This window comes from Zingiber officinale, chromosome 2B (genome assembly GCF_018446385.1).
Source record: "Zingiber officinale cultivar Zhangliang chromosome 2B, Zo_v1.1, whole genome shotgun sequence".
Lineage (NCBI taxonomy): Eukaryota > Viridiplantae > Streptophyta > Magnoliopsida > Zingiberales > Zingiberaceae > Zingiber > Zingiber officinale.
In genome coordinates this window covers 80,883,306-81,027,484 of record NC_055989.1, presented here as the reverse complement: position 1 = coordinate 81,027,484, position 144,179 = coordinate 80,883,306, and the positions used below count along the sequence as shown (strand labels likewise).

The window sequence follows — 144,179 nt, the reverse complement described above, 5'->3', positions numbered from 1 at the left end:
GTCCAGCACATTAGATAGTTTATCTCTATCCCAATCCTAGGATGAATTTGTGCTGTCCTACCTCATGTAGTGAGGTTAAGCTTATGCTTTTAGTGACTTCTATACCTGATAAGGTGGAGTATGGTAGGATACTCTTGATAGAAGTGTCACCTATGTGAGTGTGAAGACAGGCTGCTTCAATGAAACACTCATGAATCCAAGATGGTATCCATGGCCGAAACGGAACCAACCATGAGAACCTAAAGTAGGTGAGATAGATCTCTGTGTGGGTGTTATTGTCTAAGTATACACCAACAGCTGAGCAGTTCAAGACATCACGTTCACAGCCTAGTATACTCGATAGCATTTCACTACGGAAGGTTCAAAGCCATAAGCTACCTCTCCCGATGCAGTGACTTATCGATTGGACTCTTGTAAAATGTCAGCATGCATACACGCATTGCATTAATTTCCATTCATGTGGGGGATTGTTGGATATTGGGGCCTTAAATGGACCAAAACGATTTAGATGAAGGAAGCCATCAATTGTTGAAAGTCGTAATTGACTTCAAAATTGAAATCTACGATTCGCGTAGATAGATTTAGACTATTAATTTGCTCAAAACCGATTAAGGGTGAATGAGAAATTAATATTTAAAGTCAACCCAAAATAACATTTGTTATTCATTAATAAAGTGCATAGGAGAATAGTCCCACATCGGAAATTCTCGATGTGTATTCTCTACTTATTAATGAAGATGTGTTAATGGAGTTAACACAAAAAAATAAAAGGACAGGTGACCCCTTAGCCCAGGGCGAGCAGGTGCTCGCACCTGTGAGCCCGCCACCCGCCACGTGCGCACGTGCGCAATGGGCGCTTTGTAGGCCCACTTTGCACTTCGCACGTACGAGGAGCATTGAGGAGCTTAAATTTATGCTCCAGGTGACATTGCAGTGCCTGCGTGGCATTCGGGTGACGTGTCAAGCTCTTGCCTGACGTAGCAGTGCCTATGCGGCATCCTCGTGGGCAAAGGGAGATGACTGGACAGTTGACTTAGGGAATGGATGGCTACCGTTGATCAACGTTGATCAAATAGATATGATGGATCGCTTGTGATGCGATCTAGAGCGTTGGATCGCAAAGAGTAACGATCTGACGGCCTGGGATGAGACTTGATCTGAAGCATCGAATCAATGGATCCAGATCCGATGGTTGATGACAATAGGCGGGATCTGAGGGTCACAACTCCTCAGATCTGATGGATGAGATTGAAGTGGGCTTGGTGAAGGGTTACAACCCTTCAGAATAGATGATCTAGATCGATCCAGCCCAAGGAACACATCCACTCACCCAAAGGACACTCAACCTCTTCGTTCAGTATAAATAGAACCCTCCAGATGATGGAAAACTCACTCAATCTTCTCTTCTCTTCCTCAAGCATTCATCTGATCTTGTGCATTCAAGAGTCCAAGAAGTCTACTAAAAGGTTCGCTGGTCTCGGAAGTCGGAGTGCTATGATTCCGAGACGTTCGTCGTCGTTGTATCTTGGGAATGAATTGCAACAATCCGTTAAGCACCGTAGCGGAGCAATATCGTTTACGGAGATAGTGTCGAACACTAGCCTCGACGATCAGTTTGCATACTCCAGAAGCTACCCGGAGACAACATGATTATCAAAAATAAATACCGACGGAAACATAAGTTTCCGTCTGTGTTTCGATATAATACCGACAGAAAATCCCGTTTCCGTCGGTAATTACAGACAAAATCGGGATTTTCTGTCGGCGGTTATTAACGGACGGAAATAGGGTTCCCGTCGATAAACCCTAAGATGGTAATATTCGACTGCTGGAACTGTTCCGTCATTATTATCGATGGAACAAAAATTCCGTCAGAAAAAATATTAACAACGGAATATGGTATTCCGTCAGAAACCTCGTTTCCGACAAATTACCTCATTGTTCATCGGCAATGTCGGTATGTGCATATTCCAACGAAATTCGGACAAATATTTCTATCAGTAATTTTTTTTTAGTGACCATCTTTATTTGATGGATTCCATTTCTCAACTATGGATCTGCAAATTAATGGATCATTACACGATCATTCTTCGTGATTTATACGCATGACTTTAGAAAACGATTATATTGCAAATTAAATTAATAGGGAAATGTTTATATAAAGACTAAAAACGCCTTTAAAATACATCAATGTTCAAGGTGCTTCCGCGAGAAGTTAAACAGTTCGACGATAGCTCATTAAACAGTACACTTATGGGAGATTTTATTAGAACATGAACGCAAGTCTATTGTCTCTTTTATTATATGTCAAGTGTTCTTCTTCGTTTTTGGGTTCTGATTTAACTGTACCAGGACCCAGCCTTCTTATTGACCATTTTTTTTTCCTCCTTGTTTTTTATTGGTATTTACGAGCATTCTCCGATGTTCCCCCATCGAATCTTCTACCTGTCAAACTTCCGACCAACTCATCGACAGCCCACAACTCATCCTTCTGGGATCAATAGATAACATAACACATCGAATAAAATATTTTAATTTCTAGAAACATCCATGTTAAGGAAACATTTTAGAAATATAATAATGCAATGAATTAATATGATGTCGACAAAAAAAAAAAAAAAAAAAAATAGAACGCGCCAAGCAAGAAACGTTAAAAAGAATTAATCGTCCATTAAAAATGATTTCACAGATGTACTGGTATTTTTTCTCCCCATGCACTCGACACGTGATTTGTTGAATTTCCATAATTAATTGCGAAGAAACTTTTTGAAGAAGATTTTATTACTCGATAGACACGTAGGAAATACCTGGATTTTTTTTACGCTTAGACCTAATTTTTTTAGGTGGGATCTTGAGTAAAATTATAGATCTTGAAATTATCTAACTTTTGATATATGACACGACGATCTAACTTTTGATATATGACACGACGATCTGTGATTCTGAGATGAAAATTAAGAATATTTACTTTTGATCCACAATGTAGTTAAAATTAGACATAGGTCGTACCTGCTGTTGGTTCAGAATCTATGAGCAACACCCCGACAATACACACAAAACAATAAAGAAGATAAAAACAAAACAAAAAGAAACGTAGTAGCTTGGGAAAAATTAATCTTGCCGTGCTGCTGTTTCCATTCACATTTGTGTTGTATATATACACCACAAGTGATAAGATCTTACATCACTTAAACCATAGAAATAATGCCACGTAAGCTATAAAATAGGAAAGGCTAAGTTATCAAAAATATTAAACGAAACGTTATAACTAAAACTTATCATGTCCGATTTATTTGAATTTATCCGGATTATTTGCTCACATTACTCCCCCTAATCCGGACATGATTGTAGATCACGGATGCCGAGTAGTTGTCGCATGGCAGCTAACTTCACTCCTGGCAATGCTTTAGTTAACGCATCGGCTCGCTGTTCTCCAGTATTAATGAATTCAACCATAATCTGTCCCTTCTCAACACATTCTCTGATAAAATGAAACTTTGTATCTATATGCTTGCTTCGACCATGGAAGACAGGATTCTTCATGAGAGCTATAGCAGATCTGTTGTCAACAAACAAAGTCACCGGTTTTGGCTCTTCACCGGTTAATTCACTGACAAGGCTTCTTAACCACAAAGCTTGACAGGCTGCAGTTGTGGCTGCCATGAATTCTGCCTCACAAGATGAAAGCGCCACTGTCTTCTGCTTCTGTGAGTTCCAGGACACCAGACTTTCATTAAAATAGAAAGCCATTCCACTTGTGCTTTTCCTCCCGTCGAGATCGCCGGCTAAATCGCTGTCCGAGTAGCCGAATATACTAATTTCCTGGGGTCCCTTTGTGTAAGCAAGTCCAAAATAGATTGTACCTTTCAAATACCTGAGGATCTGTTTGACCACCTTATGATGCATGCTTGTAGGCTTTTCCATGTATCTGCTCGCCATGCCGACAGAATATGATAGGTCTGGCCGTGTGTGTAATAGATATCTTAGACAGCCAATGATGCGCCTGTACTCCGTGGCATCAATTGGAGTCCCTTCCAGGTCTTTATGCAGTGGTGTCTTGGGTTCCATCGGCTGCTTTGTGGCATTACAGTCTGCCATCTGGAATTGAGATAGAATTTTCTTAGCATAGGCTGATTGTCTAAGTAAAATTCGGCTCTTCTGTTGTTCCACTTCAATTCCTAAGTAGTAGGAGAGAAGACCCAAATCACTCATCTCAAATTCTGTCATCATTTGTTGTTTGAACTTGTTTATTCCTTCTGTGCTCCTTCCTGTCACGATGAGATCGTCAACATACACTCCAACAAGTATACTAGCTTCTCTTTTACCTCTTGTATATACTGCATGTTCTTGATTGCATATTTTGAAGCTGAGCTCTTTCAGACTCCTGTTCAGCCGCATGTTCCAAGCTCGTGGAGCCTGCCGCAGTCCATAGAGGGCCTTGGATAACCTGTACACCTTGTGTTTCTGATTTTGTATTTCAAACCCTTCTGGTTGAGTGACATATATTTCTTCTTCCAGCTCTCCGTTCAGAAATGCCGACTTCACGTCTAGATGGTGTACCTCCCAGCCTTGATTTGCTGCAAGTGCAAGAATGACTCGAATAGTATCAAGTCTAGCGACAGGTGCGAATACCTCTTCAAAGTCGATGCCTTGTTTTTGCACATAGCCTTTAGCAACTAATCTTGCTTTATGCTTGACCACTTTTCCAGCTGAATCTTTCTTCAGTTTGAACACCCATTTTAGGCCAATAGGTTTGTGGTCTAATGGGAGCTCAGTTAGGGTCCAGGTCTTGTTCATCTCAATAGTCTTCAGTTCTTCCTCCATTGCTTCGTACCAGCAAGCCTCGGTTGCAGCTTCTTGGTAACAGGTCGGCTCTTCTGACATCATCAGTATTACCTCATTCTCCTCTTCATCAATACCAATTATTTCCTCAGTGTTGGCATAGATATCGGCAATGGACCTATAACGGACTGGCCCTTCATGAGACTCGGGTGAGGTAGTTCTTGGGTGCTCGATGATGGTGTAGACGGACTTGATGCTCTTGTCGAAGATGGGGTAGCTAGACTTGATGATGGTGTGACATCTTCCGCCGCTGCCTCAATGTCTGCAGTAACAATCACCTCGTCGGTGTTGAATGCATTCACCACCACAAACTCAGGTAAGTCTTCTTTATCAGCACCTGCGTTCCATGTCCATTCAATATTTTCTTGAAATATTACATCTCTACTTACTTGTAGCTTGTTATGCCTTGGATCAAATAGACGATGAGCTTTGCAGCCTTCTTCGACTCCTAAGTATACTATAGGTGAGCTTCTGTCGTCAAGTTTCTTAAGGTGAGGGGTTGTATTTTTTGCATAGGCAATACAACCAAACACCTTCAAGTGGGCAAGATGTGGCTTTCTCCCCATCCAAGCTTCAAATGGAGTACGTTCTCCTAGCGCTTTAGTTGGGAGACGGTTTAGCAGATAGACAGCATGCCTAACCGCCTCTCCCCAGAACCTTGCCGGCATATGTGTACCCTTGAGGAGAGATCTTGCCATAGCCATCACTGTGCGGTTACGACGCTCCACAACGCCATTCTGTTGGGGTGTGTAGGGAGCCGAAAGGTGCCTCTCAATTCCTTCATTTTCATAGAATCGAGTGAACTCCGTGGATAGAAACTCACCGCCATGGTCTGTCCGAAGTGTCTTGATCTTGTACTCAGTTGTGTTCTCCGTCACGGACTTGAACTTCTTGAATGCTTGGAATGCATCTTTCTTTACTGTCAAGACAAATACCCACATCCACCTTGTGCAATCATCAACAATAAAAAAAAATACTTGTTACCAGCAAGTGTACTTGGTGAAATTGGCCCGCAGATATCAGCATGGAGAAGTTCCAACGGCTTCGTCGCTCTAAAGTTTGCTTGGTGCGGGAATGACGATCTTGCATGTTTGGAGATCACACACACCTCACAAAGCTTGTTCGTCTGGGGCAATAGTGGCACACCAACCGCCAATTTCTTCTCCCCCAACAGCTTCAAGTCATGAAAGTTTACATGTCCGAGCCTTGCATGTCATAACCAGGTGGAGTCTTCTAGACTTGCTTGGAGGCAGACTTGCTTGAATGTCTTCAAGGTTATCTTGTACAAGCGATTTTGTGTTCGCTTTACCAGCATCAAGAGCTTCCCGCTCCTATCAATCACCTTCATGGTATCTCCTTCCATGTGCACCTCGTTCCCAGCTTCTGTCAACTGACCAAGGCTTATGATATTACTACAAAGTTTCGGAATGTAGTATACCTCGTGGAGGGTCTTCTGATCGCCGTTCTTGCATTCGAACACAGCCGTCCCCTTGCCCATGATCTCAATGGTTGATCCATCGCCAAACCTCACCCTCGCGGTGATAGTTTCATCTAGTTCTTGAAACTTCTCGCGATGTCCAGTCATGTGATTGCTGGCACCATTGTCAAGGTACCAAACGTCTTTGTCTTCACCTTTCTTGACGCCCCGGTACACCTCCGGTAGCAACCTCTCTTCACTGAACAAAATGGTATCCTGCCGCTGAGATTCTTCGTGGAACATGGTCATCATTAGTGCTGGCTCTTCATCGGTGGCGCAAGTGAGGTGAGCCTCATCTCCACGACGCTTGCTGTAGCATTCAGATGCATAATGCCCCATTTTCTCACAATTGAAGCATTTTATGTGTCTCTTGTCACGAGTGCCACTGTTGTTGCCGCTAGTGCCTCCTGCACTATCTTGGCGCTGTGTACCACGACCACGACCGCGCCCTCGCCCACGCCCATGCCCTTTGCCACGATTAGAGCTGTTGGACCCACGTTCCTTGCCTCCTGACGAAGTGTCCACGCTACTCCCCTTTTGTCGCATTTGCCATTCGGTATGAGTAAGTAGGAGCTCTCCTTCAGTGCCGTTGGTGTTGCTGCGTAATCGAAGCGTTCGTTCTTCGTACGCCTTTAGTCGCCCTATAGCCTCCTCAAATGGTATAGACTCAAGGTCGTAGAATTGCTCAATACCAGCAACAATAGGAAAGAATTTATCAGGGACAGAATCGAGCAATTTTTTTACCAACGAGGAATCTTCAAGCGTGGCACCAAGGGTGGAGAACTTGCTGCTTAGGGCGCTGAGTTTGCCACATCAATCGTTTCGGTCTCTTTCATCCGGAGAGCGTCAAACTCACTCTTCAATGTTTGTACACGTGCCTTCTTTACCCGATCACTACCAAGGTACCTCGTCTTGAGGCTGTCCCAGACTTCCTTCGCCGTCTTCTTTGTTGCGATCTGGAGAAGGATGTCTTCGGGGACACACTGCAGGATGTATGCACGTGCCTTTTTATCCTTCTTTGCATCCACCTGGGCTCCTTCCGCTGGCTCCACCGCCTCCCAGACTCCCTGGGCATCAAGAATCGCCTCTGTCTTGATTGCCCACACAGTGTAATTGTGTGGGCTTAGCATCGGATAGGGAAATGGCACTCCGCCGTTCTCCTTTGCAGCAACTTGTGGGATGCCAGACATTTTTGTGGAATTGTAGATTCTTGGGTGTCTTATACTACCAAGGCTCTGATACCAATTGTTGGTTCAGAATCTATGAGCAGCACCCCGACAATACACACAAAACAATAAAGAAGATAAAAACAAAACAAAAAGAAACGTAGTAGCTTGGGAAAAATTAATCTTGCCGTGCTGCTGTTTCCATTCACATTTGTGTTGTATATATACACCACAAGTGATAAGATCTTACATCACTTAAACCATAGAAATAATGCCACGTAAGCTATAAAATAGGAAAGGCTAAGTTATCAAAAATATTAAACGAAACGTTATAACTAAAACTTATCATGTCCGATTTATTTGAATTTATCCGGATTATTTGCTCACACCTGCCACCACATGTAGGCTCTAAAAAATGGTCATTTTTAACATGAGTTGTGGCCTCCAACACGGTCAAACTATGATGAAAGTTGTTGGCTCCATATTAGTACTATTTTACACTCGATTTCTTTCGTATGAATATGCTTGTGTCATGAGACACGGTCGGAGCATGTTGCTTGATTAAAACATCATTTTGAAAATATTTTCCTTCATATATGCTTTGTGTGTTCGGCTTGATGATGATGTTCGTTGATGAAATATGTCTAGCTCACGTTGAGCATTTTTTTACTCTATTTATTATCTTTCTTGATCGTAAGAGTACACTCATATCATGGGACACTGTCAGATCGTGATCCTTACTTTATCTCATGTTCCAAGAATTTATGTTTCATTTTTTTCTCCAAACACATATCATATTAAAGAAAACAAGTAAAGCAGTTCTTTGAATTAAGAAAGTATTAAAATGAGGGGTAAAAGATGAAAACTTACTATAAAAAAAATCTATATGAAATGTGTTCATCACTTACCTTATTTGCAAATATGAGGAAATGATAGAAAAAATTAATTAATCAAACAAAAGAGCTGGTAACGGTAGTCAAACGTTGCACATGCTCATAATAAAAGGTGCTTAATAGAACTCGTGGGTTTATGTGTTATTGGCTAAGGAATGAAAAAAATGATGTGATGTTTTTTTAATCAATATAGACAAAACATTAAAAGATGGAATGAAAATCAAAGTTTGTACAAAATGGAATCCAAAGTTCGTATCAATTAATCAAGCGGTGTGTTGAATGAAAAGTAAAATCATAAGGTCAAAAAAATGGAATCCAAAGGCTTTTTACTCAATTAATTAAGCCATATCTGTTGAATGAAAAACAAAATCACATTGTAAAAAATTGGAATCCAAAGCTTCTTAATCAATCAATAGACGTTTGTTCTATTCCGGCCATTATAACGTTAGAAGGACGATGTCCCAAAACAAATCGTGTTATATGTCAGAATTTTAGAATGGCGTGGGACGTTCCCGTGACGGAACACTCGTTCCGGCCATTTCACGTCTTTACAGACAAACCATGGTGATAAGGGAAGTATTATGTGACAGTGTGAGCCATGGACTACGAAAAGAACTCTAAAGCTAGGTGATCCGGATGTAGTTTGAGGGCATGAGAGGGATTAAGGAGATGGAGGAGGGTATTTTTGTCTTTTGGCTATTTAGGACTTAAAGGGTGGAAAGGTCTCTTCGTGAAAGGGAGCTCTCTTGCGCCGCCGACTAGGGGAGAAGTCCTCCTTATCCTTCCCCGCTGAAAGTTAGGGATGTAAATAAATCAAACGGTTCGCGAGCTATTCGGAGCTCGATTCGGTAAAAAGCTCGTTCGAGTTCGTTCGTTTATCTTATCTAGCCGAGCTCGAGCTCGACAGTTTAGCTCGAGCTTAAGGATATTCGGCTCGTGAGCTCGCGAACATATTCGTTTATAGGCTCGCGAGCCTTAAAACGAGCCTTTAAACGAGCCTTAAACCGAGCCTTAAACCGAGCCAAAAAAATGAACTCTAAAACGAGCCAAAAACGAGCTCTAAAACGAGCCTTAAAATGAGCCAAAAAATGAGCTCTAAAACGAGCCAAAAACGAACTCTAAACGAGTCCGAAAACGAGCCCGAGCTCGCTTAACGAGTTAGACTCTTTAACTTTGATAATCGAGCTAATAACAAGCCGAGTTCGAACTGTTCGCGAGCTTGATAATTCTAAAACAAGCCGAGCTCGAGCCTTGTGATAAAAGCTCGATTCGAGCTCAAGCCGAGCTCGAGCCCGAATATAACTTAAACGAGCCGAGCTCGAGCCTAATACTGTTCGGCTCGGTTCGGCTCGTTTACATCCCTACTGAAGGTCGTGACCTGGAGGCACCATCAAAATCACCGCCGCTCCTCTCCCCTCTCGAATCTTCTCCATTGCCCCGCGCACAGGAGACTTGGTGCGTGGGTTTTCCGCCGCCGCCGAGTGCAGAGGTTGGGGGTCGTTGCCTCCGCATGGTTCGCCATCGCCTGCACCTCCGACGTCGCTCCTATTGAGCGTTCTCGGCACCGGCCATCTCTGGCTAGCGAAGTCACCTCTGCTTGCCCTCTCCACCATCTCCCCCGTTCTCTGATGCTGAGGCCGTCGAGGAGCTTTGCCTCCGCCTCCAGTAACCTCGTTGCCGCCTCCGGCGACCGTCGGTGTCATCCCCAGCATCCGTCGGCACCTCCCGTCGTCGAGGAGCTTTGCCCCAGCCTCCAGTAGCGTCGCTTCCGCCTCCAGTGTCCGCCAGCACCTCCTACCGCCATCTCGTCGCCATTAGCGGCCATCGCTGTTGTCAACTCTAGAGATTGCCACAGTCGCCTCCTGCGATCGGCCTCGCCGCCTTCAGCGGCAGTCACCACATGTCGTCGTCACCCTCCGAGCAGCCACCGTCCGAGGGCTCAGGTATCATACTATGCATATATTCCGGCCTGCGAGCCGAGAGAGTGTCCAGCCTGCGTGCTGTTATTGTATCCCGATCTGTGAGCCGGTAGAGTGTTCGGCCTTCGTGCCGCTATTGCATTCTGGCCTGCGAGCAGAGGTTGTAGTCGGACCGTGCGTCATCCTGCGGATCCATATCGCATCCGGCTTCGAGCCACCGAAGCCAGCTACTCACTTGGTGGACATTTATCTACTATTCAAGGTCGCGACGACTCGACCAGTTCACCCATCCATCCGAAGGGGCCCCCCCCCCCCCCCCGGGGCCAGGGTACGTTCTTGTATTCAGTACTCGTGCATTGCATTTCTTTATTTATTATATAGCTGCTCATATATTCGTGGGACCCACCTCGAGCATCGAGGTATCAGAGACGGTGGCAACCTGGTCGCTGGCTACAGGTATTGTTGATCAGAGGACTTCGGGCGACTTGATCAACACAGAAGATAGCTCATCGTCTAGGTCATGGGGACGCAGTCAACCTTCTAGACACGACACACAGGCAGGTCCATCTTCTCAGCTTCTCGACAGGATCAAATTGGCGCCGTCTGTGGGAACGCACCTGGTCTGGAACGTGAAGACGGACGACCCTGAAAGTTCCGCCATCCACATGGCCTTGATGGGTTTCGACGAGTATATCGTATCCTCCTCACTCTACGGGTGTTCGGGAGTCGAGAAATTGAGTCAGATCCTCTGCTGGTCGACAGGTCAGTTTTCCAGTTATATTCTCTTTTGGTCATAAAATTTATCATAGTTTCTCGAGTGAGGACTCCCGTTTTGATCGGCCGGGTTTCCATCATATCCGAGCCACAGGCTCGATGTCAAAGACCCCGTGTCGGTCGGTCGAGCATATATTATCCGAGCCATCGGCTCGATGCTGAAGACCCCGTGCTAATCGGCCGACTGTTTATTACTCGAGCCACCGGCTCGATGTTGAAGACCCCGTGCCAATCGGTCGGGCGTATATTATCCGAGCAACTGGCTCGATGTCAAAGACCCCGTGTCAATCAGCCGGGCGTATATTATCCGAGTCACCGGCTCGATGCCGAAGACCCCGTGCCGATCGGTTGGGCGTATATTATCTGCGCCACGGGCTTAATGTCGAAGACCCCGTGTCAGTCGGTCGGGCGTGTATTATCCGAGTCTCGAGCTCATTATCGAAGACCCCAGGCTGATCGGGCGGGTTTGAGTTATGCTTAAAGACCATCGAGCGGCGACGTTAAACTCTAGAGTCGAACCGGCGACTATAAAAACCTCGGCTTAAAGACCGTCGAGCGGCGACGTTAAACTCTAGAGTCGAACCGACAACTATAAAAACCCCGGCTTGAAGACCGTCGAGCGGCGACGTTAAACTCTAGAGTCGAACCGGCAACTATAAAAACCCCGGCTTGAAGACCGTTGAGCGGCGACGTTAAACCCCCCCCCCCCCCGCCTTCGCGGACCAGTCCGTCGGATATTCTATCTCCCCCATTCGGAGTCGAGTTTATCAGAGCATGTATCTCCCCCATTCGGGGTCGAGCGGTCACCAAACATTTTATCTCCCCCATTCGGGGTCGAGCGTTCTTCACTAGTCTCGGACCAGCTTCAGATATTCTTTATCCCCCGTTCGGGGTCGAGCTTATCAGAGCATGTATCTCCCCCATTCGGGGTCGAGCGGTCGCCAGGCATTTTATCTCCCCCGTTCGGGGTCGAGCGTTCTTCATTGGTCTCGGACCAGCTTCAGATATTCTTTCTCCCTCGTTCGGGGTCGAGCTTATCAGAGCATCCATCTCCCCCGTTCGGGGTCGAGTGTCTTTACGGGTCGCGGGCCAGCTTATCGGATCTTCTATCTCCCTCGTCGGGGTGAGCAGCCTCCACTGGTCACGAATCAGTTTATTAAGCTATCGCCAATGGTCTCGGACTAGGGTATCTTCATTGATTCGCCGACCCAGGCATCTCGCGGGCCCCAGGCCTTTTGGTTGCATGAGCCTCGCATCCACTCGAGATGCCAACTTCGTACTTTTCGTTCTCCCGTGATCATCTCCCGGGCAGCATTATCTCGCTAGGTATTATTCGATTGTCGGGCCAGCATTTTACGAGCGCTCGGTAGGCATTCTCCGGGTCACCCGATCAACACTCTCATAGTCGTCCGACCGGTATCACTTGGTCGTCCGATCGGCCGCACGCATGAACTACCTAGTTGAACACTCGACATTCTCTAGATGACCTGGTCAGCCTTTTGCGAGTGATAGGTCGCCCAGTCACATTGTACAGACCCCTGGTCGGCATCTCCGCGGTCACGCACGAGCATCGCCTGCTCGGTCGTCAGGTTGACATCTTCACATTCTCGCGCTCAGCATCGACCGCCCGACTTCTATCCACCCGATCGGCATCCTTCTGATCTCCTGTTCGCTCGGCATTGCTGCCATCTCTCGCACGACGCTCTCCCGATTACTCTGCCCACAATATTTTGGTAGCCTGATCGACATCTTCGCGATCGTGCGTTCGGATCGGTCTCTCGTATTTCTTCTTGATAAGCATTATCTCCGTTGTCTGAACCGTACTATTTCTCGTCGCTCGCTCGATACTACTTGAGTCGCTGGCTCGGCATCGCCACAGTGATAGGACGAGCCCAGTGATCTGTTTTCACGTTCGATAGCGATTCTATTGTGGGCTTGGTCTAGTCAGTCGGACTTACGCCTCCTTCGACTAGACTTGAAGGGAAGGCTTGTGATCCGGATGTAGTTTGAGGGCATGAGAGGGATTAAGGAGATGGAGGAGGGTATTTTCATCTTTTGGCTATTTAGGGCTTAAAGGGTGGAAAGGTCTCTTCGTGAAAGGGGGCTCTCATGCGCCGCCGACTAGGGGAGAAGTCCTCCTTTTCCTTCCTCGCTAAAGGTCGTGACCTGGAGGCACCGTCAAAATCGCCGCCGCTCCTCTCCCCTCTCGGATCTTCTCCATTGCCCCGCGCACAGGAGACTTGGTGCGTGGGTTTTCCGCCGCCGTCGAGCACAGAGGTTGGGGGTTGCTGCCTCTGCCTGGTTCGTCGTCGCCTGCACCTCTGACGTCGCTCCTATTGAGTGTTCTCGGCATCGACCATCTCTGGCTAGCGAGGTCACCTCTGCTTTCCCTCTCCACCATCTCCCCCGTTCTCTGATGCTGAGGCCGTTGAGGAGCTTTGCCTCCGCCTCCAGTAACCTCGTTGCCGCCTCCGGCAACCGTCGGCGTCGTCCCCAGCATCCGTTGGCACCTCCCGTCATCGAGGAGCTCTGCCCCAGCCTCCAGTAGCGTCGCTTCCGCCTCCGGTGGCCGCTGACACCGCCTCCAGCGTCCGCCAGCACCTCCTATCGCCATCTCGTCGTCGTTAGCTGCCATCGCTGTTGTCACCTCTAGAGATTGCCACAGTCGCCTCCCGCGGTCGGCCTCGCCGCCTTCAGCGGCAGTCGCCACACATCGTCGTCACCCTCCGAGCAGCCACCATCCGAGGGCTCAGGTATCGTACTATGCCTATATTCCGGCTTGCGAGCCGAGAGAGTGTCCGCCCTGCGTGCTGTTATTGTATCCTGGTCTGCGAGTCGTTAGAGTGTTTGGCTTTCGTGCCGCTGTTGCATTCCGGCCTACGAGCCGAGGCTGTAGTCGGACCGTGCGTCATCCTGCGGATCCATATCGCATCCGGCTTTGAACCACCGGAGCCAGCTACTCACCTGGTGGACATTTATCTACTATTCTGGGTCGCGACGACTCGACCAGCTCACCCATCCATCCGAGGGCGCCCCCCGGGGCCAGGGTACGTTCTTGTATTCAATACTCGTGCATTGCATTTCTTTATTTATTATATAGCTGCTCATATATTTGTAGGACCCACCTCGAGCATCGAGGTATCATAGACCGGGGCAACCTGGTCGCTGGCTACAGGTATTGTTGACCAGAGGACTCCGGGCGACTTGGTCAACACAGAAGATAGCTCACCGTCCAGGTCATGGGGACGCGGTCAACCTTCTAGACACGACACACAGACAGGTCCATTTTCTCAACTTCTCGACAGGATCACTAGGTATGTAGAGCTACTATTAAAAGATTTCAATTAGGCAAATGTCACACTTTTCATGGTTGGATAAAACTAATAGAATGTAAATTGTACACTACTGTGAGAGAACTTTATCATTGGCAACCGTTCTAGAATACGAGGTTTATTGGAGAAACGAGGCCATGAGTATGCTTTTGACAAACAAGGAGAGGTACAGATAAAGCCATAGATCTACTTATTCAAGCATATTCAAAGGATTAGCTGGAGAGGAATCAACTTTGCAAGTCCTCTGGATTCATATGCGAAGACATATATCTCTCTACCAGTAGCACCTTAATAGTCTTTTAGGAGAGCCAAAAATTAAAGAGAACACAATACCATGGTCAATGGTCTCGATATTATATTGACTAAGCGAGATTTTATTTCTTTATGTCACTTATTTTACCCTCCAATTACTTTTACAAAGACGAGACATATAGTTCTACATTTTATTTATTAATGCGTGACGAGTAAAGGAAGGCGCACATGCAAATACGTACATAGGATATTAGGATATATATATAGCATCAACCTGAACAGATTTAAAGAAAGAACGTGAATTATGATGGTTGATGCATCAGCAGATAAGATGAAATATATAGCTTCTTCAGCTACTACTACAATCTCATCACACTTATTGTAATCTTAATAAAGAGTCAATAGAAGAGCTGGATGAGAGAACGCAAGCCCGAGATTGGTGAGATGGTGTAGTCTGAGAAACCAGCAGCTATAAAGATACTTTTCCATTCTGCTTCGCTCCTCTCCTTCCCTGGCACAGGCACCATCATGTGCACATCCAACAGAAGCTGCGTCTCTGTCGTTTCGTCATGAATACTTCCATCCTCCTCATTTTCCAATTTCATCACCATTTCAATAATTATCACCTTCCCTCCTTCCTCCTTTGGAGGAATCGCCTTCTTGCAATTTCGCAGTATCCTCACGCAGTCTTCGTCGTTCCAGTCATGCAATATCCACTGCATTAATTATATAGCAGCAGATGATTGATTGATTATTAAGAAGCAAATTAAATGGAAGAAGAAGATGATTGATGACATTGCATGCCTTGAGAATCACTGCGTCTGCAGGGGGGACAAACTCGAACATGTTGCCAGCGATGGCTGCCACCGTTGGGTTTCCCTGAAGCGAACTCACAACATGCGGGAGATCGAACACGGCGCACTTGATCTGCGGGAAGGCTTGGGCGATGGCGGTGGCCATCACGCCGATCCCTCCTCCAACGTCCACCAGCGATCGCAGGCCCCGGAAGACGTCGTCGCCGACTTGTTTGAGGATCAATTTCGCCATAAAGCTGGCATCGGCGGCCATGCCCAGGTTGAAAGTAACGTTGAACTCGGGGTTGTTTCCGGTCAACTCGAACAATGACTTCCCGTGGAAGAGGTCGAAGGCGGTGGGTGGTTCGGCGGCGGAGGTGAACCACCTGCTCAAGCAGTACCCGGGGTTGACAATTACCGGGTCGAGAATGGTGAGCACGAACGGGGACATGTTGTCTGCTTTGCTGGTCACGAGAAAGGAGGCAGAGATGGGGGTGAGGGCGTAGGCCTCTTCTTCCTCATCGCCGGCAGTGGAGCTCGCGAAGAGCCCGGAGTGGACGAGCAAGCGCATGAGGCGGCGGAATGAGTCGGTTCTTGAAGGGAGAATGGAGAGCTTGGTAAGCAGAACGGAGAGAGGAAGAGGCTGGCCATGTCGATGGATTACGTCGGCGATGCCGAGCTCGGCGGCACACTTGAGGGCCATGGAGTTGACGTAGCTGAAGATGATGTTCCAAAGATGGCCGTGGCCTCGCATTAGCTCAGCCATGGTCACTTCTTGATCACCATGAATTCCAATTTTATTCATGGATTCAATTTCTCATCTACTATGGATCTGCAAGTTAATGGTTCCTTGCAATCAGTCTTCGTGATGTATAAATAATACTACTCTAACGCCCATCGCATGACTTTAGAAAACGATTATATTGCAAATTAAATTAATATGCAATTATGTGTTTGTATTTACAGAAACCGATTTGACCGCATGCAGGACCACCGGACCAGTACGTATCAACCGAAAACGTACGATGTGCATGTGAACTGTTAAAGAGAATTATTCCATATTCCAGATCAAGTCCGTGGGAAAAATTTTCCACTGTTATGTATTACTCATTGATGCGGTAATGGTCCCCCCCGCGTTGTCACGGTGGAGATCAAAATTAAGACGGTCAATGGGTGGATGATATCGATCGGTTGGGAGAATCATGCTCAGACCGGGGATTAAGGCTCCGACCCATCGTCTTCGACACGAGGAGCAATCGAACCGACGCTCAAAGGAGATGACATGCAGAAGCCGAGCCGAGTGGCCACCCTGCTCGGTAGGACATCAGCGTAGGACATCAAGAGTTCAACTTCGGCCAAGCGTCACCCCGCTTAGTAAGATAGCAAAGCATGACCGACAGAGTTCGACTTCGGCTGAACGGGTACCCCGCTCGGCCTAACAACAGACTCGACATCAACTGAGCATGTAGACAGTGAACTTCCCACCCAGCGGGATAGTCAGCCAAGCATGCGGACAGTAAACTTCCCGCTGAGCGGCTATCTCGCTCGGCCCAGCACAAGAGCATGTAGACAGTGGACTTCCGGCTGAGCAGCTTTCCCGCTAGGCCCGACAGCAAACAACACGTGGATAGCAGAATTCCGCCCGAGCGACTATTCCGGTTGGCCAAGCAACAGACACAGCAGGATATCTTTCGACATCCTTTTGGGAACTAGTGTCGTTGACAGGCGGCATGATCAAACAGAGGATCGTACGGCGGAAGCTTCCACTGTCACTTCAGATATATGCTCGACCCGTTAAGGTACTGTGTCAGGGACACTTTACTGACATATCTTTTCAGGGAAAGGTTTGAGATGCGTGCTCGCCTAGGGAAGTGTGCACGCGCGCTTCCGAAACTCTATATAAAAGGGGCCCAAGCATCGGCGAAGGTATATTTGGACACGTGATTTCTACTGTTGCACTACAATCCTCGTTTCTCCTTCTTCTTGCTTCGCCGGAGACTAACCTGAACGTCGGAGGGTCATCGCCGGAGACCCCTTCCCTGGCTCGGCACTGACACTGCTTGTGTTGCATGTCGGACCGAAGTTCACCAGAGGTCAACAAAAGCGTCACATCCCCAGCATCCATCTCATCGACTTTTGGACAGGATCATATTTGGCGCCATCTGTGGGAACGTCAATTGAATCCGAGCCAAGAAGATGGAAGACGCTGGGCGACTAGCCACCGTGACGCTCACTCAGGAGGAGCTGGAGATGCTCGTGCAAACATGAGCAGCAAAAATGATCGAGCAACAACAACAACAGGCCCACTACAAAAAAAATACCCATATAGGGACGGTTTTTTTGACTTTTAAGAGCGGCTTTCAACCACTCCTACACTTTTACCAACGGTTTGAAAATCGCTCCTCTTATCGCCGTCCCTATATCCTATCGAAGCGGTTTTCGTAACCGTTGGTAAAAATTAAAAAACCGCTCCTGTTATACTTTATAGGTACGGTTTGAAACTGATCTTACAGGTTATACATATAACAACGATTTCAAACAACTTCTATAACTATATATTCAGGAGCAGTTCAAACCGCTCTTACACACCATGGATATAGGAGCGATTTTAAAATGGCTAAATGTCATGATTATAGGAGCATTAATCCTACATCTACTGACCTCGGGCTCTTAACCGGGTCAATGGGTCAAGTGCCCGTTGACGCTATTTTTTTTTTTTTTTTTTAAGTTGGAAAAGAAATTAGTTATTACTGGGATTCGAACCTAGGTCTCCTAAATTATAACCTAATATCCTAACCAACTAGACTACATATATTAATATTTTTATGTGTTAGTTAATTATTTAATAACTAGTCAATAGTTTCTTTTGTTATATTGTTATTCGTAGTAATTAGGAGAAGATTAAGAGACATATTTATTCATTTATTTATTAATTTATAATCGCTTAGCTTACTAATAGATAATTTTATATGCTAGTTAATTATTAAATAACTAATTAATAATTTTCTTTTACTATATATTTATTCTTAATAAGTCCAACAATGTCGGGTTTAGTAAACGATTTTGATTACCTATGGGAATATGAGATTAAGATGATCTATGGAAAGGACTTTGATTATAGTTGATGCTGAAAAGTGATGCTGAAAAGTGGAAAGGAAAAAATTTAGGTTAGCTTTACTTGCTATTAGAGGCTAATAAAAGTAAAAATTTAAGAGAAAAAATTAATAAGGTTAATATGTTTTAAAAATAATGATTCTATATAAATAATAATATTTAATAATATTCTGATCATAAATAATCTAATATTATTTTTTAATTTTAAAATAAATAATTTTTAATAAATGCCATTATAAAATATTTATAAAAAAATATCAAAGTTATATTCTAGTAGTGTGAATTGGAGGATGGATCAAATCGAATAAAGAAAGAGAAAGATTTTTCAGAGTGAGATTTAGGATTTTGGAGTTGAATAGAGGAAGAAGAAAAGTTTTTGGTGTGAGATTTATGTTCGGAGTTGAATAGAAAAAGATGAAAGATTTTTGACATGAGATTTATAATTTCGGAGATAGATAGAGGAAGATGAAGGTGTGGAGGTTGCGTGCGATGCTGGGAATGAAAGTTATGTGTTTAGGGAAAAAATATTAAGGAAAATACATATAAGAAAAGAAAGAAAATTGGTATATATAAAATTAAGAATTTTATTTTAATAAAAATAAAAATAAGAAAAGAATGAAAATGATATAAATAAAATTAAGATTTTATAAATTATTTAAAGAATAATTTGTTTGACTAATAAATATTTATATTAAATAAATAAATTTAAATTTGAGATGTACAAAATAAAATTACATTAAGTAAATTGTACACTTTAATTGTTATTTTTTTAAAAAAATATTGATCAATTTTAACTTCGATAAGAGTGGTTTACAGAATGGCTGCTAAAAGTGTACTGTTTGATAACTGTTATTAGAAATTAGAGCAATAGAAACTGTTAGTAGCAGCGTTTAACATAGAACCGCTGCTAAATGTACCATAGTTTCAAGATTGCTTTTAATAGTTGAATCATTAAGAGTGGTTTAAGCAGCGGTTTATTCAAATCGGTGTTAGAACTATTCAATAAGAGCGATTGCAAAACCGTTCTAAAAAGGTAAGGCATTAGAAACGATTTAGTTCAAACTGTTTCTATTGTTTGATTTTCAAGAGCGGTGTTAAAATCGCTCCTAATAAACCGCTCCTATACGGGTATTTTTTTTGTAGTGAGGCGATAGCTGATCGGCTAGCACCGCAACCTGCAACATCAGCAGCCGACAAGCGAGCGGGGCAAGAAGACCAAGCGGAGCAACTCTCCGTATGGGGGCAAAATCGAAGGTCGATCAGCACACAAGGAGAAGTGTCGCCTGCGTCGATCCCCTTTCATCGAACTCTGTTCCAAAACACCCTCAGAGATAACCCAAGTGCATTAGGAGCGAGGATCATCTTCAGACGATGCTCCCATTCGGGACGCACGTAAAAGCAAAGCACCCCAAAGTAACGTGTCTCCTGAATGGATCAACAGGCAGTTCTCAGAGGAGATCTTACAAGACCCTCTTCCCTGACACTACACCCCGTTGGCGATTGAGACGTACAACGGGTCGTTCAACCCCGATGATCATCTGGATCGGTTCGACAATAAAGCTACACTGCACCAGTATACAGACGGAGTAAAGTGCAGAGTCTTCCTCACGACTCTCTCCGGATCAGCGCAGTTGGTTCAGAAGGTTATCGAACAGCTCGATACGAAACTTCAAGGATTTCCGAGCCGTGTTTCAGCACCACTTCGCTAGCAGCCGACGCTACCAGAAGACAAGCGTCAACCTCTTCGCCCTGAAGCAAGGGCCCAAGGAAGCGCTCCGAGAGTACATTCAGCGCTTCAATCAAGTGGCCATGGACATCCCCTTGGTCTCGTCCAAGACCATGATGAATGCCTTCACTCGGGGGCTCACCGAGGGAGACTTCTTCCGGTCACTCATCCGAAAGCCACCCAGGGACTTCGACCACATGCTCAAGAAGGCCGATAAGTATATCAATGTGGAAGAAGCTCAGGCGGCCAGAAGAAAGGAGGCGCCGACCGAGAATACAACATCAACCGAACGTCGACCGACAAGCAGCCATCTGCTGCCAAAAGGGTCGAGGGTTAAAGGAGCACGGCCGCACCAAGAGACCAGACCACAGGCCGTGCAACATGTGGCGTCCGGCGGCCTAAGGCGTCGAAGTGCAAGATATGGACGCCTATGTTTTGTTCATTCCACCAGTCGACGACGCACAACACGCGGGACTACTGGGGACTGACACTAATAGTCAGCCGACCGACTCCAAGAGGATACCGCCGCCGATCACCTTCATCGGATCGACCACCACGACCCAGATCCGCTGAGCTTCGGGATGACAGAAGGGCGCTCGAACGTCATCACCATCACTACCATTAGCGGAGGGAAGACACCGATTCGTCCCAAGCCCCAGCCAAGCGGGATAGATGATCCGCTCGGGAAGAAGAAAATAGGAATAATGCTTCCCGAGGAGAGATAGGTATGATAGTCAGTGTATCGACCTGTGGCAACTCTAACCGAGCCCGGAAGTCATACGCGCGGCTGTTGGAGGTCCATACTGTTGGGTGCAGCAAGAAGAAGGCTGAAGGGCCTCAGATCAGCTTCGGCCTCGGCGACCTAGAGGGTGTAGAGATCCCTCATGATGATGCTTTGATCATCCGAGCGGTGATCGTCAACTACACCATTCACCAGACCTTCATCGACACGGGGAGTTCGGTGAACATCATTTTCAAGAAGACGTTCGATCAGCTATGGATTGATCGGAGTGAGTTGCTGCCTATGGCGACTGATAACCATGATTTTACTATACTATTTTCATTCATACAATCATGGTTTGATGTAGTTTTCATATATAGAACTCATATTTACATTACATTTTTAAACATTGTATCAATTTTGGACTTAATTACAAATTATGTTATTGTGACTTTATTTGATGCTAATATTTGTTTGTTATTTTGTAGGCATTAAAGGTTTTGGATTGAGATGAATCTGAACCGAAGTTGTGCTCGTATCGGAGTTTTAACGAGGCGATCAAGCTTTGGATCGATTTGGACCGTCCATTGAAGATTGGAGAGATATGGGCCATCCGTCAAGCATCTGATACATCCGACTTAATGAGGAGCAGATCTGGACCGTAGATGAGGATCAGCACTATTGGATCGGATTTATGGCTATTTTCCACCGTTGATCAAGCTTCGATGATTCTGAGCCGTTGGATCAGATCTGAGGAGGATTTAAAACCCGCGAGAAGCTCCGGTGCTTCTTGAGCTCGGTTCCTCGCGTCATCGCCACTGTTCACCGTCTTCCTCCTTTGCGACGTCGACGCTCCCATCGACATCCAGATCGGAATTCAAGATCTGTCATCACCGGAATCATTTGGAGTGGCCGGCGACCACTGTTCGATCATCAGATTGTGATTGAAGGAGGTTCTTCTTCCGTGATCTTCGCACTGACGCATTCCAGACGACTTCAGATTTGGGGAGTTCTTCCGATCTGAGGGAATCTACCAAGCAACAGAAGTTTTGGAGGTGTTTTTCCTGGATTTCTGAATCATATTTGTTCTTTAATTCTCTCGCGACTTCGGCATTGATTCGATCGATCGATTGTCAATCTCGATTCATTTTTCTTCCTTTATTCTTCGGGTAGTGAACATTCTGATGAGATTGTAAGCTTGTAGGGAGGTTTCTATCAGTTGAACACTTCTCAATTCTCAACCGTGACTCTAAGTTGATCTGGTGATTACTCACGGGAGTTTCCGAGAATTTCTCTACAACTTGGCAGCGAGACAGTTTATGAAACACTAATCTGGGTGTAGATGTTCTTCATTTGATTTTAATTTCAATTCATAGATCTGTTGTTTTTATTTGTTTCGTTTCCCTTCCGTTGCAAGAAAAACCCAATTGAAATGTGTTCTGTTAGATCCAACCATGGCGTTTCTGTTCTAGTGTTTGGTTGAATTTGAAAGTGTAATCAGAAACAGAAGTTAGGGTTTCAATTCATACTTAGGTTTCAACTTTTAATTTGTGATCTAGATTCAATTCTATTAGTGAGTTTCGAATTCTCAGATCTCAATTTAGTTTAGAATTGTTGTCAAGAATTGTTCCCTTAAATTGATTTCTTTTATGGTTCATTGCAACTTTAAGATCTGATCTCTATAAAAATTCGCCAATGAGTTCAGTTAGGTTTTAATTGATTTGTAACAGTAGTTTAGGTTTTATTGGAATTCAAGCTTAAGTATAGATGTTATTAGTTTTTTTAATTCAAGGATTAGTTTAATTTCAGGTAGCAAGTAAGTAGTACAGAATAAATCATGTTAAGCATGCATTTTCTTTAATTCTATTGCATTCGTTTGTGAGAGTTAGCAATTTCAATTTTGAATTTGAAATAATCCAAATTTCCCTTCCATAATAAAGATCATCATGAATTTTATAATTTAGACATTGCACATTCTCTAGTAAACCTTGGAAAAATACGACTTGGGACTCTATACTGCATCTCTTATATTAAGTTTTAAAATGGTCCAATTTTAATTAATTTGATGCTCCACGTGACATGCAATATGGATGACACCAAATTTTGGCGTCGTTGCCAGGGAAACTAACTAGGAAAGTGTGATTGTTCTAGATTGTGAAATCTCTGATTACTTTGTTTTGCATTTCATTTGCTTTCATTGGACTTATCTAAATACTCATTTTGTTTTTGATGTCATGACCAGGACTTCGAAGGACAAATTATTTGAGTTAGACCCAGAGATTGAGAGGACTTTCAAGGCTTTGAGAATTCAAGAGAAAACTTCAGAAGACTCTGAGATTACTTTATCACATTCAGATATTTCCATGGCTGATCATAGCAGAACAATGAAGGAGCTTGCAGCTCCTGATGAGGCTTTCAAGTATTCATGCATCACTTATCCAACTTTAGAAGGGGATTTTGAGTTGAGATCAGGGCTGATTCATTTACTTCCTAAATTTCAAGGGTTGTCTGGAGAAGACCCAAATAGACATTTGCATGAATTCCATGTGGTGTGCTCAACCATGAAGCCACAGGGTATTTCAGAAGAAGATATCAAGCTAAGGGCTTTTCCATTCTCATTAATTTGAGTGGCAAAGGATTGGCTATATTATTTGCCACCAGGATATATTACCTCTTGGATTGATATGAAGAAGGCTTTCTTGGAGAAATTCTTTCCGGCTTCAAGGACTGCTACTATCAGGAAAAGTATCTGTGGTATTCAACAAGTGGTGGGAGAGACACTTTATGAATATTGGGAGAGATTCAAGAAGTTATGTGCAAGTTGTCCTCAGCACCAAATTAGTGAGCAGTTACTAGTTCAGTACTTCTATGAAGGATTATTGCCTATGGACCGAAGTATGATAGATACGGCAGCTGGAGGAGCTTTGGTGAATAAAACTCCAGAACAAGCTAGAGAGCTCATTTCTAATATGGCAGAAAATTCTCAACAATTTGGAAGTAGAGCTTTAACTACAAGAGGAGTAGGTGAGGTGCAAATGTTTTCTAATGAACAAAAGGAGATAAGGAATTCATTGTTAGAGTTGACATCTTTGGTTAAACAATTGGCATTGAATAATGTTAATCAAACTTCCACTTTGCCTAGTACACAGTTTCCATATCAATCAAGGGGAGTTTGTGGTATTTGTTCTAGCCAAGATCATGATTCAGAGTTATGCCCTAATCTTCATCAAGATGAGTCTTTAGCGGCATTTTCTAGAGCTCAATTTTCTCAAAAGTATGATCCTTATTCTTCTACTTATAATCCTGGTTGGAGAGATCATCCAAATTTGAAGTATAGTAATTCATTTCATCAACAACCATCCTTGAATCAGAGTTTCCAGCAGCCTCAACAAAGTTTCCAGCAGCCATTCCAACCTTCTCAGAGATAATTTCAGTCTTATCAGCAAATACCCAATTAAAATCAGCAAAATTAGCATAGTTTGCAAAATTTTCAGAACTCACAATGCCAGCCTGCAACTCAATTCCAGCAGCAGCAAACACTTCCAGCACCTTCAAGGTTGAGTTTAACTCAAGGTGGTTCTAGTAATGCTTTAAATTCAGAGTTTCAGCAGACAAAACTGGAAGAATTGATGCAACATATGTTGCAACAGCAACAAAACCAGCAAAGGACAGATTCAGCAATTCAGAATATAGAAAGGCAGATTGGGCAATTAGCTTCCAGCCTTAATCAAATGCAAGCCCAAGGATCCAGTCAATTGCCCTCATAAACTACTCCTAATCCTAAAGGGAATGTTAGTGCCTTAACTTTAAGGAGTGGAAGGAGAATTTCGGAATTTTTAAGTGAAGGAAAAGCTGCTGAAAATTTTCCAGAATTACAGCAGTCTAACTCCAGCAGTGAAGAAATTCAAGAAGATCAGAGTGTTCCAAATTCGAGTTCTATTCCAAATCTAATTGATCCATTGGACTTGGAGCATTCACAAAGAGGAGGGAGTTTGATTCCAGAAATTTCCAGCAGCTCATATCCAACTGAACAATTTCCAGCAGAATTGCCAAATCCCAGCAAATCTGGAAATTTAGGAATTCAGAATTCTGTTCAAGAAGGTTTAGAGCCAAGCATTCCATTGCCTTTTCCTCAACGAAAAACTCAACCAAGGAAGAATGTAGAAGAGGAGAGAGCTAAGGAATTTAAAGAGCTAAGGAATTTAAAGAGCTAGTGAACTTATTTAGCAAGGTGGAGGTAAATGTTCCTTTACTTACAATGATCAAGCAAATTCCAAAATATGCAAAGTTTCTTAAGGATCTCTGTGTGCATAAGAAGAAGTTGAAGGGGAATGAATTGATCAGCTTAGGAAAGAATGTATCTGCTCTTATTCAACCAACTCCCCAGAAATGTGAAGATCCAGGAGTGTTTACAGTACCTTGTGAGATTGGGAGTAGTTTGTTTAAGGATGCTATGTTGGATTTAGGAGCTTCAATTAATGTGATGCCAAGATCAGTTTTTCAGACTTTAGGGATTGGACCATTATTACCTACAGGGGTCGTTATTCAGTTAGCAGACCGCAGTCAGACTCACCCAGCTGCAGTTATTGAAGATGTATTAGTTAAGGTGAGGGAACTTATATTTCCTGCAGATTTTTATATCCTTGATATGGAGGGGGACTGCCTGGCCAGTAGATCTCCACTTATTCTAGGACGACCGTTTTTGAAGACTGCAAGGACTAAGATTGATGTTCATGCGGGTACACTTTCTATGGAGATAGGAGATACAGTGGTCCAGTTCAGTATTTTTGACGTGATGAAGCATCCTAGAGAGGATCATTCTATTCTCAGTTTAGATATTTTAGAGGAGTTGGATAGCATGGATTTCTGTTTAGGGTCTGATTCAGATTTTGCAAAGGTTGTTTAGAGTGATGTATTATCTTCAGTTTTGGAGGATATTTTAGCCGTGGAAATGGATGATGAGTTTTGTGGATTATTTCCTAGTGGGAGAGAGAAATTATGCGTAGGGGATTGCTTAGGAGAAGCTCTATCCCTAGGATCGCTCAGAGGAGAAGAATTATGTGTAGGGGATTGCTCAGCAGCATTACCCCTAGGATCACCTTTTGTTGATCAAATACAGGATGATTTGAAGCCATTGCCTCAACATTTGAAGTATGCTTACTTGGGAGAGAATCAACAGTTACCTGTCATCATAGCTCAGAATTTAGAACCAGAACAGGAAAGAAGATTATTAGAGATTCTGAGACAGCACAGGAGAGTCATTGGATGGACTTTAGCAGATATTCCTGGTATCAGTCCTTCTATTTGTATGCACAGGATTTATTTAGAGGAGGATGTGAAACCAGTGAGACAGCCCCAAAGGAGACTTAACCCACTGATGCTTGACGTAGTAAAGAAAGAGGTGACGAGACTTCTACAGGCAGGTATCATTTACCCTATTTCTGACAGTAAGTGGGTAAGTCCTATTCATGTGGTACCAAAGAAATCTGGTGTGACAGTAGTGGCTAATGAAAAGAATGAGTTAGTGCCCATCAGAATGAAGAATTCATGGAGAGTTTGTATAGACTACAGGAAGCTGAACCAGGCAAGCAGAAATGACCACTACCATTTGCCTTTTATTGATCAGATGTTGGAGAGACTGGCGGGTAAGTCACATTATTGCTTCCTTGACGGTTACACGGGATATATTCAGATTTGCATCGCTCCAGAGGATCAGGAGAAGACTACCTTCACTTGTCCTTTCGGTACTTTTGCTTATAGACGCATGCTATTTGGACTATGCAACGCTCCAGGAACCTTTCAGCGATGTATGGTAAGTATTTTTGGTGATTTATTAGAGCATTGCATGGAGGTTTTTATGGATGATTTTTCTGTATATGGCTCATCTTTTGATGCATATCTGGAAAATTTGTCTAGGGTGTTAGATAGATGCATTGAGACAGACTTGGTACTTAATTTTAAAAAATGTCATTTTATGGTTGAGCATGGTATTGTTTTAGGACACATAGTCTCTAGGAGAGGAATTGAGGTAGATCCTGCTAAAGTTAGTGCTATATCTTCTTTATCTTACCCCGCATGCGTGCGGGATGTTCGAGCTTTTCTTGGCCATGCAGGATTCTACAGGAGATTTATTAGGGACTTCAGTAAGATTGCTCTTCCACTGTCTCAGCTTCTTTAGAAAGATGTGGAGTTTTATTTTGACCAGAGATGCAAGGAAGCTTTTCAGAGATTGAAGGAGGCTTTGATTTCTGCACCTATCATCAGGCCACCGGACTGGACATTACCATTTGAGCTTATGTGCGATGCTTCAAATTTTTCCATTGGGGCAGTACTGGCACAGAGAGTAGAAGGAGCATCACATGTGATTTGCTATGCTTCAAAGACCATAGATTCAGCTCAAGCAAATTACACCACGACAGAAAAATAGCTTCTTGCCATTGTTTTTGCTTTAGATAAATTTAGATCATAATTACTTTGTTCTCACGTGGTTGTATTTTCTGATCATGCAGCTTTGAAGTTTCTCCTTAAGAAGCCAGATGCTAAGCCCGGATTGATTAGATGGATGCTTCTACTCCAGGAGTTTGATTTGGAGATTCGTGATAGGAGTGGGAAGGAGAACTTAGTTGTCGATCATTTGAGCAGAATTGAAGGAGATTTTAATCACATGGCTATTGATGATGACTTTAGAGATGAGCAACTTTTTAGGGTGCATGGTGAGTCTCCATGGTATGCAGATAAATTTTTTAGTAGGTAATGTTTTTCCTGCACAATTTTCAAAAGCTCAAAAGGATAAATTGAAAAGTGATTCAAAATATTATATGTGGGATGATCCTTATCTATGGAAATTTTGTAGTGATCAGATCATTAGGAGATGCATACCTGATTTTGAGTTTCAGTCTGTACTTGCATTTTGTCATTCATCTGAGTGTGGGGGACATTTTGGACCCCAGAGGACAGCTAGAAAAGTTCTAGAGTGTGGATTTTATTGGCCTACCCTTTTTCGTGATGCCTACATTTTTTGTAGATAATGTGATAGGTGTCAACGAACTGGAAACATAGGACCTAGGAATGAAATGTCTCAACATTATATGTTATTTTGTGAGATTTTTGATGTGTGGGGTATTGATTTCATGGGTCCATTTCCTGTCTCTTTTGGATTTTTATATATTTTATTGACAGTTGATTATGTTTCCAAATGGGTGGAGGTCATACCCACCAAGACTAATGATTCTTCCGTTGTTGTGAGTTTTGTCAGGTCAAATATTTTCTGCAGGTTTGGATTGCCCAGGGCGATAATTAGTGATCAGGGGACACATTTTTGTAATAGACACATGAAGGCTATGTTGAGCAGATATGGGGTTTCACATAGAGTTGCTACTCCTTATCATCCCCAAACAAATGGACAAGCTGAGGTGTCAAATAGAGAAGTGAAATCAATTCTAGAGAAAACTGTGAGGCTTGACAGGAAGGATTGGAGCAAGAGATTAGATGATGCACTTTGGGCTTATAGGACTGCTTTCAAGACTCCTATAGGGATGTCTCCATACAGGATGGTTTATGGTAAAGCTTGTCACCTTCCGGCAGAGATTGAATATAAGGCTTATTGGGCAGTTAAAGCTTGCAATCTTGATGCTAGCTTAGTAGGAGAAGAAAGGAAATTGCAACTCCAAGAACTTGAGGAAATTCGGTTAGAAGCATTTGAGAACTCAAGGATCTACAAAGAAAAGACCAAGAATTTTCATGATAAGGACATTGTAAGCAAAGAATTTAATATTGGTGACAAGGTGCTCTTATATAGGTCACGACTTCAATTGATTAAAGGTTCGTTGAGATCTCGTTGGGAAGGACCTTATGTTGTGACTAATGTGTTTTCTTGTGGAGTTTTTGAGATTAGGGAAGAGGCTACCAACCGGATTTTCAAGGTGAATGGGCACAGACTCAAGTTGTTTTATGAGATTGGCAATGGAGAGGTGGTGCAAAAGATGAAGGTTATGGATGATATCTACTCATGTGGAGGGGAGTTTGTTCCAACTTAGCTTTCTTCTTATTTTCATTTCTAGTTGTTTTAATAAATGTTTGTTTTTGTTTGAAGGATAGATTTTTAATGTTGAAGTTTTGTTGTTGAAATTTGTTTTGTTTTGAATAAGAAAATGGCACCCCTTAAGCAATTTTTCTTTAGCATGTTAGAGGTAGAGATTGTGAGCTAGTTTTGAGAATCTATTTTGGAGCTTAATGTCAATAATGGACTTTTAATTTTCTCAAGGTTTCTATTTAATGATGAACACTTGATTGGTAAATTGGATTGATATATTTTCATACCTAGTGAGGATGAGCCTTAATTGAGTGGTGCACTTGTGTTATTGCACTCTAGAACTTGCTTTGATTCTTTCAAAACCATAATCTAATGGATTAAATCATGTTTATGAAGGTTAATCTAGTTGTTTCTTTCTTCCACACAAAATCTTGCTATTTTTCTTGATAATCATCATATCAATTTATGTCTTTTTATTTGCAATCTTTTGGATATGGATGCATGGTTTGTTATATAATGGATATTTTGGCAAGGTGGACTAAGTTGAAGTGTGGGCCGGGGGAAGAGTTCTTGGATGATATGTGTAGACTACATTTTTGATGCATTTTCTTATGGGCCGGAATTTTTGATGATCAAAGTTTAGTTTAATTGCAATGGAGGTAGTATTAGAAGTTTTTGGAGCAATGGGATGTATGAATTGAAATGAAATCTGTAAGAAATGAAGAATACAAAATGAAGAAATGCTGTGAGCTACTGTGACATATAAGGATTGAAGCAACAAGAATGACGATTCAGTTTAATTTCTGAGGCTTTTCGGAATGGGTAGTGAAGCTGTTCACTAAGTTTTAAAATTCTGGAATCTGAAAATTCTGTTGGAGCTGCTGCACATGAGATGTGTCATGTTTGAAACAGAAAAGCAGAAGTGTTGTAGAAGCTATTAAACAGAATTGCAAGGATCAAAACAGAATTCTGAAACTGGGAATGCAGAATAATGAAATCTGCAGAACATGAGAAGTGATGTGATACTGGAATCTGTTTACTATGGAGCAAAATTCAAAATTCAAAGTTTGAAATACCATTTTATTTATGAAGTAGTCAGATTGAGGCATTAGTTCTGCAGAAATGAGGATAATTTTCAACTACTTGATACCATAACAGTGAAGGAAGAATTGAAAGAATAGGTTGAGATAGTTTGGTGTAGAATTTCTTGGGATCAAATCTGTTATTTTCAAATATAAAATATGGGAGTGTGTTTCAGCTAATCAAGAGAGGAGTATTAAGTGTAGATGAGAAAAGTTAAAGGAAGACCAAGAGTTTAAACCAAAATCTAGCAATGCAGAAATCAATACAATTTCTGAAATGTTAGTGGTTGTTCCAATTTGAGTGTTTTGATCAGAAAATGATGGAATTCAAGGTTGGAATTTTTGGAGGCTTAATGAGGAAATTTAAAGGAATTAAAGATAAGGCTTGATCAGAGGAAAGAAGAATGAAGTTCTGGAAATAGCTAGCTGCTGAGTGACAAAATGAAGTTGTTCAATTCTGGACATTGAACAAAATTTTGTGCCATTTTGGAATAGGAGTTATGACAAGCTAGAGTTGTTAAAATCTTGAAATCTTTGGAGGATGATTTGATAGATATCTTGAGAGGCTAGATGTAGAGAAATTGGAATTTTTGAAGGCTAGATGATGTTAAGTTGATATAAAATTCAGAGACTGTACAGATAAATCAGGAAATCTGTATTTGCTGTGATAACTGAGTTAAAAGCTATTTGTTCACTGAAAATATGGAAGCTAGCTGCTTGTATAGTGTTGACAAAAGAAGATCTTATATCTCTATAGTTTATCTGAATTTTAGAGTAAGATTTTGATACAGAACAATGACAAAAGCTAGGTACTGGAAGTTGAAGCTGAAAATCTGTATCTGTCCATTCTGCAGTTGAGATGGAATTCTGATTTTGCAGTAATTGAAGGTATAATTTGAGTTGGATTTGGTTAGGTCTTGCTGTGGATTAAATGTAGAAAGAAAGCTACAGAAATAGAAGGTATATAAATGACAGGAAAGGAGTTGAATCTTATCAGCACAGGAAGTTGGTTCTGAATTCAAGCTGGCAGATTGGGTTAAGTTTCTTTACTATTTCTGATTAGAAATTAATGGAACTCAAAGACCTTTGACTCAATACCAAACGAACCAACTTCTAAAGCTCAATTTTTTGGAAAAATTTGCAAAATTTTGAATCTGAATACTATGAGTTAGGTTTCGAATTTCTTTTGTGGTGCATCATTTTATTAATGGAGCACTTCAAGATGGTGTCATAACTTGAATATTTAAATAAATTTCATGCTAGAAATTCTTTTGAACATTTTCAGAATTGAATTAAGGTTGAATTGTGTTAATTTTGGACAGTGCAGAGACGAGCAAAGATTTAAGTGTGGGGGAGACATGGTATGATCCAAGTGTTTCATTGATGGATCGAATGCAAAATCAGAGAACAAGAAAGTGCAAATTGATACCATGGCAGATGATGAAATGCTGAGATATTGAAGTGGAATCAGAAATGCAATTTTTTTGTATCAATGATTTGCTTAAATTCAGAAGCAACTATATATGAAAATCTTGCATTATATGAAACAATGGTGTTGCATTTCTTTCAATGCTATTTTAAACTAATTTGATAGAATCTTAATGAATCAAAGTGTTGAATTGGAATTGTGTGCCGGAATTTTGCAAGGCTAAAAATTGAAGTTAAGTAAAATAAGATTACTGGAATTGGGACTGAATGAAATGGTTTTCAGTCATTGCTAAGCTGTTTGAATTCCTAGAGATGCATTCATTGAAATTAAAGGAATGAGAACTGAAATTGTTGATTGATGTTTATGCAATTGGAAGGAAGTTAAGGAAGAAGAGAAGAATGGCCGGAATTCATTATATAACATTCTTTGTATCCATGTCTTCCACTAGAACTTAAACTCATGCTTTCTTTTTTATCTTTTCTTTGAGTTAATTCTTATTTTTCTTATCTTTTCTTGCAACTAATACTTTGATGTGCACTGAATTCATATTCTTGTATTTTCCTTTCCATGATTAACCTTCATATTGTGATTTGTATCCATGATCATGGTAGAGAGTAGAAGATAAGCAAGCTTATGGTAGGGTAAGAAGCACAAGTAGCATGAGCGCCCTCTATTTTTGTTATTACATGTGAGATAGGATGAGGACCACAAAAACTCTATCTTGTGAGATTTTAGTGTGAATCAATTTCAATTTATTCATGATTGATGGAAATTATTATGTTGTTAACCAAGAGTAAAGTTTTAAGTCCATGAATGCTTGAGATTTTGGAATGTGATAATCTAAGATGGTTTACTTCCTTTATTTTCTAATCATGTTTAGGAATTTGTTTAGGGGGTGCCATTTAAGTAGGAATTTTAGTTTTTCTTGACTTTCACGGGGCGTTCAAGAGTAAGTGTGGGGGAATTTGATAACCATGATTTTACTATGCTATTTTCATTCATACAATCATGGTTTGATGTAGTTTTCATATATATAACCCATATTTACGTTACATTTTTATACATTGTATCAATTTTAGACTTAATTGCAAATTATGTTATTGTGACTTTATTTGATGCTAATATTTGTTTATTATTTTGTAGGCATCAAAGGTTTTGGATTGGGATGAATCTGAACCGAAGTTGTGCTCGTATCGGAGTTTTAACGAGGCGATCAAGCTCTGGATCGATTGGGACCGTCCATTGAAGATTGGAGAGATCTGGGCCATCCGTCAAGCATCTGATACATCCGACTTAATGAGGAGCAGATCTGGACCGTAGATGAGGATCAACACTGTTGGATCGAATTTATGGCTATTTTCCACCGTTGATCAAGCTTCGATGATTCTAAGCCGTTGGATCATATCTGAGGAGGATTTAAAACCCACGAGAAGCTCCAGTGCTTCTTGAGCTCGGTTCCTCACGTCATCACCACTGTTCACAGTCTTCCTCCTTTGCGACGTCGACGCTCCCATCGACATCCAGATCGAAATTCAAGATCTGTCATCACCGGAATCATTTGGAGTGACCGGCGACCACTGTTCGATCATCAGATTGCGATTGAAGGAGGTTCTTCTGCCGCGATCTTCGCACTGACGCATTCCAGACGACTTCAGCTTTGGGGAGTTCTTCCGATCTGAGGGAATCTACCAAGCAACAGAAGTTTTGGAGGAGTTTTTTCGGGATTTCTGAATCATATTTGTTCTTTAATTCTCTCGCGACTTCGGCATTGATTCGATCGATCGATTGTCGATCGCGATTCATTTTTCTTCCTCTGTTCTTCGGGCAGTGAACATTCTGATGAGATTGTAAGCTTGTAGGGAGGTTTCTATCAGCTGAACACTTCTCAATTCTCAACCGTGACTCTGAGTTGATCTGGTGATTACTCACGGGAGTTTCCGAGAATTTCTCTGCAACTTGGCAGCGAGACAGTTTATGAAACACTGATCTGGGTGTAGATGTTCTTCATTTGATTTTAATTTCAATTCATAGATCTGTTGTTTTTATTTGTTTTGTTTCCCTTCCGTTGCAAGAAAAACCCAATTGAAATGTGTTCTGTTAGATCCAACCATGGCATTTCTGTTCTAGTGTTTGGTTGAATTTGAAAGTGTAATCAGAAACAGAAGTTAGGTTTCAATTCATACGTAGGTTTCAACTGTTAATTTGTGATCTAGATTCAATTCTGTTAGTGAGTTTCGAATTCTCAGATCTCAATTTAGTTTAGAATTGTTGTCAAGAATTGTTCCCTTAAATTGATTTCTTTTATGGTTCATTGCAACTTTAAGATCTGATCTCTATAAAAATTCGCCAATGAGTTCAGTTAGGTTTTAATTGATTTGTAACAGTAGTTTAGGTTTTGTTGGAATTCAAGCTTAAGTATAGATGTTATTAGTTTTTTTAATTCAAGGATTAGTTTAATTTCAGGTAGCAAGTAAGTAGTACAAAATAAATCATGTTAAGCATGCATTTTCTTTAATTCTATTGCATTCGTTTGTGAGAGTTAACAATTTCAATTGTGAATTTGAAATACTCCAAATTTCCCTTCCAGAATAAAGATCATCATGAATTTTATAATTTAGGCATTGCACATTCTCTAGTAAACCTTGGAAAAATACGACTTGGGACTCCATACTACATTTCTTATATTAAGTTTTAAAATGTTCCAATTTTAATTAATTTGAAGCTCCACGTGACATGCAATATGGATGACACCAACGACCCTGCTATACAGATTCATAGGTAATGAAGTTTTGTCGATCGACCAAGCAAGGCTAGTCATCTCACTGGGAGAAGAGCCGTTGAGGAGGACCCAGACGACCAACTTCATAGTGATGGACGCACCATCAGCCTATAACGTCATCTTGGTCGACCGACCCTCAACGAGTTCGAGGCGATAGTATCCACTAACTGCCAGGAGATAAAATTCCCAGTGGATGACCGGATAGGTGAGGTCAAAGGCGACCAACTGGCCGCTCGGTGCTACTATGTGGAGATGGTCAAGACTGAGGCCAAAGCCGCTCGAAAGACTCCACGGCTAGAGGTAAGTGCAATCACCGAAAAAACCTCTCACTTTAGTATATGAAGAAAAGGAGGAGGTCCAGATCCACCTGGGTCGGTCGGAAGCCATGACCTTTGTTGCCGTCGACCTGGAGGAGGAGAGGAAGGCAGGCCTGATCGCCTACCTCAAGTAGAATCATGATATGTTCGCCTAGTCGACACATGAGCTGCCCGGCATCTCCTTGAGCGTGGCTCGACACGAGCTTAATTATGCCCGATCGGACGCTCGTCTAGTCAAGCAAAGGAAAAGGGATTTCAGCGCGGAGCAGAACGTGATCATCCGGGCGGAGATAGAAAAGCTACTAGAAGCCGACCATATCAGGGAAGTTCAATTCCCGAGCTAGCTAGCCAATGTTGTGCTAGTCTCCAAGCCAGGCAACAAATGGCGAGTCTATATAGACTTCCACGATTTAAACAAAGCGTGTCCGAAGGACTTCTATCCACAGCCAAGGATAGACCAAATGGTGGACTCGATGGCGGGCTACGAGCTGATCTGCATGCTCGACGCATATTAGGTCTACCACCAAGTGTCGCTCGCCCGGGAAGACCAAGAGAAGGTCAGCTTCATTACAGCCGACGGAACATACTGCTACAACGTCATGCTGTTCAGACTGAAGAACGCTAGAGCCACCTACCAGAATCTAATGAATAAGGTGTTCCGACGACAAATCGACCGAAATATGGAGGTATATGTCGACGACATACTGATTCAATCCCTCCGAGCTGCTGACCTATGCGCAGATATCGACGAGACTTGCCGGACCCTAAGAACAAATGGAATAAAGCTGAACCCGAGCAAGTGTCTGTTCAGCGCGAAGAGTGGCCGCTTCCTAGGCTACATAGTCACCGAGCGGGGCATCAAAGCCAATCCGAGTAAGGTCCAAGCTTTGCAGAACATGCCTCCGTCTCGAAATTTGAAGGAAGTCCAGAGGCTGACCAATGGGATCGCGGCGCTATCCAGGTTCATATCCAAGTCATCCAATCAGAGCCTGCCATTTTTCAAGATACTACGCCGAGCTACAAAATTCCAATGGGACGCCAAGTGTGACCGAGCGCTGGAGGAGCTGAAGGAGTATCTGAACTCACTACATGTGTTAGCCAAGCCAGTTCTGGGTGAGCCGCTCTGGATTTGTTTGTCATCCAATGACCATGTCGTTGGATCGGCTTTGGTTAGGCAGAATGGCCAAGATCAGCAACCTGTATATTTTCTGAGTCATATATTGAAGGATGTTGAATCTCGCTACACCAGTCTCGAAAAACTAGCCTACGCTCTGATTCTAGCCGCTCGAAGACTTCGTCTGTACTTCCTGGCGCACTCGATAATTGTGATGACTAACAGCGCTCTAGGAAGAGTCCTCCTCAATACGGAGGCGTCCGGACGGTTAATTAAGTGAACGACAGAGCTCAGTGAGTTTGACATTCAGTATCAACCCCGATCGGCGATCAAGGCTCGGGTCCTGGCAGATTTCGTCACAAAAGTCCAGAGTGACGAGCTGGCAGCAACATGGAAGATATATGTAGATGGCTCGTCTATACGGCAGGACAGCGGAATCAGCATATTGCTTATCTCACCATGAGAGGACCAGATGCAGCTGATCGTTCGGCTGGACTACCGAGAAACTAATAACGAAGTTCAGTATGAGGCATTGATAGCTAGTCTACAGGCGGCTCGACCACATGGGAGGTAGCTGGGTCGATGAGCTCCCAGTGTGTTGTGGGCTCTCCGCACGACTCCGAAAGAGGCGACCGGCGTAACCCCATTCTAGTTGGTGTACGGCAGCGAAGAAGTTGCCCCCGTGGAGGTCGGATTGGAATCCGATCGAGTGCAGCAATATGACGAAGGGAACGCCGAACGAAGGTTGATGGAGCTCGACTTGGTGGACGAAGAGCGAGCAAAAGTTGTTGTTCGACTAACGATGTACCGACAGTGAATGAAATAGAACTACAACCGGCGAGTGATCCCAAGGTCCTTCCAGGTCGGCGATCTCGTCTAAAAGAAAGTAAAATCGGTCGGTAACGTCGCGAAGCTTGAAACACCATGGCCAGATCCGTTCAAGGTCGTCTAGAAGCTCCGTTCGGGCGCCTACTGTCTGGAGGACGAGGAAGGAAGGCAACTCAAGAGACCATAGAGCGCAAACCATATCCAACCCTACAGAGCTGGATAAGAGGTGCGCGATTGAATACTGTATTTTTTGTATTCTTAGCATACCTTTCGAACGCAGGGCAACCTGTGAAAAAAAGGATAAGACTTCCTACAAGTGCATCTCCATAAGCAGTCGAGCGACGACCTTAAACCCGAGTTCATGACAACAAATCATTGAGCGATGACGTTAAATGCGAGTCTACCGTAAATTGTCGAGCGGTGACGTTAATAGCGAGTCTACCACAAATCGTCGAGCGGCGACTTAAACGCAAGTCTACCTCAAATCGTCAAGCGGCGACGTTAAACGCAAGCCTACCTCAAATCGTCGAACGACAACGTTAAACGCGAGCCTACCTCAAATCGTCGAGCGACAACGTTAAACGCGAGCCTACCTCAAATCGTCGAGCGGCGACGTTAAACGCGAGCCTACCTCAAATCGTTGATCGACGATGTTAAATGTGAGCCTACCTCAAATCGTCGATCGGCTACGTTAAACATGTGTCTCCATCAATGGTCGAGCGGCGACCTTAAACCCCTGTCTCCATCAACGGTCGAGCAGCGACCTTAAACCCTTGTCTCCACCACCCGTCGAGCGGCAACCTTAAACCCTTGTCTCCACCAATGGTCAAGCAGCGACCTTAAAGCCTGGTCTACATCAACGATTGAGTGACGACCTTAAACCCTAGTCTACATCAATAGTCGAGCGGCGACCTTAAATCCTAGTCCACATCAACGGTCGGTCAGCGACCTTAAATGTAAAATACCGAACCGGGTAATAATTAAATAATAAGGTTTAATAGGCTAATAGCCTTAACTGAATTTTTAGAAATTTTTAAAAATTTTCTGGGAATTTTTCGGAGCTCATATGACATAGGTTAAGGGGATAAGTATTGGGCCAAGGGAAAGCCTATTTAAGGAATTCAATTTAAGTAGGAATTGATTAAGAAAATAACTTAGCTTTAATTAAACCAACCCCCTAAGTTATAAAAGGAAACCTAAGTTTTCTAAATTGAGTTATTGATTTCGGTTATTAATCCTTACCCGTGCCTTATTCCTTATTCACCCGCCGACCTCCTCCTCCTCCTCCTCCTCTCCGCGACCATTGTGTAGCCGCCGCTCGTCGCGCGACCGCCGCCTCCACGCGACAGCCACCTCCGCGCGACTCGCCGCCTCCGCACGACCCGTCGCCTCCGCGCGATTGCTGTCTTCACGCGGCCTCGTCCGCGCGACTGTGAAGCTTGGGCGACTACCGTATCTGCTCGCGACGTTGCGCGCCGACCGCTAGGAGCCTCGTCCAATCGCCATTGCCTCAAACCTCCTCCCTCGCTTCTCTTCATCGCCGATGACCACCCCTGGCCCCGATGACGGCTGTCGCGAGCCCTACCACCGAGAGCCATCCTTATCCCTCCGTGCTGTGCCCCAACGGATCCGACAAGTATTCTCCCTTATGTTTATACGAGATCCATGAGGTATGGGTTAGGAATTTAGGTGAGGTTGATTGCTCGTCTAAGATGTGCGTTCACTAGACGGGTCTTGATTTGAGTTCTTCGTGACGTCTTGCCTCCTCTTGAGATGCCTTCTAGTTTTCACGAACGGATTTGGGTTTCGGGGCTTTTGATTGAATTCGATGCTGCTTGGCTCATGTTATGCGAAACAAATATGTTGTCGATTTGGGTGTTTATGAGTGAATTTGGTGTTCGGATGGTTTCTGCTCGATGGTTTGGATAAGGGATAGAGGTCTAGGTGGTCTCGGTTAGTTGAGATGATGTTTTGCTCTTTCCAATTTTCCTCGAAAGTTTTGATCCGACTATTGGTGATTTGAATCTTGAATGAAGACACACAGGTCTGTTTGGAAGTGATGGGTTCATTTGATTGTTGTTTTCGTTCATCGAATAATTGTGGGTGTTGTGTGACACATTCCGTTGATGAGTTGTTTCTTCAGATAGCTATGGGATAGCGCGATTGCGATTGGAGGTTTGTTCTGTGGTATTCTTGTTTTTGAGTTAGCAATGAACTTGTGGTCTAATCTAGTAGGTTGAGGTGTGAACCTAATATGATTTTTTTTGCTCTTAGTATTGGCTCTTGAAAGGTTGTTGGGAATTTTGATAGATTTGGGTGAATCGAGGTTCGTTGGATTAGGGTTTTCCCCTAATTAAGTTGGGTTTCGGTTTAGCTAGTGTTGTTTATGAAATAAGCTAAATTGTACATTACGTGATTTGCAGGACATTGATTGAAGACGGTTAGCTCGATCTCCACAAAAGGCGGGTACTTCTTGCTTTGTTTCTTTTAGTACTTTGACCTTGGTGCATGAACTAATTTGGATAGGAAATTATTTTTACCTTGACTCCACTCTTATTTTTCCTGCGCTTGATACTTCCACGTGATCTTTGAGATATTCGTTTCCATATCTATATAGTCTCTTGTTGTTGTCCATGATAAGTAGCAGATATTAGATATCATGTTTGTATGCTTTGACTGTTGTTTATTTATGTATTATTTTGAGCATGCTGGCTTCATGTAGCATACCTAATTTCTGCTTATATTTGTATGATGATTGTTGCATTTGGCGCATCATATCATGGCATGCATGTCAATGACTAATTCTCCCTTGCGGTCGAGAGAGTCGTTAACCAGGGCCGCATCCTCGGCCACTCGAGAGAGTGGTAGCTGGAGTTGATGTCGCTTGTCCTGTCGTGCCGCACTCGGCCACTCATGGAGAGTGGTAGCTGGAGTTACGAGCAGCAGGGACCCCCGTCGCAGATGTAGCTAGTTAGCTACTATGCAACTGTCCCCTCGGCCACTTGTGAGAGTGGTAGCTGGAGTGGTGTACAGTCCGTCACTGACCCGACCTCTCGACCATACAGGGGTCATGGTGCAGAGAGGTAGGCGGGAGTGACCATCCGTGCATATGCTGTTATTATATTTGCTTTGACTGCTGCTGTTTATATATGTTGTTATTGCTTACTTACTGTTGTTGTTCACATATGCTGATATGTTTACTTATGTTGAGATATATTCTCATTGTAGATGTTTAGTCATTGGAAATTTGTATATACCTTGCTTATTACCTCTGTAGTTATGAGCGGTACTGTAGCAGATTAGTACCAGTTCTGACCTACTATACCTAGCCTAGGATATGGTTTCAGGTATGAGCATTTATTTTGGTTCTATTGTAGTATCTACTATTCCTCTTATGAGACTGTATACTCTTGGCCCACTTTCTAGTTGTATTTTATGTTCATGACTATCTTTCCTTTACTCGCCGAGTTTCAATACTCACCACCCCACAAAATGGTTTTCTTTCGCCAGGTAACAGGTAGATGAGTCATGGATGCTTGGAGAGATGTCGGCTGCCAGTCCTGGGTCCTACGTCACACTCGAGGATAATTTATTTTTGGGTTTTGTTATCGTTTGGGTGGTATGTTGATTTTGTGTATTTTTACTTTTCAATAAGTCGATGTGAATTTTGGAGTAAAGTCTGGTGATTGTAGGTATTTTTGTTAGTGTCGTTGTTAGTCTTACATTCGTATTATTTTGTGTTTCCATTGCGTTTATTTTGTTCCAGCCGTGTGGGCTGTTATTATATTGCGTGGTTGTGTGTTTATTTCATTGTTGTCTAGCCGGGTAGGCTGAGTATATTAAATTACGTGGTTATTGTTGGTGCAACCTTAGGTCAAGGTTGACCTGGTTGACCAGACTCGAGTTGACTTGACTCGAGTTGTGTTTTGATGTTTGACGAGTTATGTTTGACAATGTTTGACGTGAACAGAAAAGTTGTATCTTGATGTTTTACAAGGATACAAGCTTGGGAGATTGTGGGTGCAACCCGTGGTCAAGGTTGACCAGGTTGACCCGAGGTGAGTTGACCTGACTCGGAAAAGTCCAAGCAGGGAGCTTGGCACGGGAAAAGTCCAAGCAGGGAGCTTGGCATGGGAAAAGTCCAAGCAGGGAGTTTGGCATGGTGAAAAGTCCAAGCAGGGAGCTTGGCACGGGAAAAGTCCAAGTATGGAGACTTGGCACGGAGAAGTCCAAGTATGGAAGTTTGGCACATGGGAAATTGGAGAGGGCTCGGTAGCTCGTTCTCCGGACTGTGGTCAGAGAGGGCTCGGGAGCTCGTTCTCTGGACCGGATGGAAGTCCGAGAGGGCTCGGTAGCTCGTTCTCCGAACTGTGGTCAGAGAGGGCACAGTAGCTCGTTCTCTGGACCGGATGGAAGTCGGAGAGGGCTCGGTAGCTCGTTCTCTGGACCGGATGTGGAAAGTCCTGGTGAGTGAAGCCAGGCAGACGGATAAGTCCTGGTGAGTGAAGCCAGGCAGTGGGAAAGTCCTGGTGAGTGAAGCCAGGCAGTGGGAAAGTCCTGGTGAGTGAAGCCAGGCAGTTGTGAAAACCCTAGTGAGTGAAGCTAGGTGAAAGTCCTGGTGAGTGAAGCCAGGCAGTGGGAAAGTCCTGGTGAGTGAAGCCAGGCAGTTGTGAAAACCCTAGTGAGTGAAGCTAGGTGAAAGTCCTGGTGAGTGAAGCCAGGCAGTGGGAAAGTCCTGGTGAGTGAAGTCAGGCAGTTAGAAAGTCCTGGTGAGTGAAGCCGGGCAGATTGGAAATCCTGGTGAGTGAAGCCAGGTGAAAACCCTAGTGAGTGAAGCTAGGTGAAAGTCCTGGTGAGTGAAGCCGGGCAAGGGAAAATCCAGATGGATCAAGGGTGATCGGACATCTGGTGTTGAGAAGGTCAAGGGAGTGACTGGATACTTGACACGAAGAGAAAAGTCCAAGTGGGTCAAAGGGATTGACCGGACACTTGGTGGGGAGTCTTAGCAGGTCAAGGGAGTGACCGGATGCTAAGCATGATGTACCAAGAGGTCAAGGTTGACCGGATATTGGTTTGGACTTGGTTTGGGCAAAAACCAAGACCTGGATCGGTCTGGAGACCGATCAGAAAGTAATCAATGTGCCTCTGTGAGCTTACTGATCGGTCTAGGGACCGATCAGAAGGAAGCCTGATCGGTCCCCGGGACCGATCAGGGTACGCACAGAGAGTTGGGAAACTCTCTGTGAAAGCTTTCTGATCGGTCTGGGGACCGATCAGCATAGAGCCTGATCGGTCCCTACGACTGATCAGATCAGCCCCAGACCGATCAGGGTGATGCCTGATCGGTCTGGCCCTAGCCGTTGGCTCACAACGGCTAGTCTTCTATCTTCTGTTCTTCGCAGGTGCAGTGCAGGTTGAGTGCAGGTTATAAAAGGGCTGAGGGCTTCTACAGTGGACTCTCTCTCTTAATCTTCTTCTTCCTCCTCTGAACTGAGCTGCTGTTCTTCTGAAAGCTGTGCTCTTGAGCTTTGCTGAGCTCCGAAGCTTCGGGTGAGCTTCTTTGACTGAGTTGCTTGTTGGCATTCGTCCGTGAAGTTGGTGCTTCATCTGGGACTTCAGTCGACGAAGAAGGCAAGCGAGTATTCGTACATTCATTGTGTATTTTGTTCTTGCTCTTCTTTGTATTTCCATATTGCTGTTGCAAGCTATTGTGGCGAGGTTTCTCCACCCACAAGGAGTATTTATTAGCCGATTTTCTGGGGACTCATCCACCGACGGATTGATAGGCTTCGTCCACCTTACGGACACGCCGAGGAGTAGGAGTTTCATCTCCGAACCTCGTTACATCGTCGAGTTCGAGTTTGAGGTTTGATCTTTCCTTTTTGTGTTTCTATTTAGTTATTTCCGCTGCGCTAACCCTAATCGTAGGAAGAAATGCAAAGATTTGGGGTTGGCTATTCACACCCCCCCTCTCTAGCCACGACCATCGATCCTAACAAGTGGTATCAGAGCGAGGTCGCTCTTCGTTGGATCAACACCCGGGGGAGCACAAGCTAGAGAATGGAGTTATTTGGAGAAGACGTCACAATTCCACCTTTCTACGATCGCGACGACTTCGCGTTTTGGAAGGTAAGAATGAAGTACTTTCTTATGACTAACCTTGAAAATTGGAGTTGTGTTCAATTAGGTTTCAAGCCTCCGATGGACAAGAAAGGAGAACCCCTAGAGAAGAAGGAGTGAACCAAGGAACAAGTCCACCAATCCCTAGTCAACGACGAGGTATTGAAAATTTTTGAATTTTCTTTACCTAATGATGTTTTGTGTAGGATAGGTGGATATAACGATGCCAAGGAGTTGTGGAACAACTTGGCAAAGTTCCATGAGGAGAACTCCACTTCAAGTCATGAAGAGGAGTCAAGTGAGCCAAGTAGCTCACTTCATGGAGGAATGGATTTAGAAGTTGAGGGTCACTCAACATCTAAAGAAGAAGAGGAGGAGAGTTCTTCTTCAAGTTCGGAGCAAGAAGAAGAAGCTTCTACCTCCGGAAGGGATGAAAGAGAGAGTGTTCATCCATCCTCAACTCTAGGTAACTCAAGCCATTTAGTTTCTAGCAAATTACACATAATGTGCTTTGAGTGTAGGGAATTTGGATATTACAAGAGTAAGTGTCCAAAGAGGGTTAGAAAGACTCCACCGGCGCTAAAGGTCAAGGAAGCCGGAGTCCCAACATGCAAGGGCAAGGAGCACGTGGTGTGCTTCCAATGCAAGCGAAGGGGACACTATAGGAGCCAATGTCCGAGGGGGAGGCAACCTCACAAGGACAAGAAAACAAGCACATCGATAGGGGGAGCTAAGGCAAACCCTAAGGTAACCTTTAAGGCTCATTATTGCAATTCTAATAAGACACATGCTAGTAGTTTTATTGCAATTGCTAATAATGATAAGCATGTTAATTATAGGAATCAATATATGTGCTTAGGTGCTAAACATGTTAGCTTGAATAAGGACAACTCTAGAAATGTCAACCCTAGGATTAACTCATCTAAGGTTAAGGGAAACCTAGATAGGAATCCCAAAACTACTAGACATATGCCTAGGAGTACCTCAAAGAACAATGACAAATTAAAACTTGAGGTATTAGAAAAGGAGAATCAAGTCTTGAGGTCAAGACTTGACACTTTAGAAAAGACCCTTAAAAATTTAGAGAAGTCAACTCTAGGGTCTAAGGGTCAAAAACTCAAGTCCAAGGACAAGAAATGTTTGGGTCACAAACCTAAGTCCCAAGTGGTCAAGCCCACTTACCATGATGTTCCATTCGATTATGGAACAAAACCTAGGGCTAGAAAGACCATCACCAAGGTCACAAGGGGAGTCACCCCTAGAGTTGATCTTGATGAGTCCCAAATGACCAAGGCTTTAAAGCCTAGGAGGGTCATTAGGAGGGTTGCTAGGGAAGTCATCCCTAGTGAATATTTAGTGAACCCAATGAGCTCCAATAGGTATTGGGTTCCTAGGAGCGTGATTTCATCACGCTAGATGAGTTAGGGTGTGCCAACCTTACTTGAATAGGTAGTTAACCTAATCATGGCAAAAGGTGGCACTTTAGGAATTTTCAAGGTGTAATCAAGCCTTGAAAATGAAATTAAAAATTATTCCTAAGGTGATTAGGATGTGCCAACCACATTTGAGGAATTTTCTAGAGTCAATCTAGTTGGCACATAGTGATCTAAAAGTCTTGAGGATATGATTTTAGGTCTATTACACTTAGGAATATAGAATTTATGGCAAAATGATCAAAATTATCAAAAATGGCAACTAAGGCTAGAATTAGGTATTTTCTATACCTTGACATGTTATTTGCCATATATTGTTTGTCATATGCCATGTCATGACATCATATTTAATCTATGATCATTTGAAATGTCATGATAATGCTTAGGTTATTTATATGTCATGCTTTATTTAAGTTTCATACTTTATGCCATGACATCATGACATTGACACATGTTATTATGTATGATATCATTTTATGTCATGTCATCATTTCTTGCATTTATAATCAATGAAATTGATTTAAGGTTAGAAACACAATTTGATATGGAGATCAAATTGATGTTTAGAAAATACATGAGACCTTAGCCTAAGATAACCTAAACTCATATCTCACATCAAAATTGACTTGGATGTGTTTGATACACCTTAGATGTGTGTGAGATATTAGGATGATGAGTTAGGAACAAGGTGTATAGTTCTTGTACCTAGATGAGCCTAATTCAAAATTGGGGATCATAGGGAAAGCTTATGTACAAGTCATGTACATTTAGCTCAAAGATTGTGGTCCTAAATTAAATGGTTTAAAATCATTTCAAAATTGATTTGAAAAACCTTGATGAAGCTTTTCTAGTGATAGCATTCATCATTGAGCAAAGTGATACAAAGATGAGTTAACTTTGAGCTATTTCAAAGACTTTTGAACTTTGTATCAAGTTTTGAAAATGGAAGTTATTTTCATAGAAAACTATTTTTCCATGATAGTATGTGGTATGAGGAATGTATCCTCAAAATTTCACAATTTTTCGAATTTTCTGTGATTTTCTAGAGGTTTCTGAATTTCGGGAGAAGAAAAATTCAGAAATCAGAAATCAGAGGTCGTGGACCGATCAGGAGGTTCCCTGATCGGTCCAGGTCTGTGTGGATCGGTCACTGGACCGATCCAGAGGGAGCATGATCGGTCTGGTGACCGATCAGGGCGTGCCAAATTGCTGAAATTCGACTGGTTGTCTGAAATTTTAGCTCGGGAGTTGGTATTTTGAAGGTTTGAAACTCTCCAAGACATTGTTGGTGCAATGGTCAAGGGGGAGTTGACCTTTAGGGGGAATTTTACCTATTAGTCAAGGGGAGTTGACTATTAGGGGGAGTTTTTACTCCTAAAGACTTGAGTGATATGGGATTATCACTAAGTTAATTGTTGACCTTAGTATCAAGGGGGAAATTAAGGGTTTCAATGAAAGGTATGGGACAATCATTAGAAAGAAACTCTTGACCTTGACTCACTCTTTTTGATGTGTGTCAAAAAGGGGGAGAGTGTAGGTTTGAGGAGAATAGAGAATGTTCAGAGAAGAACATTGGAAAACCTAAGTTAGGTTATCGGGTTAACCTAACTTGATTATGGGTTTGATTATGGGTTTTGTCAAACATCAAAAAGGGGGAGATTGTTGGTGCAACCTTAGGTCAAGGTTGACCTGGTTGACCAGACTCGAGTTGACTTGACTTGAGTTGTGTTTTGATGTTTGACGAGTTATGTTTGACAATGTTTGACGTGAACAGAAAAGTTGTATCTTGATGTTTTACAAGGATACAAGCTTGGGAGATTGTGGGTGCAACCCGTGGTCAAGGTTGACCTGGTTGACCCGAGGTGAGTTGACCTGACTCGGAAAAGTCCAAGCAGGGAGCTTGGCACGGGAAAAGTCCAAGCAGGGAGCTTGGCATGGGAAAAGTCCAAGCAGGGAGTTTGGCATGGTGAAAAGTCCAAGCAGGGAGCTTGGCACGGGAAAAGTCCAAGTATGGAGACTTGGCACGGAGAAGTCCAAGTATGGAAGCTTGGCACATGGGAAGTCGGAGAGGGCTCGGTAGCTCGTTCTCCGGACTGTGGTCAGAGAGGGCTCGGGAGCTCGTTCTCTGGACCGGATGGAAGTCGGAGAGGGCTCGGTAGCTCGTTCTCCGGACTGTGGTCAGAGAGGGCTCGGGAGCTCGTTCTCTGGACCGGATGGAAGTCGGAGAGGGCTCGGTAGCTCGTTCCCCGAACTGTGGTCAGAGAGGGCTCGGTAGCTCGTTCTCTGGACCGGATGTGGAAAGTCCTGGTGAGTGAAGCCAGGCAGTGGGAAAGTCCTGGTGAGTGAAGCCAGGCAGTTGTGAAAACCCTAGTGAGTGAAGCTAGGTGAAAGTCCTGGTGAGTGAAGCCAGGCAGTGGGAAAGTCCTGGTGAGTGAAGCCAGGCAGTTGTGAAAACCCTAGTGAGTGAAGCTAGGTGAAAGTCCTGGTGAGTGAAGCCAGGCAGTGGGAAAGTCCTGGTGAGTGAAGCCAGGCAGTTGGAAAGTCCTGGTGAGTGAAGCCGGGCAGATTGGAAATCCTGGTGAGTGAAGCCAGGTGAAAACCCTAGTGAGTGAAGCTAGGTGAAAGTCCTGGTGAGTGAAGCCGGGCAAGGGAAAATCCAGATGGATCAAGGGTGATTGGACATCTGGTGTTGAGAAGGTCAAGTAGGTCAAGGGAGTGACCGGATACTTGACACGAAGAGAAAAGTCCAAGTGGGTCAAAGGGATTGACCGGACACTTGGTGGGGAGTCTTAGCAGGTCAAGGGAGTGACCGGATGCTAAGCATGATGTACCAAGAGGTCAAGGTTGACCGGATATTGGTTTGGACTTGGTTTGGGCAAAAACCAAGACCTGGATCGGTCTGGAGACCGATCAGAAAGCAATCAATGTGCCTCTGTGAGCTTACTGATCGGTCTAGGGACCGATCAGAAGGAAGCCTGATCGGTCCCCGGGACCGATCAGGGTACGCACAGAGAGTTGGGCAACTCTCTGTGAAAGCTTTCTGATCGGTCTGGGGACCGGTCAGCATAGAGCCTGATCGGTCCCCACGACCGATCAGGGTGATGCCTGATCGGTCTGGCCCTAGCCGTTGGCTCACAACGGCTAGTCTTCTGTCTTCTGTTCTTCGCAGGTGCAGTGCAGGTTGAGTGCAAGTTATAAAAGGGCTGAGGGCTTCTACAGTGGACTCTCTCTCTTAATCTTCTTCTTCCTCCTCTGAACTGAGCTGCTGTTCTTCTGAAAGCTGTGCTCTTGAGCTTTGCTGAGCTCCGAAGCTTCGGGTGAGCTTCTTTGACTGAGTTGCTTGTTGGCATTCGTCCGTGAAGTTGGTGCTTCATCCGGGACTTCAGTCGACGAAGAAGGCAAGCGAGTATTCGTACATTCATTGTGTATTTTGTTCTTGCTCTTCTTTGTATTTCCATATTGCTGTTGCAAGCTATTGTGGCGAGGTTTCTCCACCCACAAGGAGTATTTATTAGCCGGTTTTCCGGGGACTCATCCACCGACGGATTGATAGGCTTCGTCCACCTTACGGACACGCCAAGGAGTAGGAGTTTCATCTCCGAACCTCGTTACATCATCGAGTTCGAGTTTGAGGTTTGATCTTTCCTTTTTGCGTTTCTATTTAGTTATTTCCGCTGCGCTTACCCTAATCGTAGGAAGAAACGCGAAGATTTGGGTTCGGCTATTCACACCCCCCCTCTCTAGCCGCGACCATCGATCCTAACAGTTATGTTGTTTCTATTGTATATATATTCCAGCCGTATGTGGTTGTGTATATTTTGTATGTAGAAATGTTTCATATTGTCACCGGTATAGGGGAGATGCTGCCGAAATTTATTCGGACAAGGACTCCTCTGGGGCGTGACATTAAACACTTGGATCAATGAGAAGACAAGCAGGGGATACTCAGAGGCCTAAGTCTGCAAAACACAGTGGTCTATCGGCATTGCTCTTCAAAGCGTCCCCAAGACCGATCGGCAGTGCATAGAACTAGTGCGCCACTGAACTTGAAGTGGATTGATCGCCTAGGAGGACCAACCGTGGACGAGCGGAGTTATATAGTCGCAAGTTCATTTCAAAGTCAGAGGAGTCGAAAAAACATGCACGGAAACAAAAATTGTTCGAACGGATGAACATTCATTAAAACTTGAAGATTATAGATTACATGGCTCTGCCTCACTCAAGATAATCTAGGGCGTCGTCGGGCAGCGCGGCTGTAAGCTTGTCCCGGCTTATTACCTTGCTGGTCATATCGGTTGGCAAGTGGCCTCCCTCACGGAGCTGATCGATCGTCCCGTCGATCCCCAAGTCGAATAGTCGGAGGACTCGGTCGGCAACTTTATCGTAGAATACGTCCGAGTGGATGTAGGTCTGCTTCATGACCTCGAACGTACTCCCTTCGGCATCCTGATAAATCCTCAATGCCGCTCGGGAGCCCTCCAGCTTGTCCTTGGCGGCAGCTAGCGCGGTGTCCTTGGAGGTAATTTGGCCGCGGAGGGTCATTTCTTCGGTTGTCCAGCTGTGCAGCTCGACTACCAAAAAGTCTTCAGCCTCCTTCAATTTTTGGGCAAAGGCCCGGGCCTCATTATTTTTCTCCTCAAAATCAACGACGACCCGGTTCTTGTGTACAGTCGCCGACTCGATCTTTTTGGCAAAAGTAACGACCTGTTTATTAAGTCGCTCTAGCATGGTAGCCCGACCAGCGCTTTTTTCCCATTTGACCTCAAGTAATTTGTCGCTTTTCTCCAGAGCGGCTTGATGTCTGGCCACCTCGGCAGCTGTCTGTTCCTGAGCGACGGAGGATTGACCGCTCGACGCCTTCAGCTTCTTAACTTCCTCCTCTAAAAAGGCAAGCCTCTGGCACATAGTCAGGCTCACCACCTAGTACTGCGGACAACAGGGGAACATCAGTGCCGATCGAGAATAAATTATGTGAGTGATGAAACTTACCCTAGTGGGCATCTGAGTGTGACTGCCCGCGAGTGCCCCTGGGGGCATCATCGCCGCACGGGCACGGGCGTCCTCCCAGATCTTCGCGAGCGGCCCTTGGATGTGAATTTGGTGCTCAGGGGCCCTAGACTCAGCGCTTGACTCGTGATACTCTTCGGTCGATAGATGAAGGATCGTTGTGATGTGTCGCTGCCCACTCAGGGCTGATTGCGGTGAGGTCGCTTGGCCGGACGGAGGGGAGGTGGGCGCCAAACAGATGTTGGACTTCTTAACCTTCGAAGGCTTCGAAGACGGCGGCAGGAAGGCCACTGTAGGAGTGGCGCGGTTCCCTGTGGCAACTCGACTATGGACGGGGTCCGATCGGATGATGTAGCGCCCACGATTTCTTGAACATGGGTCTTAGTCTCGACCCGCTCGGAAGTCCTCACCGCAGAAGAAGCGGAACACGACGAGGGCTCCCGAGGCACCTTTTGCGATGGATCAACGACTCTTCTGAGGAAGTCGAGCTAGACGCCCCCTCAACTTAGACAGACTACTGCCGCTTGGGGGGTTGTTGTGACCCCACAGTCGCCCCAATACTGGGAATTTGGTTGGTCGTCCCTTCGCCCACAACAAGCGTCTCCTCGCTCACACCGAGCGGATCTTCATGGGAGTTGACCGACTACAGGTCGTGGCTCGCCAATTCTTCAACAGCCACTGCATTGATTACAGTATCCTTGAGCTTCGCTTTGCCGGCCATATGTGCTCGTATCATGACTTCGGCTGCAAGAGAAAAAGAAGAATCAGTTAGCATCATAGGAAGAGGTAAAGAAGCTTCATACCTAGGCTGGTCGGCAACCGGGTGCGGATCGGACTTAGATCGAAGATGTACAAGACGCCCTCCAACAACAACTTATGGATATCATACTTCTGACCAGCTAGCATGGAGGCGGCGTTCAAGTAGTCCAATCAACTCTTGTAACTTTTCAGAGGGGGTTGAGGCGCCACTTCGAACTGCCAGCTGGTCGAGAAATCTGGCCGCTCGGGAAGGCGCATGAAGAAAAAGTATTTCTTCCAGTGTTTGTTGGAGGTCGGCATCTTGTCAAATAATACCAAACCGAATCGCGACTGGAAGAGGAAGGTCCCCGGATCGGATGGTTTAGGGTAATAAAAGTAATGAAAGATCTGGGGGATGAGAGGAATGTCGTGCAGACGGAATAGGATGATGACTCCGCACAGCAGCCGAAAGGAGTTCGGCACAAGTTGAGGAATGGAAATGTGAAAATATTTACAAATTGCTGGAATAGAAGGATGAAGGGGAAACTGCAAACTGGCAACGAATTGGTCTCGGAAGAAACAAAGACAATTGGTCGGCAGAAAATTGGGGTGATTGGACGAAGAAGGCAAAATGATCTGATGATCGGAAAGAATTTCGAAAGCATCGCGCAGGCTCTCAGCGTCGCCCCCATCAAACCTAGACTCCATGGATGTGTACCAGAGTATAGAGACAGGAGCAGGCGACTGAGAAGAGCTGGCCATCGCAAAAACATAGGAAAGAGGGGGAGAGACGCGATCGAAAAGGAAGAAAGGTCGCTTGAATACTGTCGGAGCAAAAAAGAAATGCTGAAAAGGATCGAAAGTAGATGCGATGGGGAGAAGGCTTACTAGAAAGGTCACCGGGAAAGCAGGGGTTGTCAGAGAAGAAGCACGAAGCGTCGCCGAAGAGTGGATCGTACAGGAGCACAGACAATCGCCATAACTCTAAATGCAAAGTGTGCCATTGAAGCGGAGCAACGAGCTTATAAGGATCGGGCTCGGTCGACCGGAGCCGTCCGATCTAGGTCACGAAAACCCAGGTCGAGATCCCGCTGTTGAATTCAAATCGTCAAACGTCACATCACGCCTGTCACGTCAAGCGTGCGACGGCAGCAGGCGCGACACCTAGCGCACCACCACGGGTCGACGTTTAATGACGGCATGGAAGTGCGCTCAGCCTTAATGCGCAGGGATTTACATGATTTCCAAGAAATCTGTGACGTCAGCCAAATCGCGCTCGCCTAGCGAAGTCTCGGAAGATAAGCTCTAAGTGTGAAGGCCTGTCATGCTGATCGGTTTAAGGGAGCTTGCCTACAGCCGAACGACAAACTGCAACAGGCCGATCGGCGAGGATCGGTCTGATCCCATCGAAGACCACACAATGACGAAGGCCAATCGGGAGGGAATCTACTCACACAATTGTCCAGTAAGTCGGACTTGCAGTCTCCTTTGACTAGACTTAAGGGGGAGGTTTGTGATTCGGTAATGATGACAGGCCCCACCCCGCTGCCACGGTAGAGGTCAAAATCAAGACGGTCAACGGGTGGATGATATTGGCCGGTCGGGAGAATCATGCTCAGATCGGGGATTAAGGCTCTGACCTACTGTCTTCGACACGAGGAGCAATCGAATTGACGCTCAAAGGAGATAACATGCAGAAGCCGAGATGAGCGGTCACCCCACTCGATAGGACATTAGGGTAGGATATCAGGAGTTCAACTTCGGTTGAGCGTCACCCCGCTTAGCAAGACAGCAAAGCATGACCGACAGAGTTCGACTTTGGCCGAACGGCTACCCCGCTCGGCCTAGCAGCAGACTCGACATCAGCCGAGCATGCGGATAGTGAACTTCCCGCCGAGCGGCTATCCCGCTCGGCCCAGCACAAGAGCATGTGGCCAGTGGACTTCCGGGTGAGCAGCTTTCCCACTCAGCTCGACAACAAACAACACGTGTATAGCAGAATTCCGGCCGAGGGGCTATTCCGCTTGACCAAGCAACAGACACAGTAGGATATCTTTCGATATCCTTTTGGGAGCTAGTGTCGCTGACAGGCGGCATGGTCAGACAAACGATCATATGGCGGAAGTTTTCACTGTCACTTCAGAAATATGCTCGACCCGTTAAGGTACTGTGTCAGGGATACTTTACTGACATGTCTTTTCAGGGAAAGCTTTGAGATGCGTACTCACCTAGGGAAGCGTGCATGCGCACTTCCAAAGCTCTATATAAAGAGGATCCAAGCATCAACTTAATAAAATAAAATTTATAACAATTTCATTTTTATTCATATTATACTCAATGATATTTTTTCTTAACTTAGAATCACTAGGATACTCATTCGAATCCGCATTAAAAAGTTATGGAGGAGACAAAGGAGGAGGTGGTGGTAGAGTGGGAGACACTTGTTTGAAGTAGACTCATCTTATATATTTTTCAAAATACCTTAACATTATTATTTCACATAATTTATTATTAGGATAATATTTTAGAAACATAATAACATATTTCAATGATTATCTTTTTTCAACAATTTAAAAATAAATAACAAACAAAATTGATAGTAAACAAATAACATACTTAACTAGTAAAAAAAATATGAAAATTAAAATTAATATTTTTCAAACACTTAATTTCGTAATTAAAAGAGATCTAAAAAGAAATTTTCACTTTTAATTAAAAAGATGTTTGCTATAGAGTGTTGGTAAAGTGATGACGACGGTACTAACAATAATAGCGTGTGAGGACAATGATGTTGGCATTGCTGTGTGAGGACCATGATGTTGGTGACAACGATATGCGTTGAAAGATTTTGAGAATAAAATTAGGATTAAAAAACTTAAAAGGGATCAAAGAAGGGAGAATTTTGTATAAGCAAAATGGTAGGAAGAGTGTAAAGAGAGAGAGAGCCCGAGGGGAAAAAAAAAGGAAAAAACTGGGAGAGAGAAAATAAATACGGAAGAGGAAAAAATTAAAAAAAAAAAAAAAGAGAGAGAGAGAGGGAGAGGGGTAAAACAAAATATTGGGGAGAGAGAATTCAAAACCCAAGATTTTTAATTAGATTTTGTGTGAAAAAGTTTTAAAATTATAAAAATTTATAACTTATTCTTTTGAAATTATTTTTCTTAAATTTTTTATGCCAAAATTTTGGGTGGAGGCGATTATACCCCTCCTATCTCATATCGCTACGTCCCTAGTTATCAGCTAAATCCATCCGTGAATTATTTCTCTTCTCCTTCTACGAATGAGAAATTTTAGATATAATTTTATGATTGAGCTTCAATCGGCCCATTGAATTGCAGTATGCTTGCGTAAGGAAGATGATGGATGGGTCCACAAGGAAATATTATTATTTTAAGGTTAAATTTAGGTAAAATATATAGCACTGTTTTTATCTAATCGATAATTAATTAATTAATTAATTATGATGACTTTGAATAACAGGTACCGAAATCAATTGAAATATGATTTCACATAAATAATAAAATTTATGAGTATATATATTAGGATGGTCCTATAGGATATGCAGTGGATTATATAGGATGATAATTTTATTAAAATAAGATAAGGGGTTAATCCATCCTTGATCCTTTAGTTTTGATGGTCATCGACTATAAATTGATTCGGTAATTTATCTCTCTTTATAAATGTGAGTGTGAAATTCATCTTTTCTTTATTAATCCAAGTATTTGGATTAATTTCTTCATTGGCCCCTGTATTTTTTTTTATTTTGACTCCTGACTTTTAATATTTCATTCATCAGAGTCATTAGGCTTTGGTTACTTACTTGGGAGGGAAGACAGAAAATTGATAGAAAATGTAGAAATAAGGTTAATTATTTTGGTCACCAAATATTGATCTCATTAACCAAATGAGTATGAGACCATTGGACGAGAATTTTTATTTTTATTTTTATTTTTATTTATTAATATTTAGAAGTAAAAAAGAAAAAGTTCATATAATTATTTCTTTCAATTTTACATCGATCAACACAAGCGACAAGGATACATAACATACTTACATACACATATATAATTTATCAAACTAAAGTGTTAAAAATTGTTAGGAAGCAAATTAATTAATGAAAGTAGAGGAGCCAAAATGCGAATAGTAGAATTAATATAATTTGTTGAGCATGCAGGTAGGGTTTTGCCACTTGGAGGAAGATGTCCCATCTCCATTTATAGAAATAAGTAGTATAAATACATGTGACGACTACTCCCCCAATGCCTTCTTCCTCCACCACATTTCACAACTAGAGAGGCAAATTTAGGGAGAAGATGGCAAGTGGTGCAGGCCTGCTTGGCAGCCAACAGGATTCACTACCAGGTCCAATTTCTATATATCTTTTTTTCTATCTTTGCAATCTCAATATCTAACCTTTTTTTTTAAATTTTCCTATTAATTATTCCACTTTATCTCACTATTTTTTTTTTAAAAAAACATTCTTAATTTTACTTTACTTGTGTTTTGAGACCTTTGTACTCCTGGTCCTGGAGAATGTAAAATATACATTTACTTGAGTTTTCACTATATATATGATATGTAGATATTATTCATATTAATCTCATATCATGATTTTGCTACAACTAATGCATGCACCACGCTTTGAGATCATTTTATGCTATTTTGTACCTTCACATTTATGCATTGAGATTATTTTGTTTTGAGCATGCATGAATGAATATGTATAGCATGAAATCTTTGTTAGTTTGCATTTTGTTTCATGAGATTAATGTATAACAAAGAAATAAAATGGTTAGCTAGCCAAACTCAATATTAATTATTTTGAATGTTTTTTTTTTTGCAAGTAGCGTAAATTTGAAGAAATTAGGTTTTATTTTTGAGTATTTTTTTTTTAAGAAAAAGAAAGAAAGATTTAACCACCAACTCTTGTCGTGCGCATGTAAATTTCGTATTCAATCTGGTGCGTAGGATTCCGTGGTCCGCGTCATTGGGCCGTTCGTTGGCGCTCGCCAATCGCGTGCGCATCATCTTACGTTACGGTCTTTTTTAGATTCCCGAGGACTCGAGTCAACTACCTTTCCTGCGTTCGACACGTGTCCGATCCGGACGTGGCAACGAGACGGTTCTTTTTTGGGCCGGCGCTTTTTCGCTTGCATGCAGTGGATTTGACTATTAAGCCCTCAAAATTTACATATCTTTTAAAGTACCTGACAAAGTTATATGAAGATCAAATGACAATAAAATTTAAAAATTAAAAGTATTCTAGGACATTTTGAGTAGAGTTTTGAAAATCAGCCAGAAAGTTATCAACAGTTGCGTTTTAGTATAAATATGAAAAAGTATAAAATTGTAGGGGGTTTAATGTGAAGTTTATTGATCCTTTCTTCATGCCGTGATGCATTTAAACTGTTTACAGTAGTAACCGGCGCCGGAAGAGGAGGTGATGCCCGGAGTACCGTCGCGGAAATGGAGCCCACCTATGTCATGGGCGGCGGTGGCCAACCGTACCCGCCGCCAGCAGCCCAGACTCCAGCCGTGCGGGAGCAGGACCGCTTCATGCCTATCGCGAACGTGATCCGCATCATGCGGCGCGTGCTGCCGGCGCACGCCAAGATCGCCGACGACGCGAAGGAGATGATCCAAGAGTGCGTGTCGGAGTACATCAGCTTCATCACCAGCGAGGCCAACGAGCGGTGCCAGCGCGAGCAGCGCAAGACCGTCACCGCCGACGACGTCCTCTGGGCCATGCGCAAGCTCGGCTTCGACGACTACCTCGAGCCCCTATCCCTCTTCCTCCACCGTTACCGCGAGCTTGAGGCTGGAGGCGCCGCCTCCGACCCCTCCTCCGCCGGCCACCGCGCTCTTCCCGGCCTCCACCTCCCCAAGCACCACCGAAGCGCCGCGGCCCCTGTTCCCGACATGTCTGCCCCCGTTTCTCAGTTCTTCGCCGCTCCTCCTCCTCAGGGATTCCTCATGCCGACGGCGCCACCGCCGGCGCAACCGATCAATCTCATGAGCGACAGCATGGTGGGGTACTTCCTGAACATGTACGGCGCCGGCGGCGGAGGAGAAGCAGGGCCCAGCAGCGCCAGCACCGGCAGTGGAGGATACAATTTGCCCAATTTTGAGCACCCGTTTCCACACAAGTAGTCGCCGGCGATGACCTTTGAATCATTGAGTTAATTGTACGGTTAAGGAAGAAGATTGTGTTAGTGGAGTAGCAATTCAGTTGGAGTCGATGTGCTTTGGGATCTCTTTTCTTTGCATCAAATTAATCAATATCTTGCATCTTTTTTCTTCAAAAAAGACCATTCAGATATTTCATGTCCCACATAAAAATAGCATTGTCCCTTTTTTTTTGGATCGACGTCCAATAAATCAAAGGAGCATCAGAATTCACAAGCTCCAAACCCATAATATACATCCAAACTAATCCAACAGACAGCAAAATAATCCAAAGCTTACAAATTTTTGATTGTTTACACGAGCAATTCATGCATTGATGGAATTCTCAGACTTTGCACTATGTGGCTTCAGTTATTTTTTACATCGTCGTATCAACATCTCGAGCGGTATCATAGCGGTAGCATTTGCATCAGTGTAAGCTGCATGTGGACCAGGTGAACGAATTCATGCAATGTTAGGATTGAATTTGAAGGATCAGATGGACTTCAACGCTCGGAGCCTCCATATATTCTGCATCATTTTTGTTCATAATGAAAGAATGACTAGAACCCAAGGATGAGGGGGATCAAAGACAAAAGCTCAACGTACAATTGGTTCATTGTCAGAATCATCCTTTGCATCTGTCAACTTGGGTGATTCAATTTCCTCCTTTGATGACTCATGTAATTCTTCTGCTTTCACTTCCTCTTCTGATTGGGAGGCCGGTGGCACTTGCTCATCTTTAGGACCATCTAATATTGGTAAGATAAAAAGGTAATCAAAACTGGCAAGAATAGGTACTGAAGCAGAAGAACTAGGTGTACCTGATTTTGCATCATCATACTCTGACTGATCGATGCGCAAGTCCTTGAGCTCATCGTTACTGGAAGGACTAAGATCTAAATTATTGTTGCTCACTGACACTAGTTTGCTGTTTTCCTCTACCCTCTTTGTTGTAGAACCCTTTTTCTTTGCTTCAGAGGAAGACCTGTCAATTTCTCTATTCGGTGAATTAGGTGTTTAATTTCATAAGCAAAACAGCAAAAGCACAAAGCAAATATATTTCACAAACCTTTTCCTGCTCTCCCCAATAGTTCACTATAATGTTCTCATGCCTCTAAGTTCTAAAAGAAGGTAATGCATTATATGATTATCATTATCACCAATCATCAAATTCTATTTGTTCCAATTACTTGGACCTGGCTATGAATCTTATAGTTCCATTGAGCTATACGAGAAGTATCACTAGAAATATTCAAACACATGAAAATTGTTGTTTATTATTCCCTTTAATGGACTCAAGTTTTCTAAATGAATTGAAATGTATGGAGGAGAAATCAATTAAACTAGACGCTCTGTTCTCATTGTGGAAAATAAAAAAAAAAAGTGGAATTCTGATTCTCTCTTTCTTTTTTTTCTCCTAGTAGCCATTTCAGCATCAAGAGGTTATACCAGCAGCAACGCAGTCTTGACTTCTCTACCAATTTATGAGTACAATGCAGTTAACACAAACAGGAGACTAAGAAAAACTCACAGATTTTTAGACACCAATGCAGGTAGGGATTTTGGTTGCTGCCAACAAAAGGAACTAGTAATTCATTAGAACAATCATACTTTGAAGGTAACAGACGTTCAAGCAAACAAAAGAGTACAGCAAGATTACAACCTTTCCAGCTGAAAGAGTATTATTGATGATTTCCCATTTCTCTTTGCTTAAAAGAAGAACCTCCACATCTCCATCATCATAAAGAATCTAAGGCAACGAAATAACAGGACACAAGATAGGTAAGTTCAGAAAACAGGTAACTATTCAAGATAGGTAAAAAAGGTAGTAAGATCAAGGCACATGAATTTCGACTAGAGAGCCGTCACTTTTTGCATGGTATAATGTTGTTAGGAAGAAAAAAAATATATCAACATTTTTGTCAAACATTGCTTATATGTTGTCTAAAACAGCAGGGTTACAGTTGCTCATATGTGCTCGGAATGGATAACTCTATTTGTAAGCCATCAGTAAACTAATTGCAGCCAAATCCTTCAAATCAGTGTTTTTTGAAACCAGAACTGGCTCTCAAACAATTAAGGGAAAAAATCAAAGGGCATCCCTATTTTATCAAATCGTCAAAAGGACGCCCCATTTTAATTTTTTATCCAAAGGGTACCCACCCCTGTAAAATGGCACGAATACCCTCTGACATACTGTATGCTTTTGGCACGTGCACTCCCACCTATATTCCTACCTAAATCGGATCATATTGTAGCAACTACAAAACCGTAGCTGATACAACTATACAACACCTCAATTGTAGCAGCTACAAAACTGTAACTACTACAACTACAAATTCAACTTTAAGAGATTATAACTTTTTATTCAGGTTGAACCACGGGATGCACAATATATCAAATCGAAACTTGTTTAGAGATCTTCGATTTGATATATTGTGTCTCATGATTCAATCCGAGTCAAAAGTTATGACCTCTCAAAATTTACCTAGTATACACGTTGTAGCAGCTACGAAACCGTAGTTGCTATAACTATAAGTTATACTTTGAGAGGTTATAATTTTTAACTCGGGTTAAATCACGAAACAAACAATATATCAAATCGAAGCTTGTTCAGAGATCTTTGATTTGATATTTTGTTCGTCCCATGGTTCAACCTAAGTCAAACAATTATGACCTCTCAAAGTTTACTAGCATACACGTTGCAACAACTACAAAATCATAGCTACTACAACTATGTAGTAGCTACGAAATCGTAGCTGCTACAACTGTGTGACAGCTACGAAACTGTAACTGCTACAACGTGATTCGATTTAGACGGGAATATAGAAGGAAGTGTGTGTGTCAGAAGCATCCAGTGTGTCAGAGGGTATTTGTGTCATTTTAAAGGGGGTGCAGCGCCATTTTGATAAAAAATCAAAATGGGACACTCCTTTGACTTCGATAAAAAAAGTACTCTTTTGACTTTTGCCCAACAATTAACTAGGGAACAAAAGAGGCGGAGACTAATCCAGTTTGTTGAAGGTTGAGAAGTAGAAGAGATTCAGTCGAAGTAAATTTTTAGTGGTTTCAACTGACAAAAAAAAACCATGGCTAAGGGGATGATAAATTAATTTGATATAGCTCTAAATGCAGATTTTCCTACCCAATCATTAACTTGAAAAGAAATAATAATATCATTCTTAAGCTTAATTATAATGACTAAATCATAGACTAGGTAATCGTGACTAGTAGAGTTATGAAAATGTGGTGCATAAATCAGTTGCATGTTGACCATAACCTGCTAATTTATTCCTGGCACTTAGCAATCATTCTTGGGAATGTAAATACAACCATCGACTAAAAAGCAACCAATGATCAAACAATTCAGCAAGCCAGAAAACAAACCCAAAGAGAACTAACAGTGTAAGATGAGTTTTTACCGTATGCTTCTTGTTTCCTGGATCATAGGAATGCACAACACCTTGATAGAACCTGGAAATAGCAGCATCACTTTTCTAATGACACAAACTACTTGTGTTTCAACAGCTAAACTTTTAAGAGTAATAAAGGCTGGGTGTTAACACATTTAAGAAAACGACAATTGTCTAAAATAAAAAATTTCATAGAAAGGTACCAATTAAAAAGGCTCATAAGCAACAAATTCTTACCGTTTATCCAATGGCCACCAGATCCTTATTCTGGAACCAACTAATTCTGATTCACTGGATTGATCTATTAGTGACGTACACTGAAGGCATATGTGATTCATTAACATCAAGAACTTTCATACCCAAAAGAACATGAAAAAAACTAGCAAATGTATTGAGAATAACTCTATATTATTACTTTATCAATGATGAGGAAGGATAAAACACAACAATTTGGGGGATACACATTGTGTAAGATGTTCAAGCATGATGCAGATTAGGCAGACAGAAACAAGCGAGGCAAAAGAACCTAACTATAGGCAAACAACCCTAGAGAAGTACCGGATATTTTACCTTCCCTGCATCTTTGTATTCACATATATTCATAAATTAATCAGACGGGAATAATCATTTGCCTATAAACTATGGATTCAGATTTTTTCATGCTCAAATTTCCTATTTGTTTTTGGTTGGTCTTCACTTTAAATCCCAAAGTTGTTGGCATTTAACCTATCCTGTCTTTTGGTACTTAAGAATCAAATAGCCCAATTTCGATATTCTATCAGCATTTAAGAAATTCAGAAACTGATTTCCCAACTGATAGAAAGGAGACAGACATTCTAGTTGAATCATTCTAGTTTAATAAGGATAAATGTCAAAGAAGCATTGCCAATCAGAGTCAAGGAGATGAGTTAAAATCGTCTCCAAATAAGAGTGACACCACAAATGAGATGGTAGAGAGGAGACAGACATTCAGAATTTGTGTTCTTTAGTAATCATGCTTTGGGATTTGTTGTTCTATTATTCCTCTTCAATTCTAGTGGTAAATTAGCTCAGTATCTCCATAAATAGCATGCAAACAATTTATATACCAATCTAAAAACATATTTCTTTTGTTTATCAAGTTGCAAGTGCATTTGTTTATAGTACATTACCAACCATCAGTCATGTTAGATTTGCAAGGCATTTTACTTGTCAAAATGATGACCATTGAACAAGATATGCAATACAGTAAGGACTTCAAATGATCCCACTCAAACTGAGGACCTATTATAGCATCAAGCATATGCCAATGAGAGAAATGTGATAGAATCATCAAGCATATGTCAATGAGAGAAATGTAATAGAATCACAAAGCTAACCCTGGTAAGCGATAAAAATAAAAAAAGAACAGCCACGCCATATAATGGTTATATTATCAAATCAAGATACCTTTTCTAACCGAGCAATGCTTCTTCTTTTACGCTTTTTAGTTGAACTAGTTCTAGATTGATAATCTTTCTTTTTGTTGTCTTCTCCTAATGTTAATTTCTGTAATATTCAAATGGAGATTAGCAAATTTAAAACACACACACACACACAATTAATATGATTGCAAAGAACATTTTGTTTTTACCTCTGAAGAGCTATCCACATCTTTCTCAACATGCAATGCATCAGAAACTTTTCTTCCTTTCATGGATGAGATGTCAGTTGCATAAGTGATGAGCAGATCAGTATCAGTTTCAGTCCTGTCATCCTCAAACAAACTCTGTTCTAACAAGGACTGTATTGGAGATCTCTTTGTGTTTCCCTTCCGACCCTTTGATGAATTCAACCTATTCGTGGAAATTGATCTTTTGCGTTTTGGTGTTGGTGCAAGCACCTCAAACCCAATGGCATCACGTTGTCTTTTACTCAGAGATGATATTTCCTTCTCAGTATTGACTTTACCATTTTTCTTTCCACTTCTGCAATTGTGATCTGAAACTATTGCTTCCCTGTCTTGAGTTTGTTTAAAACTCTCCAAATTTATTTCTCTCACCACACCCAACACGTCAAATTCACTATTAATAGTTTCCAGATTAGTAAATATGTCCTTTTTCTTTTTTTTCTTCTTCTTGACTCCTTGATTTCTGAGAATTTCCATCATCTTCCCAAGAGGAACTTCATTGTCATCTCCATTCTCCTCCACAACCATTCCATCCTCTACAACAAGTGAGTCACCCTAAAATGTCAAAAAGAAAGTTGTGGTCAGAATATAAGAAACTAGATGGTTTCACATGTATTAAATTTACATTTCCAATAATCTTCTTAGGTTCTGTATGTAGATACCATTTTTTTATTCTTCAGTCTAAGAGCCTCAAAATGGGCCAAGACACTATCGCTATTCAACCACGTCCATTTGTTGTCATCCTAAAAATGGAACAAAACAAAGTCAAGTCAATAGAGAAACTCAGACATAGGTTTAGAAATAAATTAATAAAAACATAAAGCACTTACACCAAAACTACAATTGGCTAAGCACTTATGTGAAAAGTGGCTGTGAACATAGGACTTTCTACTTTGATTTCATCTTGGCTGATCTATATATTTATATCCTTAATATACAGAATCTAATTCAAGTTGTATATACATATATATAATAATTAGCTTGATTTTGGCTCTAATTTGACCCAAATTGAACCAAGATTGAACCAACACACCACATAATCTTATTCTTCCACTAGGGATATAATTAGCTCTTAGTTGACGCTAATTAGGTTTAGATTTAATCTAAATGCACTATATTAAACTCAAAATTAGGTCAGCTAGAAGTAAACTGTGACGACCCAAGTAGAGTAATTTCAAGCAAAACACAGAAACATTATAATTCCCTGATATCAAAACCAGCACCAGAACTAAAATTTCAGACCTTTAAAGTAGCATGTTACTGAAGATAGTATCCTTCACAACTACCAATTTCAACATGTCATGCTTCATTATGAAACATCATATAGTCATAAGTACTATAATGATATCGATCCGATTTTGAATTACTGCACTTTTTCTGAATTTTTTTTTATAATGAACATGATTTCGGAAAACATTTATAATAGAAAAGCAGTTTAATTTCTCACTGGAATGACATGTCTGCCACTAAATTTGGTCCCATAACATAAGTTCAACTAGATATTTGTTTTAACACTTTCCATCATATATTAATTTGTCTTTCCCCTCTCCATGGAAAGAAAACAATTCTACTAAAACTGTTTGGAAGTGATGAACCTGTGCACTCGGACATGTTGAGCAGGATGACACGAGGTTAATTAGACACAGATAGTAATGCAGTTATAGAGATAAAAATAACAAGATATTTCCAAATAATCATGGAAACTCAAGGGAAAAAAATGAATGGAGTAAACTTGATCCTTTGAAAGTACAAAGACTGTTTAATCAGGAATGACTCACCGTCACGCTATAGTTATTGCTACAGTCAATAGCTCTGTATAACATATTAGGCAATGGAATTACATCAAACCCTGAGACCTGAACCTCGTCAGGCACTAGTCTCTTTAAAATTGAGAGTCCCAGATAGCATATAGCGTATAGAGCCTGCTTGTCCCCAGCAAAATACAAAGCTCAGTTAGTTAACAAAATGTAAGAGACGCTCCAAAACACAATGAACATTGGATAAAAAAAAAAGAAACATGATTAAGCAACAACAAGAAGAGGATTAAGCAACAATTCAATGGAGCTGAAGTTTGTAGAAGTCTGGGAAGAAGAAATCACTTACATTTGACTTTGTTTCATCAACTACATCTTTGGCATTTTTAATACTGTGAAAGATGGAGAGGATTGTGTAATAGCTCTCCTTTCTCTCGATTGGAAAAGCACCAGATTGTTTACCATCATCACCAAGCAACAACAAGGAAAGAAGTAAATGCAACCGCCTGAAAGCTAGAGCATATTAGCATAATCAAAAAAGTTTGTAAAAAACATATGAGTAAAATGAATGAATTTGTTATTGAAATGTGATATAGCAACATAATCATCTCTATTTCTTCCTAATGTAGAACAAAAGGCAGCCTCAAAAATAAATGCAAAGTCATACGATTAGTAATATCTTACTCAAGGTCGGAACATGTAAGTATATAGATTCATCAGGTATGCAACAGAATCAAGGAAAAAACATTCAAATTCAAAAGGAAAGAGCATACCAGTATATGGGCTCAAATGCCTGAACATTCAAGCACTCATCAATATTTGGACAAGAAGGGTCATGTGCAAGAGCATGGACCGTGTAGGCAAGAATATATTCAGGGTAAGCTGGTGCGGAACTCAAGTCAGATTGTGTAGACAGTTGTCGCATTTTAACTTGCCGACACATGTGTACAAGTTCAAGTAGACTCTGTTTACACTGCCAGAATACAATATAAATTTCTTGTTAGGTAAAATAACTATGTTCCAAACAGATAAAAAATAATATACCACGCCAAAATTAAACAAAACACCAACCTCTTCATATTCAGGGCAGTGACAATCATTAAAGTTAAGCAAGAAGGCACAAGCATACTTTGCATCCAATAACTGTTCCTTGATATACTGATGTACTTTGTTTAAGAATGATTTCTTAGATTCAGCATAAGCATCCTAAATTGAAATAAAAGAGTACAATCATAATTCGATGGAAGTTTCATTAAAAACATGTCAAGAGCTGGCAATTACCTGAGAAATTCTTAGAGTCCAATAAAACAAACTAGTAGTTATCTTTTGGTCCCAATATCTTGATAACCGAAGAACAGCTTTTGCAGAAGCAAGCCTCATATGAGCTTTATCAACATTGCTACAAGAAGATACCATTTAGCCAACATAGTGTCCAGGAAAAAAAACTCAAAAGTATATCCTAAATAAAATAAATATTCAGCACTTTGACCGTATTTCCTCTGAGATTTCCCCATAAGAAAATATTTTCTGAAGAATTTCCAGAAGCTTTTCAATTCCTGGTCTCATATGAGCATCTTTGGCTGGTATGTAGCTTTTTACCAATGTTTTGATACCAAACATCTGCATGACAGATATAATGTATGAATTGTTCAAGAGTTTTATGTTGACTGTTAATTGTTTTCCAGTAATCCAGTACTATAGTTCAGCACTGACCTTTGTCAAACACAGTTCAGATATTTCACTCCATTCAGTATTAACAAAAGAAACCTCATCAGACTTCTGCAAAAAGGGAAATCACAAACATTAGAATCATCAAGAAATAAGAGGCCATAGAGGCCTATACAAAATTTTACTGAAAGGCATACATTACTGTTATGCAATATTTTACTGGTAATAAACTCGGTAATTTCATCCTCTCTTGTTTCAAAAATTGGCATAGCAGTCTGTGCAATGCATCCAAGTGATTGCAAAATAGATGGCAAATGTGATTTCTCCTCCAAAATATCCACAAGCCTCTGATATATCAATTAGAAAGTTTCTTCAGTCTAACTATCACCACAAAGAAAGTTTTACCACAATTAAATCAACAGAAACCTTGTAAAGAACAGAGAGTGACTTGAGACCATCATCTTTAGTTATTGCTGCTAGGGCCTGTACAGAATATTTAGCCTGCTTCCTGGTGCCCTCTAGACACAACCTTTCTAAAAGAAGTTCAACTGAACTGCAATTATGATAAAAAAGCATAAAATTTCTGTAAACATATATCCACAGCTTTAACAAGAAAACCAGTTGATCATAAAGGGAAAAAAAAATCAAGTGTGTAATTGTAGTTTCATAGCAAATGGGCATCTGGTTTTTTACCTTGAAGCCATTGTCAGTTGTTCGCGAATAGTCCCACCGGCCTTTGCCAGAACATGGGCAATACCTTCCTTAACCAAGTCATTGTCCTCTTTCAGAAGAAGAAGAAGATCTTCTTCACACCCAGCTAAAAGTAAGGGAGAGTAACCTGAAATGACCTGTAATATGCATATTTATAATTTGAAATAAAGGATCGATAGTTTCAGGAGGTAAAGATTAAAGACTAATAAAGAGTCTAAAGTTGAAAGTGAAAAAGCAAAATAACTACCATAAATTCAGATGTACTTTATTTGGAGAAAAAATTGTACTGCAAAGACCACATTTCCAATATGTAGCCAATTGACATAAAGAGCAAAGTCAGAAGTCAAAATTATAACTTCATTTTTCCATACTCAGTTCCAACCAAACAAAATTGAAAATCCAATAACTAATATAACATCTGTTGCATTCTATTAATGTAGATTTTGTAGTTCCATAAACATCAAATGCATAAATACTTAAACTCATATTAACTGTATGGTACAATTTACACATGTAAAATTACAATTCAAACTCGTATTAATTGTATTGTACAATCTATACATGTAAAATTACAATTTACAGCATCTGCATATGTATGTACCGTAAGCAGATTCATGGATGAAGAAATAAGTTTTGTATTTCGAACAGAATGTTGAGCAGCAGCTTCTGACAGTGTCTCTTTGACAAACTCTTTGTTGAAGAGTATGTACGAACACTTCAAAGTAAGTGTATCCATAAAATCATAAAGTGGATGCTTCTCACCAAGGATTTTAAGCAACTCATCCTGCACAAATACACAAAGAGATTCAATTATGGACCACATTAAGCAGACTCCAAATAGAAATCATGGAATTTTTTGAAAATATATTCAAATAAATTATGAAGCAACATGCAACTCTGACATTTTCATCATTTTAGCCGTTGAATAATGTCAGTTAAAAAGCTTACCACTAAAGAAAGAGACAATTTGGAAGAAAAATAAAAGAATAAAAGAATGTGCAGGTAACTACCCGGCGTGACCATGATTCGTACAAACTAGTGGATGGATCAAGTAGTATTGTTAAAATTTTCCAAATATTAACATCTTTCAACTGATTAAGAAACTGAAAATTCTCCTCAGCATTCATAGGGTCATTGAACAACCGAGACATGCTCTTGAAGCAAACAAAAATTCTTTTGTGAAGTTCAGATGCATCTTCCTGCATTTTAAGATTCATTTGTGATAACAACATAAATCAACCAATCACCACTATAACCATCCATATGTGCAAACCTGATATGTCTGTCTAAGAGACAGATACTTCTGCATTTCATGCTGTAACCTGCAATCCAAGAGGAAATCACCTGAAAATCAGTGGAGAATATATCACAAACTAGATACTTCCTAGCTGCACAGAGAAAAAAAACCCTAAGTATTATATCAGAACTACAGACCTTTGCTTTTGCAAAAGAATCTGCTCAATGGCTTTAATCTCGAATTTATCAAATACTGAAAAAACTGACACCCAATGTTTCACCCTATTTTTGACTGATAACTCAGGTGGAAACAAAGATCCACAAAGGAGAAGTTCAACCGCTTCCAACCTGCAAATTGTTGCTTAAAATCAAGACCAAGTGTCTTTAAGAATAATACTTACCCTAATCCCTCAATCAACTAAATAGAAAGGCAAATACTGTCTTCTACAATCAAAATATACTAGTTCAATCAAGGACCAATAGGGCTACCAGGCAGCAATTCCTTTTTATAGTGATCAGTTTTTTGTGTTGGTACCATAAAGTATAGGCAGTACATGTAAATACAATTTTTTAACCATTTTTTTTATTGTTTGTACATACTGATACAACTCTATGTAATATTTAGCAGTGTAATGGATCACCAAGATGGATATTGGAGCAGAATTAAAAATCTTGTTTCAGTATTCTGCTTCAGCAAATTAAGACAGTATCCTGCTTCAGCAAATTAAGACAGTGTTTCATCGACCTAAAATCATGACAACAAGAGCAATGAAGCTGTTGGGTGACGAATAATTTTTATTTAGAATGTAAAAAAAAAACCTCTTTTAGTGTTTCAACCTAAAATAGTGATTGATCTTCGTACATAATCACCCAGAAGATGGTTGCCCTCCTGGTTGATTATGAATTCATAATAATAAGAGCCATTACTATGTTTCACTTCATCCAGTATTCTGAGTAAATGCTTAGCAACCTTTGAAATAGGTGATTTTAGTGGCATTGTTGGTGGTTCTCCGTGACTATATTAATAGTACGAAGACCAGAAAACCCCAAGAAACAAATGATGCACCTATGGCATATCAAATAAACCAACTAAAAGAGTCAACCCTTCAAGAGAATGATATCCTGTATGATTGTTGGTCTTGGGTAAGACTGTATGAGTATGATTGTTGGTTCTGACCCACATGAAATATGCCAATCAGTAGTGAAAAAATTGAATCCATGTAAAATTTGAGTCAATCAAATCCATACAAATTTTCAAATGTAATGCAACACGTGAAAAAAAAAAATTGTATATGTATCTGACAAACAAAAAATTCACAAACTAAACTATGGATCATAAACTATTGAATCCAGCAAACTGGTTTCAAAATTTTCTTGGTCCTGCTGATGCCAATTTAGCAACTTTCCGGATCAATGTCCGCACATATTTGTCTTGAAGTATATTGCCCAACCTAAGAGCAATTAGACCAGCCCAAAGGTAAAAATAGGGAGTCTGATAGTGGTCAATTCATGCATAACTCATACAAGCTTCCAATAAATATAAATTTTCTCAGGGATAAATTGTTCTTATATGATACAAATCAAGAATGATTCAAAATTGTTGAGGTAGGTATTTTGGTAGCAGCCTAAATGGTTTTGAGCAATCACATTTAATGTACCAAGACCGTGAAATCATGAAGCAAATGATATACGTAAGATCAGTAGAACTAATTAAAGAGAATTCCTACACTTCAGGAGTATGAGATCAGGTGAAAATCTTTCCTTTAACAGATTATATTTTTTATTTTACTGAGATTGTATTCATTAACTAAAACACCGTTTATGTTTTTAGGAAAAGAAGCATCATTTTTTATAATGACAAAATAGTTGAAAAATAACTGAAATGGAGATACCTACTAGCAGTTTGAAATCACACAGTTAAAAATTATACTACAATTGCTGCATATCAAGGAGCAAGGATAATAACAAAATACGATATAATGGAATGATATACATAGGCATGATATTGAATAAAGATGATCAAGTATTTGTGTCAAATAGAAAAAAAAAAAAGAGGAAAATGACGAAAACTTTAAGGTTCCAAAAAGGTTTGACTATGAACTCCTATTTATTGCAGTTTGAGAACATGCCAGCCTGATTGTGAGCAACCTTGTGCAGAAAGTCTAATCATGCATGCGCAGATGATTAATAGACAGGAAGAAACCATAGCAACTTCCATGTGAAATAAAGGACACTCTCGGAGTTTGAAACTATTTCTGTTCTACTTGCCTAAAATCTCGGTCATACAAACATTTCAATATCTTCCCTGGTATCCATTTGCAATCATCCAAATTTGTTGAACCATCAGAGCTCTTCAAGCAATACAATTGATATAGATCAACAAGCCTCTCCATTGTATACTTCTTTACAGTCAACTAAGGGATGATTACAAAACAAGAGTTCAAATCAGAAAATCAACATTAAAAATCAGTAAATAAGTATTAAAAGAAATGGAATACAAACAGATTTATCTCGCAGACGCTCAGCCACAAAACTAGCTATCTCCATTGGAATTACTTTGAAAGAATGACAAGCCACATCATAAACTGCAGCAACAACTTTTTTTCGAACTTTCTCATCATAATCCAACACTCTGTCAGAAAGTGCTTCTAGAAAAAATAGCCATCATATTTCAATACCATCAAATGTTAGCAAAACATTAAGTTAGATGATTAAAAATGATTAACTACTGCCTGCATACTTATAATCAGAGGAGCCTCAGGACGTTCAGGATTAGTAACCAGGCAATTCTTCAAATGATCAATGACAGATAGACGGACTTCAACTACTCTGTCAGTCAATCTCTTTAGGAATTCATCAAAGACTGACTGAAAGGCTTCAGATACAGGTACCTCAGGTAAAGAAAATAATTTCCCCAAGAGCTGAACTGCTTTAAGCCGAATGTCTAGCTTATCTGTCTACAAATTTTAAAGTTGAAGAACCATAATCACTAGTGAAAGATTCATCTCAAGATTCAACTACAACTCTCTATTTGATTTTAAAGAGGTAAACTAAGATATACCATATCATATATATCAACAACCTAAAGGCACATAGCCTCACAGTATAGTGCAAGGCCAATGTGATGATGTACAATATGACTACCTATTTATCTTAATGGTCACCCAAAAAAACATCCTTTGAGTAACTTGAAGTGGAACTAGGAGCATACAGTCGAGGTTATGAAACTTACCAACAATTCGCCAGTTATGTAAGGAATTATTCTTGCAAGAATTTGTGGTGCGCACTGGTACAAGTCATATATAACTTCATGATGATCAATTGAATAATTTAAATAACTACCATCGCCTGACAGTGAAGATACAAGAAACTGCTTTATGAATGGTTCAAGTTTTCCTGCACAACATTCTATAACATTCATAGCAAGCCTCCGTGCAGCCATAGAGGAACCCTAGGACAATAAAGAAAGAAAAAAAAAATCAAGATGAGAAAATACTGACATGTAAAAGCAAATGGAAAATGAATTCAAACAAAAGAAAAAAAATATATGAGTAAAATAACTAGGCTTACATTTACTTTACAGCCCAACACTGAAAGCAGGATTAAAATAAGATTTTCCTGTAATTCCTCACTCTCATCTAGAATAAGGATCATGATAGTTTGCATTGACGTAAAGATGTTTTGGGGATGATCGTCACTGCATATTGAAGTCACCATAATTCAAGTACACTATAAAGACAAATGCTTAGCTCTTCTACTGATTACAAGACAGTGAAAATGATACAAAAATCTCAAAGCATATACCATTACAATGCAAATGAAAAGTGCTTCAAAGCAAATATTAGTGTAAGCGCAAACAAAGATAAATTGAACTAGTATAAGACAATAAGTGAGCACTACGTAGAAAATAGATATATCACTACAGCCATGCACTAAGAATAATTTAAGGTGAAATTTTAGTGAAGCTCACCATCTTGTGATGCACTCAGCCTTTGATGCTTCTTATCAGCTTTAAAAATTAGGAAACATTTGTGGAAATAGAAAACTTGCTGTGCTACTCTGCTTTAATATTTAAAGACAATTTTAGCAATGAAAGGAATTGATCTTTAATAAAGAAATAAAAGCCTAATCTACAAAGGAAAAAAAAACACTACTAGTTCCATTAATTTTAGCAAGGATGCCAGGTTTGTTGGTCATTAGTCCCTCTTTCATTGACACCAATGAGAATATTTTCTTCAAAAATAGCATAAACATCTTCCTTATATTGTTTTCTCTTGTTTCATAGACCGGCATAAACTAACAATATAAAATCCAATTCATTGCAAACTAAATTTAGATAGGCCTTTAAATCTATTACATCATTGCGACATAAACAGATAAACTCTCTAGTCTCTATTGTGTTTCAAAAAGTTTTGCATTGATGATGGATCTATCAATTATTTTTTTAAGATCTTTATTGAGTCACATCATAATATCGCTGTCCCATATGCACTCCACATAGAGTAAACCACTGAGACACCAATATCATATGGAATCTTGACAACTTCCCTTATTGCAATTTAATAATGATTCTATTTCTACCATTTATTTGTGACATCATTTTTATTGTTTTAAACTAATGGTAATTTATTGATGAAGCAGCCCATTGTTCGTCAACCTTTTATAGAAAATAAAATTGAACTTGATTTGATTGCAATGGGAAAATGATAGCAATGGCATTATCACCTGATGACTGAAACAAATGTTCTGAACATTTCCTGTATGAGATCATTACATTCAAGATCCAACATCACAACACATGACCTGTATTTGGCAACGGTCTCAAGGATAACAACCCTTCTCTCATAAGAAGGGCTGTCAATATCACCCAATCCAGCAAAGGTACCAACAATCAAATGAAATATATCCTGCATAAAAAAGCAATTATATAGAGAGAGATTCGTGCAGTCCATACTCCAGATATTTTATGCTTTTTAATGCCTCGATGTAGCTTTCCTTACAGAAAAAAAATACAAACCCTTAAAACATCATCACTATATGGAGCGTCTGGTGCAGTTATTCTGGTGATTTCACAAACACAGGTTGCTACAAGAACTTTGACATCACGATCTTGATGCGTCAACAGGTCTTTTTGGGCAAATGCATTTAGACAAGATTGCATTGAGTCTGAGACAGAAGGTGACAGTGACTGCTCTAACTCAGACAGACAATTTGCAGCTTGCTACAAAATCAATTAAAAGATAAGTGGCATAAAATAAACAATAGGCAACTCAATATCTTCCTCAACCATTGCAGTTAACACGGAAAAAATAAATAAATAAATAAAAAAATAAAATAAAAAATAGCTCCACCACACATCAACTATTCAAAATACATAGTATCATGTTATTGCTTATTTCTTCATTACCACTGCATGTCTACATTAAAGAGTGATAGTTCCAGCCACACTTTGTTATTTAAGGTATTTGAATGGTTATTGTCAGAAACTAAGGGAAGTTAAACCTGCCAAAATAAATGAACTAATGTCAGTAGTAGACGATATATCAACAAGAATCAACAATGCCATGAAGGTGAAGAAATAAATCACAAAAGCAGGATCTAGTTATGTGAGTTGGACAAAGAGGCAAATGCAAAGATGAGCCAATGACTATACATTAAGCCAATCCATACTTGAAACTCCTCCATCACTAGCTTATTTCAACACATTCATATTAGATATTTCCATATCCAATCATGAAACAAAATGTTGCTAAAGGAATTGAGTTCTTGTGGATTTGATTTTGCATTCAATTGGTTACAAACATAAGAAATCTGACCATTTGTGTTTATCCCAACTATTTGCAGTTGGCCACATGAATATTATAAGTCCATTGAACAAGATATTTTCATGTCAAATCATGGAACAAAAGATCGCTAATTCCTGTGAATCTGATTTTGCATTTAATTGGTTGCACGCACAAGAAATTGGATCATCTATGGTATCCCAATTATTTGGGGCCAGCTACATGAAAATTACAATTCCATTGAGCTCTTTGCAATTGATACATCACTAGTAAGTAGTATTCAAATTAATTAATTTATGTTTGTGGTCTCCCTATGTCTCTTTCAGTTTCCCCTGTAAAAGATTCAACTCTTTGGCAACTTATTGATAAGATAAAATTGTAATCCACTAACCAATTCAATTACCAAAGCTCAAAGTTTTTATTTATCTTTCCCTCATTTCAAGACCGTGGAAGGACTAAATGGAGGCAATATTTCTCTTATCACTATGTGCAAGAAAAACAATAATGGTCAAATAAATTTGTATTTCATACCATTCATTTTGTTGATTGATGATGAAGAACTTATCGAATAAAGTAACAGAAGGAAAATTCCTACAATTGGCAAGTTTAGTATTTTTGAGTTATTTCTTACAACTTACATCGTGTACATTTGGAGTTTGAATTGAATACTGATAAATGTGTAAAAGTGTATAGATGCTTGTCTAGTGTAGGCTATATTGTTCTTTACTGAGGATGAATTTCTAATGAAATGGAATAGATACTACATGGGTTACAAGTCAGGTGATCACAAGGCACTCCACCCTGCAAACTTAAAACCAATATAAAAGCTAGCAGACTGATTGAAGAAATCATAGGCTATCTCAAAGTCATATAGACATATCCAAGATTATGAATTAGAGATGATAGGGAGATATCTTGAACCTCAGGAAATCTTCCTCAGCACATAGTTGTATAAGATCATCTTTTGTGTCAATAAGCTCAAGTTCAAGCACAGATGAAATTTTCTAAGGAAGCGCAGATGGAGTCAACCTACTAGCATTTTAAATGACCCATATGATCTCAATTCTCAAAGATATCGTGTAAGACATCTGTAAAAAGATTGACTAGAAGATTGTGAGAGTTAAGTTTTATATGATGTTGCAAACAAGAGAAGACTCGCAGCCTAAACAAAATTCCTTAGTTAAGCTAACTCGTGAAATTTTCACCTTCGGTGGTCTTGTTCACATGATTTAAGCTCCATACTTCAAATTTAATTCGGACAAAAAAGATTCCATCGGAAGTCAAGAAGAGTAGCCAAAGAACATCTTTTTCACGACAATTTAAAACGCTCGACAAAAAATGCCTGCCAAGACAACATTTTTCTTAGCTAAAGCACGAAAATAGTCAACACAATTCCACATGCGACTGCAGTCGAACCCTAATACTGACCTAGTGCGACTGCCCCATCCCAAAACGCTAAAAAAAACAGAGCCTGAAAGGCACACAACCATGCAAAGACGAGCTTTTTCCGAGACCCGAGTTCAGATCACTAACCTTGAGTAGCTTAATTAGCGCGTCTTTGGACGCCGGAGGGCTCTCCAGTTTCGATCCCACCTCCTTGAGTTGCTGCTGCAGCTTCTGCGCCATTTCTGCCGTCGGTCAGCGACGGAGCAGGGGTCGACCAGCTCGTCTCTCGTCGTCGTCCTCCTCTTCCTCGTCGTCTAGGTCTTCCGCCCGCTGCCCCGTTCAAACCAACAAACGAGCAGGAGTCGAATGGATCGGGAAGGGGAGGAGGCAAAGCGGACGAAGGGGCGTGCAAATGAGGAGTGACTTCGAACGACCCTTCCGATCACAGGGACCCGTAGATCACGAGGATGTGATGCATCATACTCAGCAGCAAACTTCTTATTCGACCACGTGTCGAAATATAGAAGCTCAAAGTCGGGGCCTGTACTTTTGTTAGCGTCACGTGACGATCAGAAACGATGCTGTATGTCTTGTTACAGATTAACTAATTCGAACTCACCGAATTTGGTGCGGGCTTGTGCCCTGAGGATGATATTATTCAGATCACTCCTTTTTTTATAAATAATTATATCGGCCTTGTTTGTACGCTGTATAAGTCTTTGTATGAAAATGACAAAATGTGCATTTTTGGATAAAAGAAAAAAAAATCCAAATATTTTACAGAAGGAGTGGTAATCATATAATATTAGTAGTAACGTTACAATTAAATTTTTATTTTTTACTACAATTAATATAATGTATTCATAGTGGGTAAAACAACCCTTAACTTAATAATTCATTAGGTGGGATGGGTAATACATGCAGAGTAGGATTAAGACAAGAGAATATAACATGATTTGTGAGAGTAGAATTTAGGCCCCACCCGTGATTAAATAAAGAGAAAATGTATGTCAAAAAATATAAATATAATATTATATCATACTAAATTTTTTTAATAAAATATTGAAATACAATTTAATAATTCAGCATTCGTTTATCAATACTAAAATTAAATATAAACGTGTATAAAATTTATACATACTAAAATCGATCGAAATCTTAATACAGTATCTATACTGTATGTCAAAATTTTTGTTAGGTATGACATTTCAGTATCGGCAAACTTGTTTGGTGTGCCGGACAATAAATGGATCAAGATCTGCCTTGACCGCCACGGCCCGAGACGGTTTTGAAAAAATTGGTTTGAACACTTTTTCAGATATATATATACACACACAGTTACAGCTTTCAGCAGCAACAGTATGCTCTGCTTGTTAAAAGTTAAAACTAAAACAAAGGGAAAAAAAAAACATGTATCCTTTTTCGGAGAAAATGAACAGACAAACAAAGGTTAAAAAGGTTAATCGAAGGAACAACAAGACCAGTCCACAGATTTGTCTGTTGAAACAGAATATATTTTTGCTTTTTGCACTTCGTCCTCTTCAATGGGAAATTCTGCTTCAAAAGTGGCGACTTAGTCGTCTGCACCGAGTTGCTCAGTCAAACAGAATCCATCTTTTCCATTTCATCCTCTTCGATGATTGTTTTGGGCTTTGCAGCAATCGAATTCTGCTTTGAAAGTAGTGGTTTTGTCACTGCTGATGACTCTTTCGATCCCTGCAAGTTGAGGAAAGTGTAGAATGACATCCCACACAAAGCAACAACTGCTCCGCTGAGACTAACCATTCCAGGGTCGGAGTTGAAGAACACATATCCACCCAGCATGATTACGCAAGTCTTGAACTGACCAAGAACAACGTGAGAGATTGCAGATGTTGCACTGTGCAGTATAAATCAGATCCAAAAGAGTTGTTTTTAGTGATATGATGATTAAAGGCAGTAAAAGTTGCAGAAGACATTCTAATTATTCACTGTACAACAAAAATAATGATACTAAGCAGAAAATCTCAACTTTTACATGCCAACTTAAGTGACTGAAATCCTTTACTAGTCACTGATTAAGTGCTACGCCCTCTCTTCATTCTTTTAGGACAAGCTACACTGAAATCTCAAGCTATAGTGTAATCTCATTTTTTTTTTTCTTTCTCTAATGACGTTAAATCAATTGTGTTTTTAATTACACGGGAAGTATCAAATGCTTTATAAGCTTATAATTCAAACCTATTGTTCTATCACTGCTAACCTTCCACAAAATAGGAGAAATTCTAAATATTAATAAAACAATCATGTTGAACAGATGAAATATAACAACTCTACATTACAGAGTAGATCAAACATATGAGAATATCCCTTCGTGTCAAGTTGAAAACTTGATCACTTAGTGCAGCTAAGGAACAATTTAGTATATTCAAATTATAAACAATCATATTATAAGTGCCTAGAGACTTGCCGACTCACCCAAGTGCCAAAGCACCAGACCACTGGAGAAGAAACCCAAATAACGCTGATATGATGATGGTAGATGCATTGTTCCAAGTCCAGTTAAAGGATAATACACCTGGAGGATCTAGCAGCGGCATTAAAACCACAAAGAAGAATATGGTAATTGGGCTTGTCTTCCACATTAACCTGGTCAGATGGGAACTGATTTAGAAGCACTGTTAGAAGTGAACAGATCAAGTTATATAATTTTTCCACATACGCGAGTGCAGTCCAGTTGCCTGTTTGCTGCAAATTTGACCATAGAATTTTATTTATAGCACTAGGCACAATCCATGCCAATGCAACACAAGCACCAAAAAAATTAAATTGCAGATCAGTAACTGTTGCAACAGCCACACCGATTGATACAATAGTCAGTGTGATAACCTGGATTGGACAAAGAAAAAGAAGAGTTGGAGATTCTTTAGAAAATAATATGGTATCATTTATAGCTAAACCACATACAGTCCAACAAAATGAACTCATTTATAGTCCAGATGTCTCCAAATGTAATTAGCATGTACAGAAGAGAAACTTGGGTTGCATGCATATCCATGGGAAACTCTTTTTATCAGTAATCTCATCTTTCAGTCACAGTCAAAATTTTCTCCCATTTTCTTTAATAAGTGTTGAAATATCATTTATTTCCATAACTTATCAAGATTGGTTATAAGAGTGGATATGTATCTTACCTAGATTCTGCTGCATATAGAGACAATGCTAAGCTTAACTTGGTAAGGGTATAACAGCAAAAAAGCCACTGGAGCAAGTCCTAAATACAATCATATACAACTTCTATGACATATTCGTCGCTTCTAAATTTTTTCTGTTTATGCTAGACCGATTAATTGCAGTTAAATAAAATTCTAAAGGAAATCATAAGTAGAAACCTTTTGAAGCGTCACCCTCTTGCTAAGAATCATAAACTCAGCAAGAACAATTGTCGGGGTCACAGCTATCTTAGCCATTTGATAGAAACCCACACTGAAATAAGAATCAGATATCAATGGAAATGGTGGAAGCATTAGAATAAGAAATAGGATTACTTTGGAGTAAAGAATTAACACAATTCAAGTTATATTGTAGCACATGGATGGGAATCACCTATTATGTTGTAGGCTAACGTTAGCAAGTCCAGTGGCCATAGCCATCACTGCACCCAGGACAAATAAAGAAGAAAATGGTGTAGATTTAGAAGGCGGCGAAGCAGGCAACAGTGATAGTGCTTTGAAGATAGCCATGAGCAACCAAGAAGTTACATAGTGGATCAAAGATAGGGCGATTGGAAAATTGAATCCAACCTTGCCCATGACCTGTAAAATAAAGGATCATTGGTTTCTTCAGTAAAGACTCATATTGAAGGAATTTGCAATCCAGTGATTCCGAAGGAATGTGTGGACTTCGTTCCATACAGGAGTAGGGTTCATGAAGAATAGGAAGTGCCGAGTTTGCCTAAGAGAAATGAGAAACTCACCACTTTGTTGGCCATGATTATTCCAACAGCCACAATGAAATTGAAGGTCAATGCCACAAATGGACCACATAACTTTTGCTGCTGGCGCTTTGCACCTTCCGAAGTATGAATATCACTGTATAAAGTACCCCGTAGCTCCTCCAATGCTCGACCTGAAAGCCATAGGATTGAGAAAAAAATCAACAGAATGAAGCAATTTGGTGGTTTCTCCTACTCTGCTTGCTTTCCCCATTATCACATGGAAAAGAATTATGTCTTTTGTCCAAAGGAAGCCTTACTGAGATAGAAGTTTAAACAAACTAATAATGCTGGGAGTTTAGCAATAGGAATTCAAGGTGATGTAAGAAGAGGGGAAAATGGAATTCCTACTCAGCAATCATACATTTTACTTTTCTCCTTAGGACATTCACTTTCATCCTTATCGATCTTGGTGATCGATATCATCATTATCAAGCTGTTAATCCCAACTATTTGAGGTTGATTAGGTGAATCATATCCCTCTATTGAACTCCATGAAAGGAAATATAGGTAGTATTCGTTTGATGCAGTTACTTATGGTCTCCCTATATTTTCTAAACCACCACCTTTAATTAATTTGATTTGTCCACATATAGGAGATATGATTTGCCTTTGAACATGTCATACCATCTTAATCTATTTTCTCCCAGTACTCATCTTCTATATTTAATTGCTTTTGGATAGTAACCCCTTTTTATCTTTTCTAATAGTTTCACAATGATGCAATTGATGAAATCTACAAAGATATTAAGATATCGTTGCAATTTCAAATATTTGCACAGGATCCAATACATAAAGTCTAAAATTCTATACCACCTGCTACCAGTTTTAATTAGGCATGAAAGAAAGCGTTAGTTTGACTAATACGCATTTTGACAAATAAGACCTAACTTTACAAGTCGATTCCCATCTATCCGGAAATTATGAGCAAAATAGTAATGACATCGAGGATTCAAGATCTACGTCAGGTAATTGCCTATTGGACAGGCTCTTGAGGAGAGTGCATCAGAATGAAATAAACACGTTCCCTTGTTTATCTACACTAAGAAAAGGCACCGACAAAGAAACAACCCTCTACCTTAAAAGCTAATCCATACTCCTTGGACAAATAACAAAATTCATCATTGTTAGGGCACAAAACCTCCGAAGCAAGAAAATAAATCAAAACCAAATCAACCAATAAAACAAGTTAAAACACTCAACGAATCAGTTTCCCCTAACTCACAGATGGAAAATTTTGAAACGAGAAAGAGAAACATACCTTGCTGCCCAGCGTCACTGTCTTTGCGCTTCATGAGCCTCCTCCCATCCTTGCCCAATATTGATTCCAACAGTCCCATTCCGATCTACCAGGCCAAAAAAGCATCAAGCCGACTCGTAAGATCCTATCTTTCCGCGAGGAGGCCGGCGATGCGCGCAGAGCATGGAGGAGCCTTGATTTTTAGGATCTGGCACCGCGATCGAAGGCGACGAAAGCAGTTGGAGGAGTGAGGAAGAGGGGACGTCGTACTCGATGATGTAACCTTCGAATTAGAAGAATTGATAAATATTCATTTTGTTTTTTTAAATTTAATGCTTTTTTTTTCAAAATATTTTTCAAAAAACAAAATGGCCGATATGCCTTTTAAAATATAAGATTTTTTTAAACTTTATTTGGCATGTTATGACACGCATATATCATATCATTTTTATTAAATAAATTAATAATTAGAGGTGAAATTTTTAATATTTTTATAGTTTAATCTTTAGAGATGTTTTGATGAAATTAATGACTTAAGAAGCAAAATGAAATTCACCACCATCTGTAATCGAGTGAGCAAGTTCTATTTCAACTTTTCATTTGCCAATTTTAGATATCAAATTTTGTTATTTTCATTAATCCTTTCTATCCTTGATGAATTTTGAGATTGTGTTAGATATATTGTTTTTCTATATTTACATCCCTAAATAACATTAAAAATATATTGCTTTCTTTTTTAATTATCATTTTGAGTTGTATCTCAATATAAGTAAAAATATTAAATATATTGCCAAAAAAAATTATTTATCTAATCCACATATTCAGTCGTCCAATTCAATCTACTTGCCTCACTTGACCTATTGCGTCTAATTCAAATCACTTAACTCAGTTTGTCTAATACATTTTATCTATGTTGTCGATTTTTCGCTCAGTATAATTAAGAAATAGTACTTCCATAAAAACTGGTACTTATATTTTGTTTATAGTCAACTAAAAATATTTATTAGAAGTAAAATAATTGGCCTTGTGAACTGATTGCACCAACAAACTATTCATAAAAATGTTTGACTTGTTTGGAGAATGAAGAAGCATGAAGTCTACTAGATGTAGCATGTAAGCAGTACATGAACACCCTGAGGCATCAAACAACAACATCCTATTACAATTATTTACATAAATTGCGTCCAGGAAAAACTCACACTAGAACAAGTGGGAAAATAAGATGAAAGGGGGAAAAAAAATCATGTTTTATCTATCTACTAGGCTCTTCTTTTACATTGTCCATCTCTTTGCAAGCTTCTTGCCAAACATTCTGCTTCTTGCATGATTGATGCACTGTGATCTTCCTAATTACCCCACTCAACTCCTTTTCTTCTATTTTTCTTTGCCAAAAGAAAAAAAAAATTGCGAAGTATGGAAGGAAGTGTGGTCATCTCTGTTTATAGAACTTTATCCTTAGGCATCACCAAAATTTTCTCCTCTGCACAAAAAGGAACAACCCAAAAACCAATCAATGACAGTTTTGAATAAACCATAGTAACCCTTGGATTCTTAAAATAGCATAAAAGTTAAATATTTAAATTCAATTCCAAGAAAAGAACACCATGTTTCAATAAATCATACTGAGCCTTAAATTGGTAGAGATTGCATAACAGATAAATATTTAAATTCAATTGGTAGAAAAGGACACCATGTTTCAATATCTGAATGGCTAATTACAACTTTTTCCAGGTACATGAACAGTAGGATCAAACGTTGAAGATCTCTATTTGAGATCCTTGATACTAGATTGACAATATATTTAGGAGCAGCTAATCTCACTTGAGTGTAAATATGCTTGAGCAAAGATTTCAGAAAAATAACACTTAGCATAGTAATCGGCCAAAATCACAGACCTAGTGCATCAAAATTCACAAAGTTTGATGATGGGTTTGGTTCACAAAAATAACTATTTTATTGATTGTGAATTTTAGAATAAGTATTTCTATTGCGATTCTAAAAATGAGCTCAGAATACTAATTTCTGTTAGATTTGTGATTTTCAATTTATAAGAGTAGCTATTCCTTATCTTATCCATTATTAAACATATTATTACATTATTCAACTGTTCAAAGTATACACATCAAGAATAAAGTAAGTGAATCGAAGAGGCTAGTCATATGCCCTGAGTATGCTAGTTAGAACAATGAATAGGATGTACCAATATGGATAGAGGGACCAAATAGAATACTTGGTCGAACGCATCAGATGAGTCAATCGACTCAATCATGTCGTAATGGTTGACCACCCTCTATAAAATGGGTTAGTAAGGCTGCACAAATTAATCAAGTTGGGCGGGCCTAGTGGACTAAATAGTAGGGGTTGGTTGAGTTAACCGATTGGCTGAGCCGATGAACCAAACAAGTTAAATGTGTCAGTGGAATAAGGAGGTTAACTAGGTTTGTTAGACCCACCAAACTGGACTAGTTAATCAATTGGACCAATAGGAAAAGCAAATTGGGCAAGTAAATGCATCAGTTAGGTCAGGAGGGGCAGTCAAGCTAGATGGCTTGGTCATATTGGGAGTGTGGACCAATTGGTGGATTAGGCATATTGGACAAGGTAGATAAGTTAAAACCAATTGATTGAGTAGATTATGTGAGCTATATGAATTGAACAAATATCTCATGTATAGAATATATAGATGTTTTGGTGAAAATTATTCCTTGTCTGTTATTATTAGTATTCTTACGAATTAAAAAAAAAACATTTTATATCTCTTCCATACCATGAACTAAATTAATGAATACTTTTACTATTTTATCATTTTCCCTAATTTCATTCCATAGGAATAATTAGTTTATTCCTAGTGTATTGTAATTTGTGAACCAGACTGACCAAGAGAGTTAGAAAGATCTAAACTCAGGAGTGGTGATTTAATTTTACCTAACATATCAAGATAATTCTTGCTTACTCTCTCAAGCAATCCTTAGCCTGTTCAAAAGACCACTTAACATTATAACTTGTAAGTATCAAACATTTATTTAAATGCAAAGTATGCAAATCAGAATCCTAAACACTAACAGATTAACTAATTTGCCCTTTTTTTATTTTTTCCCAACTGAAGATACTAAATATAACCAGTAGATAAATTCAAAAGGAAATATCCTGTTTCACAAGTTAACAAATAAGAGCAATAAGCAACTGAAAAGATTAGTGCTTCTTCGCTAATCAAATGTACTCATGGATGAGGGGAATTATGGTCTACAAATATGAAATCAATTTTCTGGACATACCCTAACAGTAGTATCATTTAGAGCCTCTATAGACGTTTCAATCTCCAATTGCTTCGTCACAGTTGCTTGTAATACCTGAATGAGGAACTTAGATCAAATTCTGGGATCAAAATGTCAAAAACAGAGAATGATATACTACAACTTCGAATGGGCATGGCTAATATATCCAAGCATTGCATTACCTTGTTTGTCTTGTGAAGATCTGACTCAACATTTTTAATCCTATTCATTGAATCTTGGATTGCCTGCTCTTTCTCCTGTGGAATTTCTGCAGGTTTTCTGCTAAGTTCATTAAGCAATGACTCAAGCTTATCAAGACGTTGGATACATGGAGTCACATCATCTTCCTTGGCAGATTCTATGTTTGAATGTTTATCATGTATCAAGCTCAGTCTATCTGATGGGTGAATGCTGCACAGTCTCTGGTCTGTTCTTGATTGAAAGATACCAAGGAAGGACAATACTTTTACCAACAAAGTGATCAATGCTCTACCAAAAGTTTGCAATTTTCCTCTTGGCTCATTTTCAGTGGCATTGTGCCCCTCAAAGGACAAGTTGCCTGAAACATCAAATAAAGATAAAAATTTCACCAATTTACCTGGTAGTCATAATTTCCTTGTTATTGCTTCAAGAACAATATAACTTTGTGATCTGCAAGCAGTAAACTAGATAATAAAGGAAATGAATGGTTGTACAAGTGTTTGTGTATGGATGCTTCTGTGACTGTAGAGTTCAGCAGATTTGTCATTCAAGGGACTCGGGTTTTGGGAAAAACTAATATGATGGTCATTTTGGTCTAGTGCAGGTTTACATGACAATTTAAGTGCTATATGATCTTTCTCTCTTCGTGAAAAAAGAATTTAAGAACCCAAAAATTTGGTTACTAAGGAAAAGGCATTTAGATCATCCATACTACCTAATGAATGTGAGGCTCTTGCAGGAAAAGAATGGCTATCATCCTTTACTTCATCAGACAAGTTCGCTGCAGATACTGGCATTTTACCACCAGATGGTTCAGGTACAACATGATTAGTACATCCATAGGAAGACATAGAATCTGCTGCTCTGACCTGTCAAGACAATGAAGACAAGGAGATGCATAAAGATTTAGTAGTAGTTAGTCAATTGTGCAGCGACCTTACCTATTACAAAAATTGCACACACATATAAATTTAAAAATTGATGATGATGAAGAAGACGACTCAAATAGAATCACCAGTGCCACAATTTCAATTTGGGCAGTATCCTCTATTTTGTAGGAGACAGATTTTTTCTATTTTGTGTAACAAACTAGGCATTGATAAATATTTACAATTCAGCTCGAGGAGAGTGTTTGAAAATATAATTTAGTCCCACATGATGTATTTATCTTTTAATTGCTATTATTTCTGTACTAGATGTATGAGGGTAATTATTCTTTTTTTCTATGTAATAAACTTCATAATTACCTCAACTAAGACATAGTTACAGCATTCCATAGTATGATAATTGAATGTTACAATATTATTCAAATCATCATGGAGCATTTCCCAAATGCATACACAGCCAAAAAAAAACACATTGGAATTAGTTTTAGTTAAGTGTTTATTAGTCAGATGCATCAAACTCACATCTTCATGCACCAGAGCTGAATGATTATGTTCAGGAGTCATTGATATGACTGGAGAATCAAGATAGTCTACCTCATATCCTGATCCAGCAGTTGTACCTCTGTTACTTCTCTGCTATTCAAAGGGCATGAAGTCAGTTTAGTGGCAACAAAAAAGGAAAATGTACATATACATCGAAAACATGACAAAAGTTACAAATTCAATATTTTGCCTTTGATGGATGTCGCCTGGAATAAGATGCATTGATCTGTTGGCCATGTCCATGCCTGATTTCACTAATACATGATGTTCCAATGCAATTTACAATCTACACAGAACAATGAGCAATAGATCTCTCAGTTGAAGAAAATATTAGTCTAATGGGACAGTTTGTTAGTAAATAGAATATGATATAATGCAGCAAGTAACAAGATGGAGCTACCTACTTTCATTATAATTGGGTCGTTCCAGGGTCCTTTCTTAGACCTGAGGCATCCTCCCTGAGTGTAGCAAGTACACGTGCCACCAAGAAAATCAGGCAATTGGCTGTAAGAAAAAAAAAATTACATGAGTCTGGTGGTCATGGGTATGATAAAAGACATCCAAAGGCAAAGAACTCAAAGCCTACCAACCTTGAATCAACTGCTTCAAGAAGCTTACTCTGGTACTTTGCACCAAGAACCTACATAAGAAAATTTTACCATAGATGCCATGCAGAACAGAACAAATATGACTATATGACACAACGAACTAATTCTTTGGAAGAATTTAGCTTACATGTATTTTTGAAGTTGTTTTGGAATCGAGGAAGCCTTTTACAGTGTTCCACAGAAGTTTAAATCCATGTCCAGCATTTATCACAAACATTTGATGAAGTGTCTGCACAAACTTAAACATGTGAGCCTTCCTCCTAGAAGAAGATGCAGAGAAAAATTTGTCCTACCTCAGGATAGTATTCACTGTCTATCTTGTTCATGTTAAGCAACAAATCCCTTGCTGTTTTGCTGAAATTCTTCAATCCCTGTAATCAATAATACACCAGATAGTTCAAAAAATCACACTCAGATGACAAAGAAATGGCCCAAATCGATTTAGATAAAAATGAAACTGAGGGGCCACTAGCAGTGTTTGATATGACAGGAAATTACATAAAAGTATAATTAATCTTTTCCATTTTGTCCAAAAGGTATTGTTATTTGTTAAATACAAGAAGAATGAAGAAAAAATATTTAAAGAAATATTTCTAAAGAACCGTACAAAGAAAGCTCATAGGAAGACATGATAGAAACATACTACACCCTGTACATCCAATATTGTTGTTGTTGAGCCAATATATCTTTTGGCAGCTATAGAACATGCAGGAAATTTCTCATTCAGGGTTCTCTCAAACTCCTGCACATGATATTTCAAGTAGCGCTCCACTGTAGTTATGCACATAAGCTTGTCAGGCTCAACACTCCCAAGCCTCTCAATATAGACCGGTCTTCCCTCTTTGTCAACTCCGTGATACCCCTGAGGATAATAGTGCAAGACATCCTCCAGCTCTTCAAAATTGAAATCCTTCAATTGATCAAGAAATTGTGTGATCAACATGCCAAACATTGTTTTAAAAAGAGCTGAATTCAGTACATCAAAAGAACTCTTCTAATATAGATAGTAATGCAAATGTATCTAGCTTAATTTTTTTATTCTCTGGCCCAGACAGTTCCCATTTCTATTTTTTATTAAAAAATGAGAATATCTTAGATAATGAAATTGGCATTAACATTACTATATCCATTACATGTTGTATCCACGTATTACAGTAGTAAAGGCAAGTCATGAATACAGACTATTTGGACTCAATTACCTGGATAGTCATAGGTATACTCCTATAGGTAATTAGGGTTTGTTACATTCCTCGAAAATGATAAAAATATTATAGGGGGCATAAATAAATACCTATACGTTTTGAAGTAATAAAGAAGGTAATACTAATGCTTGCTTTTGATAGTCACCATTCTTAGGAGGCGTGTAAAGCTACACCATGATTGGTGAATAATACATTACCTCCAGAATCGAGTCTGTTCCAAATTGTTTTCTCCATTGAAGCATCTCGTCCCACATCTGTATTGCTTTCTCAAAATCAAATTTCCTGGCTTTAAGGAATCTAGAGACACATACAAAAAAACTTTGATAAAGTTTCTTATGGATTAATGTGATCATAATATCAAATATTAAGTCCTCCATAATTACAACATGCCACAACAAGACTAATCATGTCAACCCAAGTGATCAAACTATTAGGAACAGATGACCAAACCTGAGCAATGTATGGTAATTATCATGCTTATCAGGTAATAGATTTTTTGCAATGAGTTCTTGCCGGAATGCTTGGACTGCTTGCTCCTCTTCAGCATCTCTCACATCCTCAATTGAAAATGAAGAAACTCTGAAATCAACTCTCTTCTTACTCCGCTTCTTCAGGGAATAAGTAAGTTTAGTGGAAGCGTGCAATGCTTTTTTCCTTAAAGATCCTATTTTTGTTCTCCTCAGCTCATCTTCAGAGTTTTCCATGTCAGGTATTCTTTCTTTTCTCTGATCAAAATAAATAGATCCCTCAAATCCTGTAAGGAAGACAGGTACAGTATTTGAGAAGTCCATCCATGTTGTCGTATTAAGAGTCCTTAAACTACCCACCTAACCTTTGCTCATGAGTCATCAATGAACAACCTTTTCAGTGTACGAGCTTCAGAAGTATTGAACTGCAATTTATGCTTCTGGTTAGAATCAACCAAAAGGTCCATAAATGACGACATATTAAGAAAAAAAAACTATAAAGGAAATGTAATGCGATAAAGGAAGAAAGGCACAGAGAACTGTTCAAACATCAGATACAAATAATCAAAAATCATAATTAAAAGAATATCTTTTAGTAAATCATCTCAACAAAATAGATCCACATCGAATCTAGAGATGCATCGCGACGCCGAAGCAAAAGTTACCTCGCCGACAGCTCCAACATCGCAAGATCCAGTCGCATGGATGCCGAAGTTCGTATCGACAAAGGTACCCGACGACTGCATTCATCCTTCAGTTACCAAAATGATCAAAATAAACTCCTTATTTTAATCTCTCCGTTCATAAATCACCATAGCCCTCAATCGAAGATCCATCTGAACTAGAAAGCGATCCTCAAAAACCAATACTCGAAAACCGTCCCAAAACCCGATGTCAAATGAATAAATGAACCCCACTACCTTGCACTTCTAATCCCAACGAGCAGGAACAAATTTTTGATCGAAAGAATTCAATTTGCCGCAACCACGAGAGGAACACCGACAAGTACCTCTTCCGGATCAGGAGCGCGACAGGAAGCGGAAGACAAACCAAGAGTCTATAGCTCAAGGCAGGGTGAACTGAAGGATCGCAAGAACAACGGAGAAGAGAGATCGTCGTGTGGAGAAACAAGAGTTCGATTACAGCATCGACTCCTTTTTGCTTTTAACATTTGCCGTGAGATCATATCGCCATATTTGATAGACGCATAAGAGCCTTTTATGCGGATAAATGTGCAGTGAGACTTCACAGTATGTATTTCCATTTTACTCCTCATTATTTAATATAATCACATATCTCAATCATTTTCTATTTTTATTTCCATGACCTTTTTTATATATTGTTTTCATTCCCTGCAACATTTATTGGAGGGCTAATCTTATTTGATTTGAAATATAATTTTTTAAAATAAAATTAAAAAATAACACTGTGTGATTTAATAAATAAATGAATATCACAAACTAGATATTCTTACAAAATAAAATGATTATAAAAAAAGTTTAATTAATTTCAAATGTTATAAAATTATCTTTAAAAATATAATTAATTTATATTATTTCATATGGTTTTATATTGACTTATATAAAACAACCATTTAGGACAAAATTAAATATAGTTTCCCTTCTAATTTTTATTCATTATATCAATTTTTTTGGCATCATAAACTTCAAGCCGCTTTTAGGTTGATTAAGTTATGCCAAAGTGTGAGATTATTAGTCTCATTAGTTAGTAAAATAATATATTAGAAAATATTATTGTACACGATATTGAATAATGGAATATCCAACAAGAATGTGATCTTGGTGGATGAGTTAAAGTGGATATATGATTCAATATTTTATATTATCCTTTGATATAAATTGTTAGTAGATGAATGAACAGTTTGTTTATAGTCAACTAAAAATATTTATTAGAAGTAAAATAATTGGCCTTGTGAACTGATTGCACCAACAAACTATTCATAAAAATGTTTGACTTGTTTTGAGAATGAAGAAGCATGAAGTCTACTAGATGTAGCATGTAAGCAGTACATGAACACCCTGAGGCATCAAACAACAACATCCTATTACAATTATTTACATAAATTGCGTCCAGGAAAAACTCACACTAGAACAAGTGGGAAAATAAGATGAAAGGGGGAAAAAAAATCATGTTTTATCTATCTACTAGGCTCTTCTTTTACATTGTCCATCTCTTTGCAAGCTTCTTGCCAAACATTCTGCTTCTTGCATGATTGATGCACTGTGATCTTCCTAATTACCCCACTCAACTCCTTTTCTTCTATTTTTCTTTGCCAAAAGAAAAAAAAAATTGCGAAGTATGGAAGGAAGTGTGGTCATCTCTGTTTATAGAACTTTATCCTTAGGCATCACCAAAATTTTCTCCTCTGCACAAAAAGGAACAACCCAAAAACCAATCAATGACAGTTTTGAATAAACCATAGTAACCCTTGGATTCTTAAAATAGCATAAAAGTTAAATATTTAAATTCAATTCCAAGAAAAGAACACCATGTTTCAATAAATCATACTGAGCCTTAAATTGGTAGAGATTGCATAACAGATAAATATTTAAATTCAATTGGTAGAAAAGGACACCATGTTTCAATATCTGAATGGCTAATTACAACTTTTTCCAGGTACATGAACAGTAGGATCAAACGTTGAAGATCTCTATTTGAGATCCTTGATACTAGATTGACAATATATTTAGGAGCAGCTAATCTCACTTGAGTGTAAATATGCTTGAGCAAAGATTTCAGAAAAATAACACTTAGCATAGTAATCGGCCAAAATCACAGACCTAGTGCATCAAAATTCACAAAGTTTGATGATGGGTTTGGTTCACAAAAATAACTATTTTATTGATTGTGAATTTTAGAATAAGTATTTCTATTGCGATTCTAAAAATGAGCTCAGAATACTAATTTCTGTTAGATTTGTGATTTTCAATTTATAAGAGTAGCTATTCCTTATCTTATCCATTATTAAACATATTATTACATTATTCAACTGTTCAAAGTATACACATCAAGAATAAAGTAAGTGAATCGAAGAGGCTAGTCATATGCCCTGAGTATGCTAGTTAGAACAATGAATAGGATGTACCAATATGGATAGAGGGACCAAATAGAATACTTGGTCGAACGCATCAGATGAGTCAATCGACTCAATCATGTCGTAATGGTTGACCACCCTCTATAAAATGGGTTAGTAAGGCTGCACAAATTAATCAAGTTGGGCGGGCCTAGTGGACTAAATAGTAGGGGTTGGTTGAGTTAACCGATTGGCTGAGCCGATGAACCAAACAAGTTAAATGTGTCAGTGGAATAAGGAGGTTAACTAGGTTTGTTAGACCCACCAAACTGGACTAGTTAATCAATTGGACCAATAGGAAAAGCAAATTGGGCAAGTAAATGCATCAGTTAGGTCAGGAGGGGCAGTCAAGCTAGATGGCTTGGTCATATTGGGAGTGTGGACCAATTGGTGGATTAGGCATATTGGACAAGGTAGATAAGTTAAAACCAATTGATTGAGTAGATTATGTGAGCTATATGAATTGAACAAATATCTCATGTATAGAATATATAGATGTTTTGGTGAAAATTATTCCTTGTCTGTTATTATTAGTATTCTTACGAATTAAAAAAAAAACATTTTATATCTCTTCCATACCATGAACTAAATTAATGAATACTTTTACTATTTTATCATTTTCCCTAATTTCATTCCATAGGAATAATTAGTTTATTCCTAGTGTATTGTAATTTGTGAACCAGACTGACCAAGAGAGTTAGAAAGATCTAAACTCAGGAGTGGTGATTTAATTTTACCTAACATATCAAGATAATTCTTGCTTACTCTCTCAAGCAATCCTTAGCCTGTTCAAAAGACCACTTAACATTATAACTTGTAAGTATCAAACATTTATTTAAATGCAAAGTATGCAAATCAGAATCCTAAACACTAACAGATTAACTAATTTGCCCTTTTTTTATTTTTTCCCAACTGAAGATACTAAATATAACCAGTAGATAAATTCAAAAGGAAATATCCTGTTTCACAAGTTAACAAATAAGAGCAATAAGCAACTGAAAAGATTAGTGCTTCTTCGCTAATCAAATGTACTCATGGATGAGGGGAATTATGGTCTACAAATATGAAATCAATTTTCTGGACATACCCTAACAGTAGTATCATTTAGAGCCTCTATAGACGTTTCAATCTCCAATTGCTTCGTCACAGTTGCTTGTAATACCTGAATGAGGAACTTAGATCAAATTCTGGGATCAAAATGTCAAAAACAGAGAATGATATACTACAACTTCGAATGGGCATGGCTAATATATCCAAGCATTGCATTACCTTGTTTGTCTTGTGAAGATCTGACTCAACATTTTTAATCCTATTCATTGAATCTTGGATTGCCTGCTCTTTCTCCTGTGGAATTTCTGCAGGTTTTCTGCTAAGTTCATTAAGCAATGACTCAAGCTTATCAAGACGTTGGATACATGGAGTCACATCATCTTCCTTGGCAGATTCTATGTTTGAATGTTTATCATGTATCAAGCTCAGTCTATCTGATGGGTGAATGCTGCACAGTCTCTGGTCTGTTCTTGATTGAAAGATACCAAGGAAGGACAATACTTTTACCAACAAAGTGATCAATGCTCTACCAAAAGTTTGCAATTTTCCTCTTGGCTCATTTTCAGTGGCATTGTGCCCCTCAAAGGACAAGTTGCCTGAAACATCAAATAAAGATAAAAATTTCACCAATTTACCTGGTAGTCATAATTTCCTTGTTATTGCTTCAAGAACAATATAACTTTGTGATCTGCAAGCAGTAAACTAGATAATAAAGGAAATGAATGGTTGTACAAGTGTTTGTGTATGGATGCTTCTGTGACTGTAGAGTTCAGCAGATTTGTCATTCAAGGGACTCGGGTTTTGGGAAAAACTAATATGATGGTCATTTTGGTCTAGTGCAGGTTTACATGACAATTTAAGTGCTATATGATCTTTCTCTCTTCGTGAAAAAAGAATTTAAGAACCAAAAAATTTGGTTACTAAGGAAAAGGCATTTAGATCATCCATACTACCTAATGAATGTGAGGCTCTTGCAGGAAAAGAATGGCTATCATCCTTTACTTCATCAGACAAGTTCGCTGCAGATACTGGCATTTTACCACCAGATGGTTCAGGTACAACATGATTAGTACATCCATAGGAAGACATAGAATCTGCTGCTCTGACCTGTCAAGACAATGAAGACAAGGAGATGCATAAAGATTTAGTAGTAGTTAGTCAATTGTGCAGCGACCTTACCTATTACAAAAATTGCACACACATATAAATTTAAAAATTGATGATGATGAAGAAGACGACTCAAATAGAATCACCAGTGCCACAATTTCAATTTGGGCAGTATCCTCTATTTTGTAGGAGACAGATTTTTTCTATTTTGTGTAACAAACTAGGCATTGATAAATATTTACAATTCAGCTCGAGGAGAGTGTTTGAAAATATAATTTAGTCCCACATGATGTATTTATCTTTTAATTGCTATTATTTCTGTACTAGATGTATGAGGGTAATTATTCTTTTTTTCTATGTAATAAACTTCATAATTACCTCAACTAAGACATAGTTACAGCATTCCATAGTATGATAATTGAATGTTACAATATTATTCAAATCATCATGGAGCATTTCCCAAATGCATACACAGCCAAAAAAAAACACATTGGAATTAGTTTTAGTTAAGTGTTTATTAGTCAGATGCATCAAACTCACATCTTCATGCACCAGAGCTGAATGATTATGTTCAGGAGTCATTGATATGACTGGAGAATCAAGATAGTCTACCTCATATCCTGATCCAGCAGTTGTACCTCTGTTACTTCTCTGCTATTCAAAGGGCATGAAGTCAGTTTAGTGGCAACAAAAAAGGAAAATGTACATATACATCGAAAACATGACAAAAGTTACAAATTCAATATTTTGCCTTTGATGGATGTCGCCTGGAATAAGATGCATTGATCTGTTGGCCATGTCCATGCCTGATTTCACTAATACATGATGTTCCAATGCAATTTACAATCTACACAGAACAATGAGCAATAGATCTCTCAGTTGAAGAAAATATTAGTCTAATGGGACAGTTTGTTAGTAAATAGAATATGATATAATGCAGCAAGTAACAAGATGGAGCTACCTACTTTCATTATAATTGGGTCGTTCCAGGGTCCTTTCTTAGACCTGAGGCATCCTCCCTGAGTGTAGCAAGTACATGTGCCACCAAGAAAATCAGGCAATTGGCTGTAAGAAAAAAAAAATTACATGAGTCTGGTGGTCATGGGTATGATAAAAGACATCCAAAGGCAAAGAACTCAAAGCCTACCAACCTTGAATCAACTGCTTCAAGAAGCTTACTCTGGTACTTTGCACCAAGAACCTACATAAGAAAATTTTACCATAGATGCCATGCAGAACAGAACAAATATGACTATATGACACAACGAACTAATTCTTTGGAAGAATTTAGCTTACATGTATTTTTGAAGTTGTTTTGGAATCGAGGAAGCCTTTTACAGTGTTCCACAGAAGTTTAAATCCATGTCCAGCATTTATCACAAACATTTGATGAAGTGTCTGCACAAACTTAAACATGTGAGCCTTCCTCCTAGAAGAAGATGCAGAGAAAAATTTGTCCTACCTCAGGATAGTATTCACTGTCTATCTTGTTCATGTTAAGCAACAAATCCCTTGCTGTTTTGCTGAAATTCTTCAATCCCTGTAATCAATAATACACCAGATAGTTCAAAAAATCACACTCAGATGACAAAGAAATGGCCCAAATCGATTTAGATAAAAATGAAACTGAGGGGCCACTAGCAGTGTTTGATATGACAGGAAATTACATAAAAGTATAATTAATCTTTTCCATTTTGTCCAAAAGGTATTGTTATTTGTTAAATACAAGAAGAATGAAGAAAAAATATTTAAAGAAATATTTCTAAAGAACCGTACAAAGAAAGCTCATAGGAAGACATGATAGAAACATACTACACCCTGTACATCCAATATTGTTGTTGTTGAGCCAATATATCTTTTGGCAGCTATAGAACATGCAGGAAATTTCTCATTCAGGGTTCTCTCAAACTCCTGCACATGATATTTCAAGTAGCGCTCCACTGTAGTTATGCACATAAGCTTGTCAGGCTCAACACTCCCAAGCCTCTCAATATAGACCGGTCTTCCCTCTTTGTCAACTCCGTGATACCCCTGAGGATAATAGTGCAAGACATCCTCCAGCTCTTCAAAATTGAAATCCTTCAATTGATCAAGAAATTGTGTGATCAACATGCCAAACATTGTTTTAAAAAGAGCTGAATTCAGTACATCAAAAGAACTCTTCTAATATAGATAGTAATGCAAATGTATCTAGCTTAATTTTTTTATTCTCTGGCCCAGACAGTTCCCATTTCTATTTTTTATTAAAAAATGAGAATATCTTAGATAATGAAATTGGCATTAACATTACTATATCCATTACATGTTGTATCCACGTATTACAGTAGTAAAGGCAAGTCATGAATACAGACTATTTGGACTCAATTACCTGGATAGTCATAGGTATACTCCTATAGGTAATTAGGGTTTGTTACATTCCTCGAAAATGATAAAAATATTATAGGGGGCATAAATAAATACCTATACGTTTTGAAGTAATAAAGAAGGTAATACTAATGCTTGCTTTTGATAGTCACCATTCTTAGGAGGCGTGTAAAGCTACACCATGATTGGTGAATAATACATTACCTCCAGAATCGAGTCTGTTCCAAATTGTTTTCTCCATTGAAGCATCTCGTCCCACATCTGTATTGCTTTCTCAAAATCAAATTTCCTGGCTTTAAGGAATCTAGAGACACATACAAAAAAACTTTGATAAAGTTTCTTATGGATTAATGTGATCATAATATCAAATATTAAGTCCTCCATAATTACAACATGCCACAACAAGACTAATCATGTCAACCCAAGTGATCAAACTATTAGGAACAGATGACCAAACCTGAGCAATGTATGGTAATTATCATGCTTATCAGGTAATAGATTTTTTGCAATGAGTTCTTGCCGGAATGCTTGGACTGCTTGCTCCTCTTCAGCATCTCTCACATCCTCAATTGAAAATGAAGAAACTCTGAAATCAACTCTCTTCTTACTCCGCTTCTTCAGGGAATAAGTAAGTTTAGTGGAAGCGTGCAATGCTTTTTTCCTTAAAGATCCTATTTTTGTTCTCCTCAGCTCATCTTCAGAGTTTTCCATGTCAGGTATTCTTTCTTTTCTCTGATCAAAATAAATAGATCCCTCAAATCCTGTAAGGAAGACAGGTACAGTATTTGAGAAGTCCATCCATGTTGTCGTATTAAGAGTCCTTAAACTACCCACCTAACCTTTGCTCATGAGTCATCAATGAACAACCTTTTCAGTGTACGAGCTTCAGAAGTATTGAACTGCAATTTATGCTTCTGGTTAGAATCAACCAAAAGGTCCATAAATGACGACATATTAAGAAAAAAAAACTATAAAGGAAATGTAATGCGATAAAGGAAGAAAGGCACAGAGAACTGTTCAAACATCAGATACAAATAATCAAAAATCATAATTAAAAGAATATCTTTTAGTAAATCATCTCAACAAAATAGATCCACATCGAATCTAGAGATGCATCGCGACGCCGAAGCAAAAGTTACCTCGCCGACAGCTCCAACATCGCAAGATCCAGTCGCATGGATGCCGAAGTTCGTATCGACAAAGGTACCCGACGACTGCATTCATCCTTCAGTTACCAAAATGATCAAAATAAACTCCTTATTTTAATCTCTCCGTTCATAAATCACCATAGCCCTCAATCGAAGATCCATCTGAACTAGAAAGCGATCCTCAAAAACCAATACTCGAAAACCGTCCCAAAACCCGATGTCAAATGAATAAATGAACCCCACTACCTTGCACTTCTAATCCCAACGAGCAGGAACAAATTTTTGATCGAAAGAATTCAATTTGCCGCAACCACGAGAGGAACACCGACAAGTACCTCTTCCGGATCAGGAGCGCGACAGGAAGCGGAAGACAAACCAAGAGTCTATAGCTCAAGGCAGGGTGAACTGAAGGATCGCAAGAACAACGGAGAAGAGAGATCGTCGTGTGGAGAAACAAGAGTTCGATTACAGCATCGACTCCTTTTTGCTTTTAACATTTGCCGTGAGATCATATCGCCATATTTGATAGACGCATAAGAGCCTTTTATGCGGATAAATGTGCAGTGAGACTTCACAGTATGTATTTCCATTTTACTCCTCATTATTTAATATAATCACATATCTCAATCATTTTCTATTTTTATTTCCATGACCTTTTTTATATATTGTTTTCATTCCCTGCAACATTTATTGGAGGGCTAATCTTATTTGATTTGAAATATAATTTTTAAAAATAAAATTAAAAAATAACACTGTGTGATTTAATAAATAAATGAATATCACAAACTAGATATTCTTACAAAATAAAATGATTATAAAAAAAGTTTAATTAATTTCAAATGTTATAAAATTATCTTTAAAAATATAATTAATTTATATTATTTCATATGGTTTTATATTGACTTATATAAAACAACCATTTAGGACAAAATTAAATATAGTTTCCCTTCTAATTTTTATTCATTATATCAATTTTTTTGGTATCATAAACTTCAAGCCGCTTTTAGGTTGATTAAGTTATGCCAAAGTGTGAGATTATTAGTCTCATTAGTTAGTAAAATAATATATTAGAAAATATTATTGTACACGATATTGAATAATGGAATATCCAACAAGAATGTGATCTTGGTGGATGAGTTAAAGTGGATATATGATTCAATATTTTATATTATCCTTTGATATAAATTGTTAGTAGATGAATGAACAGGAAGCAAAGATAAAATACTATAAAGGTTTTTTTAAAAAAAATAACCTCGACAAAAAAAATACAAACTAATTACATAAGGTTTTCTTGTGATAGAATAAATCGAATAATTTATTTTGGATTTGATTTTATCTGCAACATTATTTTCTTTCATTTAAAATTTATTACATGCTTGTTATCAAGAATACAATTTGGTAATTAATCAGTATTAATTATATTTTTTAAAAAAAAAAACAATTTAGTAAAGTAGTTTAAAATAAGAGGAACTATTTTACTTGCTATCCCATTTTGGGATGTATTTTAGAAATAAATACAAGGAAAATAAAGAGAAACAAATTAAGTAGCTTTCTATGTTAAAAATCAAATAACGGTTAATTGCCCTAAACTCCCCATGCAAAGATTCAATTTTATTTTCAATCCCCCTAAACTCCCCATGCAAAGATTCAATTTTATCTTCAATCCCTATGTCAAAGATATAATACCCCGGTTCTAAGATTCTGATTAAGTATGACATAAAAAGTTAGATGGTACTATCCATATCATCAAGGTGCATCTTCCTTTTCGGAAGTCCAAACTTAAGAACTTCAAAGTTAAGCGTGCTTGACTTGGAGTAATCTGAGGATGGATGACCTCCTGGGAAGTTTTCCAGGATGTGTGTGAGTGAGGACAAAAACACGCTGAAAGGATATCCGGTGGTTTGTGGAGATAGTCATCAACCTGATGGGCAATTTTGATGGCGTTCCCGGTTCGGTTCGGGTGGGCTTGTCCAGGGCGGGGCGTTACAGATGGTATCAGAACGACCTTGCGACCGTGAGTGCGCCTCTGCCAGGAGCACCTAGGGCACCACCTAGCGAGGGAGATTCTGGGATTTATCTGTGATGTGATTCGTGGTTACACAATGAGGACATTGTGTCTTTAAGTGGGGGTGATTGTAATACCCCGGTTATGAGATTCTAGTTAAATATGACTTAAAAGGTTAGATGGTACTATCCATATCACCAAGGTGTACCTTCCTTTTCGGAAACCTAAACTTAAGAACTCTAAAGTTAAGCGTGCTTGGCTTGGAGTAATCTGAGGATGGGTGACCTCCTGAGAAATTTTTGAGGGTGTGTGTGAGTGATGACAAAAGTACACTGAAAGGACCTCCAGTGGTTTGTGGAGTTAGTCATCAACCTGATGGGCATTCTGGTGGCGTTCCCGGTTTGGTCTAGGTGGAGCCTGCCCGGGCCTAAATTTACAAGAATTATATCTTATTTTGGACAAATGATACTTCCTTTTAAACTTTTGTATATATATTTTATAACAATCCTTCAAAACATGTGCATAGATAGTAAATTAGATGAATTGGCGTGGATTAAGGAGTTAAACAAATATTCTGATATAGGGATCGGTAATATAAGTTGAAACTTTGCAGGGAGATTTTAGGTTAATTTGCCCATAGAATAAACATAAAAATGGAAGAAAAAAATATCTTTTAAAGCTGTTTTATATTGATTTCTTCTAACTAGCTAAAACTACCATAATAATTCAAGGAAGACAATTCAAGTGTATGAAATACTAAAATAAAATGAATATTTACGCATTGTATATATACTAATCTTTTAATTCTTTCAATTATTGACTCATAAGTAATGAAAAAAAACTTTTTTACAATACGGAGGTAGAAAACTTTCTTACTTAAGAAAGGAAATCTGAGCCATTAGAGCTGGATCGGACGGCCTTCGTCGTAGATTCCCCGAGACAAAGGAACATATAATAATGGGAGTCGAAGCAGAAGAGCAGCAGGAAGATTGTCAGCACCAGCAGTAGCACTTTTTTATTTATTACCCCCATAATATTTCGTTTTAAATAAAAAGACACTCATTGATTCCTAAATCATGTCATGGGGAAGAGGAAACGTAGAGATTGATAGATCGTGATCCAACACCAACAATCACTAAATTGTTTCTTTAAGATATTTTAGATATCCGAATTGTTTTTATTGTCAGTAGTCCATTGATAAAGAGATTTGAGCAGTATTTATCATTTTAAATAAACTTTTTTTTTTTGCTGTTTGTTAAAAGAAATATATAAAGCTAGTTAGCTGCTGCCAGATGCAGATGACGACTCTTTTGCTGGTAGTTCATTTAGCAGGGAAGAGGACCATTATTATATTCTTCTGCGTTCCACAAGATTTGGTATCTCCACAAAGAACAAAAGTATTGTAGTGATTTTATCAGTAAAAAAATTTCTGAAAAGGAAATAAAATGTGGAATTTATCGTCTTCCTCGGCGGAGTTTGGAAATATATGGGTTGGCAGAAAGTGTAGAGAGAATCTAAGAATGTTGTTGTTACACTACGGAATTTCAGTGTTTTTTTTTGCTTCTGTTGTTGTTGTTAGAACAAATCAGATTATCCGATGAGATTTCGCTGTCGATGGTTTCGTGAGGTCGCTGTCGTCGATCGATCTGCGAGACCTTTCTTGTTTATTGTTGTATAAAAGAAGCTTTTGTAGGTTACTTTAGATGCTCTGCTCTTCTGCTCTGTTTTGCGATTTGGAATCAAGACATTCTGATGGGGACGTGACCGTCGACAAACTTACTTCTATGAAACGTCCATCCATCACTGCAACTGCTATTATTAATAAAAAAGAAAATAATACGATTACCATAAGGTGAGGGTAAAAAATGTGATATATATATCGTAAAATTATAAATTAAAATATTTTTTTAGCACAAATTAGTTTAAAACTTTATTTTATTGCTCTGTTGCAAGAAGATAAAAGAATTCATTGTGCAACGACAGTAAAAACGGGGGTCTATTCTATTCAATTAAATGTCAGAACCATAGCCCTGTTTAAAAAGTTTAATTGACTCTAGTATTATTTATTTTAGAGAATTATGATTCTAAAGGAATCATATAATTAATCATACCAAGGTGAATGTCAGTAATGGCTTTCAGAATTGAGCTTTATTTTAATAATTCGATTCTCGAAATGCAATTGACATCAATATAATTAACACGGATAATAACAACACTAATTTAAAAAGAAAAAAAATATTGATATGCTAACCTACATTAACAATGAAAATTCAAGGTCGAAGATGGAGGGATGCAAACATCATGCTAACCTAAAAGACAGTCTCAGGTCAAAAGCGAGCTTTCTTTGAATTGTTAATAAATGAACGCAGCTAGCAAAAGTACACTGAATCAGAAGGTGACAACCCACAGCTCTTAAATATGTTGGGATAAAGTGAGAGATACAAAAACACACAAGGTACACGAGTAGTACATGGAAATAGCAAGAGTCATCGAGGAACTTTGCAGAGATGGAATATTGGTTTGTTCTTAAACCGATAAATTAACAAAGTTACTGTGATTCTTATTTGTTAAGGAAGAAGATGGAGAACATATATAACAGCCTCTAACCCATGGCATATTCTGGGTCCATGCATGATCTTGCAGTGGATTCATACTTGGCTGTATCGGTCCTGTAAATGTGAGCGATATCGGGAGCCAATGGATCGTCAGGATTGGGGTCCGGCCGTTAGAACACCACTCGAATGTTAGTCTCTGATACAAAGTCCTGAAAAGAGAAGTGAAGATTTTATATCAGATTATATTTACAAGAGGTAAAACAAAGAATGTAAATCACAATACTATATGGAATCTAAACCAACATAGATGCAATTAATGAATATATTGGACTCGTGCTCCGGTTGTTTACTTTGATGATGTTGTTGTAGTGGAAAACACTCAAGTAATTCTTACAATGCTAACATAGGAGATTTACTTGGTATCCACCTCAAGAAGAGGTGACTAATCCAAGGATCCGACCCTTACTCACTCATCCACTATGAAATAACTCCTTTTTGGTAACGACCAGAGGCGAAGAAGTCTTGTACAAACTCACACACAAAGATATATAAGAAGAAAGAAATACAAGTTAATACAATCTCAAATCTTACAAGATTTACAATGAAGAAACCTTAACTTGTTTTTCTTCTTGCTTGTGTGAAACGCCTCTTGACAGTACATCAACACTTTTCCCTAATAAACTTCAAGAACTGACGAGAACTTGTGAGAATTATGAGAGAAGAGAGCGTAGAGAGATACCGAGGTGCTGCGAGGAAGACGACTTTAAACTCAATGCTTCCTTCGCAACGGTCACATCCCAATCGGTTGATCAATCGATTGGGGAAACTTGAATCGATCGGATGATCGATTCCGAGCGCCTCTGTGCCTGCTGGCGGAAGTCTGAATCGATCAACTGATCGATTCAGACTTTATCGCTGTGATTTTTGGCTCCCTAATCGATCGACCGATCGATTGGCGGTGCCCAATCGATCGACTGATCAATTAGGAGCTCCTCTGTGGTCGCGATTTCGCTTCCCAATCGATTGGTTGATCGATTGGGCTAGCCTTCACTCGCGCACACAACCAATCGATCGACTGACCGATTGGACTACGGTCCAATTGATTGGTTGATCGATTGACCTCCCTTTGACTTGCTTAAATCAAGTCTAGGATCCCCAATTCCAGCATCCAATCAATCTTGACCTGTTAGAACTCCTCATGTCTAGCATCCGGTCAATCTTGATCTACTAGAACTTCTTCACAAAGTGTCCGATCAATCCTTTAACCCACTTGGACTTTAGGCCTCATGCCAAGTGTTCGATCAACCTTGACCCACTTGGACTTACCGTCTCGTGCCAAATGTCCGGTCCTCCATGACCCACTTGGACTTCCACCAGATATCCCATTACCCTTGACCCATCTGGATTTCCTCGTGCCAAGTATCTAGTCAATCATTTGACCTACTTGGGCTTCGCAACACCAGGTGTCTTGTCAACCTTGACCCACCTGGATCTCCATGTGTCTAGCTTCACTCACAGGTCTTTCCATCTGCCTAGCTTCACTCACTAGGACATTTCATCTGTCTGGTTTTACTCACTAAGACTTTCTATCTGTCTGACTTCACTCACTAGGACTTTCACACTGCCTAACCTCCAGTTAGGACTTTCCCAGTCAAGTATCCAGTCAACCCTTTGACCTACTTGACTTTTCTTCACATCAGACTGGTCAAAATTTGACTAAAGGGGAATTGTTCCAACAATCTCCCTAATCGGACGATCGCATCTACAATCTCCCTGTATTGTCAAATATCGGAACCCAAATATCAAAACTCAAGTTTGAGCCAACTCAAGCTTAGTCAACCTGGTCAACCTGACCCAGGAGATATTGTACCAACAATCTCCCTCTTTTGAATGTTTGACAATAACTTTAAGTTAGACTAATCTCATAGCCTCAACTTTTTCTTCATGTCAATGTATGAATGAGGGTTTCATTCATTCTCTCCCTTTCCTAGAGGGCAAACTCCCCCTTTGGATAATGAAAGCATAATTTAGACACTACATTTTCCCCTAAACTTTTCTAGAGGGACAAAGACCTAACTTAAACTCTACATTCTCCCCCTATTGACACACATAAAAAACTCTCCCCCTGAAGAGTTACTCAACGTTGTGCGCAACCTCACATGTTGTTTACAATACTACAATGAAGGTCTCATACTCTTCACTATATCCAATGCTCACCCTTGAGCATTAAACCTCTTTAAAATGCTCATCCTAAATCATTCATCGTTCCAACAATGAAGGTCTCATACCCTTCATTGTAGCTAATGCTCACCCTTGAGCATTAATCCACTTCATAATGCTCATCCTTGAGCATTCACAACTTAACAATGAAGATATTCACTCTCCATTATTTTTCAATGCTCAACCTTGAGTATTTACTCTAAAGAAGATTAACCACCTTTCAAGGTATTTGAAAAAATTAATTTTCATGTCCTTAAAGAGTAACTCTCTCTAAAGACATACTCCAAATTTCTGTCATTGCACCAACAATGACTTGGAGTCCCTAAACCTTTAGAAAACCCCAAAACTGAAGTTTTGAGGTTCAAGTATCAATATTTGAACGCAAACCTCAACCTAAACTTCAATCTAGTGTTCCTTAATAATTTCTCCTTGTTTCCATCATAAAACTACCCTTAAAATATATTTCAAGGGGTTAGGAGTGGTAAAAAAGACTAAAAGTGGCTTAAAGATTCCGCGACGTTTTGTTAACGTAAAATACCTTTGAATCGATCGACTGATCGATCCAGCCAGGGTTGAATCGATCGGTTGATCGATTCAGCGGGCTTTAGCTCGCGAAAATCCTCTTTCTCAAACGATCGGCTGATCAATTGAGCCTGCCCAATCGATCGACTGATCGATTGAGTTTCTGAATTTCTGAAATCCAATTTCAGCCAAAATTCAGAAATATTTTAAAAATTCTACAAAATTATAAAAATCATGAGACTTCTTGTAGACATTATTTAGGGTATATACTATCAAGGAAAAATAATTTTCTAAGAAAATACTTCATATTTTTAAAGATTGACACAAATTTGAAATCTTGTAAAAACTTCAATGTTTCTTCCAAGTTTTTGTCTAACTTTTCAATGATAATTACTATCAAAAGATAGCCTTCACCAAGATTTTCTAAAGCATATTTAAAATGATTTTAAAAACCAATTTCCAATCATGTTCTTTGGGCTCAATACACATGGCTTGTACATTAGCTTTCCCAATGATTGGAGTACACATAACTATGTGTTTAGATGAAATAAAAACTCAAATAGATGCATTAAATTAACATCTTGAGTCTTTTCATCATCCTAGCATCTCACTTGTATCTGATGTGCACTAAAACACATATAAGTCACCTTATGGTCTTTATGAGATATAGATTTTGGTTTTGCCCTAAACTAGGGATCATGCATATCTATCTAGGCATTTTAGGAATTAAGAACATCCACCTAGGATGTCACTTGTTAGTAAATGCCACTATCATTATTTACAAGGAAACTAAAATGATGCATGATGACTTATGACATACATCAAAAAGAAATAATTTTCAAAAGAAAATATACTATTGCTACATGATATATGTATGACATAAAATGATATTTTTATTTGTTTTTCATAAGAAACATGAATGCAACATATGATGTCATGACATATGATGAGCAAACAAAGCATGACAATTTAGCATAAATAAAATATACCTAGATATTCTATCTAAGTATCCTTAATTCTTAGCTAAACCTAAAATTGATCCTAGATTTATCCTCATTTTCTCAAGAAAATGTCAAAACTCAATTGACATTTCTTTTGATTTTCCTCATTTGTGTCAAATAAAATTAAGTCCAATTCCTCAAATTTTGGCACATTTTACTCTTCCAAAGAGTAATCAATTAATTCTTTTCATTTTCAAAGGTTAACAAAAACCTTGAAAATGCCTCAAAGTGCCAACTTTATCAAGGTTGGGTTAACCACCCTACTCATTTAGAGTTAACACTCTCTAAACCCATCTAGGGCATAAAGAATATGCTCATCGGAACCCAAAATCTATTGGTGCTCCTTGGATATCCTAGGTACTCACTAGGGATAACCTCCCTAGATACCTTCCTAATGACCTTTCTAGGCTTTTTAGAAGCCTTAGTTGCTTTCTCTAGGTCAACTCTAAGGATAACTTCCCTTATGACCTTCTTGGTGACTTTCTTTGACTTCTTAGAAGTCTTAGTCACATTAGTTTTTCCAAAAATACTTCTAGGGATAACTTCTCTTGTATTTTTGACTTGACTCCTAGATCTAGGGTTGGTTCCATAATTATATGGAATCATATGGTATGAAGTCACATTCTTCTTAGCCTTAGGTTTGTATCCCAAACTTCTATGGGCATAAGATGAACTAGGTTATGCTCATTTTGACCCTTAAAAATATTTTTCATTTTCTTTATGATCTTTTCTAATTTATCAAGCCTTGATCTCAAGGTTTGATTTTCCAACTTTAGATCCTTATATTTTGATTTTTCTTGATTCCTTTGAGTATTTTTTGTTTTAGGCCTATATCTAAAATCTTAGAGTTATTGCCTAATTTGTTATCTATTTTTCTAGCCTTAGATTGAGTGGTTTTAGCATGATAGACCACATGATTTTCCTTAATTCTATCATGCTTCCTATTTTCATGATAAATAGCATTAAAATGATATAAATTATTTCTAGCATATTTTTTATCATGAGTCAAAGGAATAGGTTCAATGAATGATACCTTGAATTTTACCTTAGAAGCTCTCCCTTAACTTGAGATTCCTCCTTTGACTTTGGCCGATTTCTTCCCCTTAGAACATTGGCTCCGATAATATGCTCTTTGATTGCACAAGAAACACACAATGTGTTCCTTGCTCTTCTTTGTCACAGGGCTGACCTCCTTAGGCTTTTCCTTAGCCTTTAGTACCACTTGACCCTTTTTCTTAGTAAACTTAGGGCACTTACTTTTGTAATGCCCTCTTTCCCTACACTCAAAACAAATGATATGATTTTTATTATTAACAATTAAAATTGTTATACCTTTGCTTGTAGGGGTGACACATGATCCTCCATTTGATTTTTTTTTTAATTTGTGGAGGAGGCACTATCTTCTTCTTTTTCATTTGACCCGGAGGTAGAAGCCTCTTCTTGCTCCGGTGTCACTGAATGACGCTCCTGTTAGGATCGATGGTCGCGGCTAGAGAGGGGGGGTGTGAATAGCCGACCCCAAATCTTCGTTTCTTTCTATAAGTTGACTTTAGCGCAGCGGAAAATAAAACAAAGAAACAAAGACAAGAAGATCAAACCTCAACACGCGTCGATGTAACGAGGTTCGGAGATATACTCCTACTCCTCGGCGTGTCCGTAAGGTGGACGAAGCCTATCAATTCGTCGGTGGATGAGTCCCCGGAGAACCGGCTAATATATATACTCCTTCTGGGTGGAGAAACCTCGCCACAATCTTTCTTGCACCAGCAAGAATAGGAGTACAAGAATACACAAGAAGAAGCAACAATATGAATGTAAAAACAAACAATCTTGCCTTCTCGTCGGCTGTTGATGAAGCAGCAACTTCACGGGCCAAATACAGCAGCAACTGTTGGAGACCCCAGCCGAGGAAGCTCACGCGAAGCTTCAGCTAAGAAGAGCTCAGCAAAGCTCAGCAACAGCAAGCTCTTACAGAAGCAAGAGGTAGCAGCTGAGGAGAGGAAGAAGAAGAAGTATTGCTGTAGAAGCCCTCGATCTCCTTTTATAACCTGCACTGCAAAGAAGACAGCGAAGAAGACGGAGATAGCCGTTGTCACTCATAACGGCTATACCTGGACCGATCAGGCTCCACCCTGATCGGTCCGAGGCCTCCCTGATCGGTCTTGGGGACCAATCAGGACCTATGCTGATCGGTCCCCAGACCGATCAGCACTCTTCACAGAGAACTCGCCCAACTCTCTGATCGTCTCCTGATCGGTCTGTGGACCGATCAGGGTGCATGTGGATCGGTCCACAAACCGATCCCCTCCTTTTCTCTTTGCCTTCTGTTCACTTTCTGATCGGTCTGCAGACCGATCAGATAACATACAGTGGCATACTGTTTGGTTACTAATCGGTCACCAGACCGATCAGATAACCCAGTGTATCACTGGATCGATCCATTGATCGATCCAGCTCTTGATTTTTGCCCAAACCAAGTCCCACGCCTTCCAAACCAATATCCGGTCAACCTTGACCTATTGGTTTCTCATGCTTAGCATCTGGTCACTCCCTTGACCTGCTAAGACTCCCTACCAAGTGCCTGGTTAATCCCTTTGATCCACTTAGACTTTTCTCTTCGTGCCAAGTATCCGATCACTCCCTTGACCTACTTGACCTTCACAACACCAGATGTCCGATCAGCCTTGATCCATCTGGATTTTTCCTTGCCCGGCTACACTCACCAGGACTTCCCAACTGCCTGGCTTCACTCACCAGGACTTTCACCAACTGCTTGGCTTCACTCACCAGGACTTTCCATTGCCTGGCTTCACTCACCAGGACTTTCACCAACTGCCTGGCTTCACTCACCAGGACTTTCACTTTCACCTAGCTTCACTCACTAGGGTTTTCACCTGGCTTCACTCACCAGGATTTCCAATCTGCCTGGCTTCACTCACCAGGACTTTTCCGTCTGCCTGGCTTCACTCACCAGGACTTTCCATCTGCCTGGCTTTACTCACCAGGACTTTCACCTGGCTTCACTCACCAGGATTTTCACCTGGCTTCACTCACCAGGATTTTCCATCTGCCTTCCTGATCTAGAGAATGAGCTACCGAGCCCTCTCTGACCTAGTCCGAAGAACGAGCTACCGAGCCCTCTCCGTCTTTCACTTCCGGTCCAGAGAACGAGCTACCGAGCCCTCTCCGACTTCCACTTGCCAAGTTCCCATACTTGGACTTCTCCGTGCCAAGTCTCCATACTTGGACTTCTCCGTGCCAAGTCTCCATACTTGGACTTTCTCCCGTGCCAAGCTCCCTACTTGGACTTTTCCCATGCCAAGCTCCCTGCTTGGACTTTTCCGTGCCAAGTCAATTCACCTCGGGTCAACCAGGTCAACCTTGACCAAGGGTTGCACCCACAACCTCCCAAGTTTCTGTTCTTGTCAAACATCAAGATACAACTTGAGTCAGGTCAACTCGAGTCAGGTCAACCAGGTCAACCTTGACCTAAGGTTGCACCAACAATCTCCCATCAAAATACAACTCTTTTGTTCTCGTCAAACATCAAAATACAACTCGAGTCAGGTCAACTCGAGTCGGGTCAACCAGGTCAACCTTGACCTAAGGTTGCACTAACAATCTCCCCCTTTTTTATGTTTGACAAAACCATAACCTAACTTAGGTTTTCTAATGTTCTTCCTTGAACATTCTCCCCAAACCTACACTCTCCCCCTTTTTGACACACATCAAAAAGAGTGAATCAAGGTCAAGAGTTTCTTTCTAATGAAGGTCCCATACCTTTCATTGAAACCCTTAATTTCCCCCTTGATACTAAGGTCAACAATTAACTTAGTGATAATCTCATATCACTCAAGTCTTTAGGAGTAAAAACTCCCCCTTGACTAATAGGTAAAACTCCCCCTAAAGGTCAACTCCCCCTTGACCATTGCACCAACAATGTCTTGGAGAGTTTCAAGCCTTTAGAAATCCAAAACACCAACTCCCAGTTGAAATTTCAGACAAAACAGTCGAAAATCAGCAAGTTGGCACGCGTTGATCGGTCACCTGACCGATCAGACCTTCCCTGGATCGGTCACCAGACCGATCCACACTTCCCTAGATCGGTCCAGTGACCGATCCAGAGTGCCCTGGACCGATCAGAATCCCCTCTGATCGGTCCCCAACTCTGTTATCAGAAGTTTCTGATTTTTCTACTTCCGAAATTCAGAAACCTCTCAAAAATCACATAAAATTTCAAAATTGTAAAATTTTGAGGATACATTCCTCATAACATATATTATCACGGAAAAATAATTTTTGATGAAAATAACTTTCATTTTCAAAACTTGATACAAAGTTCGAAAAACTTTGAAATAGTTCAAGTTTAACTCAACTTTGTATCAACTTGCTCAATGATGAATGCTATCACTAGAAAAGCTTCATCAAGGTTTTTCAAATCAATTTTAAAATGATTTTAAACCCTTTAATTTAGGACCATAATCTCAGGACTATATGTACATGACTTGTACACAAGTTTTCCCTATGATCCTTCAATTTCGAATTAGGCTCATCTAGGTACAAGAACTATGCACCTTGATCCTAACTCATCATCCTAATAGCTCACACACATCTAAGGTGTATCAAACACATCCAAGTCAATTTTGATGTGAGATATGGATTTAGATCATCTTAACTAGGTTCTCATGCATTTTCTAAACAACAATTTGATCTCCATATTAAATTATGTTTTAGTCCTTAAATCAATTTCATTGATTATAAATGCAAGAGATGATGACATGGCATAAAATAGTATCATAAATGGAACATGTGCTAATGTCATGATGTCATGGCATAAAGTGTGAAACTTTAACTAAGGCATGACATATAAATAACCTAAGCATTATCATGACATTTCAAATGATACTAAATTAAATATGATGTCATGACATGGCATATGACAAACAATATATGACAAATAACATGTAAAGGTATAGGAAATACCTAATTCTAGCCTTAGTTGCCATTTTTGATAATTTTGATCATTTTACCATAGGTTCTATATTCCTAAGAGTAATAGACCTAAAATCATATACCAAGGATGTTTAGATCACTATGTGCCAATTAAACTGACCTAAGAGAATTCCTAAAATGTAGTTGGCACATTCTAATCACCTTAGGAATAATTCTTAATTTCATTTTCAAGGCTTGATCACACCTTGAAAATTCCTAAAGTGCCACCTTTTGCCATGATTAGGTTAACTACCTATTCAAGCAAGGTTGGCACACCCTAACTCATCTAGCGTGATGAAATCACGCTCCTGGGAACCCAATACCCATTTGAGCTCATTGGGTTCACTAAATATTCACTAGGGATGACTTCCCTAGCAACCCTCCTAATGACCCTCCTAGGCTTTGAAGCCTTGATCATTTGGGACTCATCAAGATCAACTCTAGGGGTGACTCCCCTTGTGACCTTGGTGATGGTCTTCCTAGTCCTAGGTTTTGTTCCATAATCGAATGGAACATCATGGTAAGTGGGCTTGACCACTTGGGACTTGGGTTTGTGACCCAAACCTTTTTTGTCCTTGGACTTGGGTTTTTGACCCCTAGACCCTAGAGTCAAATCCTCAAGAGCCTTTTCTAGAGAGTCAAGTCTTGACCTCAAGACTTGATTTTCTTTCTCTAATACCTCAAGCTTTAATTTATCATTTTTCTTTGAGGTATTCCTAGGCATATGTCTAGATGATTTGGGATTTCTACCTAGATTTTCCTTAGCCTTAGATGGGTTAATTCTAGGGTTGACATTTCTAGTATTATCCTTATCTAGGTTAACATGTTTGGCTCCTAAGCTCATGTATTGGTTCCTAAAGTTAACATGCTTATCATTATTAACAATTGTAACAAAACTACTAGCATGTGTCTTATTGCAAGAATGAGACTTAAATGTTACCTTAGGGTTTGCCTGAGCTCCCCCTATTGACGTGCTCGGTTTCTTGTCCTTGTGAGGTTGCCTCCCCCTCGGACATTGACTCCTATAGTGTCCCTTTCGCTTGCATTGGAAGCACACCACGTGCTCCTTGCCTTTGCGTGTCGGGACTCCGGCTTCCTTGACCTTTGGCGCCGGTGGAGTCTTCCTAACCCTCTTTGGACACTTACTCTTGTAATGCCCAAATTCCCTACACTCAAAGCACATTATGTGTAATTTATTTGAAATTAAATGGCTTGAGTTACCTAGGGTTGAGGATGGATGTGAGCTCTCTTCTTCATCCCTTCCGGAGATAGAAGCTTCTTCTTCTTGCTCCGATCTTGAAGAGGAACTCTCCTCCTCTTCTTCCTTAGATGTTGAGTAGCCCTCAACCTCTATCCATGCCTCCATGATGTGAGCTACTTGGCTCACTTGACTCCTCTTCATGACTTGAAGTGGAGTTCTCCTCATGGAACTTTGCCAAGTTATTCCACAACTCCTTGACATCGTTATATCCACCTATCCTACACAAAACATCATTAGGTAAAGAAAATTCAATGATTTTCATTACCTCATCATTGATGGTTGATTGGTGGATTTGCTCCTTCGTCCACTTCTTCTTCTCCAAAAGTTCTCCTTCTTTATCCAATGGAGGAGTAAAACCTAATTGCACACACCTCCAATTTTCTAGGTTAGTCATAAGAAAGTACTTCATTCTTACCTTCCAAAACGCGAAGTCGTCGCGATCGTAGAAAGGTGGAATTGGGACGTCTTCTCCAAATAACTCCATTCTCTAGCTCGTGCTCCCCCGGGTGTTGATCCAACGAAGAGCGACCTCGCACTGATACCACTTGTTAGGATCGATGGTCGCGGCTAGAGAGGGGGGGTGTGAATAGCCGACTCCAAATCTTCGTTTCTTTCTACAAGTTGACGTTAGTGCAGCGGAAAATAAAACAAAGAAACAAAGACAAGAAGATCAAACCTCAACACGCGTCGATGTAACGAGGTTCGGAGATATACTCCTACTCCTCGGCGTGTCCGTAAGGTGGACGAAGCCTATCAATCTGTCGGTGGATGAGTCCCCGGAGAACCGGCTAATATATATACTCCTTCTGGGTAGAGAAACCTCGCCACAATCTTTCTTGCACCAGCAAGAATAGGAGTACAAGAATACACAAGAAGAAGCAACAATATGAATCTAAAAACAAACAATCTTGCCTTCTCGTCGGCTGTTGATGAAGCAACAACTTCACGGGCCAAATACAGCAGTAACTGTTGGAGACCCCAGCCGAGGAAGCTCACGCGAAGCTTCAGCTAAGAAGAGCTCAGCAACAGCAAGCTCTTACAGAAGCAAGAGGTAGCAGCTGAGGAGAGGAAGAAGAAGAAGTATTGCTGTAGAAGCCCTCGATCTCCTTTTATAACCTGCACTGCAAAGAAGACAGCGAAGAAGACGGAGATAGCCGTTGTCACTCATAACGGCTATACCTGGACCGATCAGGCTCCACCCTGATCGGTCCGAGGCCTCCCTGATCGGTCTTGGGGACCGATCAGGACCTATGCTGATCGGTCCCCAGACCGATCAGCACTCTTCACAGAGAACTCGCCCAACTCTCTGATCGTCTCCTGATCGGTCTGTGGACCGATCAGGGTGCATGTGGATCGGTCCACAGACCGATCCCCTCCTTTTCTCTTTGCCTTCTGTTCGCTTTCTGATCGGTCTGCAGACCGATCAGATAACATACAGTAGCATACTGTTTGGTTACTGATCGGTCACCAGACCGATCAGATAACCCAGTGTATCACTGGATCGATCCACTGATCGATCCAGCTCTTGGTTTTTGCCCAAACCAAGTCCCACGCATTCCAAACCAATATCCGGTCAACCTTGACCTATTGGTTTCTCATGCTTAGCATCTGGTCACTCCCTTGACCTGCTAAGACTCCCTACCAAGTGTCCGGTCAATCCCTTTGACCCACTTAGACTTTTCTCTTCGTGCCAAGTATCCGGTCACTCCCTTGACCTACTTGACCTTCACAACACCAGATGTCCGGCTTGATTCACCAGGATTTTTCTTCTGCCCGCTTCACTCACGAGGACTTCCCAACTGCCTGACTTCACTCACCAGGACTTTCAATTTACCCGGCTTCACTCACCAGGACTTTCAATCTGCCTGGCTTCACTCACCAGGACTTTCAATCTACCTGGCTTCACTCACCAGGACTTTCAATCTGCCTGGCTTCACTCACCAGGACTTCCCATACTGCCTAGCTTCACTCACTAGGTCTTTCACCTGATTTCACTCACTAAGATTTCCCATACTGCCTTGCTTCACTCACCAGGACTTTCACCTGGCTTCACTCACCAGGATTTTCACCTGGCTTCACTCACCAGGATTTTCCATCTGCCTTCCTGATCTAGAGAACGAGCTACCGAGCCCTCTCTGACCTAGTCCGAAGAACGAGCTACCGAGCCCTCTCCGTCTTTCACTTCCGGTCCAGAGAACGAGCTACCGAGCCCTCTCTGACCTAGTCCGGAGAACGAGCTACCGAGCCCTCTCCGACTTCCACTTGCCAAGTTCCCATACTTGGACTTCTCCGTGCCAAGTCTCCATACTTGGACTTCTCCGTGCCAAGTCTCCATACTTGGACTTTCTCCCGTGCCAAGCTCCCTACTTGGACTTTTCCCGTGCCAAGCTCCCTGCTTGGACTTTTCCGTGCCAAGTCAACTCACCTCGGGTCAACCAGGTCAACCTTGACCAAGGGTTGCACCCACAACCTCCCAAGTTTCTGTTCTTGTCAAACATCAAGATACAACTTGAGTCAGGTCAACTCGAGTCAGGTCAACCAGGTCAACCTTGACCTAAGGTTGTACCAACAATCTCCCATCAAAATACAACTCTTCTGTTCTCGTCAAACATCAAAATACAACTCGAGTCAGGTCAACTCGAGTCGGGTCAACCAGGTCAACCTTGACCTAAGGTTGCACCAACAGCTCCTTCTCAATCCTAGAGGTGGAGGCTTCTTCATCTTTATCCTCTTGTACATGAAATAAAGAGTATGCTCCCTCTTTGCTCTTTTGGTTGCACTCCTTTGAGGATGAAGCTTCTTAGACTTCTTCTTCGGAAGTTGAGCATATCTCAACTTCGGAGTCCTCTTGATCTTGATCTAATGAGTTACCCTCTTTGGATTCTTCTTGGTTTGGTACAGTAGAGGGTACCTTATGGAGTTTAGCCAATTTGCTCCATAGTTCCTTGGTATCTTCAAATTCTCCTATTTGCTTCAAAATGTTGCTCGACAATATGTTGACCAATACTTTGGTCACTTTGTCATTGGCTCCGCTTATTTGAATTTGCTCTTGGCTCAATTTACTTTTCTTGAGAATTTTGCCTTTTGAATCTCTTGGAGCTTCAAAGTCTTCCATTAGAGCAAACCATTGCTCTATCTCCATCATGAAGAAATTTTCTATTCTTGATTTCCAAAAATCGAAGCTTGTTATTGTGAATGGTGGAGACACCCTTGTGTCGAATCTGAATCCATCTCGGAAATCCATCTTGAAGTTGAGCCTTTATAAAATCTTTGACTTGTTGAAATTTGCTTCAACTTCTTCTCCCTCTAATTTGTTGCCCTTTCCGGCGATGATTCCGATGAAGAGCGACCTTACTCTAATACCACTTATTAGGGTCGATTGATGCTAGGGGGCGGGGTGAATAGCTCATCGCGCTCCAATTGCTTGCTTTGATGATGTTGTTGCAGCGGAAAACACTCAAGCAACTCTCACAATGCTAACACAGGAGATTTACTTGGTATCCACCTTAAGAAGAGGTGATTAATCCAAGGATCCGACCCTCACTCACTCATCCACTATGAAATAACTTTTTCTCGATAACTACCGGAGGCTGAAAAGCCTTGTACAAATTCACACACAAAGATATACAAGAAGAAATAAATACAGGCTAATGCAATCTCAAATCTTACAAGATTTACAATGAAGAAACCCTAGATTGCTTTTCTTCTTGCTTGTGTAGAACACTTCTTGACCTTGGAAGTGCAACAACACTTTTCTCCAAGAAGCTTCAAGAACTAGCGAGAACATGTGAGAATCATGAGAGAGGAGAGCGTAGAGAGATACCGAGGTGTTGTGAGGAAGACGACTTTAAACTCGACGCTTTCTTCGCAACAGTCACATCCTAATTGATTGATCAATCGATTGGGGAGCCTTGAACCGATCGGATGATCGATTCAGAGTGCCTCTATGCTCTGCTGGAGAAGGTCTGAATCGATCAGCTAATCGATTCAGCCTTTATTGCGACTCGCGTGATTTCCGACTCCCCAATCGATCTGAATTTTCTTGTGCCAAGTGTCCGATCCTCCATAACGCACTTGGACTTCCACTAGATGTCCGGTCAATCTTTTGACCTACTTAGGCTTCCCAACACCAAGTGTCCGGTCAACCTTGACCCACCTGGATCTTTACGTGCTTGACTTCACTCACTAGGTCTTTCCATCTACCTAGCTTCACTCACTATGACTTTTCATTTGCCTAACTTTACTCATCAAGACTTTCACACTGCCTAACCTCCGGCTAGAACTTTCCCAGTCAAATATCCGATCAACCCTTTAACTTACTTGACTCTTCTTCACATCCTACTGGTCAAACCAGAGGGGAATTACTCCAATAATTTTTCCAATCGGACGATCACATATGTAATCTCCCTATATTGTCAAACATCGAAACCCAAACATCAAGACTTAAACTTGAGCCAACTCAAGCTTAGTCAACCTGATCAACCTGACCAGGAGATATTGCACAAATTTACTGTGTCACAAGCATTTACATTTTCCTAATCAAGATATACCATTTTGTATATATAAAAAAAAATCTTTAAAAATCGTGATAAATCATAAAATCCCGTACATTGTTCTCTTAATCGCATGCATGAGAATAACCACTGTGAATTAATTGTAACTTTTAAAGGCCATTCCATGCAGCAAGAACCTCCTTAAACACTTCAACTATAAGTTCTCTATCAGCATTCTGCATAAAGACATTGATGTCTTCAGTAATCTCGTAGAGTTTTCCAAACTTCACCAGGTATATCAAGCAGCTGCTCTTCAGCTTAGGTAAGTGGTGGAGATGGGCAACTTGGAGCCTTTCAAGCACATTGCCAGTATCAATGTCATCTGCAAGGCTTTCTTCGCACACTTCCTTTAGGTCAGATATATCGTACTTGTCAGCGGCTCTTAGGAGGGCAACACGATGAACTAGGAATTCATCGGACCTAAAGTTACCATAAATGTAGTTGAGGAAGGCCTGGCAAGCGGCGAAAGACATGTCAGAGATGTCGATGATCGAAAGTTCTTTCTCTTTTAGGTCATGAGAAAACATGCTGCGGAAAACAGGAGACCTTGTGGCCAGGACCGCTCTGTGTGCACCAATACTTCTATCAATGAGATTATCAGTGACATTGATTCTGATATCTGTGTGGACACCCTCAGTTAGCATCCTACTAAATGAATTGAGGGTTGCGGCACCTCTGTTCTTATTAGCCTGCTGATCAGTCCAGATGGAGGTAGTCTTATCACCCTGAAACACAAGAAAACAAATTTAGGAAATGATAAGTGTTTCAGAGAGTACCATTTTGCAGGTTTCTTTGCAAAATTCAGTAATAAGATTTTTCCTTGTCACTAACAATTATATGTTATTCCTCTTAATCACTGATGGATTTATAGAAGTATCATATCAACACATAACAGAATCTGCTTACTGATGGAGTTAAAATCTTCAGGTCAAGGAATTCAAGGTCGATGATGAACCTGCCTGTAAGCAAGGTATCTATAGCCCACACAAAGTCATTATTGTTCCTCAGCTGTTTGTCAGAAATTGCTGCACATAGAAATAAAACATAAAAAAATTAATTTCCCCCCCAAGGTTAGCATCTTGCGGATTACTTATCCTCTTTTACTAGAAAAATGTAATATCCAATTTAGAAGCAGTATACTCTTCATTATTGAACCGCAACCAATAAATATACATTCGAGATGTTAGCATCTATTTTCAAAATTAAGATGGTCTAAGCAGAAATTCTTATCTTTTGCTAGGTAACAAAATGAATCTCCAATTTGAAAAATTCAGACCTGGATGGATGAGGGTTTGGCGGTTTGGAGTCAACGGAAAAACAACCTTGATGTTGAAGGAGGCAATAGGTGGATTTTCTCTTGTTAAACTGGAATTCTCAGGGTATAGTTTGACATAGAGTTGCTTGCTCTTCTCAATTGCGAGATACCTGTTTCTCATAATCCAGGTATGGAATTGGGTGGTTAGATTTTGTAAATTTACAGTTAAAATGAATAGAAATTGCAAGCCAGGAATAAGGAACAGTAAGTACTGTGTGTACAAATGAAATTCAATGGTTACTAAATAAATTCAGAATTATTGGAAACAATAGAGACTCATACTCCAATGCACGGCAATCAAGCATAATTCACAAGGAGCAGTAAGATGAATATAGAGAGACATTCAACAATAACAAAATTTGAACTTTGATATCCAATAAAGAAGAGACCATTTGTAAAATAAGTCTTAGATCGAATTCAGTTGAACTATGGATAGGTTAACCTGGGATTTCAATACAAGTTAGACAGACGAGGAACAACAAGATGAAGATAGAGACATTCTGCAATAACAAAATTTGAACTTTGATATCCAATCAGGGAGAAACCTCTATCAAAGTGTTGGATTGATTAAAAAAAAGTCTTGTGTGTACAGATGAAGTTTATTGGTTATATATAACTCATAACAACTCTAGTTATAAGAAACAGTAGAGACTTATACGATGATGCAACTGTAAGCATAAAACTACGGCAATGCAAGCATAATTAACAAGGAACGAAATGAAGATAGAGACATTCCGCATTAACAAATGTGAACTTGGATATCCAATCAAGGAGAGAATTTTAGCAAAATAAGTCAAAGCTCGACTTCAATTAAGAAACGAATAGGTTGATCAGGGATCTCGATACTAGTTCGACAGATGAGAATAAAGGGATGTAATCGATACCAGTTCCAGAGGCCAATTTTGAAGAGGTCGGACCTGCGATAGGAGTAAGAGGAAAGTGCATCGATCCTCCATTGGGCGAGCCGCGACGTGGTCTCCACCCGGTACGCACAATCATCGCTCATCCTCGCCGGTGCTTCCGTGATTGCTGCCGCTGCTGCGGCCTCATCGTCGCATCGGGAAACTCTCCCGCTGCTCCGCCTTCTGCTCTTCCTCCCTGCCTTCTCCGAACGCCTCTTCTCATGAACGTGTCAGTTCCCTTGCAACACCGTTCTTGTGACAACCTAGAAATAGGCAAAGAGGGCGACAAAACTAGGGATCGCTTTCGGGTAATCCAGCAAAGGCAATTGCTTCTCCGCCATTGAAGAAACATTGGCAAAGGAGAGGGAGGGCGAGGAAATCAACTCTTTTTATTCACATCCCAAATTCTAAGCCCCCAAAATATCTCTATTATTAAAAAAAAGCAAAAAAACAACAATTAAAATTATCCAAAATTCTAAAATATAAAAGTATTAAATTTAATATAATACTTTAATAAAAAAAGAGTACTTACACAATTTACTATCAAATTTCCGAACTAACATAAATATAATTTGATATTTATGAAAGGGTACAGTTAATATTTGTTATTCCATTTCTATCCCTTCCCCAACCTCCCCTTTTTATACATAATTTTCTAAAGCATCCGAACCACATTTTAAGAAATTCTAATTTAAAAATTATTTTTGTGGTTCGGATACACATCACCTCATCATGTGTCTCCGTCCATATCTTTTCATGTGGCAAAAAGCGATTCGCTCGCCCCCGCCAACCCGTCCCTAGGCCAACACGGAGGAGGTAAACCACGGGTGACTACTAGCCATTAGTGCAAATGGTCATATCCGTCCATATCTTTTCATGCTCTTATAAACACAATACCATCATGAATCTCTTCATGCTTTCCATATCTCTTCATGCAGTTTGGCGGGATTGCAAACGAGTAAGTAGAAAATTGGAGTATTGTTATAAGACGTTCAAGAGGCACCTTCGAAGGACAATGATATTCAAGAACAACATCGTTGAAGAACATGGGCATTGAAGCACAAATTTCAAGTAAGACTGAATTTGGTAGAAGAAGACAGATAAAGATTTAGTAATATACATATCAATTTGCTATTGTAAAATTGGTTTGTAATGTCAAAAAAAAAAAAATAATGTACACTTTTGTAGCAAAATGTGATTACACAAATCGTGTTTATGTTGTCCATTGATGTATGAGAAAGATTTATGGAACAACACTAGTAATATTGTGCCCTCCATTACTTATTCAGGCTCTCTAGAGGTGCTCCATTATGATGCTAAATTTCAGCTAGACCATGGTCCTGATATCCAGGGATCATGTTGGACCTAATATGATATTTATCAAGCCTACGTTGGGCTTGATATGATTTCAATCATGCCCACATTAAGCCTAATATGTTGATACCATACCCACTTTATTTCTTGATCACAACTTTGGTTTGACATCATATCTACCTTCTCCTCGCTCAACCCTTTCTAGTGATTGCGAGTTTGCAGAAATCCAAATATCGTAGATTCATCAATGAATTTTATCAAAATTCACTAATAGACCTAGATAAATATGATTGCACTCATTTCAAGTCTTGTGAGTTTTTAGTGTTGCAAGGACCTTAATGGTGACATCCATTGTTTATTTAGGGCTCTCTAGAGATGCTCCAACATTATGATAAGTTTTAGTTTGAATATGGGTCTGATATGTTCTCATATCATGCCCACTTCATTCCTTGATCAGATGGCTTGACACTATATCTTGTTTCTCCTCGCTCAATCCTTCCTAATGGTTGCGAGTTTGCAGAAATATAAATTGCATAGGTTGATCAATAGATTTCAGTCAAAATTCATTGATCAATTATAAAAATCTAGTATGTACATCATATCTATCATTGTTTTCTCTTCAAATTATAGCACCACTTGATTATGAAGTTATAACTTTACTTAGTTTGTAATTTATTATTTAGAGATGATCATATTGCTAAAGACATTATCTTTGAGATATAAAATACGCTTGATGCAAATTCTGTCATGGAACAAGAAGCTAATGTAGTAGAAGTATCCAGAACTAATATTCCATCGTCTTCTGATTATACGGTTGTAGGGAACATAAATAGAAATACAAACAATTTGACATTTGATCTAAATGAAGAAGCAAGTAATCTAGAAGATGAGGTTCCTAATTCTTGTACGACACTTGTTGAATACTTTGAGCCCACTTAGAGTGAGCAAGAAGAATATTATATCTAAATTGTAGAAGAATTATAATTCAATACAAATGTATAAGAATTTTTAGTTGATGATATGCAAATTGAACAATATGAATTTTTCCCAAGAAGTACAAAAACTTAGAGAAGTTTCCAATAACTGATGATTCATATAGTCTTAATTCTTGATTGCTACAAAGGTCAATTGGAGAGAGAATAGATGAGCATAAATTTTTTATTGGACATATCTTTCTGTCTCGACTAGAGTTCAAGAATTCAATTATAAAGCATGACATAATTAAACATATGAGATATAACAATTGACACCTGGATAAATAGAGTTAAAGTAATTTGTTTTAATCAACCATGTACACGGAGAATAGTTGACTAGAGGATGTGGAGTTCACTATTACAAAATATGTAAAACAACACCAATATGACATCGTTAGAGATAATATTGATCATCAAGCATGCTCTTTCTCATTTGTAGTATCTTTTGTTAAAGAGTTATTTGTTTCTAACGAATAGTACAAACCAAGGATAATTATATTAGATATAAAAGTTAGGATTGGAATGACCATATTATATAGAAAAACATACATAGCACGGGAGAAAGCGATGAAGAAAGTTATTGGACATTATGACCAGTCATATAGAGATCTTCTACTATATATGCATGAGTTAAGAGTCAGGGATCCAGAAACTTATGTGACACTGCACAGGAATGGTAATAATTAGTTTTAGTACTATTTTTAGCCTTGTGGCACTTGTCGAAGAGTATTTAGATCTTATCTATACAAACTGATCAAAATTGATACTACACATCTAAGAGGAAAGCATTCGGGTGTGTTGTTGATGACTACAACAATCGATAGTAATAGCAATATCATCTCAGTTACCTTTGGAATCACTGAAGTTGAATGTGGGTCTACATGGGAGTGGTTTTTCGATCATATGAAGAGATTCTTTATTGTTGATGCACAATCAATGATCATAATATAGATAGACATTTTGGCATTATATCAGTAGTTAGTAAAGTCTACCTGACCGCTCATCATGCTTTCTGTTGTTGCTACCGCATGTCTTGCAATATGGTAACTAATATTGGTAGTAGGTCAGCTTTATGCTTGTTTTAGGCAGCAACACGAGCAAAGATAGCACTTTAGTATGATTTCATAATGCAGTCCATACTTTAAAAACCTCTAGATGCCTATAAGTGCTTCAGAACATTGACTTTAAAAAATGAGTTAATGCACACTTTAATGGGACAAAGTATACAATACTAATCCCTATTTATGTAGAGTGTTTAAATGTTTTTTTCAAGCATACACATGTATTTCTTATAAATAGGTTAATTGATAATACTAGAAGAAAGATAGCTTAATTGTTCTTTAATCATAGGGAGCAAGTCTCGAAATAGTATGTTGCTTTGATACCTCATGCTACCAAAGAAATAGATTCAAGGAGAGAGAAAGCTAGATCATATAAAGTCCACCCCTACTCTCAATCTTAAATGGAAGTAGAGACACGGGGTACTTCATACATTGTTGATTTGGAAAGAAAATATTATAACTGTGGAGAATTTCAAAATTTAGGTCTACCTTGTTCACATGTTATTGTCGTCATCATTCATCAGAACTTGGATACACTCCCGTATTATGAGTATTATTTTCATTAACAAAATTGGAATAAGTTACATGAATCATATTTACCCTTGTCAAAGCAAAGAATTTTGGCCTAGGAGCATAAACAATTTAGCCTTGTGCAGCCTGGTAGGCAAAAGAAGGCATGGATCCAGTCGACGGGAAGGTAAAAATCTAATGCAACCATTGTAAACAACTAGGTCATAATCGAAGGTCTTGTAAAATACTGTCAACCTGGTTTTTGACTTACTAGTATATGTATGTAGGTATATTATATTTGATTTATATATTTTGTAAGCAAGAAGATTGGATTTATATATTTTGTATGTAGTACATCCATAATGTTGTAAGAAAAATAGTTGGGCAGTGTTGTTACTTTTATATCTTTATAATAGTATTGGTTGTTTAATACACGGTATTACCTATGATATGAAAAGTGTATACTGAATGGTCACATGAATAACAATATGATTGCCTAGCCAAATAGAAATCATAATGTCCAAATTGACACGGTGGTACTGATAAGTGAAAAGCCTTAATGTAAACCAATCCCAACAAATTAGAAAAGGATTATCTTGTTTCATACTCTGTACCACATGACATCACATTACTCATAACTAATACTTCAAATCATATCTACTTTCTGTAAATGTAAACTAAACCCTTCCTAGTGGCTATGATTTTTCAGAAATTCAAATAGGTTTGGTCTAATGGGTTTCAAGTCTATAAGGTGTGCTTGAGAAATTCAAATAGTCTTATAAATTGGGTTTCAACTTTAAGTTCTGACTATAACAATTAGGTGTTGTCGTGTTTGTAAATTTAAACTCGACAGGGTGTATTATTCATTGAAATCCTTCAGTTGCATAATTCCGCACCAACTGTTATGTAACAAGAACTTCATTGATATTAGTTATAACTAAGGTTTGACATCATATCTATCTTATCCTCAATCAACCCTTTCTAGTGATTGCAAGTTTATAGAAATCCAAATACCTTAGATCCATCAGTGTGTTTCGATCAAAATTTACTGATGGAGCTAGACGGATCCAATTGAAATCATTTGAAGTCTTGTGGATTTATGGTGTTGCAAGGACTCCAATGGTGTCATCCATTACTTATTTAGAGGGTTCTCTGAAAGTGCTCCAACGTTATGATAACTGTCAACTAGAACATGTAAGTACCCAGTGGTAGTTTGATGTGATCAACACCGAGTCAAGTTAGGTCTTGTTATCTTTTGATGCTTTATGTTTTAGTGTGCAGGAACTTAGGAATACAGGAAGTTGAGCGAAAGACATAGCTAGTGATGAGAAGCCGGAGTGGAAGGTTACTCGAGAAGACCAGAAAATGGGTTCGGGTGAGCCCTATTATGGATGACCGAAATCACCCAAGCAAACTGAGCCGAAACGGGGAGAATAGGATAGTCAACAAGATGTTGACTGACCAGGGCACCTAGACCAAGTCCCAGCGCCCGGACGGTCCGAGTGCTCAGATCCCCTGGGCACCCCCGGGGGCGCCTCGTCTGAGGAGGGGAGGCGTATCACACGGTCCAAGCGTCTGGGCCTGGTCTAGGTCTTTAACAAACAATTATTGTCATGGATAAAGTTGTATACATACTCAAGCGCCCGAACCCATTCCAGGCGCCCGGAGCTGACCAATCAGCAAGCTATAAATAGAGCTCTGGTTTTCTCTTCTCGAACGACACACTCTGTACTCCAATTCTAGTTCTATTTTTAGTTTACAAGCTTAATTTATGTGTATGAGGCTTCTCCACCTCCGACGTTTTGTCCGAGAAGGAGATCTTCATAGTGAGCTCATTTGCATTGGATTAGCAATCCTCTGATTGCCAACCAAGTAAAACATTGCTTGTCTCATACTTCTTTTTATTATGTATATTTTAATTAAGTGTGTAATTGTTAAACCTGATTGAGTTAAGAAAGGTATTCTTTGTTTTACATTGTGCAGGGTAATTCACCCTCCTCTTGTTGGTCGCAAGGGACCTTTAGAACGTAAGCCTGATATGAGATCATATCGTGGGCCTGATATCCTAATACCTGGTCTATTTTGTTCCTTGATCATAACTAAGGTTTAACACTATATATAAATTTCACACCATATCTACATTATGTAAACAAAACCCTTCCTAGAGTTGCAATTTTTCAAAAATTCAAATAAGTTAGGTCCAACAGTGGATTTCAAGTCTATAACGTGTGCTTAGAAATTTTAAATAGTTTTGTAAATTGGGTTTCAACTCTAAGTTATGACTATATAAATTGGGTATTATTGTGATTATAAATTTAAACTCGATAAGGTGTGTTGTTCATTGAAATTCATCAGCTGCACTATTCCATGCCAACTAGCACGCTACAAGAACTTCATTGACATCAGTTAGAACTAAGATTTCACATCATATCTTATCCTTGATCAATCCTTTCAGTGATTTCGTGTAATGACCCAAATTTCCTCATTTTGAGCCTCAAAAATAATTCAAAAATATTTTTAAATGCTATACAAAAATTCTAGAGATTTTTAGAAATTTTTAGAGTATTTTTATGTAATTTTTGGAGTTCGTTTGATATTTTTACCAAGAGGAAGAAGTTTAAAAAAAAAGGAACTTAGGGTCGAGAACCCTAATCGCTCTTTCCCCTTCTTCTCTTTGCACGACGCCATTCCTCTTCTCGGGCGAAACCGCAGCAAGCAGCCCGGCTTCTCCTGCGGCCGACGAGGGTCCAATCCGAGAGCTTTTCGCCTCTTCACGATCCTCTCGGCGAGGTGGACACATAGGCACAAGAAGAGGTCAGGAACTCAAACATCTCAACAACCCTAGAAGCCCTTTTCTCCTTCGGTAGAGAGTCTAAGAACGTAAGGTAAGTGGCTACTCACCTGTGGTAAGAGTAGTTCCAACTTCGTTTTGATGTTTTCTTGTTTGTTTGAGTTTTTGTCGTGAAGTTTTTTAGGTTTTGTCTGCTGCCGTGAGGTTAAAGAAAGAAAGAAAAAGATTAGTTAAGTTTAAGCAAGTGAGTTGATCCATTCAAGCTTTGGAATTGGTACTGCAGCTTTCAAGTTAGATGTTTCTGTGGTGACCTTGATGAACATGCTCTGTTCGTGTAGAGTTTCATAGTTTCGTATCTTTGCATTCTTGAATTTGAAGCATGAAGGACAGATTGGAATTTAGGTTTTGGTTTCCTAACTAACATTTTCAGAATAGCATGAATTCTAAATAAATAGCAGGTTAGATATGGCTGTTGAGTTTGCTACCGTGTACCTCAAATGGGCAAGTAGTTAAAATGCTCCACTGTTAGCACAGATTTCGGGTGTCTTATATAGGTTTAAGCTGTGAACAAGTTTTCTATGGTTTCTGTTTTAGATTTCCAGCAAGCTTAAGTGGACACGAGTGGGTAAAGAATCAATAGCATGAACTGTTATTATTTTTTTAGCTTGCACTTGTTGATAGAATTTGAGTTGGTTTTAATCGGTCTCTTTAAGTATTGATTTACTACTGTGCTGTCGTTAAGATTTTAGGCTCTTATATGTTTATACTCTTGTACAACATTAGGTTGGCCTGGAATTAATGAGTAGTTTAAGAAATTCTTCTGCATACATTATGCTTTGGTTCCTTGTAGGTTCTAGCATATCATTTTATTCATGTATAAACTTTAGATAACAGAAATTAGTTTGTAATAGTGCAGATTTTTCAATGAGTAATAGAGCAGATTTTTGTTATGTAGCATGCATATTTTTGTTAGTTATAGTCTGCAAAATTATTTGTTTAAGCATTCATTCTTAGTATGTTCAAGTGTAAATTTCAGTTTATCTAAGCATTTCAAAGTTAGAATTTGTATGAGACATTGTTTTAGAAGTATTAACAAGTAAAGAAAGATAAAGAAAAGAAAGAAAAATGCCAAGGCCTTAAGTAGATCCCAAAGTCAAGACTTTAGGGATTTTGGCACACAAGGTGCTAAAGAAAATGCCGAGGCATTATATAGAAGTATTAAAAGATAACAAGTATTTTACTTTTATCAGTGGCACTGTGCTGGACTCTCAGTTGTCCTTAGGTTGGGTTCTCATAGTCGTCCCTTGGTTTAGATAACCTAGTAGTAATGGTACGGCCGACGATCCGAGGGTCGCCAAATGGGTCGGGTCGTTACAAAAGTAAAATCAAGTACAGTTGCCGGGCCCAAGAGAAGTTGATTACTATTTTGAAGTATTATAAGTATAAGTTTTGAACAAGTAAAGTAAGTTTTACATAAGTATAAATTATTAAAGAACAAGTGTTAAACAAGTGAATTAAAGAATAAATTTAGAACAGATGAATTAAGTTTCACTTTGTTTTAAAATCAGCAAGTTGAGTTTTCTTTTATGCTAGCATGTTATTTAGATTAGCTTACTGTTCTTTGCTATTTTCTGAGCATGAGTAGCTTTACATGTTTATCATTTCAGCATGTCTTGTTCTTTTATTAGTAGATGAGCATGAGTAGTCTTCAGTAAGTAATCAGTTAGATCATGTTATAGATAAATGTACATGCATATCGAGATTTTGTGAGTTAGATAGCGCTTACTAAACATTTTGCTTATAGTTTGCATTTCCTCTTACTGCAGATACGGGAAAAGAAAAGTGTTAGCAAAGGAAGGCGACAAGGAGGTGCGGATGGATGTGTGATGCCAAGACTATGGAGAGACCTGGGAAGTTTTGAGTTTTCATGTTTAGTGGATAGAAATAGTTGAGTTATACCTTATGGGTTATGTCTTTTTAGATTGTATTTTCATTCCGCATTGTTAGTTTGGTTATTTTCCACTGTTAGAGTTTTATTCATTTGTTATTGTTAGAATAGTTAATTTTTTTTAGTTGTTGTGTCTTATAAACTGCGTGGTTGTTTGATAAATGTTCCAGCCGCCTGTGGCTGTGTATATTATGTTATGTATTAATGATTATGACCACCAGTACAGGGGAGACTCTGTCGAAATTTTTCGGTAGGGATTCCTCGTGATTTTTAATTATACCGGTTAAGTAGAGTTAGTAGTTAAGTAACGGTCACTCTTAGAGAGTAGTAGAGTATTAAGAAGGGTGGTCGTTACATTTCGAGTTTGTAAAAATTCAAATACCATAGGTCTATAAGTGGATTTTGATCAAAATCCACTAATGGATCTAGATTGATCTGATTGAATACCCATTTCAAGTCTTATGGATTTATGGCGTTACAAGGACTCCAATATATCATTCATTATTTATTTAAGGTTCTCCGAAAATGCTCTAATGTTATGATAAGTTTCAACTAGAACGTGGACCTAATATAGTATTATATCAGACATAACGTTGACCTGAAATCCCGATACCAGGTCCACTTTATTCTTTAATCACAACTAAATTTTGACATCATATCTAGAACTTTACACCATATCTACATTATGTAAACTAAACCCTTCCTAGTAGATGTGATTTTTCAAAAAATTCAAATAGGCTAGGTTCAATACTGAGTTTCAAGTTTACAGGGAGTGCTTGGAAATTTTAAATAGTCTTATAAATTAGGTTTCAACTCTAAGTTTTAACTATAAAAATTGGATGTTGTTGTTCTTGTAAATTTAAACTCGATAGGGTATACAATTTATTGAAATCCATCAGTTGCATTATTTATTGGCAATGGTTAGAACCAGTTAGAACCAAGGTGGATAGAAAAAATTTTAAAAAGAAAGATATATTACAATATAAATAATAATAATATAATATAATTAAATAATAAAAGATTATTAAATATTTTAAAAAGTAAAAAAATAAAAAGATTAAAATAAATAAATTAATTAAAAGAAAAAAGTAAAAATATAAAATATAAAAAAATTATAAATAGATATAATAAGAATACAAAGATAAAAAATAAAAAATAAAAAAAAAGAATATATAAATTAAAAATAAAATCATGAAGATTATAATAAATTAATTTTTAATTTTAAAAAATAAAAATAAAAATTATCAAAAAATAAAATTAAAATATGAATGAGAAAATAATATAAAGATTTAAGAAATTAAAATAAAAATAATAAAAAATATAAAGAAAATAATATAATAATAAAGAGATTAAAAAAAAATATGACAAAGAAATAATAAAATAATAATGTAAAAATATTAAATATATTTATAAAAAGTAAATAATTAATTATAATATAAAAAAGATTAATATATAGAAGAATGTAAACAATTAATTTTAAAAGAATATTAAAAAATAAAAATAAAGTATAATAATAAAATAAAAAATAAGATAGAAGAATAATTTAAATTATAATAATATTTTTACATTGGGTCTGATATATGATCATATCAAGCTTACCTCAGAATCACACCTCCTAGACAGATCCGATAACTTGAAATCACACTCTCCTCCTATTTATGACCACTATCATCTTCTTTCTTGAAGACAATATTTTTTTTTCTAAGAGTTTGGAGTCGTGTCTCTAGCGTTCCTGTCATCTGACCATTAGTTTTGTATGCTCTATTGCTTATTTAATTTTTATTTTTGTAATGGTTTTGCATCATTAGTGTTTAGGGCATGGCCGAATTTGAGCACACCCTTTTTTACATAATCTAAGAGTTTTTTTCTATCTATGACTATTGATTTATGGTTGTTCAGTTCGGGATGCCTTCAAAAATATCATCATCAAGAAGAGGTATTGCTTGACCTAGTTATCCCCAGTTATGTCAACAGAGAATGAACTAAAAGAATAAACTAGAAAAGTAGTCTTTGCCATTCAATGAAATGTATTTCTTCTATTCAACTAATAACAAAACAAGAATACTTGATTCGAAGAAAACCATTTTTGTGGTTCCTCGACTTCCCTATTGCTTCTTTTGTAAGAGATCAGGTCTAGAATATGTTTAATAATTGGGATCAAGAGGAATAGAGCTTCATCTTCCACGGGAAAAAAAACTCAAATTCATAGAAGTAGATGTTGCATTGATTATAGGCCTACCCGACAATAGAGAGACAACTCCACTCGATTTAAATGAGGTCTTTACCAACTATACATGGAGTTTTTCCAATAATCTAATTGTTTTGCCAAGCATTTGGAGAAACTCATAAGGAAGTCAAGATCAACTAAAAAGTTATTTTGTCAATTATATTTTCTATATATATATATTTTTGCAACTGTTCTGTTTTGTGGTTGTAGTATTATAGAATACCTGTGCTACCCCTAATTAACTGCATAGATAATTTTGATAACTTAGCTAGGTTTAACTGGTGTAATGCAGTGTACAATTTCATGGTTCCTCAATTGGAAGCCATTAGTTTAGAGCTTACATTGAAGTCAAAACCACAAGTTGTTGATTCAACGCTCAAGCCCCCTTGCTCAAAGGATTTCCAAATATATTGGTTGTAAGTTAGATTATATTTAGCTCACAATATTTGTTGTAAATAATTTTTACTCATTATAATCACATTGTAGGTATGGGTGTGTGAGCACATAATTTCTGTAACACCCCTAGTTTTTTTTTATAATAATACATAAACTGCGGGCGTCACTTACTCATACTTCTATAACGATTTCTTAGTTCAAATAAAATTACATAGACGGTTCAAAAGAAAACATAACTAAATGCAGAATTTTTAAACTGGGTGGTCTTCGGGTTGTACTACTCTTGTTCCGAGCTGGCTCACTGGTCAATGCCTCCTGTCTTGTTCACCTCATTATCTGAAAAAAATGTTATAATCTATGAGTCGAGAGACTCAATATGTTCAAAATGGTGTTATGCATTATTAGCGACTATAATCTAGTATACTAAGGGAAATCACATACAAGGTAACTTGGGATCTCCCTACTAGCATACTATGAACGTAAGCATAAGCATCGACATAAGTATGAGAGCATAAACCTAAGCATCGTAAATGACCTAGACATAATAATAGACTTGATCATGAGCATATACATACATGAGCAAGGACATAGCATATCATGAACTTAACATAGTTTTAGCATATTATGAACCTAATATATTCATAGCATATCATGGACTTAACGTATTCATAACATAACATGAACTTATGCATAACATATCATGAAATTAACATATTTGTAGTATAACATGGACTTATACATAGTCTATCATGAACTTAACATATTCATAGCATAACATGAATCTGAACTTAGCATATCTGTTAGCTAGAGCCTTAGAGCCAATCATTTGATGATTATATTTTGGACTTGTTGTATCATATTCTATATAAATAAAGGCATTTGGTTTTTGGTTATTATACTTACTTGTATTGGTGCCAAATAAATTAAGTATAATAACGTCCTTGAGTAGACGGTTCTCACCTATATCAATCGGTTAGTTGAACTGATAGTGAGATGATATAGGGAACACTACTCTTAATCATTCCTAGTCGAGTATTAACATTCAGGGACAATGTTAATGCAATAAGACTAGCATGTAGGTCAACTCGATGACTTGATCTCACAAGTCATGGATATAGAGATATCAAGTTGACACATGGGTATGCATTGGAGAATGTATACTGAATGACCCGCCATGAGAAAGTATCATGGATCATTATATGAGTGTCATATACTTTCTCATGTGGCTATTAGTATGACTACTAGTCCTTAGACCTGAAGTCACCATGGTTCCCTACATAAGGAGTTATGTACTTTGGTTTCGTCAAATGTCACCCGTAATTGGGTGGACTATAAAGGCGATTACTGGGTATGTAACAAATTATGCGGAGGGATGTGAGTGATGTAGATGGGATCTATCCCTCCTATATGAAGGGAGAGACATCGATATTCTTGATAGAGTGAGACCACGAAGTGCATGGTCATGCCCAAATGAGTCAATATGAGATATTGAGCTCATTTGATTTAGTGAGTCTACTTGGAGTTCAAGATTTAGATTGATTAGAGGATGACACGGTCTATGCCTCATATTGATCAATCTAGATGTCTAGGATAGAAGGACATTTATCATATATTGTGAGGAGTCACAATTAGTAGTCACAAGGTGATGTTGGATCTTAACATTCTTGTAACATTGGGTAGTAATGATGTGTTGCTAGATACCGCTCATTACTTATGCTCCTAAATGGGTTTAGGGGCATTGGCAACGTTACAAGAACCTATAGGGTCACACACTAAGGACAATTAGATGGAGATTAGGTTCATATGATGAACCAAGAGGATTAGATTCATTTGATGAAACAAATTGGATTAAGAGTAATCCTAATTGGGCTAACTTGAGTTGGACTCAAGTTGATTCATGTGTTTAATGAGTCTAATTTAGATTATGACTCATTGAATCAATTTAATTAAATGAATTAGATTCATTATATTAAATTGGCTTGAATTAAATGGTTGGATTAGATCAACCATGAGAGAGATTAAGTCAAGTTTGACTTGACTTGAGAGGAAGATGAAGAGTCAAGTTTGACTTGACTTTATGTCACCTCATTGGTGAGTTGACATTAAGTGACCAATGATGAGGTGCCATATCATCATGTTTAGCACATGTGTGTGCCACCTTATGGAGGTTACAAATCTCTTAATGGCCACACTTAATGCAAAAATGGGGATTACACTTGGGAAAGTGGCCGGCCACCTTTTGTTGTGGATGTGAATTCATTTTCTCATTTATGTGCATTCACTTCATCTCCTTCCTCTAGCCATTTTTGCTCTCCCTCTCCTTTCCTTGGCCGAATCCCATAAGGTGCTAGCACACCTTGTTTTGGTCATCTCCACCTAGTGTGTTCGTGTGGATACGTATAGAGAAGTATCTATCTTTGATACTTTCGAGATCCGACGAATCTTGGACGAGCGGGATACGAAAAAGGGCACGCATCGAAGGTATAGATTTCTTCCATGTAGATCTAGGAGTAGATCTAAGTTTTAGTAAACTCGTACTCGTATTTAAATATTTTGAAATCTATCCTTCGCACGAGATCCAGTGGCATGGGTGATTCGGGGTTTCCGCGACGCGAAAACGCGTTTTTCGCGGCCCGATGACCCAACAGTGGTATCAGAGCCACGTGCGAAGGCGTGTACGACTTTGTTTTTGATTTTTTTAATGAAAAATAGCTTCTGTGATTTTCTGTAAATTTAGGTTTTTTATAGTTTTTATGGGTAATTTTCTCGTAGAAGCGAAGCACAAGTGTTTCGGCACTTGTAGGCTTCCGCTACCGGGAAGATTTTTCCAAAACGGCTTGGTTTCGTCCCAAATCTTTTTGGGACAGCTGGCTAAGGCACTATTAGATCGCAAAGGAACTCTCGCGATGGTTAGATCGCGGGTAGGGGCGCTGGCCCTGGCCCCGCAAGGGGATTTGTTCCACGATTGCGCCCGAAAATCGCTAAACGGAACCGACGGAAAAATTATACCCGTAAAAATTGTAAAATTATAAAAAAAAATTACAGAAAATTATAGAAATATATAATTTTGAATTATATATTAATTTTGTGATAGTCATGGCCCAAACGACCCAAATTGGATTTGGAAATGTGTTGTAATTCATAATACAGCCTGCGTGCCGTTATGTGATGTGCGTGCTGTATTTATTTTATTTTATTTTATTTTCACGACCTGGGCGTCGTGCCTTTCTCTTATATTCTGGTTGTAAATTAGATTTAGACTCGAATGTAACTCGAGTTTCAAAATTGTAATGTAAATTTTAAAGCGGTGGAAGGTCCACTCGAGACGGAGTTACTAGGAGGGCGCGAGCAACACGAGGTGGTCAAAGGAAGGAGCTTGAGAAGCTGTTGACCTTAGGTTGACCATCCGATCTTCTCATTGGCTTGAGAAGATCGTAGTAGGGCCATGACACAATCACAAAATAATTTAATTAATTGCTTATATGTATGTGATGCATGTTTAATTAAGTAGTTAATTAGTGCCTAGCGATTAGATTAGATCTAAATCGTGCACATGATGCACCCCACGATTAGATTAGATCTAAATCAAGTATTTGATACGCATCATCATTTAGATTAGATCTAAATCGCGTCAACTCGTAATGCCTACCATGCCGTGATACCTACCACTACCTCGATCGCATGTTGTTGTTGAATCTGCCAAAGCAGAGCAACACATACTATCTTGGTAGGGTACGGAGGGACAATTTTGGTCCCGCCTATCAACGCATGGGTGAGTACAACTCAATTAGATTGAGTAACTAGTTAACTCAATTGGATCGAGTTTAAACTATAGGCATTATCCAATGGTTGGTAGATAGGTCAAAATCACATTTATATTAACTCTCGGGCGTATTAGCCAAAGCTAACTCGAATTTTAATATAAATGCGGATCTTGATCCTATAAACAAGAGTTGCATAGAGATGTAATTGGTAATCGTTACCTACCGATCATACTAAGTCTTGGGCGTATTAGCCAAAGCTAACTCAAGGGTTAGTATGATGTGGATCTTGTCCCACATGAATTATAGAATTCAGTGGGAGCATCATTTAGTTAAAGGCCTAATTAAATGATTAAGAATATGATATTTATTTCTGTTGTAGATTACCATGACGTCGAACACGAACACCTTCTCCTTGCGATCTGTCCTTGAGAAGGACAAGCTCAACGGAGCAAACTTCCTGAACTGGTACAGGAACCTGAGAATAGTTCTCACCCAAGAACGTAAACTGTATGTTCTGGAGCAGCCCATTCCGGAGGCTCCTCCTACCACTGCCCCGCGAGCTGACCGAGATGCTTTCAAGAAGCATCAAGATGACGCATTAGATGTGTCTTGTCTAATGCTCGCGACCATGAACTCTGAGCTTCAGAAGCAACACGAGTTAATGGGCGCTTACGATATGGTTGAACATCTTCGTCAACTGTATCAAGGTCAAGCGAGGCATGAGAGATTTGAGATCTCAAGGGCAGTGTTTCAGTGCAAGATGTCAGACGGGGCTCCTGTAGGCCCATATGTACTCAAAATGATTGGGTACATAGAGAACCTACAAAGGTTGGGGTTCCCACTTGGCCAAGAGCTGGCCACTGACCTAATCTTGCAATCCTTGCCGGATAGCTACAGTAATTCATTCTAAACTACAATATGAACGAGATTGACAAGCCACTGCCCGAGCTGCTTAGCATGTTAAGAACTACTGAGTTGAACCTTAAGAAGGCTAAGCCCAACACTGTTCTGATGGTTCAGAAACATAAGGGCAAGGGCAAGCCCAAAGGCAAGGGAAAGTCCCAAGCCAAGGGCAAAGGCAAGGCACTGAAGCCTAAAGGAGGGGTCGCCAAGGATGCTACCTGCTTCCACTGCGGTCAGACCGGGCACTGGAAGAGGAACTTGGAGGATCTTAAGAAGAAGCGAAGTGAGACTTCCACTTCAGGTATATATGTTATAGAAGTCAATCTATCTATTTCTACATCATGGGTATTAGATACTGGATGTGTTTCTCACATTTGTACTGATGTGCAGGCGCTGAGAAATAGCAGGGCATTGATAAAGGGCGAGGTGGACCTACGAGTACAATGGAGCACGGGTTGCTGCTGTTGCTGTAGGGACTTACTTTCTATCTCTGCCCTCTGGGCTTGTACTAGAATTAGTCGATTGTTGTTATGTGCCTGCATTAACTAAGAACATTATATCAGTTTCTTGTTTGGACAAGAAAGGTTTCTCGTTTACAATAAAGAACAAATGTTGTTCCGTCTATTTAAACGATATGTTCTCTTGTAGTGCACCTCTGATAAACGGACTCTATATTCTAGACCTTGAGAGCCCTATCTATAACATAAATACCAAGAGGTTCAAGTCAAATAACATGAACCAAACCTACCTCTGGCACTGTCGCTTAGGTCATATAAATGACAAGCGCTTATCCCAACTCCATAAGGATGGTTTGTTGGACTCATTTGATTTTGAATCATATGAGATATGCGAGCCATGCCTACGAGGCAAGATGACCAAGACTCCCTTTAGTGGGCACAACGAGAGAGCGACTGATTTGTTAGGACTCATACATAGTGATGTATGTGGCCCTTTCAATGTCGCTGCTAGAGGCGGTTATAGGTACTTCATCACATTTACTGATGACTTCAGTAGATATGGTTATGTGTACTTGATGACACATAAGTCTGAATCCTTTGAAAAGTTCAAAGAATTCAAGAATAAAGTACAGAACCAGCTTGGTAAGAGTATTAAGATACTTCGATCCGATCGAGGTGGAGAATACCTTAGCCATGAGTTTCGTGACTACCTAGCTGAGTGTGAGATTCTATCCCAACTCACTCCTCCTGGAACACCACAGTGGAATGGTGTATCCGAAAGGAGGAATCGTACCCTATTAGATATGGTGCAATCTATGATGAGTCACACAGATCTTCCGACATACCTTTGGGGTTATGCTCTAGACACGGCAGCTTTTATACTCAACCGAGTTCCATCCAAGGCCGTGATAAAGACACCATATAGGATATGGACTGGGAGAGATGCCCAGATGTCTTTCATGAGGATCTGGGGTTGTGAGACTTACGTTCGACGTCAAGTCTCAGACAAGTTAGGACCCAAATCCGACAAGTGCTACTTTATTGGATATCTCAAGGAAACTAAGGGATATTACTTCTACATTCCCAGTCAGCACAAGGTAGTTGTGGCAAAGACTGGGGTCTTTCTAGAAAGGGACTTTGTTTCTAGAAAGACAAGTGGGAGCGCGTTCGATCTTGAAGAAGTTCAAGATGTGAACAATAGCACTGAAGCCTCGATGGAAGTTGAACTGGAACCACAAAGTGTTGTGGATGATGTTGTTCCACAAGAAGTTGAGGAACAACAACCAGTTCAAGTAGACATACCTCTTCGCAGGTCTGATAGGGTACGTCGTCAGCCTGAGAGATACTCATTTCTCTTGTCTGACCATGATGACGTTATGCTTATAGAGGATAAGCCTACCACCTATCAGGAAGCTGTGATGAGACCAGATTCCGAGAAATGACTAGAGGCCATGAGATCCGAAATGGAATCCATGTACACCAACCAAGTATGGACTTTGGTTGATCCACCTGAAGGGGTAAAACCCATTAGGTGTAAGTGGGTCTTTAAGAGAAAAACTGACATGGATGGACTTATCTATAAGGGTCGCTTGGTAGCTAAAGGTTTCAAGCAGATTCATGGTATTGACTATGATGAAACCTTTTCTCCAGTAGCGATGTTTAAGTCAATTCGGATCATGCTTGCTATTGCAGCCTACCATGACTATGAGATATGGTAGATGGATGTCAAAACCGCGTTTCTGAATGGAAACCTACTCGAGGATGTGTACATGACACAACCTGAGGGTTTTGTAGATCCACAGCATACTAGTAGAGTATGCAAGCTGCATAGGTCCATTTATGGACTAAAACAAGCTTCTCGGAGCTGGAATCTTCGATTCGATGATGCAATCAAATAGTTTAGTTTCATCAAGAACGAAGATAAGCCTTGTGTCTACAAGAAGGTTGTAGGGGACATAGTTGTCTTCTTTATATTGTATGTGGATGACATACTACTCATTGGGAAGGACATCTCTTTGCTTCAGTCTGTCAAGACCTGGCTAGGGAGTTGCTTCTCAACGAAGGACTTAGGTGAGGCATCCCGCATTCTAGGGATACATATCTATAGAGATAGATCTAAGAGATTGCTTGGCCTATGTCAGAGTACATATATAGACAAGGTACTCCTTCGGTTTGCCATGTAGAACTCCAAGAAGGGATTTCTCCCGATGTCACATGGCGTGAGTCTTTCGAAGACTCAAGGTCCCTCTTCTAGAGAGGAGAGAGACCGCATGGATCAGATCCCTTATGCCTCAACCATAGGATCGATCATGTACGTCATGCTATGTACTCGACCTGATGTCTCGTATGCTTTGAGCATGACGAGCAGATACCAGTCAGATCCAGGTGAAAGTCACTGCATAGCGGTCAAGAATATTCTTAAGTACTTAAGAAGGACTAAAGAATATTTCTTGATATATGGAGGCCATGATGAGCTAGCTGTAAAGGGTTACAGTGATGCTAGCTTCCAGACCGACCAGGATGACTATAGATCGCAGTCGGGGTTCGTGTTTTGCATTAATGGTGGTACTGTGAGTTGGAAGAGTTCGAAGTAGGACACAGTAGCTGATTCTACGACAGAGGCCGAGTATATTGCTGCATCAGAGGCAGCAAAGGAGGCAGTTTGGATTCATAAGTTCATCACTGAACTTGGGGTGGTTCCTAGCATTGCTGACCCTATTGAGCTCTATTGTGACAACAATGGAGCTATAGCACAGGCGAAGGAACCTCGCTCACACCAGCGGACCAAACACATACTACGACGCTTCCTTCTCATTCGAGAGATCATCGAGAGAGGAGATGTGAAGATTTGCAGAGTACCTACAGAGGCTAACATCGCAGATCCCTTGACCAAGGCTTTGGCACAGAGGAAGCATGATGGTCACACTAGGTCATTTGGGCTTAGAGCCTACACTGATTGTCACTAGTGCTAGTGGGAAATTGTTAGCTAGAGCCCTAGAGCCAATCATTTGATGATTGTATTTTGGACTTGTTGTATCATATTTTATATAAATAAAGGCATTTGGTTTTTGGTTATTATACTTACTTGTATTGGTTCCAAATAAATTAAGTATAATAACGTCCTTGAGTAGACAGTTCTCACCTATATCAATCGGTTAGTTAAACTGATAGTGAGATGATATAGGGAACACTACTCTTAATCATTCCTAGTTGAGTATTAATATTCAGGGACAATGTTAATGCAATAAGACTAGCATGTAGGTCAACTCGATGACTTGATCTCACAAGTCATGGATATAGAGATATCAAGTTGACACATGGGTATGCATTGGAGAATGTATACTGAATGCCCCGCCATGAGAAAGTATCATGGATCGTTATATGAGTGTCATATACTTTCTCATGTGGCTATTAATATGACTACTAGACCTTAGACCTGAAGTCACCATGGTTCCCTACATAAGGAGTTATGTACTTTGGTTTCGTCAAACGTCACCCGTAACTGGGTGGACTATAAAGGCGATTACTGGGTATGTAACAAATTATGCGGAGGGATGTGAGTGATGTAGATGGGATCTATCCCTCCTATATGACGGGAGAGACATCGATATTCTTGATAGAGTGAGACCACGAAGTGCATGGCCATGCCCAAATGAGTCAATATGAGATATTGAGCTCATTTGATTTAGTGAGTCTACTTGGAGTTCAAGATTTAGATTGATTAGAGGATGACACAGTCTATGCCTCATATTGATCAATCTAGATGTCTAGGATAGAAGGACATTTGTCATATATTGTGAGGAGTCACAATTAGTAGTCACAAGGTGATGTTGGATCTTAACATTCTTGTAACATTGGGTAGTAATGATGTGTTGCTAGATACCGCTCATTACTTATGCTCCTAAATGGGTTTAGGGGCATTGGCAACGTTACAAGAACCTATAGGGTCACACACTAAGGACAATTAGATGGAGATTAGGTTCATATGATGAACCAAGAGGATTAGATTCATTTGATGAAACAAATTGGATTAAGAGTAATCCTAATTTGGCTAACTTGAGTTGGACTCAAGTTGATTCATGTGTTTAATGAGTCTAATTTAGATTATGACTCATTGAATCAATTTAATTAAATGAATTAAATTCATTATATTAAATTGGCTTGAATTAAATGGTTGGATTAGATCAACCATGAGAGAGATTAAGTCAAGTTTGACTTGACTTGAGAGGAAGATGAAGAGTCAAGTTTGACTTGACTTCATGCCACCTCATTGGTGAGTTGGCATTAAGTGGCCAATGATGAGGTGCCATATCATCATGTTTAGCACATGTGTGTGCCACCTCATGGAGGTTACAAATCTCTTAATGGCCACACTTAATGCAAAAATGGGGGTTACACTTGGGAAAGTGGCCGGCCACCTTTTGTTGTAGATGTGAATTCATTTTCTCATTTATGTGCATTCACTTCATCTCCTTCCTCTAGCCATTTTTGCTCTCCCTCTCCTTTCCTTGGCCGAATCCCATAAGGTGCTAGCACACCTTGTTTTGGTCATCTCCACCTAGTGTGTTCGTGTGGATACGTATAGAGAAGTATCTATCTTTGATACTTTCGAGATCCGACGAATCTTGGACGAGCGGGATACGAAAAAGGGCACGCATCGAAGGTATATATTTCTTCCATGTAGATCTAGGAGTAGATCTAAGTTTTAGTAAACTCGTACTCGTATTTAAATATTTTGAAATCTATCCTTCGCACGAGATCCAGTGGCATGGGTGATTCGGGGTTTTCGCGATGCGAAAACGCGGTTTTCGCGGCCCGATGACCCAACAATATCATGAACCTAACTTATTTATAACCTAACATGGAAGCTGATATTGGGCTCCCTTTGGGGCCTGGTCCCGTAAACGGGATCCCTCTGGGGACTTTTCCTTCACAGTATTCCCATCAAATCCTTATCATTTTTCACAGTCAACTTACTTGATATTAGGCTCTCTCTGGGGCATTTTCCCATAAACGAGCTCCCTCTGGGGCATTTTCCTATCAACGGGCTCCCTCTAGGGCCTTTTCCCTTAAACAGGCTGGCCTTTTCTTGTAAACGGGCTCCCTCTGGGGGTTTTTTCTCTCATAATATCTTCATCTTTATCATTATCATTATTACTTTGTTACAATCAACTTACCCAATATTGGACTTCCTCTGGGGCATTTTCCCGTAAACGTGCTCCCTTTGGGACCTTTTCCCTCATGGTATTCTCATTGAGTAATTTTCATTATCATGATAGGATGAAAAAGGAAACATAACATCCACCTAAACCTAAATCATATTAAGGTATCATAATAAGACATAAGAAGAACATGAATGTGATCTTAGATGCAAGCATGCAATTTTACATATAGCCTACTAAACTATCATGATGTGGAGCAAGAAGCAACTTAAACTTACCTAATCTAGAGATCCGAAACCTAGACGTAGCATATATACATAGTCATCATGATAAGTAGAACATAAATCAAAATCGTGAACTCATTTAAGGTACCTAAACATACATGAACCTGAGGAACTAACATAAAACATGATATGAGGAAACATGAAGAAATCGTAGGGTGACATCGTGATGAATATGATCTTGAAAATAGAATTTAAAAACTACTCTTAGTAAACTGAAATTTACTAGTTTTGTAAGGTGATTTGAGCATAGGAAAGTTTCCTATCTTCTAATGGAAAGCAACTAGAAGCATGACCCCAAATTGTAATGCAACATTCATATTCATAACTCTTAAAACAAAATTTAAACCTACATTTATCATGTCTGAAACTTGCAAGGTCTATAACTTATTTTGAGCATACATAGTTCTCTAGTTCCTAAGGGTATACAATTAATAAAATATGAAACTATTGGTGCTGGTTGCACTAATGGTCTAACTCAGGTTTTTGATGAATGACAAAGTAAGTTAAGTTAGGTTTGTTATGATCTAACAATATAACTAAGTGTGTAGGAGAAGTCCAGATAGGTCGACGGGCTGACTAGATATCTGAAAGAAATCCAACTAGGTCGACGGGCTGATCAGATAGCTGGTACGAAGTTCAGATAGGTCGACAGGCTGACCAGATATCTGGTGTAACAACCCACCCTCCTTACTACTAATCTCTAAGGGCGACCGTTACCTAACTCCTACTCTACTTACTAGTGTCACTTGTGCTACTATTAGCGACACTTAGATTTATCACGGTTCAGAGAAATTCCTACCGAAAAATTTCGACAGAGTCTCCCCTGTACCGGTGACCAAATCTATAATACACAAGATATATACACAGCCACATGCGGCTGGATCATAATTTACTCACAACCACGCAGTAATAAATCATATCATAATCAAAAACTAATCTAGCAACATGAACTAAACTCAATCTCCCAAAATGAAGCATAATAAGCTACAATGCACATCAAACTCAATCATAACTCATAATTTCATAACAGAAATAAGGAAAATGAACTAGACATAAACTCTAAATAAATAAGTCTTGCTAGTCCCCTCTGGACCTCTCCATAGTTCAGTCACCACACACATCCCTCATCACCACCACCCTGTCGCCTCCCTTCATATCTTAGCTTTTCCTGTATCTGCGGTAGGAGGAAAAAGAAAAGATCTATAAGCGAAAACGCTTAGTAAGTACTAATCTATCTCACAAAACTCGAAGTGCATAAAAGCAACGCAATAATACTGAAACTGAAATGCTAAAGCAAAGCTGCATGTACTCATGGTATACAGAAATAAAACTGAATACTAAACATGCTCACTAACTGACAGGAAAGTAATGAAACAACTACTGTAAGCTTAGAATTAAGGAACTAAACTTTTATTGATTCTAAACATAAACTTGTTTCATGTTCTTATATCTTTATACTAGAAATTAATCTTTTAATTTCTCTTTCACTTTCTTCTTCTTCTTGTTCTTCTTACTTTTCTTATACTAGAAATTAATCTTTTAATTTCTCTTTCACTTTCTTTCTTCTTTTCTTTTCTTTCTTCTTTTCTTCTTTGGTTTTCTTTTCTTGGGCCCAGGCCTAGTACCAACTCATGCGCGTTCCCTAATAGGTTGGGGTTGCGAGCCACCAATCCTAAAAGAGCAGACCTCGGTCTACCAGGGCCAAGACCTCGGAAATGGTCACCTGGATTTGTTTAACGACAAGCTCTTGGATGTCGGGTACTAGCCTCTTACTTTAATTTACTTGTTATCTCTTTTAATTAGACCTTGGTCTTTTTCTTTACTCATACTTCTCATAATCCTTTATTAGAGCTTATTAGAATCCTTTAGATATATATCTAACAAGTATAGGATTACAACTAACCAAGCATGCTATATAAAAATAACACAAAGGAAACAAATCTGAACTCCCTAAGCCGGTTATAAAATAGAGCAAAGGAAGGCAAATCTGGACTTTCTAAACATGCTATAAAATAAAGGAAAAGAAAGCACATCTGAACTTACTAATCATGCTATAAAAACATGGCATAGAATGCTACTTTAATGCTTCTAAACATGCTGTAAAAATAGGCAAAGAATGCTACTTTAATACTTCTAAACATGCTGTAAAAACAGGGCATAGAACGCTACTTCAGTGCTTCTAAACATGCTGTAAAACTAGGCAAAGAATGCTACTTTAATACTTCTAAACATGCTGTAAAAACAGGGCATAGAATGCTACTTCCGTGCTTCTAAACATGCTGTAAAACTAGGCAAAAGAATGCAACTTTAAGCTTTCTAAACATGCTACAAAATAGAGCAAGGCTAAGAAATTCTAAAACTAAATTGCATGTTAAAATGCAAAGGAACTGAACACTGGAATGCTAGATATGGTAGCAAAATAAGCTAACCCGAATCCTTACAACCAGGCTATAATCTGCTGAGGTTTACACCTATGCAAAGCTTGATACGGTAGCAAAGGAAATCAACTATTCTGTTAAGAACATGCTATTAAAAGGGGTGATTGTTGTGACAATTTAAATCCCTTCTCCTCTTCTTAATCAACTCACAGCAGCATAAAGAAAATGACCCAAGCCAATATATCTGTCCAGAAATTACAGAATCAACAAAAGCTAAAGCATCATTAATCAAGGTTAAATCCATTAAGCCCTTTCTCCTTCCTGAAGGCCACGGCAGATTCAAAGTGGACAAGGAGAAACAAAACTTAATCCCTAGCAAGCTTAGATTCGGCGCAAAACTATCCTACATGCTCAATTAAACTAAACTAGTTCTTGATCCCTTTGTGAAGCCCACGGCAGAACACCCAAAGCCAAGAACGCATGCTGTACACTACAATCCGAAAGCAAAGAACACAAATCGAAGCTCGGAGCAACTCCTACCACAGGTGAGTAGTACTTACCCTTGATTGCTTGGACTTACAACCGAGAAGGAGAAATTTAGGGGTTCGGATGGAGCTTGAAGATCTCGGTCCCTTCTCGTCCGTGCGTTCACCTTGCCGAGAGTTCTCTCGGATGTGTGCCGAACCCTCGGAGGAAGAAGCTCGTCGATCGCCGGAGTTAAGCCCTAAGCCGGCTTTCCTCGTTTCCACCGCGAGAGGGGAAGAATCGCGCCGCCGCTGTCGCGAGAGAGGAGGAGAGGGATCGAGAGGTTAGGGTTCGGGAGAAGGAAATAACCCATCTTATAATACTTAGGGCATTTCTGTTATTAACTACAACTTATATACATCTCGCTTCGTACTTGGTTAACAAAACGAGCATAGCTCAGTTGGTTGGGCCGTGTCCGGTTGGGTCGGTACGACCCGAGGTCGTGGGTTCGAGCTTCGGTTTTGACAGATTTCTTTCTTTTTGTAAACATACTAAACGACTTCCAAAAATTACGTAAAAATACTCTAAAAATTTCTAAAAATCTCTAGAATATTTTAAAAGCATTTCCAAATATCTTTATGGACATTTGGAACTCAAAATAAGGAAAATTGGGTTGTTACAATCCCCCATACCTTATAAAAAGTTCGTCCTCGAACTTAGAATAGCTCTGGATACTTCTGTCTCATACTGTCCTCCCGCTCCCAAGTGATCTCCTCATGCTTCTGGTTCTACCAGACGACCTTCACTAGTGGTACTTCTTTGTTTCTCAATCTCTTGACTGCTCTGTCCACTATCTGTGTAGGTCTGCTCTTATAACTAAGATCCTCTTGGATCTGCACTAACTGAGGTTGAATCACTTGGCTCGGGTCATGGAGACACTTCCTTAGCATAGAGACATGAAATACATTGTGTATTCCTGACATGTCTTGTGGTAAGTCCAACCTGTAAGCTACTTTCCCAATCCTCTCTATGATCAGGTAAGGTCCTACATAGCGAGGACTTAATTTGCTCTTCTTGCCAACTCTCATCACTCCCTTCATAGGAGCGACCTTGAGGAAAACTGAATCTCCTACTTGGAATTCCAATGGCCTACGACGTGTGTCAGCATAACTCTTCTGTCTGCTCTGGGCAGTCTCAATTCTCTGTCTGATTTTCTGGATTGCTTGAGTAGTCTCATCTATCACCTCTGTCTGAATGTCCAACTCTGCTTCTATCTCTTTTCTCTCTCCTGCTTCTTGCCAGCATATGGGTGATCTGCATTTCCTGCCATATAGTGCTTCATAAGGTGCCATCTTAATGGTAGCCTGATAGCTATTGTTGTAAGCGAATTCAGCTAAGCACAAATACTTGCACCAACTTCCTTTGAAATCTAGCGCACAAGCTCTGAGCATGTCTTCTAAAATCTGATTCACTCGCTCTGTCTGTCCATCAGTCTGCGGATGGAAAGCTGTGCTGAACTTGAGTTTGGTGCCTAGTGCATTCTGAACGCACTCCCAAAAATATGAGGTGAAGCGCCCATCTCTATCAGAAACGATAGATTTAGGAATTCCATGAAGTCTGACTACCTCTTTAACATATAGCTGGGTCAACTGCTCTATGGAATGGGACACCTTGATGGCTAGGAAGTGAGCAGACTTGGTCAATCGGTCTACTATTACCCATATCGCATCATATCCACTGGTGGTCCTTGGAAGACCTGTTATGATGTCCATGGATATGTCTTCCCATTTCCATTCTGGTATTGGAAGAGGCTGAAGAACTCCTCCTGGTCTCTGGTGTTCTGCTTTGACTCTCTGGCATGTCAAGCAGGTACTGACATACTTAGCTACATCTCTTTTGAGTCCTGACCACCGAAACCTCTGTTTCACATCTTGGTACATCTTGGAAGAACCAGGATGCATGGAGTATGGTGTGCTACATGAGCTTCTTCTAAAATCTTCTTCCTCAGTTCTTCATCATTGGGCACGCAAATGCGACTCCCCTGATAAAGAATCCCGCTATCTGTTACTCTAAACTCTGAGTTGTCTTCTTTTTGTATCCCCTGCTTGATCTTCTGGATGTCCGGATCTTCACTTTGCTTTCTCTGTATCTCCACAAGCAATGTAGACTCTAAGGTCAATGCAGAGAGCTGTCCTTCGATAATTTCAAGTCCAAAATCTGACAACTCCTTCTGCAGTGGCAGGGCTAGTGATGACAAATACATCAGTGATGCACTAGATTTTCTGCTGAGTGCATCTGCCACTTTGTTAGCTTTGCCTGGGTGGTAGAGAATTTCACAGTCGTAATCTTTGACCAACTCTAGCCACCTACGCTGTCTCATGTTTAAGTCCTTCTGAGTGAAGAAGTACTTACGACTCTGATGATCTGTGAAGATTCTACACTGAACTCCATACAAATAATGTCGCCAGAGTTTAAGTGCAAAAACCACAGCTGCCAGCTCAAGATCATGAGTAGGGTAGTTCTTCTCATAATCTTTGAGTTGTCTGGAAGCATAAGCTATGACTTTTCCTTCTTGCATGAGTACAGCTCCTAAGCCCATCTTGGAAGCATCACTGTAGATGTCGAAACTCTTGTCACTCTGTAGAACAGTCAGAATGGAAGCACTGATCAATCTCTTCTTTAGCTCTTGGAAACTCTGCTCACATTTATCTGACCATTCGAATCTCTTGTTCTTTCTGGTGAGGGATGTTAGTGGAGAGGCTATCATGGAAAAGTCCTCCACGAATTTCCTGTAGTATCTAGCTAAACCAAGGAAGCTTCTGATCTCTCTGACGTTCTTGGGTCTACTCCAGTTGTTGACCGCTTCTAATTTGGCTGGGTCCACTTGAATGTTTTCTTTAGAAATAATGTGACCTAGAAATGCCACCTTTAGCATAAAGTTGTTTCTGCTGTAGAGTCTGCCGTACTATTCTCAAATGCGTATCATGCTCCTCTGGGGTCCTTGAATAAACTAGAATGTCGTCGATGAACACAATAACAAATTTGTCAAGGTATTCTCTGAACACTCTGTTCATCAAGTCCATGAAGACCGCAGGTGCATTGGTCACTCCAAAAGGCATAACTACAAACTCGTAGTGTCCATATCTGGTTCTGAATGCCGTTCTGGGTATATCTCTTTCTTTCACCTTCAGCTGATGGTACCCAGAGCGCAGGTCTATCTTTGAGAACACCGTTGCTCCTCTTAACTGATCAAATAAGTCATCGATCCTGGGAAGGGGTACTTATCCTTAACTGCTACTTTGCTCAGCGTTCTGAAATCTATGCACATTAGCACGGATCCGTCTTTCTTCTTAACGAACAACTCCTTCAGCTCTACCGGAGACTTACGATACGGAGCTTT

At 39.5% G+C, this 144,179-nt stretch overlaps 8 protein-coding genes across 23 annotated transcripts; 2 read left to right on the top strand and 6 right to left on the bottom strand.

Moving 5' to 3' along the window:
* Window positions 1-15,053: 15,053 nt before the first annotated feature.
* Window positions 15,054-16,248, bottom strand: LOC122049231 (trans-resveratrol di-O-methyltransferase-like). The gene is made up of 2 exons (XM_042610646.1): window positions 15,460-16,248; window positions 15,054-15,371 (listed from the first exon to the last, which is right to left on the bottom strand). Exons 1-2 carry the CDS (start codon window positions 16,213-16,215, stop codon window positions 15,054-15,056), a joined length of 1,074 nt encoding a protein of 357 aa, XP_042466580.1. The 5' UTR covers window positions 16,216-16,248.
* A 6,996-nt stretch (window positions 16,249-23,244) lies between these two features.
* On the top strand, window positions 23,245-25,224 carry LOC122048382. The gene is made up of 5 exons (XM_042609953.1): window positions 23,245-23,584; window positions 23,672-24,316; window positions 24,382-24,443; window positions 24,505-24,716; window positions 24,822-25,224. The coding sequence occupies exons 1-5, from the start codon at window positions 23,245-23,247 to the stop codon at window positions 25,222-25,224; spliced, it is 1,662 nt and encodes a 553-aa protein (XP_042465887.1).
* Window positions 25,225-55,358: 30,134 nt separating this feature from the next.
* LOC122048380 (nuclear transcription factor Y subunit B-10-like) lies at window positions 55,359-56,042 on the top strand. Its single transcript, XM_042609952.1, has one exon. The coding sequence runs from the start codon at window positions 55,359-55,361 to the stop codon at window positions 56,040-56,042; it is 684 nt and encodes a 227-aa protein (XP_042465886.1).
* A 224-nt stretch (window positions 56,043-56,266) lies between these two features.
* On the bottom strand, window positions 56,267-74,107 carry LOC122046021 (sister chromatid cohesion protein PDS5 homolog A-like). Its single transcript, XM_042606504.1, has 32 exons — window positions 73,807-74,107; window positions 71,508-71,711; window positions 71,216-71,397; window positions 70,061-70,187; window positions 69,723-69,941; window positions 69,231-69,447; window positions 68,993-69,138; window positions 68,759-68,904; window positions 66,689-66,838; window positions 66,528-66,576; window positions 66,265-66,453; window positions 65,856-66,038; window positions 65,237-65,391; window positions 64,970-65,096; window positions 64,741-64,890; window positions 64,589-64,654; window positions 64,359-64,495; window positions 64,157-64,274; window positions 63,947-64,081; window positions 63,649-63,848; window positions 63,225-63,381; window positions 62,900-63,043; window positions 61,784-61,864; window positions 61,086-61,676; window positions 60,902-61,000; window positions 59,711-59,790; window positions 59,483-59,534; window positions 57,724-57,810; window positions 57,592-57,629; window positions 56,882-57,057; window positions 56,667-56,809; window positions 56,267-56,588 (listed from the first exon to the last, which is right to left on the bottom strand). The coding sequence occupies exons 1-32, from the start codon at window positions 73,897-73,899 to the stop codon at window positions 56,553-56,555; spliced, it is 4,677 nt and encodes a 1,558-aa protein (XP_042462438.1). The 5' UTR covers window positions 73,900-74,107; the 3' UTR covers window positions 56,267-56,552.
* Window positions 74,108-74,945: 838 nt separating this feature from the next.
* Window positions 74,946-79,170, bottom strand: LOC122046020 (nucleotide-sugar uncharacterized transporter 2-like). 2 transcript variants are annotated; one of them, XM_042606503.1, is made up of 8 exons: window positions 78,894-79,170; window positions 77,615-77,766; window positions 77,245-77,453; window positions 77,031-77,124; window positions 76,361-76,527; window positions 76,117-76,287; window positions 75,442-75,538; window positions 74,946-75,375 (listed from the first exon to the last, which is right to left on the bottom strand). In XM_042606503.1, exons 1-8 carry the CDS (start codon window positions 78,970-78,972, stop codon window positions 75,259-75,261), a joined length of 1,086 nt encoding a protein of 361 aa, XP_042462437.1. In that variant the 5' UTR covers window positions 78,973-79,170; the 3' UTR covers window positions 74,946-75,258. The 2 variants fall into 2 exon arrangements, with proteins under 2 accessions (XP_042462437.1, XP_042462436.1); XM_042606502.1 differs by having other exon boundaries at window positions 74,946-75,538.
* A 1,027-nt stretch (window positions 79,171-80,197) lies between these two features.
* On the bottom strand, window positions 80,198-87,252 carry LOC122046018 (phosphatidylinositol/phosphatidylcholine transfer protein SFH13-like). 9 transcript variants are annotated; one of them, XM_042606495.1, is made up of 15 exons: window positions 86,976-87,252; window positions 86,416-86,480; window positions 86,039-86,342; window positions 85,786-85,885; window positions 85,030-85,296; window positions 84,680-84,757; window positions 84,514-84,615; window positions 84,369-84,418; window positions 84,183-84,282; window positions 83,969-84,064; window positions 83,758-83,871; window positions 83,064-83,217; window positions 82,330-82,706; window positions 82,148-82,222; window positions 80,198-80,352 (listed from the first exon to the last, which is right to left on the bottom strand). In XM_042606495.1, the coding sequence occupies exons 2-15, from the start codon at window positions 86,435-86,437 to the stop codon at window positions 80,335-80,337; spliced, it is 1,857 nt and encodes a 618-aa protein (XP_042462429.1). In that variant the 5' UTR covers window positions 86,438-86,480; window positions 86,976-87,252; the 3' UTR covers window positions 80,198-80,334. The 9 variants fall into 9 exon arrangements, with proteins under 9 accessions (XP_042462429.1, XP_042462427.1, XP_042462434.1 ...); XM_042606493.1 differs by having other exon boundaries at window positions 87,065-87,252; XM_042606500.1 differs by having other exon boundaries at window positions 83,830-83,871; window positions 87,065-87,252.
* Window positions 87,253-88,286: 1,034 nt separating this feature from the next.
* Window positions 88,287-95,341, bottom strand: LOC122046015 (phosphatidylinositol/phosphatidylcholine transfer protein SFH13-like). 6 transcript variants are annotated; one of them, XM_042606488.1, is made up of 15 exons: window positions 95,065-95,341; window positions 94,505-94,569; window positions 94,128-94,431; window positions 93,875-93,974; window positions 93,119-93,385; window positions 92,769-92,846; window positions 92,603-92,704; window positions 92,458-92,507; window positions 92,272-92,371; window positions 92,058-92,153; window positions 91,847-91,957; window positions 91,153-91,306; window positions 90,419-90,795; window positions 90,237-90,311; window positions 88,287-88,441 (listed from the first exon to the last, which is right to left on the bottom strand). In XM_042606488.1, exons 2-15 carry the CDS (start codon window positions 94,524-94,526, stop codon window positions 88,424-88,426), a joined length of 1,854 nt encoding a protein of 617 aa, XP_042462422.1. In that variant the 5' UTR covers window positions 94,527-94,569; window positions 95,065-95,341; the 3' UTR covers window positions 88,287-88,423. The 6 variants fall into 6 exon arrangements, with proteins under 6 accessions (XP_042462422.1, XP_042462420.1, XP_042462425.1 ...); XM_042606486.1 differs by having other exon boundaries at window positions 95,154-95,341; XM_042606491.1 differs by having other exon boundaries at window positions 91,919-91,957; window positions 95,154-95,341.
* An 18,594-nt stretch (window positions 95,342-113,935) lies between these two features.
* LOC122046014 (BTB/POZ domain-containing protein At1g55760-like) lies at window positions 113,936-116,540 on the bottom strand. 2 transcript variants are annotated; one of them, XM_042606484.1, is made up of 4 exons: window positions 116,127-116,540; window positions 115,204-115,352; window positions 114,834-114,952; window positions 113,936-114,652 (listed from the first exon to the last, which is right to left on the bottom strand). In XM_042606484.1, exons 1-4 carry the CDS (start codon window positions 116,246-116,248, stop codon window positions 114,038-114,040), a joined length of 1,005 nt encoding a protein of 334 aa, XP_042462418.1. In that variant the 5' UTR covers window positions 116,249-116,540; the 3' UTR covers window positions 113,936-114,037. The 2 variants fall into 2 exon arrangements, with proteins under 2 accessions (XP_042462418.1, XP_042462419.1); XM_042606485.1 differs by having other exon boundaries at window positions 116,160-116,540.
* Window positions 116,541-144,179: the final 27,639 nt, after the last annotated feature.

Excerpts from the sequence above, each read along its gene's own strand:
- LOC122049231 (XM_042610646.1), bottom strand. The coding sequence starts at position 16,215 with ATGGCTGAGCTAATGCGAGGCCACGGCCATCTTTGGAACATCATCTTC. Across the intron at positions 15,372-15,459 it reads CAGACGCAGTGATTCTCAAG|TGGATATTGCATGACTGGAA; the intron begins GCATGCAATGTC and ends TAATTAATGCAG.
- LOC122048382 (XM_042609953.1), top strand. The coding sequence starts at position 23,245 with ATGACCAGGACTTCGAAGGACAAATTATTTGAGTTAGACCCAGAGATT. Across the intron at positions 24,317-24,381 it reads TTCTTCTACTTATAATCCTG|AGTTTCCAGCAGCCTCAACA; the intron begins GTTGGAGAGATC and ends TCCTTGAATCAG. Across the intron at positions 24,717-24,821 it reads AATATAGAAAGGCAGATTGG|GAGTGGAAGGAGAATTTCGG; the intron begins GCAATTAGCTTC and ends CTTAACTTTAAG.
- LOC122048380 (XM_042609952.1), top strand. The coding sequence starts at position 55,359 with ATGGAGCCCACCTATGTCATGGGCGGCGGTGGCCAACCGTACCCGCCG.
- LOC122046021 (XM_042606504.1), bottom strand. The coding sequence starts at position 73,899 with ATGGCGCAGAAGCTGCAGCAGCAACTCAAGGAGGTGGGATCGAAACTG. Across the intron at positions 65,392-65,855 it reads CATCCATGAATCTGCTTACG|GTCATTTCAGGTTACTCTCC; the intron begins GTACATACATAT and ends TGCATATTACAG. Across the intron at positions 63,849-63,946 it reads ACTGCCCTGAATATGAAGAG|TGTAAACAGAGTCTACTTGA; the intron begins GTTGGTGTTTTG and ends GTATTCTGGCAG.
- LOC122046020 (XM_042606502.1), bottom strand. The coding sequence starts at position 78,972 with ATGGGACTGTTGGAATCAATATTGGGCAAGGATGGGAGGAGGCTCATG. Across the intron at positions 77,125-77,244 it reads GTTAGCCTACAACATAATAG|TGTGGGTTTCTATCAAATGG; the intron begins GTGATTCCCATC and ends TTCTTATTTCAG. Across the intron at positions 76,288-76,360 it reads GGCAACTGGACTGCACTCGC|GTTAATGTGGAAGACAAGCC; the intron begins GTATGTGGAAAA and ends CCATCTGACCAG.
- LOC122046018 (XM_042606495.1), bottom strand. The coding sequence starts at position 86,437 with ATGACTCATGAGCAAAGGTTAG. Across the intron at positions 85,886-86,038 it reads AATTACCATACATTGCTCAG|ATTCCTTAAAGCCAGGAAAT; the intron begins GTTTGGTCATCT and ends ATGTGTCTCTAG. Across the intron at positions 82,223-82,329 it reads ATCTTCACAAGACAAACAAG|GTATTACAAGCAACTGTGAC; the intron begins GTAATGCAATGC and ends TTCCTCATTCAG.
- LOC122046015 (XM_042606488.1), bottom strand. The coding sequence starts at position 94,526 with ATGACTCATGAGCAAAGGTTAG. Across the intron at positions 92,154-92,271 it reads ACGACCCAATTATAATGAAA|ATTGTAAATTGCATTGGAAC; the intron begins GTAGGTAGCTCC and ends TGTTCTGTGTAG. Across the intron at positions 90,312-90,418 it reads ATCTTCACAAGACAAACAAG|GTATTACAAGCAACTGTGAC; the intron begins GTAATGCAATGC and ends TTCCTCATTCAG.
- LOC122046014 (XM_042606484.1), bottom strand. The coding sequence starts at position 116,248 with ATGAGCGATGATTGTGCGTACCGGGTGGAGACCACGTCGCGGCTCGCC. Across the intron at positions 115,353-116,126 it reads AAAATTGGCCTCTGGAACTG|GTATCTCGCAATTGAGAAGA; the intron begins GTATCGATTACA and ends TATGAGAAACAG. Across the intron at positions 114,953-115,203 it reads CCAAACCCTCATCCATCCAG|CAATTTCTGACAAACAGCTG; the intron begins GTCTGAATTTTT and ends TTCTATGTGCAG.